The sequence below is a fragment of the Crinia signifera genome, chromosome 12 (genome assembly GCF_055691185.1).
Source record: "Crinia signifera chromosome 12, ASM5569118v1, whole genome shotgun sequence".
NCBI classification, from domain to species: Eukaryota; Metazoa; Chordata; class Amphibia; order Anura; family Myobatrachidae; genus Crinia; species Crinia signifera.
This window is the reverse complement of record NC_139228.1, coordinates 78146592-78290770: the sequence shown is the minus strand read 5'-3', so window position 1 is coordinate 78290770 and position 144179 is coordinate 78146592. Positions and strand designations below refer to the sequence as shown.

The window sequence follows — 144179 nt, the reverse complement described above, 5'->3', positions numbered from 1 at the left end:
CGTGGCCGTTTAACCCTTTAAGCACCGCGGGCAAAGCGCCCGCAGTGCTTAAATAGCTGATCGGAGGGGGGGCGCCCCCCTCCGGCGCCGATCGGGGCCCCCCGTGGCGAGATCGGAGGGTGCCGATCGGTTGCCATGGCAGCCAGGGGTCTAATGTAGACCCCTGTGCTGGCCATGTCAGCATTCCTATTACATCCTGCCTGAGGCAGGATGTAATAGGAAGTGCTGAAAATCACTATGTTCAGCCATAGAGCTCTATGGCTGAACCTAGTACAGGCGATCGCGCCCCCTAGTGGTCAAGTACACTAGGGGGCCTTGTAGTAAAAGTACAAAAAAAAAAAAAAAAAAGTTTAAAAATAAAAAAAAAATAAAAAAATATTAAAAGTTCAAATCACCCCCCTTTCCCCATTTCACAAATAAAAATAAATAAAAAATAAAAAAAATAAACATATTTGGTATCGCCGCGTTCCTAAAAGTCCGATCTATTAAAATATAACATTAGTTATCCCGCACGGTTAAAGGCGTAAACGGAAAAAAATTCCCAACGCCAAAACTACGTTTTTTGGTCGCATCGCCTACACCAAAAAAAGTAACTAAAAGAGATCAGAAAGTCGCACATATCCCATAATGGTATTAATTAAAAAGTACACTTCAGCCCGCAAAAAATGAGCCCTCACCCAGGTCCGTAGGTGGAAAAATAAAAAAGTTATAAGCCGCAGAACATGGCGACGCGACGCAAATTAGAAAAACCGTAAAATTTTCTATTTTTTTTTTAGTGGTAAAACGTAACAAAAACTATATAAGTTTGGTGTCACCGGAATCGTAACGACCCATAGAATAAAGATAACCCATCATTTTAAACGAACTATGAACTCCAAAAAAACCGTAACCAGCGCAAAATTGTGGAATTGCGTTTTTTTTTTCTTTTTACCCCACATTGAATTCTTTCCTGATTCCCCAGAATATTATACGGTATAGTAAATGGTACCATTAAAAAGTACAACTTGTCCCGCAAAAAAAAAGCCCTCATGTGTCTATATAGCCGGAAAATTAAAAAAGTTACGCTTATTTGAACGCGAGGAAAAAAAAAAAAAAAGTTAACAAAAAACGCCCCGTCGGGAAGGGGTTAAACAATGTGGTCACAAGCCATAGGGCACCCCTAAACTAGGAAAGGTGAGTGCCGATGTTTAGTGTATATATTGTTAATTAGATTAATTTTTTATATTAGTCTTATTGTGGTCACATTCTCTCATGCACCCTGTTTTAACCCATAATGCATAGCTTATGTTAACCATTTCCCTAGATGATTAGTTACAGGTGTGTTGGTAACTGCTCACATATAAAAGCATAGTCTGCTGTGAGCCTTAGACCAGATAGCATGCCTGGAGTCAAACATTGATGTGATAGCTATGTGTATTGTAGCCATTTTGAGCGATAGTGTTAGGACCTGCAGAAAAGTGGGGTCCCGTGAAGGGGGCTGCAGGCTTAAATGCATTGATCAATTCATAAACCAAATCTCCACTATTTATTATCAGTTAATTTAGTGTGTGCAGAGCCCCTACAATGTATATATATATATATATATATATATATATATATATATATATATATATATACACACACACACACATATTCAACTTGCTCAGATTAGCAACATTTCCAGAATGCAAGTGGGAGCAGCCACCTAGAGTCAATATTAAGATTACTGTTTATATATGTCCAGTTAGAGTTAATTAAGTAATTTTATTCTTAGCTGTTTAAATTGGTAAATTATCAGTTAATTGCACCGATTGAGGAAGAGCCTACAGGGCTCGAAACGCTTCTGGAGGTATCGAGATTGCGATACAAGATTGGCAAAAAAAGAAATGCAATAGACTCTCACTCCCGAGGTCTTAATAAAGACATTGAACTAAAATGGTTCCTCTCATGAAATAATTCCATACCTCCATGTTCTATGAATTTTCTCAGAATTTTCTATATATTTTTTATATACATTTTTTTATATATGATTTTTATATATATTTTTATGACTATATATATTATAAAGAAATGTTTATAATGAAATAATTACAATTATGCATTTTCTATTATGAACTATTTTGCACTATTGTCCATTAAATAATTATCATTATCTATTAATTCCTCCCTTTTTATGGCCACATATGGAGACAGATGAATCCAAAACTAAATCAGACTGCCTCTGACTGGAGAGTGCTTTAATCTGCTTTGCTTCCTTATAGCAGCTGCTTAGATGGGGTCGGTCGGTCCCAAAAAAAGTCAAAAACAAGAAAGAAACTGCTACAAGCAGCGCTTGAAATTAATGATGGGTGAATCAATTGCGTTAAAAAAAGACAAATTTAATGAAATGCAAATGAATAAAAAACATTCACAATGAGGTGTGAACCTGTATATATAAAACCACTAATAGATTGATATTTAAAAAAGTAGAAAATTACTGATCCAGATCTCACGTGGTTTGGAATGTTCGCAATCAGGATGTGTGTAACCTGCAATGTCCACACAACCGATAGTCCCAATTATGGACGAAGTCCAAAAGAAGTGCAGCAATTGAAGATCTTGTATACCGGCTGAGGGAGTGGCTGGTGATAGAGACAGTGGCGTACCTATAGCTCCGCGGCCCCCGCGGTGGCGGGGGGGGGGCGCAGAGAAATTGGGGACGCCACCGGGGGGACTGCGGGGCTATAGTTACCCGCGGTCTGCATCTCGCCCGGCTCTCTGTCGGGACCTTCCTGACGTCACGGTCCCGGCCGGCTCCTGCTGCAATGAAAACTGACAATTAGAAAATGTCTGCCCCCATACTGCAGACAGTTTTCTGTCTGCAGTATGGGGGCAGCCATTTTCTAAGAGTCCGTTTTCATTGTAGCAGCAGGAGCCGGCTGGGACCGTGACGGTCAGGAAGGTCCCGACAGAGAGCCGGGTAAGAAGGGGGGGCAGGTTAGGTGTGGGGGGGGGGCGAATAAATGTGCGGCGGGGGGGGGGCGCTAAATAGTTAGTTACACCCCTGGATAGAGACTACCTTCTACCTCACTGCAGTTTGTATCCAATTTGGGAAGATGTTTAGCTGTGGATTTCCAAAGTGGGGACCTTGTGTTCAGACGAATGAGCAGGTAAATGTCCAGTGAGACACCACGGATCTGGAAAGAGAGTTAACACCACCGAAGCATTTCACTGGACTAACACCAGCTTTATCAAGCTTCAGTAAATTTGTCTTTTTTCACACAATTGATTCACCCATCATTAATTTCAAGTGCTGCTTGTAGTAGTTTCTTGCTCCGGGAGCTAAATCTGCTAAGAAGGGGAAGAAAGAGCAACCATATCATTCCAAAAGTGGTGCTTCAAAAAACCGGAAGTGAAGGACCACAACTTCCGGTCCCAGAAGTGTCACATGACCATCTGCTAGTATAACTATGGACTCCAGAACAACACCCAGTCACACTGTCTTTGAGGAAGAGCCTACAGGGCTCGAAAGGCGTCAGGACTGTTGACTGATACCTGAAAACATCTTTGGGATAGTGCGTGCAATTGGAACCTGGTGGATAGCACATCCGGACCGTTACCCTGCCACCGATAACATCCTGCAGGCTCCAGTTGCCCCTTTGGGTTAAGACAGCTACCTATCTCAATACTGTTATCTACTTGCTTTTATACATTTGTATACATGTTTTCTCATTATATGTAAACTAATAAATTTGTTATTGTATCTAAGCGCCCGGTATCTGTCACAATTATAACTTTTTTCAGTGCCACTTATATGGTTTAAGAGAAACCATATTGTGTTTGGACTAAGAGGCAGCCACAGAGAGTGCGCAGGCAGGAATATCCAAATGTTTTCTAAAATAATCCCCCCAACCCTGTCCAGAGGATATCTGCCATTCCAGGCAGGAACCAGAGGGCTATAAGTCTGTTTGGGAAATAAAGTGTCTCACAGGAAATTATTCAGCATTGGGACAGAGAAGATGCAACTGGGGAACACGATATAATGTCAGTAATCCAAAACATATAAAAAGTGCTGATTACATCACCTCCAGCTCCACCTATCTGCACTTATTTGTGAACATGAATGATTATTCCCCGTGTCACCAATCCTAATTTCAAGATCGGCTTACTCACTTTCAAGACCCTACATGATCAAGGCCCAAGGTATCTGCAGCAGCTGCTGATCCCTTACTGTCCTACTTGATTACTACGATCCACTGAAGAAGGACTACTAACAGTACCCAGAATCGTCCTGAATTCATCTGGGGGTCGAGCTTTCAACTTTGTTGCTCCACCTCTATGGAACTCTCTTCCTCGCACAGTGCGAGAAGCTCCCACTGTAGAGTCCTTTAAAAATAGACTAAAGACGTTCCTATTTACTCAAACATTTTACTGATATCTACTGTTAAGCTTGTTGTGTATTTTGAGCTGTAAAGACAACGGTAAAGCACTTTGAGTCCTATTGGTAGAAAAGAGCCATATAAATATCATTATTATTATTATTATTATTATTATTATTACTATCATTAAATAAAAGTTTAGGAGTTGGTGACCCCAAAAGTCCCACCAGAGCACACTCAGTTAAATCTCAGTAACAATTAGCCAGGCCAGTGATTTTAACACTACTGTATTTACACTTTTTTCTCATCTTTATGAACACCAATTACATGTTGTTAATGTCCAAAATTTTAATCCCTATTTCACCCCTAGGGAATTTCCTAAATGTTTCCTAAAATGAGGAAACAGAGGGATTTTTAAATTGATGTTAATAAAAGTGAGGTCTTAATTTGAAAAAGAAAATATCTTGTCTCATAGGTGTGCATCTAACATTGGAAATTCTTTTCTAGTCTTCTTATTAATCAATAGGCTGATTAGGCTGCAGACTATGGCACCAGGACTGGGTGGAGGACGCCTTGCAGGTGAAAGCCAAGGACAATAGTAAAGGTCTTGTTAGCAATTACCCATCCAGATGTACTGTGGGTTAAAGTCCTTAAAGTGGCTGTAAGATGGCTGTGCCAAAGTAAATTATATAATTTATGGATGGAACCATTACTTCATGTACATTGTGCTAAAATGCCAATTGGTCAGCCTAAAGCCAAAGTTTCCTTCATATGCCACAAGCATTAGATCCTAAATGGCAGTTGTATAACCTTCTTTAGATGTGCAGTGTGACTGGTGAGTCCCTGGGCACCCATACATGTGTTTAGCAGCATAGTTGCATGTGTATTAGGCATGGGCACCTGGAACCTAGAATTAAGCCCTGCCTTAGTGCCTACTGTAACTCTAACACCTCCTCCCAGCTTAACCCCTTTGTTGCTTATACCTAACTCGCTGGTATCTTCAAAATCTCAAAATTCACATGTGATATTTCAGATGTCAACATTCCATAACTCTCAACATGACCCTCTCCAGGAGGGACACAATGTTCTATTCCTGGACATCCCTTTGTGATTACCATCATCTGTGGAGAAACACCTTTCTTGTCAATTATCCTGTTCAACACAGGTGATGGTAATCATACATTAAGAGGGAAGTCCAGGAGCAGAGCATTATGCCCCTCCTGGAATGTGTCATGTTGGAGGTATGACATTCTGAGGAAGTCAACATGCTGACTGTGAACATATTGAACCATGTTGACATTCCAGTGCCAACATGTGGTGACAATAGTATTGGTTTTAACCTTATCCCCCAAGTTTTTTTTCAACAGGACATGTTTTGAGGATTTCTGTCTGTGGAACCAGGTGTGATAGTTACTTATCCAGCAAAATAGATTAACTCACCTGTGCGTGATTTAAAAAAGACACTAAAAAATCCAGTTTGAGGCAGTTACGGACATAAGAGGACCACTGTTCACGACAATAACACATATAGTGCAGCCTGCTCCACAAAATAATCTTTTAATTGAGATAAATATATATTTATTTGCATACTGCCTCCTTCAAGAAGTCCATTTGTGGATGAAACACATTGGAGCAACTACCTCCTTCTAAATATCTTTTAAGTGCAGACTTACTGTGATACTGGAATAAGGGCGTTTCTTCACACAGCACATGGTCTTCTAGTCTGTTTAATTTGTTTTTGCTTAAGGTAAATGTGCCCCATATATTGTAAAGAGAATAACTAAAAAATAAAATACAGTGCAGGGTAGCAAAAACATTAATTAAATATCAAAAATAAAAACAAACTTCTTATCTTTCAAGAGAGACACTGTCCGGGAAAGCCCAATGTTTTTTTGTCTATTAAACTTCATCAAAGAGAAAAACTTTCTAGATACAGATATGGCCTCATACATCGTGGCTGCGTTGCGCTGCGCTGCGTTGCCCTAAGATCAATCATCCAATTCTTCAATCAATCCTCCAATACTTCTTTCAATTACCAAGCATCTCCATCCTCTTCAATAAAGTATTGTATTATTGATTTTTATCATTCCATAACTTACAGTATATTATTGTGCCAGACACTTTTTAAATAATGGGCTGGGTTATGTGCTTAAAGGTGGTCATACACGCTGCAATTGCAGCGTGCGATGCGGTTTGCGCTCCCGCGGGCATCGCATCGCACAGTACAAAAAGTATGTGCTGCACACACTTTTTGTACTGCTTTCGGATCGCATCGCACACACATTGCATGCATGCCGTGCGATGTGATCTAGCCCATAACGTATGCGATTCGCGCATCGTGTATGGGCACCATTAGTGCCTGCAACATTTTGCGGACACAGCACTGAGATGGTGTATGCATACATGTACATGCACCCGAGATCCTCCATAGGATTGCATGTTGCATACGCTCCCACAATCGTGCTGCAGCTTGTTGCATTGGCAATGTGAAAGGGCGCAAAATTTATGGTTTGCATGAGGGCGAAGGACACCCTAGCACCGGCCCTGGTGCCCGGGAGAACTTACGCAAGTTCTGACTGACTGCGCTATTTCCATAGCTTAAGCTTATTCCATAGCTACGGTAACTGAAAAACGTCTATCAGTACTCTATCCATAAACTACTGAGATCGCATTGCATGGATTGCATGGCACTAATGTGACCATGCACAGAGTGGCTGGGGGAGGTGTTTTGCTACAGACATACTGTATACAGTAAACAGTGGGCTCAATGGGAATTAATGCTAATGAGTGATCATGGGGGAAGGTGCAGAAGCATGCATTGACTTTCAAACTCAATCTGTACCAACGACATGCATAATCGAACAGATCTGCTTGTGTGGAATTTAATCCAAGTACTCTTTCCCTAAAGAATGTACTCTTTCCCTAAAGTACGTACTCTTTCCCTAAAGTTAGGACTTTTAACTGAAGTGTGAAATTTACTTGTGTAAAAAAAAAAACATTCTTTGCAACACAGTATGTAACGCCAATAACTGTATCATGTACATGGCCACCTGCCATTGTTAATTTTTTTGTGCAAAAGGCAAAAGGAATTTGCAAAGCACCAAATAAATTTATTGATTAAAAAATGAAAAAAAAAGTAGTACATTAAAAAAAAAAAAAAAAAATTGTGCCCCACTTTGGTTCGAACCAGTATTGCTGCTACAAGTATACAGTAACTGTGTCTTTAACCGCTAGGCCACAGAAACCTGTGATTTCAGCTGCTCCATTGGTGTACAATATACTGTATAGTCAAGTATGAGACATGCCCAGTAGATTGCGCTGTTTTCATGGCACAGTACAGCATAATGATAGACACCTCTGTAAATAATATACCATGTGAAAGTTTCCAGCATTAGTAAAGGTTAGCATGGATTCCATATTTATGCAGTAGCAATCTGTACCAACAAATTGTATAACTGATATGTCCTACTGCAAATTTAATCCAAGAACTCTTTCCTTAAAGTAAGTACTCTTTCCCTAAATTAAGGACTTTTACCTGAAGTGGAAAATTTACTCTTGCATGAAAAAAAATTGTTCTCTGTATCTTACAGTATATAACAACAATAACTGTATCATGTACATTGCAGCCTGTCATTGTTATTTTTTTGTGCAAAAGGAATTTGCCAAGCACCAAATTACTTTATTGATAAAAAAATGGAAAAAAAAATAGTGCATTTAAAAAAAAAGTAAAGGTTAGCATGGATTTAATATTTATACAGTAGCAATCTGTACCAATGACATGTATATCTGATCATATCTCCTCCTGCGAATTTAATCCAAGAACTCTTTCTGTAAAGAAAGTACTCTTTCCCTAAATTAAGGATTTTTACCTGAAGTGGAAAATTTACTCTTGCGAAAATAAAAACGTTCTTTGTAACTTACAGTATGTAACGACAATAACTGTATCATGTAAATTGCAGCCTGCCATTGTTAATTTTTTTGTGCAAAAGGAATTTGCAAAGCACCAAATTACTTTATTGATTAAAAAATGAAAAAAAAAAATTGTACGTTTAAAAAAAAAACGGTACCACACTGTGGATCGAACCAGTATTGCTGCTAACAGTATACAGTAACTGTGTCTTTAACCGCTAGGCCACAGAAACCTGTGATTTCATTTGCTACATTGGTGTACAATATACTGTACAGTCAAGTATGAGACATGCCCAGTAGATTGCGCTGTTGTCGCAGTACAGCATAATGATAGACATCTCCGTAAATAATATACCATGTGAAAGTTTCCAGCATTAGTAAAGGTTAGCATGTATTCCATATACCAACAAAATGTATAACCAAACAGATCTGCTTTAATTTAATCCAAGTACTCTTTCTCTAAAGTACTGTAAGTACTTTTTCCCTAAAGTAAGGACAAAATCTGAAGTGGGAAGTTGGACAAAATCTGTAGTGGGAAGTTGCGTGGCAGCCTGACATTTCGTTTTGTAGAAGACAGATTTTTTTTTTTTATAAAGTGAAGAATGTTGATTGGCCAGCTTCTTACAGATCAATGTCAACTGCAACATCATTGTATTCAGCACCGTAGTCTTAACGTGGAACATTTGTCACCCAGTGGTCAAACTATGTATTACATGGTGTGGGACATAACGCAGGACATAACGCAATCTACAACTCGCGACTCAGAGTCCTCAAAAGCGCGTTGTAAACCACGATGTACTTGGGCATAACTGTATTGTTTTATTTACGGTAGAATGGGAGCTTCATGTGGTGCACACACTATAGGCCTTATTCTAGTTCACTTTTGGAGGCAAATTTCTTCTTAGCTGGACAAAACCATGTGCACTGCAGGGGGCAGATGTAAAATGTGCAGAGAGAATTAGATTTGGGGGAGTTATTTTGTTTCTGTGCAGGGAAAATACTGACTGCTTTATTTTTACACTGCAATATAGATCTCACTTTGAAGAAAAATCCCACCCAAATCTAATTCTCTCTGCACATGTTACATCTGCCCCACCTGCAGTGCACATGGTTTGAACTAGAATAAGGCCTTATGTTACTAAATAATACTCTGTCCCACTTTTTTACTGTAGTACTCTCAGCGGTACTTGTGTACAATCATGGCTCCCACGATGTCCATCGTATAGGAAAAAATCGCATCGCATGCGATTCGATCGCAACGATCGCATGCGATTTTTAACAGTAAAACATCCAAATGCATTGAAATTAGTATCAAACATGTTCAATGGCCCCCAAATGTCATTTTTGAGGCTGTACCACCCCCACTATCAACGCGAACCCGAAGCATGGCGAGCGCAGCGAGCCCGCGAGGGGCGGCGGTACGTGTCCTACGACCTTTTCATACCCCCACTATCCACGTCGGTGTGGAGTTGAGAATAGAAAGTGTGGCGAGCGCAGCGAGCCACCGAGCCCGAAGTGTGGCGAGGGGACACGGATACCTTCACAGGTATACACGTCCCCTCGCGGGCTTCACAGGTGTCTGCGTCCCCTCGAGGGGCTCGCTGCGCTCGCCACGCTTCGGGCTCGGTGGCTCGCTGCGCTCGCCACACTTTCTATTCTCAACTCCACGCCGACGTAGATAGTGGGGGTATGAAAAGGTCGTAGGACGCGTACCGCCGCCCCTCGCGGGCTCTCTGCGCTCGCCACGCTTCGGGTTCGCGTTGATAGTGGGGGTGGTACAGCCTCAAAAATGACATTTGGAGGCCATTGAACATGTCTGATACTAATTTCAATGCATTTGGATGCATTTCTGTTAAAAATTTGATGCGATCGCATGCGATTTTTCAAAAAAATGCTAAAAAATTGCAAAAATCGCATCCCATCGCATGCCACTACATTTGGCATGCGATGGGAGCCGTGAAAGTACACAAGTACCCTCTCAGCACTTTGGGCCTTATTTTGGTTCATTCTTTCTGACAAAATCCTTCTTAGATGGGCAAAACCATGTGCACTGCAGGTGGGGCAGATGTAACATGTGCAGAGAGAATTAGATTTGGGTGGGGTTTTACTTCAAAGTGAGATCTATATTGCAGTGTAAAAATAAAGCAGTCAGTATTTTCCCTGCACAGAAACAAAATTACTCACCCAAATCTAATTCTCTCTGCACATGTTACATCTGCCCCCCTGCAGTGCACATGGTTTTGTCCATCTAAGAAGGATTTTGTCAGAAAGAATGAACCAAAATAAGGCCCAAAGTGCTGAGAGGGTACTTGTGTACTTTCACGGCTCCCATCGCATGCCATCGCATGCCAAATGTAGTGGCATGCGATGGGATGCGATTTTTGCAATTTTTTAGCATTTTTTTAAAAATCGCATGCGATCGCATCAGATTTTTAACAGAAATGCATCCAAATGCATTGAAATTAGTATCAGACATGTTCAATGGCCTCCAAATGTCATTTTTGAGGCTGTACCACCCCCACTATCAACGCGAACCCGAAGCGTGGCGAGCGCAGAGAGCCTGCGAGAAGCGGCGGTACGCGTCCTACGACCTTTTCATACCCCCACTATCTACGTCGGCGTGGAGTTGAGAATAGAAAGTGTGGCGAGCGCAGCGAGCCACCGAGCCCGAAGCGTGGCGAGGGGACACGGATACCTTCACAGGTATACACGTCCCCTCGCGGGCTTCACAGGTGTCTGCGTCCCCTCGAGGGGCTCGCTGCGCTCGCCACGCTTCGGGCTCGGTGGCTCGCTGCGCTCGCCACACTTTCTATTCTCAACTCCACGCCGACGTAGATAGTGGGGGTATGAAAAGGTCGTAGGACGCGTACCGCCGCCCCTCGCGGGCTCTCTGCGCTCGCCACGCTTCGGGTTCGCGTTGATAGTGGGGGTGGTACAGCCTCAAAAATGACATTTGGAGGCCATTGAACATGTCTGATACTAATTTCAATGCATTTGGATGCATTTCTGTTAAAAATCTGATGTGATCGCATGCGATTTTTCAAAAAAAATGCTAAAAAATTGCAAAAATCGCATCCCATCGCATGCCACTACATTTGGCATGCGATGGCATGCGATGGGAGCCGTGAAAGTACACAAGTACCCTCTCAGCACTTTGGGCCTTATTTTGGTTCATTCTTTCTGACAAAATCCTTCTTAGATGGGCAAAACCATGTGCACTGCAGGTGGGGCAGATGTAACATGTGCAGAGAGAATTAGATTTGGGTGGGGTTTTACTTCAAAGTGAGATCTATATTGCAGTGTAAAAATAAAGCAGTCAGTATTTTCCCTGCACAGAAACAAAATTACTCACCCAAATCTAATTCTCTCTGCACATGTTACATCTGCCCCCCTGCAGTGCACATGGTTTTGTCCATCTAAGAAGGATTTTGTCAGAAAGAATGAACCAAAATAAGGCCCAAAGTGCTGAGAGGGTACTTGTGTACTTTCACGGCTCCCATCGCATGCCATCGCATGCCAAATGTAGTGGCATGCGATGGGATGCGATTTTTGCAATTTTTTAGCATTTTTTTTAAAAATCGCATGCGATCGCATCAGATTTTTAACAGAAATGCATCCAAATGCATTGAAATTAGTATCAGACATGTTCAATGGCCTCCAAATGTCATTTTTGAGGCTGTACCACCCCCACTATCAACGCGAACCCGAAGCGTGGCGAGCGCAGAGAGCCTGCGAGGGGCGGCGGTACGCGTCCTACGACCTTTTCATACCCCCACTATCTACGTCGGCGTGGAGTTGAGAATAGAAAGTGTGGCGAGCCCGAAGCGTGGCGAGGGGACACGGATACCTTCACAGGTATACACGTCCCCTCGCGGGCTTCACAGGTGTCTGCGTCCCCTCGAGGGGCTCGCTGCGCTCGCCACGCTTCGGGCTCGGTGGCTCGCTGCGCTCGCCACACTTTCTATTCTCAACTCCACGCCGACGTAGATAGTGGGGGTATGAAAAGGTCGTAGGACGCGTACCGCCGCCCCTCGCGGGCTCTCTGCGCTCGCCACGCTTCGGGTTCGCGTTGATAGTGGGGGTGGTACAGCCTCAAAAATGACATTTGGAGGCCATTGAACATGTCTGATACTAATTTCAATGCATTTGGATGCATTTCTGTTAAAAATCTGATGTGATCGCATGCGATTTTTCAAAAAAATGCTAAAAAATTGCAAAAATCGCATCCCATCGCATGCCACTACATTTGGCATGCGATGGCATGCGATGGGAGCCGTGAAAGTACACAAGTACCCTCTCAGCACTTTGGGCCTTATTTTGGTTCATTCTTTCTGACAAAATCCTTCTTAGATGGGCAAAACCATGTGCACTGCAGGTGGGGCAGATGTAACATGTGCAGAGAGAATTAGATTTGGGTGGGGTTTTACTTCAAAGTGAGATCTATATTGCAGTGTAAAAATAAAGCAGTCAGTATTTTCCCTGCACAGAAACAAAATTACTCACCCAAATCTAATTCTCTCTGCACATGTTACATCTGCCCCCCTGCAGTGCACATGGTTTTGTCCATCTAAGAAGGATTTTGTCAGAAAGAATGAACCAAAATAAGGCCCTTAAGTGTCAGTATGTGAGTGTTTTGTGTATGTGCATTTTTAATTATTACTTTCTATTATAAAAAATGTTACACTATTATTATTATTATTATTATTATTATTATTATTATTATTATTATTATTAACAGCTATTTCATTACCAGGTATTTTTCTAGGGTACATATTTTCTACAGCCTTTTACAGATTACTGTATATTTGTTCGTTCACATCAGTTCCTGCCTCACTGGAGTTTACAATCTATATTTCTTACCTCATTCACACTAGGGTGAATTTTGTTGTGAACCAATAAACCTACCATTATATTTATGAATTGTGGAAGGAAATAAGAGTACCCTACCACTATCACAAGTTCACACAGGTCCTTTCATTAATTAATAGTACTTTAGAAATTATGACTATATGATCATTTATCATTTTAAAGTAACTTTTCCCAGTTCTTTTTTTTTCTGTCTACAACCGTGTGTAAATTGATTGGTTTATATTTCAACAGGTTCTTCTGATAAATCTAATAAACCAAACTGTATAATACCTCACTTATAGGCAAACGTAGTGGTATGACGACTAGAGAGTAGCTACAATGAAGAAGTGGCAGGAGCGTAAACATAAGGTGGGAGAATATGTGCTTAGAAAATGCAATACTGGTTCTATTATGTTTGCGTATTTATTATGGTATGTAGAACCTTTTACAGACACTTATTTATATTATTTAAATGTTTGATACAGCTGATACTATAGACCATTTATAATGGTGGGCTGTATTAATGTATTTCATACAGTATCCAGTGTATAAAATGACCAATGTTTACATTAATGTCTAGGGCAGGGGTTCCCAAACTTTTTTGAATCACGTCACCCTAGAGCATCAAGATATTTTCAAGTCACCCCTAGGCCAAATGCTTCTTATCAAGAAATTCAGAAAAAAAATATTAAATTAAGTGCATTGTGTGTATATGTTACAGTTATCTGGTGAGGGACAGGATTTGCTTCTGTTTATCCACATATATTATGATTGGCAGCCACCAGCACTGATTTTGCCTGGAACATTGACCATAAATAATATGAATTCATCTTGGTCCACCAACCCAAGGCACCCCTGCAAGTGTCCTGAGGCACCCCAGGGTGCCTAGGCACACAGTTTGGGAACCACTGGTCTAGGGTCATTACTCGGTTCTTCGACCACTCCCCCAGACTCCCACTCTTGCTCCAGTGTGCTGCAGAGTGGTTGATTGTCGACTGCATTTTGAAACCCCTCTCTAGAAATCCTGTGTTTGCCACTGAGGTGGACTGAGGCATAATGAGTCATAGTGGGCCAGGCAATGCAAGTATTCCAGAGGCAGTCTCCAGAGCTATGTATCTAAGCAAGGAAAATGTAGGAGTCAGGAGTAGGGGGAAACTCCAATGTATTTAGAAGGCTTTAAGATTAAAAGGTATTCCCGCATTAGAATACCAATATGGGTCAGGATAATCATGAGGAGGGGAATATTGTTTGAAAAGGATAAAGGGAAAGACCAGTTGGTGAAATCAAGTCAAAAACAGGATCAGTGTTTAAATTAGTATTGGATAGTGTATTAATCTAATGCAAGGTTTTGCGCCAGAATTTTAGTATCTTGCGGCAATACTAGAAGAGATGGAAGAATTTGGCATTACGCATTTTGCATTTACAACATTCTCCCATGGCGATTGGGGGCATATACTGCATTTGCCCTGTGCTGGAGCAATATACAAGATTGTAGATTCTGTGAATAGTTTTATAGTGTACCACCTGAAGGTATGTGGAGTGAAGAGTTTTCATAATTTTCGGAAATTGAGCAAATAAGATATTAGGGGATGATATCTCAGGGATAACAGTCTTCCATGAGTCCCATAATATGGGGATGTGTTTAGCAGGAAGATGCGAGAGGAGAATGTTGTAGAGGTTGGATACCTTAAAATCATGAAATTGAAGGTGTAAGAATATGGGAGAAAGGGCATCTGAACACTGTGAGGATAAAATGAGTGGAGCTATTGTTAATAGGTAATGTCTCACCTGTAGATACATATAGAAGTGTGTACGTGGTAATTTATATTTGTCCTGAATTATTGTGAATGAGAATATTGTGCCTCCTGGGTCCTAAAGTTTTGTGGTTAAGTTGAGTCCTTTGCGGCTCCATTCGGTGTAGGTGGGGTTGCTTAAAGAGGGTGGAAAGTTAGGGTTACCCCAGATGGGTAGATGTGGTGATACTCATAGATTTCTATCTAATTGTTTGTTAATCTGTATCCATGCGTCATATGTGTGTTTAAATATAATATGATTCATTATGGTGGAGGGTATTAGTTTGGGTGGGGTATGAAGGAGAGCACTGGGAGAAAAATGGTGTAATAAAGACAAGTCCAGGGAGCCGTCTGTGTATGTTGACCTGTCTAATAACCAATCTGAAATATAACAGAAATGAACCGACCAGGAATAGGAATGGAAATCTGGAATTTTCAAGCCGCCCTTGGATATAGGATGTGCTAATTGCTTTTTAAGGTTTTAATGACTTTGTGTACTTCATCTAATGTTATAGGGGATGTAAGAGTTTGAGTGAATGAATCTGGGAGTTGAGGGAAGGTGACGTTAAACGGATTCAGTATTGAATCCCGGCGGTCGGGATCCCGGCGTTCAGAATCCCGACGCCGGAATCCCGACAGCCGAAATGCCGACAAGGGGGGGACGTGGATCGCCCCCCCTTGCGGGCTCGCTGCGCTCGCCATGCAGCGGGCCCGGTGCCTCGCTACGCTCGGCACGCTAATTTATTCTCCCTCCAGGGGTGTCGTGGACACCCCAGGAGGGAGAATGTGTCGGTATTTCGGCGGTCGGGATTCCGGCGTCGGGATTCTGAACGCCGGGATCCCGACCGCCGGGATTTTAACTGCATCCCACGTTAAACCACATATATTGTGTCAGTTGCATTGGGGAGTTTAAAGGTAAGAGGGTTGTTAAGAAAGGGGATGTGTAGGGGTAGAATATATGGAGGCATAGAACTTGGACATAAGCTGCGTTATTTGGGAGTTTGAAGTTGTAAGAGTGCCATCTGATTTAGTTAGAGGATAGACTAGCATAGGGGAATGGTTGGAATTAAGCATAGAGGATAGTAATTTCCCTGCCTTATTACCAAAAGTATGAAAACGGTAGTTAGAGTTAAATTGCAGTTTGTAGACGCTTGCAATAATTCGTCAAGAAAAGTTTTTGCTTGATGGTATGTGAATTTGGAGGCAGGGGTGGGGTTTTGTATGAATTTGGAATAGGAGTTTGCTAATTTATCTTGGAGGCTTAAGTAGTTCTTAAAGGAATTTTTTTTATTTAATTTTCGTAGGCCAAGATGGTTCCTCTTAAGGAGACTTTGGCAGCCATCCAAAACTTAGGGGGTTTGATGCTAAGTAATCTACATTATGCAGATGGAAATCTTCCCAGGTTTTTAGTGAGAAGTGAGATGAAAGGTTCAGAATGTGTCAGGTGTGTATTAGTAAAGAGATATCTGCCCTCAGGGTCGGCTGTGGTGTGGGTGATTTCTACAGGGAGAGATTTAGATGCTAGGATCACCATGCCTCTAGAATTCCTATTAAGGAGCTGAGGCTAGGACCTTCCATTTCAACATCTGCAACTTTGCTATTTCGGGAGATGGGTCTCCTGTAGGCAAACTATGTCTAGTGACTGTCTCTGGAGATACAGCAATACCTTATGTCTCTTTGCTGGGGAGTGAAATCCTCCAACATTGAGGGAGCCAATTTTCGACTCAGTCATGGGAGTCTGTGGTAGGATTAAATGTTTTTTGGCAATTCCAGTTGTGTCATTTTGATAAGACACCTTCATGATGGTGGGAAAACAAGAAGAAAGATAGAGACAAAAGGGAGGGGTAGACAACACAGGGGAGACATAACATCTAGATAAACAACGGGCTTGATCAACATGCCATAAGATTCAATATAATGCAGCTCAGGTTTATTGCTGAAACTGGAAAAGGGAGGTGAGAATGCGGGGAGGGGCTTGGTCACCTGGCTGCCCAAATCCAAAATGGCCACGGGAGGGCTGCTGTACATGTGCAACAGTGCACAGCACCTCCCACGGGCCTTCAAGTGGGCTCCCTGCTCCCGTTCCCCCTCTGCCCAGCTGGATAAGCTCCGCCCCCCTCTGCTCAGCATCTGGAGCTATGGTCAGAAAGCAGCAGCAGAAAGCAGCAGGTGAGGGGAGAGCACTCAATACATGCATCCCCCCTGCATTACATGCACCATGAGCCCCCCTGCATTATATACAACACAAGCCCCCCCATTACATATAACGCCACCCACCCCCAGCCCCCATTACATACACCGTTAACACCCTCCATTACATACATTTGTCTAAATGAATGGATGCAGATATGCATGCAAATGTTTTACTTTTAAAGGTACTGTACGTTCCCATTGATGATTGCCATGCAGTGCATATTTTTATTGTTAAGTCTACATAGCTACACTTTCACAAAGTCTTGCTTATTATATTAAGCATTGGATAATTTCTACTATTCTACCAAGATGTATATTTACTAAAGGCTGATTTTAATACATTTTCATCTACTGTATTTCAAATCTATTAAATTTGGTCTGAATAGATATTGGGGTTCCAGGGCTAAAACAAACATTTACTAACATTTAAAATAATAAGATAAAAAATGATCTGGTAAATGTATGTTTTAACCGAGATCCCAACATCAACATTAAGATATGGATGTGGTTCGTTTTATCGAATGACATTAGGTCGAATGTCATTTGGTCGACCCCACTAGGTCGAATGTGTAAAAAGGTCGACATGGGTTTATGTCGAACTTCCGACTATGTCGACTGCCATTAGGTCGACTGGGGTTAGGTCGAATTGCTCTTTTTGGGTTTTTTTTGGCCGAAATGTCAACAGTGTCGACATGGACACTGTTGACATAGTGAATCGGACCCTCGCATCGCTCGCTTCGCTCGCGATGCTTCGGGCACGGTGGCTCGCTTCGCTCGCCACAGCTTTAATAACCTCCTCCACGCCCTAGTGGATGGTAGGGCATGAACCACCGCCTGTCGGCACATGTCGGCACCAAAAAAACCCCAAAAAGAGCAATTCGACCTAACCCCAGTCGACCTAATGGCAGTCGACATAGTCAGAAGTTCGACATAAACCCATGTCGACCTTTTTACACATTCGACCTAGTGAGGTCGACCAAATGACATTCGACCTAATGTCATTCGATAAAACGACCGTATCCCATTTTAATCTATCTGAATATGATTAAAATTGACTTTTAGAAAATATACTCCTATGTCTCTCTCTCAAGAAAGTTTTTATATTTATCTGTTAGAATGGACTTGCTGGAGGCATCAATATAGTGAGTACTGAAAGTGGTCCTTTTTAGAAATTTGGGAAAATTACAAATGGACCAGCTCCCAATGGAGCTGTTCCTGGTGATATAGGGGGAAATTTACCAATATGAAAAACCTAGTTTTTCGTATTGGTATTTTCCCTACGACTGCATACGACTGTTTAAGTCGTATGCAAAGTCGTGTTCCGGAGGATCAGTTACAAAGCAGTCATATACGACTGCTTTGTAACCCTCCGATGTCGTAGAAATTCGTATTAGCGGCCGTATATACGGCCGCTAATACGAATTATTTCTAGCAGTCTGCACGGATCAGTCAGATCCGTGCAGGCTGCAATGTGTAAAAAAAAATAGAAAAATAAATAAATAAAAAAAAAAACGGCGTGGGGTCCCCCCCACAGCCGAAACCAGCACCAGGCTGACAGAGGCTGGAGCCGGTAATTAAAAATCAGGGAACCCGACAAATAGGGTTTCCCCGATTTTTAACAACCAGCCCCAGGCTCCTGCTCTGGGGCTGGTTCCCAAAATACGGGGGACAAAATGACTAGGGGTCCCCCGTATTTTAAGAACCAGCCCCAGGCAAAACCAGCCAGCAGGGTAATGCCACAGCCGGGGGGAGACTTTTTATGCAAGTCCCCCCGGCCAAAGCATTAACCCTACCGACCAGTCAGCCTGGCCAGGGGCCCTGGGGGAGTGGGGACCCCCCCAATAAAGGGGTCCCCCCCTCCAGGACTTACCTGACCAGGCTGAAGCCTGGTGCTGTCCTCGATGCCCCTGGGCGGTGGGCATCGAGCTGATGGTTTGGTGTAAAAAATAGAATAAAAACCATTGTCTTTTACTGGTGAACTATGAGTCCCAGCAAGCCTCCCCCGCAAGCTGGGACTTGGAGAACCACAAGTCCCAGCCTGCGGGGCATTAAAGGGCCCGCTGGGTCTTGTAGTTCCACAGTAAAAGAAAGAGTTAAATAAACACACTGACACACGTGAAAAATAAAAGTTTAATACATAAATAACACATACATACTGATACTTACCTTTCTTGATCCCGTAGGTAGCCCTGGTCCTGATGTCCTGTGTCGTCCATGTCGGCTGTCTGCGTCGTCCTCCAGGTCCATGTCGACGGTCCGTGTCGTCCTCCAGGTCCATGGCGGTGTCCGGGTCCGAAGAAATCCATGATGGAGCTGTGGAAGGAAATCCTACTCACCTGTTCCTGCGCTGAAGAAGTCTTCTCTTGATCCGACGTAGTCCAGGTAATCTTCAAGCTGTCGCCGGTCCCCGCTGTCTCCGCTGTCTCTGCATCGCGCTGAGGAGAGATGCTGAGAAGTTTCATATTCGGCGCCTCTCCTCAGACTGAATTCTATTGGCCGCCTAGCAGGCCAATCAGGAGCCGAGAAAGTCGGCTCCTGATTGGCCTGCTAGGCGGCCAATAGAATTCAGTCTGAGGAGAGGCGCCGAATATGAAACTTCAGCATCTCTTCTCAGCGCGATGCAGAGACAGCGGAGACAGCGGGGACCGGCGACAGCTTGAAGATTACCTGGACTACGTCGGATCAAGAGAAGACTTCTTCAGCGCAGGAACAGGTGAGTAGGATTTCCTTCCACAGCTCCATCATGGATTTCTTCGGACCCGGACACCGCCATGGACCTGGAGGACGACACGGACCGTCGACATGGACCTGGAGGACGACGCAGACAGCCGACATGGACGACACAGGACATCAGGACCAGGGCTACCTACGGGATCAAGAAAGGTAAGTATCAGTATGTATGTGTTATTTATGTATTAAACTTTTATTTTTCACGTGTGTCAGTGTGTTTATTTAACTCTTTCTTTTACTGTGGAACTACAAGACCCAGCGGGCCCTTTAATGCCCCGCAGGCTGGGACTTGTGGTTCTCCAAGTCCCAGCTTGCGGGGGAGGCTTGCTGGGACTCATAGTTCACCAGTAAAAGACAATGGTTTTTATTCTATTTTTTACACCAAACCATCAGCTCGATGCCCACCGCCCAAGGGCATCGAGGACAGCACCAGGCTTCAGCCTGGTCAGGTAAGTCCTGGAGGGGGGGGACCCCTTTATTGGGGGGGTCCCCACTCCCCCAGGGCCCCTGGCCAGGCTGACTGGTCGGTAGGGTTAATGCTTTGGCCGGGGGGACTTGCATAAAAAGTCTCCCCCCGGCTGTGGCATTACCCTGCTGGCTGGTTTTGCCTGGGGCTGGTTCTTAAAATACGGGGGACCCCTAGTCATTTTGTCCCCCGTATTTTGGGAACCAGCCCCAGAGCAGGAGCCTGGGGCTGGTTGTTAAAAATCGGGGAAACCCTATTTGTCGGGTTCCCTGATTTTTAATTACCGGCTCCAGCCTCTGTCAGCCTGGTGCTGGTTTCGGCTGTGGGGGGGACCCCACGCCGTTTTTTTTTTATTTATTTAATTTTTCTATTTTTTTACACCGAAGCCTGCACGGATCTGACTGATCCGTGCAGGCAAAAACGCAAATACGACATGAAAATGGTGTTCTATTTTCCTGTCGTATTTGCGTGGGTGTTTTACACCACTAAGCAGCCGTATTATCCATACGGCTGCTTAGTAAATCAGAAACCACCATTCTTTTGAATGGTGATTTCTGTCGTATTCTATCGATGGTGTAGACATTCGTATTTGTAAATACAAATACGAATGTTCCATCTTTCGGACAACGAATTGTTGTATTTTTGGGATTGTAAATTCCGAAAATACAAATTCGTAAAAAAAAGGTGTATTTCTCCCTACGAATACACCTTTTTTCTACGAATCCATTTTGGTAAATGTCCCCCATAATCGCCATTCACCACCTCGCAGCAGCTGAAGGAAACGGGTGTGCACCCCGTAGAATCAGAGCTCTCCACCGCCAGTCCCCTGCACCTACCCGCCGCTCTCCCGCAGCCCCCACCTGCTGTTCTTACTCCCCGCCTGTCTCCCTGAAGCAGAGACGGGCAGGAAAGGCACTCCCCTCCACCTTGCTGGAGCTCCTGTCCTCCAGCTTGCACCAGCCAAGGACATCTGGCAATCCTGTAGGCTGATGTTTACCAGATGTTTACCAGATTCCAATGGAGAAGTTCTATGTCATATGGGCAGTGGCTATGGGCAACCAATCAGAATCTACTTATTTATCACCTTCTAGAAGTTAATAGATGGTATCTGATTGGTTGCCCATAGGAACGTCTGATGTGAAACACATCTCCCATCTTTGTAAATTTCCTCCTAATAATTATAGTACTTGTTTCCTAGCACGGCGCCAGTGATAAAATTGTATCCATCGGGACCTAAAAAATCGCGTCGATCGCATCGCATGCAACCAAATCGCATGCGATGCGATCGACGCGATTTTTACATTGGAACCAATGTAAAATGGTCCCTGAGACCCGATTTTACATTGGCCCCAATGTTAAATGCCCCCCAGACCCCAATTTTTATTGTATCCCCACCCTGATGGGTCAAATGCCCTCCCCCCATTGTAAACTCCACCCACGATTAACGCCAACCTGAAGCGTGGCGAGCACTGCGAGCCCACGAGGGGCGGCGGTACGCGTCCTCTGACCTTTTCATACCCCCACTATCCACGTCGGCATGGAGTTGATTCTATATAGTGTGGTGAGCGCAGCGAGCCACCGAGCCCGAAGCGTGGCGAGCGGACGTGCATAACTTCACAGGTATCACGCGTCCCCTCGCGGGGCACGCTATGCTCGCCACGCTTCGGGCTCGGTGGCTCGCTGCGCTCGCCACACTATATAAAATCAACTCCACACCGATGTGGATAGTGGGGGTATGCGATGGACGCAATGGACGCAATTTTTTAATTGTCGGGGAAAAGGCTAAAAATAGCCCTAAAATCACGTCGGTCGCTGACTGGAATGTGTGTGTTTGGGGGGGGGGGCATTTCCGATTACCTGCCCTGCCCCAGTGTACTGGGATGAGCGGCCACGCAGGAGTTCCGTAGGACAGGGTTTTGCGTCGGCCATGTTCTTCTGGTGTCTGCCAGGCAGCAGGGCAGAAGCGTCGGGGACGTTGTTAGGCAACACCCCAAACTTCTGGTTTTAGTACAGCGGTGAGGAGACAGACAGAGGCTACAGCTGATGCACCCCATGCCAGAAGAGGGTGGATTTAAAAAAAAAATAACCATCTCACCCTGCTCATAGTCGCCGGGTAAAGTGTCTTGACTGTCTGTTCTGCTGCAGAGTGTCAGCATGTTACCAGTGTCTACCTGCCTGCTAGAGTGTGTCAGCCAGGGCTGAATTAAGCCTTCAGGGGGGGGGGGGGTCCAGGTCACTTTAGACAGGGGGGCCTCTCCCACTTGTCATTACTGGCCGCAAACTGCATGGGAGAATATTACACTGTCAAAACACAGAGTAAAGGTTGGTCAATGGTCAATGGGTAACTTCAGGGGGCTGGATTGATATAAACATTATATATATATATATATATATATATATATATATATATATATATATATAAAAGAAAGGGGGGGTTTCAGGGTGCGCTTAACCTTTCCTGATTGAACAGAATCTTTCAAGTATGGTGAGACAATTTAATGTTAAACTGCCCTAAGGGCATAGCAGTGTACAATAAAGGTTTGATACAATTACAGTGAATCACAAAATAAATGATATCTTTTTTGACAAATGTTGTACAATCACAACAAGTATTTCAATACGCCCATAAGCCCAACGCGTTTCGTCATTTGCATGACTTCATCAGGGGCACGATGCGACAGTTGAACAAGATGATCACACTGTGAATCATAATACATACATATAAGTACAATGAACATTTCATAAGAACAATAGAATAAATCTTTTTTTTATAATATAAAGAATGAATTTAAAAAAGGAGAGAGAGGAGAGCAGGGTGTGGAGAACGAGGATAAATATGGTGTGTTCAAAGTATATTTGAAACAAAATTGATCGTTCACATACCAATTATAAAATGAGACAAAATTCTCCCAGGCGGTAAATGATAAAGCGAAGGTGATTCTCAGGTAATATTAATACAGACGACCAGAAATCCTAAAAACACAATCAATACAGTCCTCAATGTAATATCAATATTAACATAAATCTGGTCGATGAATGGGTAGTACATACCACTGGCTGCTGTATATAATATATAGAATGACAGCACCTCAGGTTCTTTTAAGCGAAAGAAACGGCCTTCAAATACTATGGGGGACATTTACCAAAATGGATTCGTAGAAAAAAGGTGTATTCGTAGGGAGAAATACACCTTTTTTTTACGAATTTGTATTTTCGGGATTTACAATCCCAAAAATACAACAATTCGTAGTCCTAAAGATGGAACATTCGTATTTGTAGTTACAAATACGAATGCCCTACACCATCGATAGGATACGACAGAAATCACCATTCAAAAGAATCGTGGTTTCTGATTTACTAAGCAGCCGTACTGACAATACGGCTGCTTAGTGGTGTGAAACACCCACGCAAATACGACAGGAAAATAGAACACCATTTTCCTGTTCTATTTGCGTTTTAGCCTGCACGGATCAGTCAGATCCGTGCAGGCTACAGTGTAAAAAAATAGAAAAAATAAATAAATAAAAAAAAAACCGGCGTGGGGTCCCCCCCACAGCCGAAACGAGCACCAGGCTGAAGGAGCCGGGGCCGGTAATTAAAAATCAGGGAACCCGACAAATAGGGGTTCCCCGATTTTTAACAACCAGCCCCAGGCTCCAGGTCCGGGGCTGGTTCCCAAAATACGGGGGACAAAATGAGTAGGGGTCCCCCGTATTTTAAGAACCAGCCCCAGGCACAACCAGCCGGCAGGGTAATGTCACAGCCGGGGGACACTTATAATATAAGGTCCCGCGGCCAAAACATTCTCCCTACCGACCAGTCAGCCTGGCCAGGGGCCCTGGGGGAGTGGGGACCCCCCCAATGAAGGGGTCCCCCCCCTCCAGGACTTACCTGACCAGGCTGAAGCCTGGTGCTGTCCTCGATGCCCCTGGGCGGTGGGCATCGAGCTGATAAATGTTGTAAAAAAAAGATGAACCTATTGTTTTTTACTGTGGCACTACAAGTGCCAGCAAGCCTCCCCAGCAAGCTGGGACTTGGAGAACCACAAGTCCCAGCCTGCTGGGCATTAAAGGGCCCGCTGGCACTTGTAGTTCTACAGTTAAAAAAATAGTGCACAAAACACACTGACACACTTTTAAAATAAAACTTTATTACACACAAAGCCCACACATACTAATACTTACCTATCTTCTTCCCATAGGTCGCCCTGGTCCTGTGTCGGCGTCTTCTGGTCCTGTGTCGTCTTCTTCCTCCATGTCGACCGTCGCTGTCGCCGTCCGGATCCGACGAAATCCATTTGGGAAGCTGTGGAAGGAAACCATACTCACCTGTCCCAGCGCGACGTAGTCCAGGTAAGGGTCTTTGCAAAAAAACAAACCGACACCCCGAAACCAGACCGGACTGACGGAGACGCACGGTGTTTACATCGTGCGGCTCCGCCTCCCGAATGCCGCTATTGGCCGCCTTGCGGCCTAGCGGCCAATCAGGAGCCGCTAGGCCGCAAGGCGGCCAATAGCGGCATTCGGGAGGCGGAGCCGCACGATGTAAACAAACACACGTGCGTCTCCGTCAGTCCGGTCTGGTTTCGGGGTGTCGGTTTGTTTTTTTGCAAAGACCCTTACCTGGACTACGTCGCGCTGGGACAGGTGAGTATGGTTTCCTTCCACAGCTTCCCAAATGGATTTCGTCGGATCCAGACGGCGACAGCGACGGTCGACATGGAGGAAGAAGACGACACAGGACCAGAAGACGCCGACACAGGACCAGGGCGACCTATGGGAAGAAGATAGGTAAGTATTAGTATGTGTGGGCTTTGTGTGTAATAAAGTTTTATTTTAAAAGTGTGTCAGTGTGTTTTGTGCACTATTTTTTTAACTGTAGAACTACAAGTGCCAGCGGGCCCTTTAATGCCCAGCAGGCTGGGACTTGTGGTTCTCCAAGTCCCAGCTTGCTGGGGAGGCTTGCTGGCACTTGTAGTGCCACAGTAAAAAACAATAGGTTCATCTTTTTTTTACAACATTTATCAGCTCGATGCCCACCGCCCAGGGGCATCGAGGACAGCACCAGGCTTCAGCCTGGTCAGGTAAGTCCTGGAGGGGGGGGACCCCTTCATTGGGGGGGTCCCCACTCCCCCAGGGCCCCTGGCCAGGCTGACTGGTCGGTAGGGAGAATGTTTTGGCCGCGGGACCTTATATTATAAGTGTCCCCCGGCTGTGACATTACCCTGCCGGCTGGTTGTGCCTGGGGCTGGTTCTTAAAATACGGGGGACCCCTACTCATTTTGTCCCCCGTATTTTGGGAACCAGCCCCGGACCTGGAGCCTGGGGCTGGTTGTTAAAAATCGGGGAACCCCTATTTGTCGGGTTCCCTGATTTTTAATTACCGGCCCCGGCTCCTTCAGCCTGGTGCTGGTTTCGGCTGTGGGGGGGACCCCACGCCGGTTTTTTTTTTATTTATTTATTTTTTCTATTTTTTTTTACACCTTGCAGCCTGCACGGATCTGACTGATCCGTGCAGACTGCTAGAAATAATTCGTATTAGCGGCCGTATATACGGCCGCTAATACGAATCATTACACCATCGGAGGGTTACAAAGCAGTCGTATATGACTGCTTTGTAACTGATCCTCCGGAACACGACTTTGCATACGACTTAAACAGTCGTATGCAGTCGTAGGGAAAATACCAATACGAAAAACTAGGTTTTTCATATTGGTAAATTTCCCCCTATATGTATAGCTTTTTGCTTGACAGGTCCACAAATGGTATATAGTAGTGATGGGAAAAAGGGTTTATAAAAGTGTATCTTAGTGGTGAAAAAAAAGGGTTTTTATTTTATGAACTATTACTATAGTTCATTAATAGTTTTTTTTTATATTGTAATATATAAATATAAATATATGTAAACATATAGCTATATGTATGCACACATATATACAAATAAGTGAGCAAATATGATGATTTAAAAAGTGACAATTGCCCTTATAGTGCATTTTAGGGTCCCGTAGGATACCATATATTTAATACGATTAGGGGTGTCCATAGGGCAACATATATTAATTACAAATAAACAGCATTGATCACAGTATCTATCAAACAGTGACTTCAAAGCTAAAGTTCACCAGTGCAAAAAAGGTGGTGATATGGAAGAACTTACTTGTGATCCAATAGATGGGTGTTCACTGCTCAGCTCCAAACATGGGAATGGCTGAGAAGTGAAAGTGCTGGGTATATATAGGGAATGATCAAAAACGTCACTTCCTGTGAGGTGAAATTTGTAATAAACCTTATATCCATGTGAGGTGGATGTATAAACTATTTTGCTGGCATATGTTCAGAGTGTGTAAAGTCCACTAAATGAAAGCGTTAATGGTCCCATAGAATAATAAATAGAAATATAGGTGGCACGCTCAAACATGATTTGGAATGCATGGTAACCATACCATGCGTTCCACTACCGTCATTTCCGCCAGTGACTGAACAGCTCTGACAGCTGTGCAAATAAGTGATTATTTTAAATATTTAGGAACTACTGTCCCACAGTGTGCGGTCACAGTTCAATCCTCTGTTCAATAATCCTTGAAAAGTGCTAAGATCTCTCTTTTTGATCCAGCAGCTCTGTTTTCCACCTTTCGGTGTTCCTGGGTCCAAGCAGGTGTGTAATCTAGAACAGTAGTGAAAACAGGCGCTCTATAGTGCATGTTAAATGTTATAAAACCATTTTATCCGGTGCACAAACAGACAGGATAAGATGGGATCATGTACCACAAGAAGACCACATGTAAACAACATAAAAATCAACATGGCCTAGCGACGTCACTTGGAACAAAGGAGTCCTGAGCAAAACCAGCTTCCACTATCGTTAGGTGCTGCGCACCGATTTTTATGCTGTTTACATGCGGTCTTCATACAGCCTCTTGTGGTACGTGATCCCACCTTATCCTGTCTGTTTGTGCACCAAATAAAATGGTTTTGTAACATTTACATGCACTATGGAGCACCTACTATTCTATATATTATATGAGGAGGGGCGGGAAGACCAACAAGAAGAAGAAGAAGAGGAAGGCGGATATAAGGGTGGTGTTTAATTTGTTAAGTACTGTCCTTGTTCCTGCTGAATTAGTACTCCTCAGCTTAGGTTTAACTTTAGGTCTGCCAAGAGAAAGAACTGTGCATTTATGGACTTTGGGTAGAATATGTATCACTGGGGAAACTTAGTATTCCATTTTGATCAAGTCAACATCATCTGATACTTCCTTTCTCCAAATGCTTGTTTGAGTTTTGAATAGGTAACTTGGTTGGACAGTTGCCAATAAATTTCTTTGCTGTCATTATTTTTATTTAAGATGGATTTTCCTCCTCCTTTATCACAAGTATAAATAACAATATTGTCATGTTTGCTGATATTTGAGATACAGTAGCTTCTCTTTCATTCCATGTGAGATTGATCTTCTACTGGAACTCATGGTCTTTTGGTATCCCAAATTACATTGGGCCTTATTCTGGTTCACTCCTTCTGGCAAATTCCTTCTCAGATGGACAAAATCATGTGCACTGCAGGGGGGCAGATGAAAAATGTGCAAGGAGAATTAGATTTGGTTGAGTTATTTTGTTTCTGTGCAGGGGAAATACTGACTGCTTTATTTTTACACTGCAATATAGATCTCACTTTGAAGTAAAACCCCACCAAATCGAATTCTCTCTGCACAGGTTACATCTACCCCACCTGCAGTGCACATGGTTTTGTCCATCTAAGAATTTGCCAGAAGTAGTGAGCCAGAATAAGGCCCATTATATCTGCCTGATCATCTGGTATTTACTTACACCCAAAAACAAGAACTCCCACACTGTGGGCCTTATTCTGATCGGTGCGTACTTTACCGAATTCTGACGTAGCGGTCCGCACGCCACGCTGTGCGGACATCGTCAGTAGAAACGCCCACCGAGCCTCCACATTCGGACGGAATCACTGTTTAAGAAGAGGGCGTGTTTACTGACGACATACAAACCTTGCGTGTGCGGTGGACATACACAGATTCGGCACGGTCTTACCGCATCAGAACGGACGGGACCCTGGCCGTACGCACCGATGTTATTGGTGAATGTAAAAGTGACATGTATATTTATATTAGTGATAGCAAGTTCTGTCCATTAGTTGCAGTGTAAATGTGTGTCAAAACTGCAGCATATATGTGTGTGTTTAGTAATGGTCCATTTAAGCTGCAATGGTTCCAATTGAAGCACTGACAAGCGTGTAATTAATGAGTAATGAGTAAAGGAGTGGATTGTATTGTGTTCAGCTGACATTGGTTGTACTGATTGGGCGTTCCGATTGCCTAGCGCATGAACGAGTGGTGTCCGCAAAGCAATACTTGCTTATGAACACCGCATATTTCTAGCCTTTTTGTTCGCGTGCAGTCGGTGTGCTGTCCGAATGCACACCTACCAAAATGAGTGCACTCCCTCGTGCACGCCCATGTTTACGCCCAGTTTAGCCCACTTTGAAACTACGCCCCTGTGTAGTTCCGAATGACGCCCATAATACGCCCATATTTCCTGAATGATTGCGGTGCACATTTCTGTACGGCATTAGTGAGTACAAGTACGGAGACCATGCGTAGCACATGCGCATCGCGTTCCCCACGCATGCGCAGACGGCTAAAAAACGCCATCTGTAAGAATTCAGGAAAGTACGCACAGACCAGAATAAGGCCCTATGTATTTATTCCACAGAAGTAGCAGTATACATTTAAGTGTTGCTATTTATTTGTTGTTTGTTTGTATCATATACTGAAGTGAACTGTGATCCCTTCTCGTCTGCTGAGATGGAGCCAGAAATGGAGCCACATTATTTGGAATTGTTGCTAAACCTGCTCAATCCAAAACGTCTTTAAAAAAGTCCTACTGTAGCCTATTAAAATAACTTAACAAAGGAGAAGGGGGTATGATGTTTTGACCTTTTGTAACTGGACTTGAAATTATTATTGTGAGGTTAAATTTACCTTTTGCCGTCTGGGTCATTTCACTCTGAGGGGTACATTTACTAAGATAGGAGTTCTATAGAAGATTGGATGTTGCCCATAGCAACCAATACATTTCTATATATAAGAAGGTGCTAAATAAATAAGAATCGGTTTGGTTGCTATGGAAAACATCCCATCTTCAGTAGAACTCCCATCTTGGTAAATTTGCTCTGAGGTGTCACACATCTCCCACTGCTAAATACATATTTTCATATTTGTGTTTGTTTGTTTTTATGGAAACCATTATATCAATAGACACTTTTTAGATGAAGACAGATTTTGATGTCAAGAAAGAAACCTTTATGTAAAAATTGGAGTATTTACTACCATAAGTACGGGTACAGATGGTTACCAACTCACCACCACCAAAGATACTTGTATATGCTAGTAACCACAACTCATTGTACGAGGAGTACATCGACTTGGTGACTTTTTGAGGAACCATTGTTATCCATATAACTTTTATAAAGAAAACAAAAATGTATTGTTGGTAATTGGGATACTCAGTCCAAATTCACCAACTTTAAATAGAGTCCCATTGTGACACTCAAATGTGTGTAAGAACATATAGAAGTTATATACAGATGTAGCCATGCTCATCTTGGCTACTTTGAGCCACAATTGTGACATGAATTGTGTGGCATTTGCACATGTCATAGTGGCACCCACAGCACATTACAAATCTGTTAGTTGGTAGCCCTTAAATCCAACAAGAGTTTTTGCCACAGTCACCAGCTCATATATAATTCTTGCTTTTTATTTTTGTTGTGTGTTATCTTTTCAGTTGATTATATTGCTCTTTGATTTGTACCATTCCACTTTTATACTAGATAACTAGCTGTATACTTTCCTTACAACTGTAACATTCAATGTCATTATAGATACATTGATTGTAAAAAATGTATGACTAGTATAGATACTGTTCAAAAACCAATACAACCATGACCCAGTACAAAACTAGGCACCCACCACCCAGAAAGTTTGGTGCTGGGTCTGTAGCTGGAACCTGCAGATACTTGTCTGTGGTCCAGGCACTCTTCCTGCTACTGTCTAAAATTGACTTTGCAAAATAGCCACCGCCTCACAGCAAACAGTTATTAAGAATGCTAGAGGAGGCCGACACTTTGAAGATTTGCAGCCTAGCAATCAGGTCTGAATTGGGTTAATAAAGCAGACGTAGATAAAGCACCAACCAAATGGCTCATAAATGTCATTTTCCAATTAAAGTCTTTAGCATGGCCGTTAGGAGCTAATTGTCTCATACTTTATCTCTCTCCAAGGTTTAGTTCTTAGACCCCACTGTCAAATATGTACAAAGCAGGAAAAGTTAGCCATAGAAAAGTTCAAGCCACTGAGGATCTTGTTAGAGCTGTTTATAATTAAGTTACAAATCAGATGGATAATGAGAACGACCTAAAGAATGAGTTTTTTTGTAAATTATCCCAGCTGTACATTTTTTTCATTGGATACAATATATAAAGGACTAGGGCAAGTAAGGCTACAGCAGTAACCCTGCCCATGCTGAATACACAATAATCTGCTTTGATGACTTATTTTCCAATCTTCTCTTTTAAGGTAGAAATAACATAAACTATAACTAAAATGTATATTGCCCTCAAGATTCTTCTAGAATATAGGCAAGTAAATGTTTCTGCAATAAATGAATGATTTACTAAAATATAAATATTTTGCTTGCAGATAACTTTATCTGTTTGAACCAAATCCTGTTTTATGGACAAGCCCCAATTCAGATGCGGATGTGGTCTCTATCACTGGTGTTCACATGGAAGCAACAGCAATAGCACTGATATAGAAATATAGCAGGAGCCATGTCTTTTTTTATGTATTCATGATTTGAGCTGCATTCTAGGATTTTATTAGGATACTTAAACTATTAGATAATTTGAGACAACATCGGTCAGCTGCATTATTTATGGGGTCGCACCAGCTGGCCATCAAAGATGCAACAAATACTGGGCCAATACTAAGCAAATAAATATTCCTGGCCTCATTGGCAACACATTGGCCACATGCCTCCATTTTAGGAAACAGAGGTCGTCACCACCACAAAATGGCATCCAATGTTGCAGACCCATTCTGCACAGTACATTTCTGATATATTCACAAAGTACCGAATATTGTAACATTGTGGCATGTGCTGCTCATAAGGTCCATTAACTGCTTAAAGTGGTACAAATTTGAAAGTTGATAAGTTCCAGGTAAATGTTCTAAATACATGCTGTAAAAATGTACTGCAACCAATGTGTTTAAGTGATGCATCTTTACCATGTTTTCCACAAGCTTTTTTAATACAGTGCATTTTTACCAGTCTGTTAGTACACATTATATCATTTATGCCTCTTTCCCACTGCAGCTAAAAAACGGTAAATTGCCGATTTTCAGTGCAATTTACCGTTTAAGGCTGCAGTGGGAAAGTGCCAGAGTTGAAATACCGTTTAAAGTTAAATGGTATTTCAACCCGTTTTTAAAGCAGAGTCCTACACGGCTAAATAACGTTTAAGAGGCAGTGGGAATGCCTCTTAAACGTTATTTAGCTTCCAGGCAGTCCCAGTGCCTGATTAGACCTAGTAGTTCTCACTTTGTGCATGTGTAATGAGTGCACGTGCATAATAAAGAGCCGCTTATTACATATGCGCATATTTAATGAGCGGCTCATTAGTATGCACGTGCATTCATTACATATGCGCAAAGTGAGACTATTAGATCTCATCAGGCACAGGGACTGCCAGTAGCCTGCATGGACCCTGCATGGACCTCCAGGGCAGCCGAGAGGAATGCCGGGCCCCGGTAAAATTTTGGGGGCGTGGCCTAATTGTGCGTGTGTTGTGGGAACCTCCCACACTCAGGCCACGCCCCCAAAATGTTTAGAGGAGGGTGAAAGAAAACTCTAAAAACTGTAATCTCAGCAGCAGCACACACCTACAGCATGTGCTGTGCTGACAGCAGCCTCAGCAGGACCTCTCACGCTGTCAGTGAGACACTCATGCTGAGCCTGCTGTCAGCATAGCACATGCTGTAGGTGTGTGCTGCTGTTGTTGCTACCCGGGAGGGATGGAGGGGGAAGGGAGGGGTCAGACCAGGGCCCCTACGGGGCCCCTTCAGCAAGCGTGGGCCCGGGTAATTAGTACCCGCTCCCCCCCTCTCTCGGCTCCCCTGTGGACCCCCGCTGCCTCCCCACTGCCCTGCATCCCCGTGCAGGTAAGTACAAGGGGAGGGGAGGTGGGGGCACAGGGCAGGTACGGGGGTTAGGCACTATTTACACTTGGGGTGGGGGGGAGGGATTAGGCGCTCTTTACACTGGGGGGGGGGTTAGGCACTCTACATTTTACACGGTTCACTGCAATGGGAATGGTACTTAAATGGTATTTAAAACGGTAATCTGCTGCAGTGGGAATGCTAATACCGTTTTAAATACCATTTAAGATTACCAGTACTTTAAACTGGTCTGCAGTGGGAAAGCAGCATAAAATACTTTGTTTAGGAACAAGCTCATAAATATTACACTGTAGACCTAATGTCTGCATTATCTGTAAAATGACAGAAACTCATTGGCTTGTTTTTTTTTTGTCTCTTTTTTCTCCACAGGCATTGACAAATGTCAGCCTGCAAAATCAGCTCCTAAATTCCATTTTGCAAGCTGTATTTAAGAAAATGACAGGTTGATGGTTTACCACTCTTCGTTTTATCACTTTTCAAGGCTCAGTACATGTGGTCCTCTATTTCTTATCCAAAAACGTTATACATACAGTATACACTACAGTATACTGTATCAATATCTAGAGATAATAGGGTTGCCAACAAAGCCTTCTGACCTCTGTCTGTTTTTATTAGGGTTACCACCTAGTCCCTTTAATTCCGGACACATGTTAATTACACAGGTTCTGTGGCAGTTTAAAATCAGGTGAAGTGGAGTCTTAAAGTCAGCCAGCCACAGAACCTGAGTAATTAATATGTGTCCGGAATTAAAGGGACTAGGTGGTAACCCTAGTTTTTATCCAATTTTGTTGTAATATTTAAGTTTTCAATTTTAAAGGGCAAAGGTAATTAATGCTTTGCTAATTCCATAGCTGAAGAGTTATGGAATTCCACTGGCTTAATGTAGGCACTGTGCAGCAGCAGCTTAATAGAATAAGTTCCCTTGGTCAAGCAGCTGCATGCAAGCCTCACAACACCAAGTTGAATGCCAAGTGTCAGATAGAGGGGGGTATTTAATGTGGGATTCAGACTTTCTGAGCGTCTCGACAGTTGGAACCCCGGGTTATTTTCGCCTGTGACTTGACAGTTGGAATTCAATGTCCCCCTTGTAGAGTGGCAAAAAGTGGGTATGTTTGTGAAAACGGATGTGGATTGTTGGGAATCGACCGTTAATTTGACAACCCACAGCTGTCTCTGACAAAACAGCTCTGACTTGTTTTAAAGTCGGATCTGTTGTGTCCAAATCCGCCTTCAATGCTGTTGTTAATGGCAGCATTGAGTAGGCGGTGGGCACTATTTCCCCTGTTGGAAATAGCGCCCAACATTGTATATTACCCAGAGTGATCCAAAGCACACTTACAATGGACTATGGAACATTAGAAATGTGTTCTGTGGGGTGACAAACCATGGTTCCCTGTTTGAAAGTCAGATGGACGAGTCCGGGTTTTGCCGAGACCAGGATAAATGTTTGTAAAAAAGGGGGGATGTGAAACCGCACTTTACCTAATAACATGCAACAGGTGAAAATTTCAAAAACACATTTATTAAAATAAACACTTTAAAATGAAATTCATGTAAACATGATAGTACTGGTAATAGTTTTCATGAAAATGGAGAAAAGATAGTCACACAATTTTCCAATGGGATTGTGTCCTTGTGTCCGTTCCTAGATACGCTTCCTATTTGTGTTCCATATATATTGTGCCAATGGTTGTTAGAAGGACTGTTTAGGAGTGATGGTATCATCCAGCCCAGGGAGCCCCTGTTGGTATAGGGCTCGACCTGGTTTGTTGGCAGTAAAGAGTCCTGGTTAGCATGGCTGCTGGGATTTACTCGGGAAGCTGGTCCGGTCACAGTGAGGAGGCTGAGTGGAAGATCCAAAGGTGGGTGTCTAGGCTCCAATGCACCAACGCGTTTAGCTCTTATGGCTTTGTCAAGGTGATGACCAAGCCATAAGAGCAAATACTATAAAGACATGGTTGAGTTTGGTAACTTAAAGAACTTGACGAGCCTGTACAATGCCCTGACCTCAAACCCATTGAGCACCTTTGGAATGAACTGAAAGGGAGATTCCAAGCCAGGTCCTCTTGTCCAACATTAGTGCCTGACTTAATAAATACAGAGTGAATGGGCACAAATTCCCTCAGAAATACTCTTGTGGAAAGCCTTCAAAGAAGAATGGAATAGGTTATATCTGCAAAAGGGTTAGGCATCCCAATACTTTGTCCATATTGTATACATATTTCTATGTATAATTATGTCAGGGAAGCCATGGGGTAATATTACCTTTTTCCTAACCTTGTCCATTTTAATATTAGATGTCATGTTTTACATGCAATGGTTAACTGTTTATAATGTGGCAATATTTTGAGGTCTCCCATGAATAGAGGGGAGTTTATCCCATACTCCCACTCCCTTCACACTCCAACAATTGCATTATCTGCACTATTGTCTATATCTGATTTATCTGTACTCATTTTTAATTACAACAATAAAGTAAATGAAAGTTAAGTTTTATCAACATTAATTTCTTCTAATGTGTAATCTATCAATTTCTAGTGTGCAGTTATTCTAAATAAGCACCACCACTTCTAGTAATTAATTTGTAACATAATCCAATTATTAAGTAGTAGTAGTAATTTTACCATGTGTACTGTTAACTGGTGCTACAAAAAAAATTCCTTTTCAGTTTACTTTTTAAAATTTTCTATGTCAATGACCAATTACCTTACCAGTTAGATGCAACACAATGATGACGAATTAATTGATGCACAATATTTTTTTCATCTGTCTTTCTTCAGGTATCGATTCCTGGCCGCACAATGGCGGAAACAAACAAAACTGTAGTCAAATATTTTATTTTGTGGGCTTTTGCTGATTTGCACCAGCTGCGGAATCTACTTATCATCGTTTTTCTACTGACCTACATTATTTGTATTATGGGGAACGGTGCTATAATTCTTATTGTTAAAGTAGAACCTTCTCTTCATACTGTCATGTATTTTTTTATTAGCGTATTTTCTTTTTTAGAAATGATTGCTGTGACTATAACTGCCCCAAAACTTTTAGCCATTCTTATTGCACATAATAATATTATAACTTTCAATGAATGTTTTACTCAAATGTATATCTTCATCTCCTCCGGTGGAACCGAATGCTATCTTCTATTAGTAATGGTCTTTGACCGACACCTGGCTATTAACTATCCTTTGCGCTACTCTACAATAATGACCCCTACATTTTGTATTACTTTGGCTCTTTTACCGTGGGTTATAGGATATTCTGTTTCCTTAATCCTGGTCATCATCACAGCATGTTTGGAATTCTGTGGTCCTAATATGATCGACCAATTCTTCTGTGACTTGACACCTCTACAAAACTTGGCATGTTCTGATACATTCATTAGCAAGACAGCTACAAGAGCTGCCACTGCAGTTAGTGTAGAACTTCCTTTAGTTCTAATTATAGGATTGTACATCTATATAATAAGGACTGTTTCGAAGATCAAGAGTAGTGAAGGAAAACAGAAAGCCATTTCTACGTGCTTATCTCATCTCATCGTAGCAATCCTTTTTTATGGAACAGGAACCATTGTGTATGGCAATCCTCGGGGAAGCCGTTATGACAAATATTATGCTTTTATGTATACAGCATTTACACCTATGAGTAACCCTTTCATTTACACCTTTAGAAACAGGGATGTTAAGAAAGCTTTCAGGAATTTAATAAACCATCTTCTAAAACCGAATAGAATGTAAAATGATGTTCGTACAGTATTATGCAGTTCAAAAATTAAAACATAGATAGGGCTAATTTAATGTATGGACACCCCAAGCAACTGAGCAGGCTCTCTCAATTCTAAGCACCTACAAGCAGGGCTGGTCAAAGCCTTGGGAGTGCCCAGGGCACAAAAGACAGGAGGCCTTGGTTGTGTGATTGTGTGTGTGTGTGTGTGTGTGTATGTATGCATGTATGTGTGTGGGGGTGGGGGGTGGTTGTTATGGGGGGAATGGGGTTAATAAATTGTGTGGGGGGGACGAATGCTCTCTACCTGGACTTAACTCTTAATATAAGATGTGTCGTCTGTGTTGAACTATTTAATTGATAAGGGAGCCGGAGGTGTTTCAATACAGGTGATTGCGATTATATCTTAAGAAGGAAGTCCAGGTAGAGAGCATTTTGTGCCTCTTGGGGTAGGCCATGTCGGGAAGAATGGATTGTGTATATTATATTTAAACCAATAGTGTATATTACTTTTAAACTAATGATTCAATAATACGCAGACACCCAGTTGGGGAGGAAGAAAATTTGGGACCCTTCTGTCACTTAAAGCTCTATCCACCCCTATATCACTCATTTTTTTGGGTAGCTCATGAAACCTGATACTCCTGTGTCCCTGCCTGCACTGCATACTGTCATGTTCGTATTATGACTGCCTGGTTCTGCTGCTGCATAAGAGGGACAGCTAGTGATATCAGTGTGCTCTGGCTATGGGAAGGGTTTGACAAATGGGGGCCTGTGAAACAGTATTCCCTGCACCTCCTCCCTTAATCTAGCCATACCTCCTAGTAAGGAGAGGCTGGCAAGGGGCAGAAAGCGGTATCTCCTCCTCCCCAGGCTGGTGCAACCAGAGCTTTCTGGGAAACAGGTAGAGAATGCTGCCAGGCCATTCTGAATCTAAATTACACACAAGGGTAGCCAGACAGCATTCTATACCTGCCTCCAAACAAGCATGTTTCAGTGCATGTCCTCATGTTCTAATAATTACAGCAATCACGCACAAGGCATGTGAGCAGCGCTACAACATTGAGGATTAGGCAAGTGTATGGAAAATAAATTTTACTATTACTGTAAGTTAGACCACATAGAATATATATAAAAACAATGTAAAACAAGTTTAGATTTTTTTTAATAAAGTGATTGGCAATGACACATCACAGGATTGGTGGTTGAATGGGGGGCAGGTGGAAGATGGACTAGCAAGGTAAGTGCACTTTACCGGTACGGATTTATCAATGTAGTTAATGGAAAGCTCAGTTTTGTCTCTGATGAGTGTCCTCACTAGTGTTGCGGCACTGTGGGCTGCCGCTGCAGGTGGTGTTGCGGCTTCCGCATGTAGGGACCAATATCCTCACAAGCAAGTGTCTGCCTGGTGGATGGAGCCACTGGAGGGGTCCAGAGAGCGGTGTCCGCCAAAAGGAGCTACAAGGGGGAAATTTGTTTGTGTTTCCGGTAGCTGGAGCCAAAGTGTTCACAGCGGGCTGAAGACCCAAAAATAAACGTCCTGGATGTGTGGAAGGCAACTGACGCGTTTCGCTGCCAACTGCAGCTTCATCAAAGGTCCTTTAAGGTACTTCAATATAAATTATAGAAGTATTACTAAAAGCGTAATTAGAAGCTCTATTATCAAAATGTTTTTATCTACTGTATTTGTGCTATTTATTTTATGTTTTATTAAATATTATTGTTTTATACAAATAAGGTGGCCACCTTAACAACTGACATTTTCTGATAAAATTGTATATATAGAAATATAATGTCTACTGTTATGTGCTTGTGAAAATGGTCCATGGTGCTCATTAAGCTAATTAGCGCTGAGTTTTCAATTCTTTAGTTGGTGTATTTTTCCACCTGATCCTGAACTCACGTATGTGGGCTTAGTTTAAGGTAACTATTTGATGTATTACACTGATACATCTAAAAGACCTGCAGCTCAGCATATGTGAGATTTATTTGATATATAGGACCATACTTTATACCCATTTATATGCAAATCAGCGCCCAATTTTCTATTTTTGTCTAGTCACGTTGTATAACTTTATAATATGACTTTTGTTCATTATTGTGTGTGTGTGTTCATTGCATGGTGCCCATAAATCTAGTAGCGCAGTGTTTTCCTTACCCAGGTTAGTCTTTCTTTTTCAAGCTTGTAATTCCCATTATATTTGAAAAAAGGCTGAATCAATCAATGTGTTTACACTGACACTTTGAAACATGCAGCTTTATTTATATTTTTTTATTTTTTTTATATACAGTACATATATTTTTAAAATAATCTAATAGTACAAATTAAATAAACCAAATTAGCGCCTAATAGTATAGTGGTGATCGAGATAATCTTCATCTCTTTCTTTTAAGAGTGTTTCCATCAATTTCCCTACTACTGATGTGAGATTCACAAGTCGGTTGTTATTTGCATCTTCCTTGCTTCGACTTTGTGCAGTGGTGCAACATTTACTCTTTTCAGGAATTTCTCCTGTACCTAGTGACTCGTTGAATAATTATATTGATGGTGCTACCACAACCCATTTAAGCTCTTTTCATATCCTTGGATGTATCCCATCGGGCCCCATTGATTTTCTACGTGGTTTAAAATAATATCTTCTTGCACTCCTATCTAGTGCTGCCTGGGAACCTTAATTGCGGTTCGCAGCTTCCATTTAGGACATTGACTGTCACCAATGTTATTATCTCACAATTACCCCAATGAAACAGGTTTAAAGAGCCCGGAAACATTCATATACAAATTGTGTAACAATAAAAGGATCACACATAGGAAGGAGACAAGACTATTTAATGATTTATTATTTATTTTATTAACAGATTCTTATATAGGGCACACATATTCTGCAGTGCTTTACAGAGAATATATTTGAACATCAAAAGAAGTGAACATCAGTCCGTGCCCCAGTGGAGCTTACAATCTATGGGCCTTATTCTAGTTCACTCTTTCTGACAAAATCCTTCTTAGATGGACAAAACCATGTGCACTGCAGGGGGACAAATGTAAAATGTGCAGAGAGAATTAGATTCTAGTGAGTTATTTTGTTTCTGTGCAGGGTAAATACCGACAGCTTTATTTTTACACTGCAATATAGACACATCCAAATCTAACTCTCTCTGCACAAGTTACATCTGCACCCCTGCAGTGCACTTGGTTGTGTCCATCTAAGAAGGATTTTGTCAGAAAGAGTGAACTAGAATAAGGCCCTATATTCCTTACAACATGTACACGCACACACAGACATTCTATGGTTCATTTGTTGGGAGCGTGATACCGCATCATAGTATCAGATGCCCAATGTCCTATGATTGGCTAAACACTGTTTGTATACTGGTTGTTATGACTACCAACCAGAAAGCATGCTATTATATGATCAAATTACATTATTTTATTATGTAATAAATAAGAATTTCTATATTGTTTCTATACCTGTATATATATTTTGCCTTCTAGTTTCATTCTCTTCCTCCTTTTTCATATTTAGCTTTATTTTTACACCAATGAACATAAAATGATCACACATTTGCTGATTTTACCAATTAACAACAGGTATATAAACCACTACCAGAGACTCATGGATATAACTTTGACAAAGCTGCACTTGAATGCAGGGAAACGCGTCAGTACCTGTCTGGATACTTGTTCCAGCACTTTATTGCACCTCACCCCAGATCCGGACCAGCCGTCCAAACCAACAGAACTTTCCCACCCACTCCATCACCCCCATACCACCAGCTCTGGACTTACTCTTTTTCACCACCCTATGGAGAGATTTCTGCTGACATGCATCCTAAAATGGAATAAAATCTCCTGGTGATCACTTTGTGGTAATTATAACCTAATCCACATGTACAGAGACTGACTCATTGGTGGCCCATCCGTAGGAATTTATTCACTCCACTCACCCAGAAATTGCTTTATTGGACTAAGATGTGGATACACATTGGCGGTATTCATAGGAACAAATCCTTGCTTTTATCTTCTTGAGGTGTTAAAGGTTGAGTATCCCTTATCCAAAATGCTCGAGACCAGGAGAATTCCATATTTTGGAAGATTTTAATATTTCAATTATGTATTTTAAATTATTTTGCATTTTATGCTGAATAAACACATGAAGTGCACACAAATATATATAACAAAATTTGTGTACTACTGTATCTCACGCACTGAATTTGAATGCCAAGCAATCAATGTCTTGCACATGTACAGATGGAGCGGGTCTCTTCTTTGCAGGGGATGGCGATGGCGACGCCAGCCGCCAGCCCCCGCCATCTGTATCTGCGAAAGGGGACACGCACGCACGAGATGCGCGCATGTCCCCTTTCACATGGTTCCCCCGGGTCCCCGCCGGCTGGTTGGTGGTCACCCGGGAACCCCACTGCCTCCCCGCACCCCCCCCAACCCTGTCCGTCTCCCTGAAGTGGAGACGGACAGGGTTCCCGTCGCCCCGCCACCCGGAAACTGGCACGCGCGTCTCAGTCAGATGGTCGCCGGGCTGCTGGCGGATCGCCAGCGGTGACGTTCTGGCGATTCGCCAGCAAGAGGGAGCCCGGCTCCATCTGTACAGTGCCAGTTACATATCATGTCCCCAGTAGTGCCAGTTATATCTCATGTCCTCAGCAGTGCTGTTACATATGTCCCCAGTAAGTTTTTAGTAAAAAAATTCACATTCTGGAATGTATGGTTTTTGGAATAATTCGGATAAAGGATATTTGGATAAGGGATACTAATCCTGTATTTCAATTTGTTTTTATGTGTTATTAAATTTGCATATTTTAAAATGTTCATTGGTTTATTAGTGCTACTTTTTCTTCTTTAATCTTTCTATTTTAGGGATTGCTCTTCCCTCCCCCAGTAGCTGCTTCGCAACACACCCACTGCCAGCGCCCGTTTTGTTGCCTCGGCAGCAACACCCCCCTTGTCAAGACTGAAAATTGATCAGAATTAACGTTACAGACAGTAGAAGTTTGATGTCCAACACATGAAGTCTTTGTAAGAGAGATGTTTCCATCTTTCATTTCTTTTTGTGATCTTTAATTGTCTAGATTTACTTTTTTTGTGATATGAATGTGTGAAAAAAAGAAATCTATGCTGATATACAGTATATTGATATATAACTGTGTAGCGTTTGATATTTATAAATTGATCATATTCCCATGTTGTTTAATGTTTGGAACTTCAGTTATTATTACTGTGTTATGGAAAATTATATATTAACAAAATGATTATGTGTATTAAAAGAGACAAAGCAACATTTCATGTGAAACTATAATATGAAACATACGATTTGATAATTAACATTAGCATAAAAATATTGCATACTATATTAACCGCTTCATGCATTGACAGATGCAGCGTTTGAAAACATATTATTAAAAACATATAGGGTGACATTCTATGGGTTGAGATAATTAGTCTTTTGCAATTTTTCTCGCAAAAACGGCCGAAATCGCATTTTTTTCCATTTTCGCATATTTAATGAGCTGCGAAAATGTGAAAAAAGTGCGATTTTGGCCAACAAGTTGGACACACTGGAAATGCGATGGCTGCTTTTCGCAGCACATTGCATCCAGATGTTTTCACATGAAAAAGTATACAAATCGCATATTTAATGGTATGCGATTTGTATAAAGTGTGTATATAATTCGCCCAAAAATCAGACCAGGTTCTGATGGGCAAATTAGCCAGAACCCTGCACAGATCGCAATGATCTGTGCAGGGTTCTGGTGTTAAAAAAAGTTTAAACAGTTAAAATAAAAAAAAAAACAGCGCGGGGTCCCCCGCCAGAGCATAACCAGCCCCGGGCTCATTGAGCCGGTGCTGGTGACATAAAATCAGGGTCCCCGACAAATAGGGGTCCCCTTGATTTAATGAAACCAGCACCAGGCTCAAGGTCCAGCGCTGGTTCCCAAAATACGGGGGACAAAATTACTAGGGGTCCCCCGTATTTTAAGAACCAGCACTAGACCCAACCAGCCAGCAGGGTAATGCCACAGCCGGGGGACACTTATTATATAAGGTCCCGCGGCCAAAGCATTATCCCCCTGGCTGGTCAGCATGGGCAGGGGTCCTGGGGAAGTGGGGACCCCCCCAATGAAGGGGTCCCCCCCCTCCAGGACTTACCAGCCCATGCTGAAGGTCCGGGGCTGTCCCCGATGCCCCTGGGCGGTGGGCATCGGGCTGATGGATAGTGTAAAAAATAGAAGAAAAACTATTGTTTTCTACTGTAGAACTATGAGTCCCAGCAAGCCTACCCCGCATGCTGGGACTTGGAGAACCACAAGTCCCAGCATGCGGGGCATTAAAGGGCCCGCTGGCACTTGTAGTTCTACAGTACAAAAATAGTTAAATAAAACACACTGACACCCTGAAAAATAAAAGTTTAATACACACAAAACACACACACTGATACTTACCTACCTTGAGCCCGTAGGTCGGTCCCTGGATCCTGGGTCCGGGGTCCGGGGCTCCTGGACAGAAGAGTCCGGTTCCGGGGCCTTGGTCTGAGTTCCGGGGCTGGTCCGGGGTCCTGGGCTCCAGGGCTGATGTCTCCGGGGTCCAGGATCCGAAGAAGTCCAAAAGGGGTACCTGAGGAAGGAAATCCTACTCAGCTGGTCCCCGGCGACGACATCGGCATCCTCTCCGGCAGACGCGCTGCTCCCGGCTGGTACCCGCTCTCGGACTGAAGAGGCGCAGAGATGTTTCATCTTCCGCGCCTCTTCTCAGAATGATTCCATTGGCCACCTAGCGGCCAATCAGGAGCCGAGAAAGTCGGCTCCTGATTGGCCGCTAGGCGGCCAATAGAATCATCCGGAGGAAAGGCGCGGAAGATGAAAATCTCTGTGTCTCTCCAGTCCGTGAGCGGGTACCAGCCGGGAGCAGCGCGTCTGCCGGAGAGGATGCCGATGTCGTCGCCGGGGACCAGGTGAGTAGGATTTCCTTCCTCAGGTACCCCTTTTGGACTTCTTCGGATCCTGGACCCCGGAGACATCAGCCCTGGAGCCCAGGACCCCGGACCAGCCCCGGAACCCGGTCCAAGGCCCCGGAACCGGACTCTTCTGTCCAGGAGCCCTGGACCCCGGATCCAGGGACCGACCTACGGGCTCAAGGTAGGTAAGTATCAGTGTGTGTGTTATGTGTGTATTAAACTTATATTTTTCAGGGTGTCAGTGTGTTTTATTTAACTATTTTTTGTACTGTAGAACTACAAATTCCAGCGGGCCCTTTAATGCCCCGCATGCTGGGACTTGTGGTTCTCCAAGTCCCAGCATGCGGGGTAGGCTTGCTGGGACTCATAGTTCTACAGTAGAAAACAATAGTTTTTCTTCTATTTTTTACACTATCCATCAGCCCGATGCCCACCGCCCAGGGGCATCGGGGACAGCCCCGGACTTTCAGCATGGGCTGGTAAGTCCTGGAGGGAGGGACCCCTTCATTGGGGGGGTCCCCACTTCCCCAGGACCCCTGCCCATGCTGACCAGCCAGGGGGATAATGCTTTGGCCGCTGGACCTTATATAATAATTGTCCCCCGGCTGTGGCATTACCCTGCTGGCTGGTTGGGTCTGGTGCTGGTTCTTAAAATACGGGGGACCCCTAGTCATTTTGTCCCCCATATTTTGGGAACCAGCACTGGACCTTGAGCCTGGTGCTGGTTTCATTAAATCAAGGGGACCCCTATTTGTCGGGGACCCTGATTTTATGTCACCAGCACCGGCTCAATGAGCCCGGGGCTGGTTATGCTCTGGCGGGGGACCCCGCGCTGGTTTTTTTTTATTTTAATTTGCGATTTCCTGCAAACGTGCGATTTTCAGACATGAAAATCGCACATTTTCAGGACTAAAGACATCGCACCAACTCGCACCTATTCGCACTATTTGGGACGTTTTTCGCATCTCATTAAATATGCGAAAAACGGACCAATCTTGCAATTTGAAAAAGGGCGAAGTGGTGCGATAAAAAAAATGCCCATTTATCTCAAACCATAGAATGTCACCCATTATATGCAAGAGAAATAAGTCAGCATCATTATTCCCATGTAGAAGAGGTTAGATAGTCTTGAAGACAGTTATTGTCCTTTGTGGATGTTCTCCCATTCTAGGTCACCCCGGGTAAAGAGGGCTCAATAATACTAATCCAGGTTATAAAGACAATGTTTGACTCAACCAATGGACAAGGACTGATTATGTGCAGTTTATTTGTTATTAATGTAGATACACAGCTATAGCTAAACTATACGCAGGTAATAATGATATGAAATGTCAATAAAGTTATGATATTCTCTGATTGCCCAATGACTGCATATGGCTAGGAAAGTATAGTGTCCCACTAGTGCAGGCATGTCCAAACTGTGGCCCTCCAGCTGTTGTGAAACTACAAGTCCCATCATGCCTTGCCACAGTTTTGCTATTTGGGAATGCTAAAACTATGGCAAGGCATGCTGGGATGTGTAGTTTCATAACAGCTGGAGGGCCACAGTTTGGACATGCCTGCACTAGTGGGATAGGTGTCCACTCCTCATCACTTACAGGAACTGAAACTTCATTTTACCTGCCTATGTATTTGTACCACTTCCTTGCACAGTGCACAACACTTTCAGGATCCTTTATATACTGTACTTGCACTGTGATTGCTGATAACATACTGTAGGTAGAATTTTAAGAATGGCATCACTATTTAACCCCTTAGTGGTGGGTTTTCCTTGGTCAGGACAAACCTACCAGGCAGGTTTGTCCCGGACCAGAAATTTTTACCACTCAAGTTTTAGCCGCTGGTTTTATGCAGCAGCCCCTGCATAAGAGCCGCTAGAGGGTAGAGGGGGGTGGGGCTCGGGTGTGCTTGGGTGTTAGGGTGCTCAGGCATTTGTGTGTTCATGCATCTGAACACCTGGAAGCTCCTAAGCAGCCCCGAGCCTGGCATGGTGTCGGCAGGGGGCAAGCGCAGGGGAGCCCCGGCGATCCGGGGTATGTATGATCGCCGGGAAGGTATGCGCCGGGGGTGGTATGCGCCAGAGATGGAGAGCAACACGGGGGTCCTATGTGCCCTTAGAGGTGGTATGCCAGTGGGGCCCATCTGGAGGCACCACTGGTGCACATTTACGTATTAGTGGCATGCCTGGAAATTTCTCCGGAGAGCCCGCTCGTGCAGTGCAACTCAGCCCAAGACATTTTTGGGCATAAGTGGTATGAGCACTGAGCACTATTCAGTACAAGTCATGGATTCCAGAAGGTGTCCATACTGCAGTGTCAGAGTGGGTGTGACCAACATTTACTATCATTCTAGATTGTATAAAAGCTTGTCTCTAACCAATTCCCATACCAAAGTGACAGGCTATGCCATGCATGCTGGAGCACAGTGTTTTTAAAAGAGTAGCACAGTGTGAAGCAAGACACAGTGACTACTGTACCTGTTCTAATTGTCTCAACAAAGTCCCAACCAAAGAGACCAGTCACACTAAAGCACTACAACTTTAAATTACTTCTCCCTTAAAAACGATGAAAGAGCTGTGCGCTACTCGGCAGACTTTAGTGATCTTGTTCTTCAGGGTGTCTTCATGTCTTTTCACAAGATGAGTGCTGAGATCTCAACTGATGTGATTTTTGGACATGGGTAAATTGAAAAAGTACCAGTATATCAATACATGTAAGACAGGCCTCCAGAGCACCGTGACAGTGAGAACTACTAATCTGTGTATAAGGTCCTGGCACTGTCCCTCCAATGGGTAACTATCTCTGGCGGTCCCATCTGTGAGCTCCCTGCTCGGATTCAGTATGAAATCCCGGCGGTCGGGATCCCGGCGTTCAAAATCCCGACGCCGGAATCCCGACCACCGAAATCCCGACAAGGGGGCGACGTGGATCGCCCCCCCTTGCGGGCTCGCTGCGCTCGCCACGCAGCGGGCCCGGTGCCTCGCTACGCTCAGCACGCTAATTTATTCTCCCTCCAGGGGTGTCGTGGACACCCACGGAGGGAGAAACTGTCGGGATTTCGGCGGTCGGGATTCCGGCGTCGGGATTCTGAACGCCGGGATCCCGACCGCCGGGATTTAAACTGCATCCCCCCTGCTCGGGTATGCATCATTGGGGTGTCCCAATTTAGGTTGACATGAATTGGGTTGACCACTGAAGGTCTACAGGCCTTAGGTCAACACATAAAGTACAAAAGGGGAGAGAGAGCACAGAATGTCTTTGTTGGTGCACCTTGAAAAGAATTGTACAATAAAATGTAACTTTTATTAGGGAATGTCTAAAAGGTTGCGAAAAATAAAAACACACTTAACATACATATACACACAACTAGTGATTTAAAAATGTATGACTCCTTATGCAGTGTGCCCCAGAAATTTATTATAGTCATTGGAGTATCATATGTTTCTCCTGGTGTATCTGTGCACCTGGGAGGAACCCACTTAATAATTGCTATCTATTAATAGTAAGACAGATTGCGGCTTGTGTATAACCCATATGTAAGATCATCCAATGGCACTGGCAAACGCAGGATTTTCAGAAGGGGGTTTCCAGAGGGGCGGAGCAAAGCACGAAGATGGACATTTAGGTGACCCAGTATAAGTATATTCCGGGTCAGTTAAAGCATTATAGATAGACCAAATGTATAAATAATAATAATAATAGTATCACCTTGACAAAGGGGCGCACGCCCCGAAACGTTGGTGTCAGAATTTAATACAAATTATTTTTGAAAAAACCTCGGAGTGCCGCCCATTCCTTCATCGTTGTTGTTCTATCCCATCGGAGGGCACCGGGGTACTTTCCAGGAGGGGAGAGTGCCGGACCGCACACCTATACCTATATATATATATATATATATATATATATATATATATATATATATATAGACACACACACACACATGTATATATACATATATACATATATACATACAGGGGCATCAACAGCAGTGTAGACCCCTGGGCATAGCAATGTATTGGGGCCCCTACCGATCCTCCAGCGGTAGGGGTGGGGATAGCTTTGATTTCCTGCGGGTGGTAGGGGGTATTATATCAACCGCTCAGCATGTAGGGCCTGGATCAGTAATTTCCACTAATTACCCCTTTACTGCACAGATGGTGGGAGATGGGGTGGGAGAAGGGGGCATTGGGCTGAATGAAGGGGCCCTGATACATAACTTCCAGGGTGGTAGAGGATATTTAATATGCAGAGGAGGGGTGTATAGTGGAGTGGGCTTATTATTCATAAATTTCTGGTGGGAGGACAGCTTGCTCGACTGCAGATATCTCCAGTTTCCGGAAATTTATTTCTTAGATTTTAATGGAAATAAAATCTAGAGAATCCCACCTACCAAATGGTATTGGGTACTAGGGGATCAGAGTTCAGGAGGAAGAGCAATCTAATATAAAACTACATACCAGGTGTGTGGAGCTGGAGCAGTAACCAGCTGCTGGAAGGCTGGTATCTCTGGTTCTGGGCAAAGTAGAGACAATCTACTAGTGTCCATCAAAGGGGGAGAGTCCCAGCTTTTGGAATATACCCTCAGAAAAACTCTAAGTCAGACAGAACCTGAAATATCTGACTGGGAAGAGCAATTAACAGGCTTAGATGGGGACCACTGGTTTGAAGTCAGATATCTCCTGTTCCCAAGGGCCGATTTTTAAAATTATTGTACCAATGGAAAGAGGGGAACCTCAGCTTTCAGCCTAGGGTCCTTAGACTCCTGGCGGGGGCGTTCTGGGTACTCAGAAACCCCCCCTGCGTGCGCTACTGAATGGATCCTCACTATAACTGGCTACTGGGTCCCTGGGAACAGACCCCTTTACATTCTACCCTACAACTTGGGGACTTAATCCAGAGGGAAAACTTTTCCCACCTAAGTTGATGGGCAGGGGTACTTAGCCCTGTCCAGTGAAACTTGATTCCCTCCCACACTAGCTGACAGGGCCACCTAAAGGTCAGCCCTGTCATAGTAGAAGACTATATACTGTAGGCTGTTATTTTTTTCGAAAACTTCAGGGGTACTACACACATACTGTATAAAAGAGTTAATGTACATTATCAGTGTTGGTTAACATCTCAAACTTTACAAACATAATATCCACCTGAAACTTTGCTTTGTATTTTTTTATACACTGACTGCATTTATCTGTCAATATATAATTTTCTATAACAGAAATACCACAAGTTCCCCATGTCCAATGCAGCATGGGAATATGAAGCATTTATAAGGAGACATCAAACGCTACATGATTAAACAGCAAGGACTGGATATCTCAGTGCAGGTTTACTTTCTGTCCTTCACATTCACGTCACACCAAGGCCAAGCTAAAGACTAAATGATCACATGAAAGGTAAGATGGACTCTGTCCTCTCACCCAGCTCTCTCTTCCATATGTTGGACATTCTCCGACTTCTACAGTCTGTGGCTGCACTTCTGGCCGTCTTTCAGTCTCCAACACTCTGTTCTCAGACACAATTGGGATGTGAACTCCAAACCATTTCTGGTGAGTCACCCGCGGGTCACTCAAGAGATGGAGACATCATTATTGCTGGGATGCTACAAATTTTGCTAGGAAGTGGACGAGCTTCAATGGATTTAAATGAGACTCCCTTTGCCGACTGTTGTATTGGGCAAGTATGAAAAATTCTCAGCAGCAAATTATTATTATTATTATTATTATTATTATTATTATTTGCCATTTGTGATTAACTATACAGATGTCTTCACATACAGATTATTTCAAAATATGACAAATAGCCCCTTTTAGTCCACCACAGGCTTCTGACTTAGCTGTACCCAGTGACTTTTTCCATAGAAAGTTTCACACTCACATCAGTAATGTACAATATTGGTGTATGCGTACTACTAACACTGACGTTTTATGTAATTCTGTATGTACTGTAATTCAATAATATATTTTTTTTTTAAGTTGAAGACAGTGTTCTGAGAGAAGTGTCATGCTGTACATCAGGGATGGGGAACCTTCGGTCCTCCAGCTGTTGTTGAACTACACATCCTAAAAATGTAACAAGGCATGTTGGGATGTGTAGTTCCACAACAGCTGGATGTCCGAAGGTTCCCCATTACTGCTATACATCATCCACATATCATTATGCTTAGCCTTTTATACGACCCTTTAGCACAAAGTACTGATCTGTTGTACCTGGTTCACTGTGAATAATGTGAATAAGTTGCATATAGTAAAAAAGTTTAAATTACTACCTGCAACGGATGTCTGTACTTTGGGTGGTATTCAATTGTTATATCTAAAATGAAGGGAGATCGTAGAGCGGTATTCAATTGAGCTATATATGGCACCTAATTATGATCAGGTTTAGCCACGTATTTGCGCATTTCAGCTCACCACACCCGGGGATAGCGAGCTATAATGCTAGAGAAAACAATTGAATACCACTCTTTACTGTATGTCACAAAAATGCTAAATGTATATGGAAATTTCTCTAAAATGTAGGGTACAGCAAACACATTCACCGCAGTTCATTTTCCCTAAATATTGATCTGTTAATATAATTGAATGCCATTCTCTGGATACCCGAAGTAGAAACTATTTGTATAACAGCAAACTCTCAAACAAAACTATACACAGAACAGATTGATACAGAGACTTTCAGACGTTTTTAAAAATATTCAAACCCCTGAAAGGCAACAGATTTGTCTACAGATGGTTCCACAGAAAATCATTCATTTTTTATCTGCAAAATAAGACAAAAAGAAACTGAAAAATGCTTCTACTGTATAGTAGATATACATAATTAGTCCTCCATTTTTAACACAAGATTTTTTCAACAGTATATATAAAATTTTAATTTACATTCACATCAGTGTTTACAAATGTTTTGCATTTGTAAAATTTGTATAAAGTAATAGATTAGAGAAGCAAATTATTTTGAAAAATCACAAAGCGTAACTTTGTGCCAAATTGTGCCATACATAGCACAATAAAACCGAGATGTAAGTGGACACATCTGTACATACATGATATACAAGGAACAAAACGCAGTGCACCTCAAAGAGGAACGGGAGCAATGGGTGTTGCACTGCTTGAAATAGTCATAAAACAAGGTTTTATGTCATTTCAATAGAAAGTTAATTTAAAAGCTGCAGAATTGTGTTGTTATGTATGACTGTTATACTCACTACATGATTCTAATACTACTGCACAACTATGATTATGTTGGCAGAAATATTGTTTATATATGTGCACATATTGCACTGTACATTCACTTGTTTGAAGAAAATGTAAATGTGAAAAAGGAATATTCTTTTAAAATTAAAATAATTTGTTTTACCATATATACTCGAGTATAAGCCTACTTTTTCAGAACGTTTTTTATGCTGAAAAAGCCCCCCTTGAGTCAATAAGTTTTCCCAGTTTTTTTTTGTTGTAAAATTAGGTCCCTCTGCTTATATTCGGGTCGACTTATACTCGAGTATATACGGTAAGTGTTTTTCAATGCTGACACTTAACATTTTAATTATTACAGGGCTTCTTTTCAATACTTAAAGCATTATTTGGCCTTTATTTATACCATTGAGGAGATTAACAACAGAACAGACATTCTTCCTAATATTACATTAGGATTTCAGATTTATGATTCCTGTACCAATGAAAATTTGGCGGTAAAGGGTACTCTAATGAGCATTTCAGAGTCTACGGAACCAGCTCTGAATTACTTCTGTCAGAAGAGTCACAAGACGGTTGCTGTGATTGGACATTTGTTGTCATCTGCCACCTACTGCATAGCAAGGATAACGAAGCTTTATGGATACCCCCAGGTACTTGTTACATCTGCCTGTTTTTGATTATTGTATTACAATTTTTTTATATGGCTTGGAGCTCACAATGTACACAATGACCCTACCATAATTGCACTTATTTGTGATTTGTATAGATCTGTAAAGAATGGTTTAAGTTGACTCTCATAATCCCACCACCACCATCACCACCATCACCACCACCACCACAAAAAAAATTGTTACCAAATATGCTTGCATTAATTTAGTTAATTTTGTGGTTACTGAAATAAATAATGAAAATATTTTTTTTATTTTTTTTTTCAAATTGGCTTACATTTGATATCATCAGTTAATAGGGAACTTCACACATGCACGTAGAAATATCCTGGACATTATAAAAGGGAGACATGCGAATGTTCTAGGTGTTTACTCTGCAATCTTAGTACAATGTACCCTCTCCACATAAAATTAATTGGTCACTGTCAGTTTACAGTTGGCAATTGTGCAGTTCAGGCAGCCTATTATTATGAATTTATTGCCTATTGTTCTAAAAAAATTAAAGCCAAATTAGCAAAACCGATGTCTTATTTTGAATTAGCACCAAAAAAGTTGCCCAAAATTTCTCTAATTTGGCATTAAAATGAGTGTTGGGCAGTGTAATCAGTTCTATGGAACTACCCATAAAAAGGTATCTATGATATGTTTAGCTATATTCCTGGTGAAAACTACCTATAGAACTATAGAACTATTCTTATTCATTAACTTAAACTTTCCTAATCTTGAAAAATATTGCAGACTTTAGCCCCATACAGTACACACAGGGGTGTCACTACCTTCTCTACCACATTCAGTGTACAAGACCATGATGTTTGCTTGTCTTCAGCATGTGTGAGAAAAAAGGGGCATGGCCTGCAGGTGGGGTATAACCTCACAGATAGGGGACATGGCCTGCAGGTGAGGTATAACCTCACAGATAGGTGGCATGGCCTGCAGGTGGGGTATAACCTCACAGATAGGGGACATGGCCTGCAGGTGAGGTATAACCTCACAGATAGGGGACATGGCCTGCAGGTGGGGTATAACCTCACAGATAGGGGCCATAGCCTCACTGCCTAAACCCTAATTTTTGCCCCTCCGGGGGTCCGTGAGATGCGGTCTGCTATGGACTACAATGCTGTCTTCTACACTGACACTGGCCTCCCATGCTCCCAGTTTGTTTTCAACTCTGCAGCCAGATTTACAAATGAAGCCACTGTCATCTATCCCTATAATAGGATTACTCTGCTAATCCTCTACTGTATTGTCCTATGTATTGTATTGCAGCTGAGAACAATAGGATAGCCATGGCCTTAGGAAGATAGATGGGCTTCCTGATCTTCCTCTCCACCACTCCACTTATGCTAAGCCACTTCAAGAATACCTGCATTGGCTCCCAAACCTTTGCAGAATCCTCCTCACACCTCTAACTCTCTGATAAAAGGCCCTCTCTAACACCACTGCTCCCTAAATCTCAAACCTCATTTCCTTACATACTGCCTCTCCTGGTGGCCAATGACAGTCACCTTTCGTCTTCATCAGTTGCTGCATCCCATGTTCATTCAAAATTTTGCTCATGTGCCCCCTTATTAGGCTCTGCCTGATTCTGCTCTGCCATTCCTAAAGCTTCAAACAGACACTTAAGAACCCACCGGTCCATTGTTGCATACACTTCTGTATAACCGAATATTGAGGCCACTCTCCCTACCTGCCTCCACATGTCTTGGCCATCCCTTCTATGCTCACTTCCTGCCTTCAGGCCTCCTTGCCTGAACCTCATGTCACCTGCGTCCCCTTCCCTCTAGATTATAAGCTTGGGCCCTCTTTCCTCCAGTACTCCACAGCCATCTTCTCTTTTAATTCAATTACAGCTTTTTCCTACTTGGCTACAGTCTATAACCATATATCTCCTCGCTCATAATCGTTCATCTATTCCTATGACAACCCACCCCAGGTAGTACATGGACAACTTACTTGCTTCCTTGCATCTCAGCTGTATTATGTACTGAGAATTGTGGTGCTAAGTATTACCTGGGCTTTTGGTTTTTCAGTTAGTGTAATATTAAGTTCTGTGTACCCTGTATTCTTCTAATGTGTGCCATATGTACAGTGTGGCTAACACCTTGTGACGCCTTATGAATAAAATGTAATACAGGTTTAGGGGGGTATGCAATCTCGTTCGAGCTCCCGCAGCCATCTCCCGACGGGGGAGATGGCTGCGGGGCCCTATTCAATGCTGTCTTCCCCGACAGCATTGAACAGGGTTTCCTGGCAGAACGAGCCCGACATCTCTAGCTGTCGGGCTCGTTCTGCCGAGAACAGCCGGGAAGTGACGAGCTGCCAGCTGCAGCTCGTCACTTCCCGACCGCAACTCGCGGCCACGCCCCCTTCTCGCTGCTCGGCGGCCGGCACATTGAATCCCGACTGCCGAGCTCCAGGCGAGCTAACCGAGAACGGGACAGGGGCACGGCTGTCGCGCTAGCTCGACAGCCGTGCCCCTGACATTGAATACCCCCCCTTAGTATCCCTTATCCAAATATCCCTTGTCCAAATTATCCCTTATCCATAGTCTCCAGAATGCAATTTTTTGGGGGGGTAAAAGCAGTAATGCGGAAATTATATATAACTGACACTACTAGGGCGGATCTGTAACTGGCACTACTGGGGACATGATATGTAACTGGCACTACTGAGGACATGATATGTAACTGGCACTACTGGGGACATGATATGTAACTGGCACTACTGAGGACATGATACAGTATGTAACTGCCAATACTAGGGAGGATCTGTAACTGGCACTACTGGGGACATGATATGTAACTGGCACTATTGAGGACATGATATGTAACTGACACTAAATTATTATTGCTTGGCATTCAAAGTCAGTACCTGAGATAGGACACAAACTTCATGTTTTTAAACCTTGTTTTATGCACAAATAAAATATATTTGCGTGTATGTCATGTGTTTGATGTGTTTATACAACATAATTGCAAAGTACCTCAAAATACCACATTGAAATATCAAAATATTCCGAAATACGTAATAATCCGTTATCCAAAATTCTTCTGGTCCCGAACATTTTGGATAAGATAATAATAATTTTAATTAACAGGAGCTATGTTGTGCATGTAATGTTACAGGGCAGTACTCAGCTCCTATCATTGAACAAGAGTTGGCACTTCGGTGTCAGCCCTCCGACACTCAGAAGCGTCCAGCACACCCCACACCCCCATAGTTACACCACTAAGTGTACAGTGTGATACAGATTTTGTGATGTTGCTACATTAGGGCTTTCCCCATTATACAGAACATGTTTTGTTTTTGTGTGTTTTAGTTTTTTTTCTTTATGACACTGCTCAAAAGGGAATAAAAAAAAAACAGATCAGAATTTTATATGCTTAAGAGCACCCATCAATTCAACTAAATCTTGTACTGGATTAAATGAATTGATTAGAAAAGAGAATAATAATACAGTATGAGTTATTCTTTCAGAAGATACATATGAAACCAAACAGAAAAATAAACAAATATTAGAATTAAATACCAATGTTATTCTATTTACTTTCAAATTGACAGAAGAGCACGCTTATTAACAAAAAAATTTAATGCGTCCCTTTTAAGTTTCTAAATTAGTTAAATGTTGTGTCAGTAGCACAACACAATGGTTAAAGGCTATTATGTCTCTCTCAAGGCTTATAAAATTATTACAGTACCTTTGAAACTGAGAAGCCAAAAAAATGTAGGATGATAATACTAAATGACCAAGATAAATATTGACTGCAATGAATATTATCTCTTAAAATAGCTTATAACTCTGGCTGATAATATACAGTATTTTCTAAAAAATTCAAAACCTTACAGATTTTTTTAATAGCGATTAAGTGTCCTACATGTTTACAAATGTAAAAGACCTAATATAATACCACATTGATTCCTGTCATGTTTAATATACTCAAAATGTAAAATAATGTTCAAGATTTCATGGTCATACATTGTCCATGGGTTATGTCCTTCACAGAACATCTTTGCCTTCACTTTAATTGTTATTCAACTAGTTACAGTATTTTATAATTAACCTCATATTTAAACATCATTGTTAATCATTAATTTAACATTGTTTTGGTAACAATTAATGTACAGATGTGATCAACCTGGTGATGGGGTCACGATACCGATGTTGGCATCCCAACTAGTGACAGAAGAACGGCGGTGGAATGAGGACATCACTGAAGATCCCAGCAACAGAAAACTGGCTGGCTGTTGTGGCTATTAGATTTTGGCCAGAGCAGATATATTGTTGGAAAATTGGAAGGAGCAAGGTTCACTCAATATCGGGAATGCTCCACACCCCTGTGAACATTAGTACAGGGGAATATGTGGTCACAGGCCAGGTCAGAATATTTTAGAGACAAATAGGCTATAGTAAGGAAATGGACCAGGAGACAGAATACAGGTGCAAAGTCAGAGGCAGCACATAGATTTGCAAAGCATTACATACAGTACCAGCAGGACCAAAAGGCATGCCAGAATAACAGGGAACAGAGCTGATAATCCATCAGCCCAAAAGTGAACAACAGTACACATAGTCAGGTGAGAACTGATGCTAGGTACACACTAGGCTTACTTCATGACAGACTTGCCATCGTGCTGACAAAGCGGCCAATTCAGGAAATTAGAATCCGCTTTATTGGCCAGGTATACTTACGTATACTAGGAATTTGGTTTGGATTGCTGTGAAACAGCCAGGGTGGGAACGCGTAAAAAACAGTCACAGTACAGATGTGTATAACACGTTCAGATATGCACTAGATGTATTCTGATGGGGGACACAGACATGGGGAACATATATTACTGATCTGTACAGCACCCAGGCAGCCGTTCAGCTGTGCCACTTGGTGATTGCAACAGCAAGATAGGTAGACAGTAAAACGATATGTAACACGACAAGGATGACGTGGGTTACATATTTGGCTAGCGGCACAGATCATAGACAGCCATCAGCGGCACCATCTTTATGTTGCTGCTCATAGGGCAGCAGTGGAGGGGCTCAGCAGGCCAGTGCAGGTGGTGGTGGGGTGGTGGCAAATAGGGGGAGGGGCAGGCAGAGTCAGTGGCGCCAGGGGGAAGGCTTTGAGGCTGGGGGCCCTCTTTGCTGCCCTTACACTTACTATTTATCCACGCTGCATGTTATGCTAATGTCCCATAGTGTATGGGAGGTTTACTGACCATTCATACAAACAGTCATATGTACACCTGCAGAAATATTGGCCATAGACTGTGGTGCACAGCCGATGCAAAATTTTTGTGAATTAGATAATTAGGGCAGTAGCCCAGAATACAAACATTCTGTGAAAAAGCTCCACGTTAGAGTGGACAGAGGAATTACTGGTGTTAAACCAATTCAACTATCTCAATGCAGAGATTACAGTGTGTGGATCATTTATATCCCAAATGTCCCGTCACAGTCCGGAATGATTACAGATTCCACTAGTCTGCTGATTGCCAGAGTGAGGTTCCCTGTCCACCGCTGACTGGAGATAAGTGCTGTAGTGCCTCGGGTGCGAGACACAGTGACTACACTTCAGTGAGATGCCCAGAGAGCAGGATATTGACAATTTGGGTGACATTTAATAGGATGCGATTTGTTTTTTGTTTTGTTTTTTTGCGATTTTTCGGCACCAAATGGCCAAAATCGCAAGTTTTTCCAAAATTACCAAATTATTGAGATGCGAATTGCAGTAAAAATTGCAATTTTTGCCGCGAATTTGCACATTCTGAAGTGACAATTTCTTAGTTCGCATCCAGATGTTTTCCCATTAAACAGTATACAAATTGCCAATTTAATGGGATGCAAATTTGGGAAAACGTTACTAAAAATCACCACACAAACAGACCAGGTTGAGATGAGCAATTTTGAAAGAACCATGCAGAGATCAGTGCGATCTGTTTAAGATTCTGTCCAAAAAAAGTGATCCTGGGGAAGTGGGGACCCCCCGATGAAGGGGTCCCCCCCAGAATTTACTGGCCCATGCTGAAGCCCGGGGCTGTCCCCAATGCCCCTTGGATGGTGGGTATCGGGTTGATTAAATGTGTTAAATTAGATGAAACTATTGTGTATTCTTGTGGAACTACAAGTCCCAGCAAGCATGTGCTGCATGCAGGGACTTGGAGAACCACAAGTCCCAGCATGCGGGGAATTAAAGGGCCTGCTGAGACTTGTAGTTCCACATGAATACAGATAGTGAAATAAAACACACACAATAAAAGTAAAACTTTAATACATACATACCCACTCACATTGATACTTACCACTTGTTTCCCCACAAAATCGCACATGTCCCAAAATGATCACAAAAATTGCATATCATTAAATCTCGCCCTGTATGTCCCTACACTGCACTACTGCCACAGCCGGGTGACTGGCCTTTATCCACAGCATGAGGTGCACTTATCTATGCCTTGCAGCAGCCTGGTATTATCCTTTTCACTGTGATATTTTTATATGGGTAACTTGTAAGGATTTATATTGAATTATAACTGCTGGAGAAGGGTGAAACTATTGATGAACACAGCAACATTTCTTTCAACTTACTGAGACATCGGGAGAGTTTTAATTGCGTGCAATTTATTAGAATGCGCAAATTTTTGGTATAAAATAAAAATTTACCAAAAATTGCAACTGCAATAATGTACGAATTTCAGTAAGATTGGCATGTTCTGCCCAGACAAAAAATGGGCACTTCAAAAATCACATCCGGATTATTTCTCAAACATCAAATTTGTCATTTTTGATCCGGTGTTTCATCACATCCGGATGTTTTTGAAAACATCCAATTCGTAACACACCTTTGCTAACTAAAAAAATTGCCGAAAATATAGACCAAACTTTTGAGTTTGACAGAACCATGCACAGATCAGTGAGTTCTGTGCATGGTTCTGTCAACAACAGTGTTTTAAAGTCAAAATAAAAATACAAATAAAAAGTTGTGCGGGGTCTCTCCCCAAAAGAATAACTGCCCTGGGCTCTTTGAGCAGGTCCTGGTTTCCAAAAATACAGGGGAAAATCAACTGGGGTTCCTCTATATTTAAAAAAAAAACAGTACCGGGCTCTTGGACTCTTATGTTTAAATTTAGCAGTATTGCATGTTATACTTTTATTTGCTATATCTGTTTAAATTATAAATAAGTTTAATTTTAAAGAAACGAAGGACCTTATTCTGGTCCACACGCAACAATGCAAATTTTGCAGCATTACGTGTGTATTAAACGCCGCCCTCCGCTCGCACAGCCAACTTTTTATCTGATTACAGCTTGAAAATAACAGTCAGAATTGTCGTAATCTTGCCATCCCCAGCATCTCAATGTCTATTACATAGGTCCTGAAACAGCTTACTTATATCTAAGTATTTCATAACCTTTAAATATAACAGCAAACAAATGCTTTACTTAAAAGATAGCCTGATTACATTTATTTGCAAATCCAGATGAACACAAGAAACAAAAAACCAATTGGCTAATATCTCAACAATAATTCTAAATCAAATCAAAATGAAAACCCAACAGGGTTCGTAATCACCTTCTTCCTCAACTGCCTAGCCACCCCTCTTTCTCATTTATACCTTATTCAATTCTGTTATTTCATTACTCACGTGGATCAAATTGTATTTGTGAGCACTGCCTTGAATTATGAAAAATTAGGCATTAATTCACTCATTCCCAAATATTGTGGCATCCTCGGCCTCATGGCCTTGGGGTCTACGCATGTGTATCCCTGTTATCTAGTTGTGTCAAAAAGGCGTTTTAGACTTCCTGGCAGCCCTGTAACCTCAATATCACATTCCTAAGCATATAAAACAATAAACAACTTGTATGGAACATTCAGTTATTACAGTAATATTCCAATGCTTACGCCATTTTAACATCATTTCTGCTTAGTCATTGTGAAACAAAATGGATTCTGCATAAGACAAACACCTGCAAATAGGCACAAAGGGCAGGCCTTACATACACCCTTAGCGAGGGGAATGTAAAATAAGCATTGTCTTCTGCAGTATTATGATTTAGAAGAAACAAATATACTATAACAGATTTATTAATGAATTGCTTGATAGATATGTACGTCGACATATTTCTGTTTTGTCAGTTCCCAGATCATTGGATAACGTTATGACACCTGCTGAATATTTGAAACAAGAGAGATTATAGAAACAGAAATTATACAAAGGAATTCTAACACTTTCTCAGATTCTATGGAACATCCGAATGTCTCGAGTTAATGACCGATTGTCATTTTTGTGGTATCCAATTAGTGGCCAATTTAATGAGGGTAAAGTCCCATGTGTTATCACTGGTCCTAGATGCTTCTTATTGGGGATTATAAGCATACTGTGGTATCAGTGAACGAACAGCGGCATCAGGGCTAATAGGATAACCCCCAACAATCTTATTATCAGCAGTGAAGTAATATTGGTAATAGGATACAAGCCTCTGTTTTCTAAAAGGTTTCTAATATTACTGTAATGCCTTGATAACGTAAAAAATAGCATATTAATGGCAGATCCAATTTATATTTAGCAGATCCACATAAAAATCTGCATATTGATAACTGTTGAACATTATTTAAATGTTGTGTAAAACAAAATAATAATAATATCATAGGGTACTTGTTTCCTAGCACGGCCACCCCGATTTCCATCGGGGTGGTCGTGTCGGAAAAATCACGTTGGTCGCATCGCATGCGACCAAATCGCATGCGATGCGACCGACGCGACCGACCCGATTTTTTAATTGAATCAAATGTGAACAGGGTCCCTGGGACCCGATTTTACATTAGATTCAATGTAAAATATTCCCTACACCCCCAATTTGACACCCTGAACGCCACCCCACGATTGACGCGAACCCGAAGCGTGGCGAGCGCTAGCGAGCCCGCGAGGGGCGGCGGTGCGCGTCCTCCGACCTTTTAATTCCCCTACTATCCACGTCGGCGTGGAGTTGAGAATATAAAGTGTGGCGAGCGCAGCGAGCCACCGAGCCCGAAGCGTGGCGAGCGGACGCGTATTACTTCACAGGTATACGCGTCCGCTCGCCACACTTCGGGCTCGGTGGCTCGCTGCGCTTGCCACACTTTATATTCTCAACTCCACGCCGACATGGATAGTAGGGGAATGAAAAGGTCGGAGGACGCGCACCGCCACCCCTCGCGGGCTCGCTGCGCTCGCCACGCTTCGGGTTCGCGTCAATCGTGGGGTAACGACGGGGCCATATACAATCTGAAATGGGTCATATTGGCCCATTTCACATTGTTTCCTATGTGAGATGGACTTAATTAAGTCCATCTCATCTTGTGCCATTATAATGGCACAAGACCGACGCGATGCTCCCGATTTCAATGTTAAAAATTATTTTAACATTGAAGCCTATGCCAAAATCGCGGCCATCGCGTCGGTTGCGTCGGGGGCCATGTTAATGGCCGCAACCGACGCGATGCCCGCGATTTTTCCTTTGCCGGCAAAATGGACCTGATTTCTAAGGAAATTGGGTCCACCGCGGGCATCGTGTACCTTAACTTTAAGGTACACGATGCCCGCGATTGTGGCCGTGCTAGGAAACAAGTACCTATTATAGTAAATAATTAAAAGTAAAACCAAAGATAGAAATTAATAAAACTTTTTGCTCTTTTTTTTTGTCAGGTAACTTATGGAGCACCTAAATCTGTGTTTAATGATCCTGAATTTTCATCATCACTTTACCATACAGTCCCCAGTGAGTTATCTCTGTTCCATGGCATCATCCAGCTGTTAGTCCACTTTGAATGGACATGGGTGGGGATTATTACATCAGATGATGACAGCAATCAACGGGCAGGCATAGAACTGAAGAATGAAATGGTGAAATATGGAATATGTGTAGACTTCTTAACTTCAATAGCTCTAGCTCCCTACGATGTTACAATAAACCCTTTTGGAGTCCTAAATATAATTAATGATTCTTCTGCTAAGGTTATAATATTATACTGCTCAGCTGCTTTATATATTGGGTTTCTGGAAACTCGTTCTCCTCACCTAACCGGGAGAGTTTGGATATCCTCAATTGGAATGGATATTACTATTAATTATGATTTTGCTAATTTTGTTTCCAAATTTAATGGCTCTTTAATAATAGCAGTACAAAAAGGAGAACTCCCTGGGTTCCAGGCATTTTTGTACCAATCTACATGGACTAATATGCCAAATAACTCCTTTGTAGATACATTCTGGTACTACAGTCTTGGATGTGTTGACGCTTACGGCGACATGAATGCTTCTGACATAGCATGTAAAAATGACACTTTGTGGAGAAGCCTTGTGTCCAAAAACAGCACAACCATCTATCGCAGCTCGTATTCAGTTTATAAGGCTGTTCATTTAATCTCCGAGGCTTTACATCAGTTGAATTTAGCCAACCTGCTTTATGAATCATCATCAACTAAACTGTCAGATAAACTAAGATTTAAAGTGAGTAATGTTCTATTCAACAATATATTTCAATATAAATATGTACTGATCAATCAATAATTAATGACAATTTCTGGGGATATATAAGGTAATCCATACAGTTTTCCATATCAAATGATATTCTAGCTCATTCAGAATATTATAAATTAAACTATCAAATAGTGAAATAATAATGAAGTTTTTAATATACTAACACGATTCTACTGAAGTAATAGTTCTATATTGCTGAAACATACAACTTACTGTATACATTCAGTAGTTACAGATGAGCTGTTTTGTTGAGTTGAATACTGAACACACTCAACCTTTGGAGATCTGAGTAGAATCAAATCTCAGCTCTGATCACTGTTGGGGATCCAATTGGACCAAGTCCCTTGTTGGATCTTCTCTGGAGTTCATAACTCGGATTTAAAAAAAAAGAGTTTTGCATTTTGAATTGTATGTTAGTCCCTCCCTCATGATTTCATGTTGCATTTCAAGCAGGAGAGTGTATGGTGAAGTAGGCAAAATTTACTGGAAATTAATGTAACCAATGTGATTAATACTTTCTAAACAAACACAAAACAATTTACATGATTTCAGTCATTTGATTCAATTTGTATTAATTCTTAAAAAGACAGACTTAAAACAATATATAACAATAATATAACAACCCCCCCCCCCCCCCAAAAAAAAAAAGGCCTTTGAACACATCTTTAACATAAGCAGTGGCAGATCCAGGGGTGGGGCTGCAGCACAGTTCCAAATTCGAATAAAGGATGCTTTAGGCTGCATCACAACAGCACTGGAGAATGTAATAATATACTTTTTGCTCCAGTTTTGCATAGAAACTTCTAGATAACTATAATTGAATGATGTGTGTGTATCTGTGTGTATGTGTGTGTGTGTATATTTGTGTGTGTGTGTGTTTGGATGGATGTTCTACGATAACTCCCAAACCCTTTAACTAATTGTCTTCAAACTTTGCACACTACCTTCTCATCTTAAAGGACAATCTAAGTTTGAAGATGGGTTTAATCGGACGAGCCCTTAAGGTTGCTCTCATAAGGGTCCATGCTATTTCTGTTGTGTTCATGCATGACTTTCTGAAAACATCCATGGCCGCTGAAAGTGCTACCAGGCCCTGGTAAAAGGGTCAATGGGAGGGGCATGGCCAACGGGAGGGGCATGTCCACACCCATTTTTAAAAAAATGCAGGGGGTGAGGGCTTTATGCTTTATGCTCTGACATCTAGTCATATCACTTGTGTTCTCATGAGAGAACCCTGGTCCACACAGATCGCTCTGCACACGTCACTGATAAATCGCATGTGTGCTTAGCAATCTGTACTTATACCATCACTCAGCATGGGGTTCCCATTGCCGGAGTTTGGGGCTTAAGATACTGTGCAGAAAAATCAAGATGTATGAAATATATGTTCCAAATGTAATAAAACATTGGCAGAAAAATATTTATGTACTGTTGTATTCATTTTTATCATTAACATGTTTTACCTTTCTTAAGCTGAACCACTACATTTTTTTCCACACAAAAGTTTATGGTCAAGGAAATTTTGATATTTTGAACTGGATTGCAGGTCTTGATAGAGAATTTAAAAGTATAATTGTTGGTAGTTTGCCATCTTCTGCTTCAGAACAACTATTAATTAATGATAGCTTAATTGTGTGGAATCCAATTTTTAATGAGGTACAGTATTGAGACTTGAATCCACACACCTGTAACTCTTTGTTTGATGTCTTTGCCGTTACTATAAATACTCAAATGTAATTAACATAATATAATACAGACATTCCTCACTTAACGACCTACCTGTTTACTGACCGCCCGGACTTACGACCCGGTTTTTTTTTAGCGTCCACGCTGCGACTCCTCGGACTTACGACCCTGCCCGCATGGATTTACGACCCGCGCGCCTACCCACTCGCAGTTACGACCCGCCCAGACTGTTTAGCGACCCGCAGCGTACAGTACGTACAGCGTCTCAGCGTCATTTTGACATGCCAGAGAAGAGGAAGAATATGACAGAAGAAAGTGGCAAGAAAAGGAGGGCTATTGATCTTCAGCTGAAAATGAAGATCATAAACGATCATGAAGCTGGAAAGAAAGTGAAAGAGATTGCAAGTGAGATGGAGCTGGCACATTCAACCATTTCAACAATCTTGAAGGATAAGGATAGAGTGAAGGAGGCTGTGAAAGCATCAACAGGCTATAAAGCCATAAGAACTAGGCAGCGGAAAGGCCTCATTCATAAAATGGAGAAATTACTGGCGATCTGGTTTGATGACCACATACAAAAAAGAATGCCACTGAGCCTTTCAATAATTCAAGCCAAGGCACGCAGTATCTTCCAGACTTTGAAGGTGCGTGAAGGGGAAGAATCAACAGGTACATTTACAGCAAGCAATGGATGGTTTCAAAGGTTCCGTCGCAGATTCAACCTGTATAATCGCAGTATCAGCGGTGAGGCTGCAAGTGCTGATGTAGAAGCAGCAGAAAAATTTGTGGATGAATTTGATGAATTCATCAAGGCAAGGAGCTACTGTCCAGAACAAATCTTTAATGTGGATGAAACTGGCCTTTTTTGGAAAAAATGCCTGAAAGGTCCTACATACACAGAAGCTAAAACAATGCCTGGCTTCAAGGCTTTTAAGGACAGAGTCACTTTACTGTTGGGAGGAAATGTCGCTGGTTTCAAATTAAAGCCTTTGCTCATCTATCGCTCCCTGAACCCACGTGCATTGAAGCAGATTAGTAAGCACATGCTGCCCGTTTACTACTGTGCAAATAGCAAGGCATGGATGACACAAGCTTTATTTGAAGATTGGTTCATCAACTGCTTCATATCCCAGGTCAAGCAATATAATTAAGGGCGTTCCCTTTCATATTATCCTCCTGCTTGATAATTGCCCAGGACCCCCTCAACATCTTGATGATGTAAACCCAAATGTAAAGGTTATGTTTCTGCCTAAAAACACAACTGCTATCCTACAGCCAATGTACCAAGGGGCTACAGCCACTTTAAGGCATACTATTTGCGCACCACTTTTTCCAAACTTGTATCAGCAACAGAAAATGATGAAGTAACCCTTCGTGAATTTTGGAAGGCCTACAACATTTTAGACTGCATAAAGAACATTGAAACAGCTTGGAAAGAAGTGTCAGAAAATTGTATGCAAGGCATACTGTATGGAAAAAATGTCTAAAATCTTTCATGAATAATGTCGAAGAGTTGGACACAGATGAGCTTGTCGATGTCATAAATCAAAACACTGTGGAGCTGGCTAACAAGCTTAATTTAGATGTGGAAGTGGAAGATATTGAAGAATTAGTGGAATATGTTGAGGGAGAGTTAACAAACGAAGATCTAATAGAATTGGAAGCACAGCTGCACTTGGAAGAGAAAGAAGGAGAAGAAGAGGAAAGAGCAGAAGAAGTAGAAAAGAAGTTCACTGTAAAGGGGTTAGCTGGTGTGTTCTCAAATGTGAATGTGGCTATGTTACAGCTTGAAGGTATGGACCCTAATATTGAAAGGTTCACGAAAGTAGAACGCCAAATGAATGAACTTTTACAATGCTATCGTGAAACTTATGAAGAAAAGAAGGCAAAGAAAAAGCAGACCACGCTGATGGGATTCTTCTGAAAAGCTACACCCAGTAACACTCCCCCTACAAGTTCTGCAATTTCCTTGCCATCTTCTCCCCTACCTGGGCCCTCAACAACTGCGGGTAACCCTGCTGATGACTCCAATGATGATGGTATTGTACTGTAGTCTGATTTTTCTTTGTGTGTTTTCCCTTTGTTTTCATTTATTTTCTCTATGCAAGTTATGTGAACTAAAAAAGCATGCAAATTAAAGCAAGTTATGTTATGCAAAGTAAAACAACTTGCAAAATAAAACATGCAAATTAAACAAATTAATGTTGAAAGCAAAGTACAGTAAAGCAAGTTATGTTTTAAAAAGTGCATACAGCACTGTTTGGATAGAAAAGAAAATTACTAAGCAACCCACAGCGCAAACAGTGACACTCTGCCCAGGAAATACAAAAAAGCCTTCACCAAAAGGCTCAAAAAGACATAGGATACAAACAGAGTTATTTGTAAATCCACTGGCGAGTGTTAACACAAGATAAATATGACCACTTACACAATGGTACATATACTTTAGGGTAGAGCTTCCTTAGATCTAAAAGAAAACTCAAACACAGAAAGAAACCATAGTGTAGTATTGTTGAGATATGAAATGAAATGGTGCTGTTTAATCAGGTCACTCACATTTCATAAGTAAATATGCGCATATCAACAAGGTCTTTATCTCTCTCTCAATCCAACATGTTCCTCCAATTTAACGTTCCCTGGGGACTCGATAAGAAGGTATATAGTGCAACACCGTTTGTCAAAATTTAAAATAACAATTTATTAGTTACACTCACATGTGATCGATAAAAACAAGGCAAAATACCCATTCAGGGTGACAGGATCCAAATACTGTGCCGCGGAGATCACGCAAACAACCCTCTGGATATCCGACCAGCGGTCCTCAGTGAGGATGCAGCTCCTTCCAATGGCCTCAGGATAGGGTCCGTTCGGTGGTGTTCACTTAGCTTAAGCGCACTTTCAGGCAGGAATTGCCCTTCATCAGAAACTCAACGGAAACCCGGAAGTGTACAGCAGCAAGATCGTGGCGGCTGTTGTTAATTGTGTAATTGGAGGGCGTATAAGAAGGCCCCGTCCGATGGTGTCCATTGAGCTTCTGATGGAGGGCAATTCCTGCCCGAAAGCGCGCTTAAGCTAAGTGAACACCACCGAACGGACCCTATCCTGAGGCCATTGGAAGGAGCTGCATCCCCACTGAGGACCGCTGGTCGGATATCCAGAGGGTTGTTTGCGTGATCTCCGCGGCACAGTATTTGGATCCTGTCACCCTGAATGGGTATTTTGCCTTGTTTTTATCGAACACACACACGTACACATTGTACACGCACACACACAGTACACCACATACGCACACATAGCACACAACACACACATTTATACGTAGAGCACCTCACACACTTAAGCTGTGTACACATGGGGGAGATAGGGGCTGAAATCGCTGGAAACACACCGCATGCAGTACAATACAAATCCATACACACTACAACACACACCCAAAAACAGTACAACAAACACACAACTCCTGGCTTCAATCAATTCTATGGAGACGGACCACGATAAAATGGCCGCCCCATAAAGCAGACAGTTCTCTGAAACTGTTTGCGGTATGGGGGTGGCCATTTTATCGTGGTCCGTCTGCATAGAATTATTAATTGAAGCCAGGAGGGGAGCCGGGACGCGCAGACAGGTAAGCCTGCGGCGATGGGGGGGGGGTGGCACCGGCGGCCAGGGTGGGGAGGGGGGGAGGCGCCCCCCCATTAACGGTGGGGGTGGGGAGGCCGGCGTGGAGGGGGGGAGGCGCCCCCCATTAATGGCGGGGGGGGGCACCCCAAACCAAGCAACGCCACTGAGAACACACACACTTAAACATTGCCAGGATATGCACAGCACACTACACACACATATATATGTAGCGCACCTCACAAACTTACACATTCGGCAGATATACACACAACACAACACACACACACATAACACACAACTCACAGTACAACACACACCAACATTCACTACAACACATACCCAAAAACAGTACAATACACAGAACACACACTTAAACATTGCACAGATACACACACATAACATACCTCTAACAGCACAACACACACCCACATTCACCACACACACACAAAAAACAGTACAACACACACAAAACACACATTTAAACTTTGCACAGATACACAAAGACACAACACACACATACTGTATATACATAGCACACCTCACACACGCATTGGACAGATAATTACAATATAACACACAAAACCACATACATTACAACACACACACACACAAAAACAGTACAACACACACAAACACACAGAACACATAAAAAATAATTTGCCGTTTATTTAACAGTCTGTACCGGCAAATAAAAACTGTACCTAATGTACCATTTCTACTTTGTTCCCCATATCCGTCTCTCCAGTCCTCCAGTTGCACTGAGAAATCTTTGTCCTGGCCAATGCACCCATTGATCAATACAAAGTGGGTACACTGCACTCACCCTGTTAGTCAGTTGGATATCAGGCACTGCTCTGCCTTAAGGGTTCATAGATAATGTTTGGTCGATGGGCATGAGCTCTGCATGCATTTGTTTGAATGTTATGAGTGTAAGAAGTTGAAGAATAAGACTGAGATAAAGATTTGTCATGTTATAGTGTACAATTTACTCAATAAATCGTGAAAAAAATATGTGTACATAGAAGTACAATCAAGAAATGAAAGTAGGATTAAAAAATAAATTATGATTCAAACTGATAATTGTTTGGATGGCGGTGGGTTGCGAAACAAATCTATAGGTGGAGGGGGTATGGATATTGTGGGCATAATTGGTGTTTGGTACACCTACAGGGGGTACCCAGATGATGAGAAATTTTCACTACAGTGTCACCGTAGGGGGATTTCCAATTAGGGTTCAGGTGGTCTTTTAGGGACCCCTTTACAATTCCGTTGGTCTCTTCTCCTGGAGCCTACAGTATGGTCTCCCTCAGTGACTGACTATCATTAAGGGAGACCATAAGCTCAAGGAGAAGAGACCTACAGGATTGTAAAGGGTCCCTAAAAGACCACCTGGACCCCAATTGGGAATCCCCCTATGGTGACAATGTGACCGTGACACTGTAGTGAAAATCCCATCAATTGAGGGCCCCATGTAGGTGTAACAAACACCAATTATGCCCACAATATCCATACCCCCACCTTTAGATTTGTTTCACAACCCACCCCATCCAAACAATTATCAGTTTGAATCAGAACTTATTTTTTAATCCTACTTTCATTTCTTGATTGTACTTCTATGTACACTTACATTTTTTCACGATTTATTGAGTAAATTGTACACTTTGTAACATGGCAATTCTTTTTCTCAGTCTTATTCTTCAACTTCTTACACTCAAACCTTATCAATGCACCCATTGATGATTGTGATGGCTGGATCAGTGGATTGGCTCGGCGGGTGTAGGGAAGAATTTTTCCCATTGCACCCATTCCCAGTGGGGCATTACAGTGGTGTGGGTAGCGTGCGTCGCGTCATGACATCATGTGGCCAGGCCCGTGGACCTGCTCCCACACTCAGGGGCTGCCCCACTGTTTGGTAGAGATGCCCGGTGCATGTGCTTTACAGATCCCCAGACCTCAGAGACTGCTGCAGGTTCGGTGAGGGGAGTGGCAGTGACAGGGAGCAGTGAATTTTTAATTAATTATGGCGGGGTAAGTAACGCCCACCCCGGTCCCTTCGCACTCAGTGCCTGTAATTACACACCCTAGAAACTGTACAATTTGAAAGTATAGAAATGGAGGTGTGGCCACGTCCCTTTCTGATTTTGTACCGATTTCTGACCCTCAGATGTTGGAGGATATGTCATACAGTAGGTGCTAAATCTCAGGAGTGGATGTGGAATTCATCAACACATACAAGTATATCAACTCAGGAGCGTTGTGTTTCAAACAACAACACCACACCTGATTTCATTGCCGTCATTGAGTATCAATCCAAACACATTCTAACATTATGGTGGAATCTATAACAAATTACAATCTTAGGTCTTTGGCACAGCATATTGTAAGATGACATTTTTCAGCAATTTTGGAAATAAAGAAACCCCAAGGGTTTCCCGGACAACGCCGGGCGGGTCAGCTAGTATATATATATATAGATCGGGACATTTTGTACAGTTTTACCTATGAAAACCACACCACAATTGGGTATTGTTATTTGTTTTGGGTCCTCTAACCCTCACTGTGGCAAGGCCACCCACCATTATTTGGTTTACATATATTTAAATAACGAGCAATTGGAATATTGGGTGATATATATATACATATATATATATATATATATATATATATATATATATATATATATATATATATATTACAACAATATACCAATTTGCACATAAAGTATTTAGTGTAATTTCTACAGCAGCCTATACACTTAAATCCCTTGAAGGAGGGGAAAAGGAAATAACATGCAAAACAGTAGTGTATTGGCGCTAGTAATACATGTCCAGAATGGTTGCCAATGTGAATAATGTAGTTTTCCCAATATCCAGTTGAATATCCAGAGTACGAAGCAGAAGTCTTATCCAGTGTTTTTTTTTATCAAAAAGTCTTAAATACAATATGAACTAGTACAAGCCAACAGGCTCTACAACAGTTTTTCACGGTCAAGAAGAGGTACCCAATGCGTTTCGTCCTTAAAATGACTTCAACAGGGGTAACAGATTCTTTGATATTAGCTTTATTGTAAAATGCCACATTTATCCATATTGTAGGTAAATCAAATAAATGTAACCCCTTTCCCATATGGGCAGATAAAGCTCATATGGGTAATGAGTGTAAAAAAATGAAAAAAGGCCTTTAAATTTGACCTGCCTTGGCACCCTGCCAGCTGGTGCTGTAACTTCTATAGGTATCTGTCTAAGTCCTAGCCGTGCGCTATTTATTTATTACATAAAAATAAAAAATGAAGTCAGCAAACTTTTTAAAATTTAAAATGTATTATTTTCCGCACGTCTCTGTTCCTTTAAGATGTTGTATTATTTCAATTTTTTTTTTTTACATAAAATGAAACAAATCTGTGGATTGATTCAGTTGTTTGTTTTATTTAAGTATCTTAAGTTAAGGCATATAGGGGCAGATGTATGAAACGGGTGTGGTACAGGGGTCCGACAGTCGGTATCCCGACAGTCATTAGCCCGACATGGCCGGACAGCATGGTGAGCGCAACTAAGCCCCTTGCGGGCACGGTGACTCGTTACACTTGCCACCTATTCTATTCTCCCTCTAGGGAAAATATCAGGTGGCCGTCGGGAACCCGGCTGTCAGTGTTTTGACAGTCAGGATCCCGACGTGGGGTATATGCCTGTCGGGATCCTGACTGTCGGGACCCTGCCTGGCACCCTTATGAAACAGTAATAAGGGAGGAGAAGTGAGCCAGTGGAGAAGTGACCCATGGCAACCATTCAGCTGTTTTTTTAATAGTTTTAAGGTATGCAAATTATAGATGATACTTTAGTGCTGGATGGTTGCCATGGGCAACTTCTCCACTGGCTCACTTCCCTTATCACAGCTTCATACATCTGACCCTTTCTTACCTATAATCTAGTGAACACAGTGCAATCTCCCATTTTAGTAAATTTCCCCCTTCTGCTTTTTTCATCCTACAGACCCCCCGCTCCGTGTGCAGTGAGTCTTGTGTTCCGGGGTACAGGAAGTCTTTATATGCTGGTAAAGTTTCCTGCTGCTTCAACTGTGTGCCATGTAACAGTGGGGAAATAACAAATGGCACAGGTGAGGCGAGCTGTTATGGTGGCCAAGGAACGATGTCAAAATGCACCATCCTCTATCCCAAGCAAGCAACCAATTAGCACTGTTACCTTGCAACTCTAGTGTCCATTAGGAAACTGAGGAGTAGATGTATAAAGCAGTGATAAGGGAGGAGAAGTGATAAAGTGCCTGGTACTTTATCACCGGACTTACACAACATCTTACACAGGGCCAGATGCACTATGCTCCAAAAGTGATCAAATGGGGAGTGATAAACTAGCCAATACCTGCCATGTTACGGACTGTGTTTGAAAAATGTCAGACAGGAGCTGATTGGCTGGATGTTCATCACTCTCCATTTACCACTTTTGAAGCTTAGTGCTTCTGGCCATATACAGTCTTTTACATTTAGCCCCATGTATGTATGTATGTATGGGATAACTTACAATCAGTATTGGGCAGGGGCATAAAGGGCCCACCAGAGAATGCAGTTGTAGGGGTGAAGCCAGCCTCCAAAGGGTTGTGGACATCTTATGAAGAGGCTTTGGATAGTCTGGGCCCCTTTATCAATATATTCCATAAATGACAATACTAGTTTATTGCCCTGTAGAAAAGACACGTTAGTACTGTGCAGTGTAAAGTAACATACTGTATGTATAATCTATATTTCCAGTGCACACTCTGGAGTCTGATCCCCAGAGGAGGGGGGTGGACCCCCAGGTAGTGGGCCCACCATGGGTTTATCCTCTATCCGTCTGGGTTTGTTAACCCCGCTAACAGCCCTCATTTACATTTGTGTGTGTCAAATATTTGAATACAATGCTTAATCTTTATGTTTTGTTGGATGTACTTGATAACAATACAAACCAGCTGTTAGAATTAAAAAGCAAATCTTGTAACTTTACTTTCTGACAATATAACATTATGATTTTATCTTTTCTACAATTATCTTTTAAAAAAGTTTTTCAGAGTGGAATTTAAGGTTGCCCGTCTCCAGTATGCAGTAACGCATAGATTCTCAAACTTATGGGGTAATTCAGACCTAATTGCTGGGCTGCTACTTATCGGAGCCCATTAATCAATTGCCAATTGGTGCCTCAGGAGAAAAGCATGTTTTTAGAATTTTTTTGTTCTACTTTTATTTTCAGATGATTGTGCTGCAGGCATTGTGTAATCACAGTGCACCTGAGCAGCGTGATAGCCGTGCTGTTGACAGGTCTCTGACCTCCACGGCCAAAAGCCTTGGTGCCTCCCGAGGCTTCGGGGGAGCCTCTGCAGCACAGGAAGGCATCATACAGGTAAGCAAAGTCCTTAAGGGGCAACTGCCACCGGCGGTGGTCCAAGCAGTGGAGACTCGATCATTCTGTATCTCCTCTAGGCCACCAGAGGTATGGGCATATGCCCTGGTATGTAGCTCCAGATGTTTTTTTTTCTGAGCGGCCCATAGCTCCGCCCTCTAGCCCCAGCGCGGGTCTCTGTCTGTAGCTTCCCAGCCTGGGTGACGTCACTCCCACCTCTCTCTCCGTCCTCCCTGCTCAGGGCGGACATTCCTCATGGAGCAGCGTGTTGGCCAGCCACTGTGTTTGCAGAGGAATAAGGCTCTGCGGTTTTGTCCACCCAGCCTGCATACATCCTGCAAGGAGTGGGAGACAAGAAGGAGAGAGTACAGGTTCTGAGTACTATCCTGCCTCCCTTCCCTACACTGACAGTTGACAGGTTATATATTCCCCTTCCTCACATCATGGTTGTTGGTTTTTGGGATTAGATGCCTACAGTATGTAGGGGAGTTGTTGTTTTTTAAGGCACTCTATTTTCTCACTAATTTGGGGATATCTGTGATAGAGTTTTTCTATGTTTATATTCAGCATTCTCTGTTACCTTGCAGTTTATTAATGCTGTAATAGGCTCACAGACACAGATACCTGATCCACTTATTCATATTTGTGGTTCTCCAATTAGAGTAGTGCCTGTCATTACCCACTGTCCTGTTTATTTCTGTGTATGTGATTTGTGTCTCTGTACTTTTTTATTGGTGTCATGACTTTCAAGAGGCCTTCTCACAAGGGTAAAGGAACCCTACTGCATGCTTACAACTGAACTAGGTGCAATGGAAATTCTCTTGCACAACCATGGGAGCTGAGCCTGATTGGCCTTCTAATTTGGCACAGGCTATGTGAGACTTGACTGCCCAACTGGCTGCACCTAGACCATCGCAGTCTGCCCCTATGCGCTTTTGGGTTGGTGCAGGTTTCTTCAAATCTGCAGCAATCCCTAGGAGACAAGTGCAGGCCTCGGGCTAGGCCTCTCAGATTATACAGACTCCTTACAGGAACAGGTATCCACTGGGTAGGAGGAAGTGAAAGACGAGGAGGCCACCGATCAGGCCAAGCCTCGTGAGGAGCATAGGATGCTCACTAGAGTTTAGGAATTGATAAATCTGTTTGGGAGGTGATGCTTATTGTCTCTAGCCATTAATGGATGGTGGATGCTTTAGCTGTGGGGTTAAGAGGGGTTCCCGCAGATCAAACCTTATGGTGTCTGTAGATAACATCCGGGACATGAACACCTATCTCGGTGAGGCTACATTAGACTCAGGTACCTGCACATCTAAGATTTCTGCTGCCTCTGTCACGGCCAGTCATGCCTTATCGATCTGCTCCTGGTGTGCTGTAAGTGAATCCAAGAAGGTGTTGAAAGCTCGCCCTTTCTCAGGGGAGGTTCTTTTTGGCACCAAACTAAATAAATTTGTAGCTACCATTGCGGAATCAAAAACAGCCTTATTGCCCTCTGTGGCTATGAAACAAAAAATGTCAAGGTTTTCGTTCCTTTCACACCATGGGAAGGCAAGGGGCCAGCTCTCCTCATGCTTCCAGCCTGCTCAGTCTAAGGCACAAAAGTCTAAGGGCCGATAGCCCCACAGCAACCTGAAAAGCATGCGGCTTGATGGTTCTCACCACCATGTCATCAGTCCTATGGTGGGAGGTCTTCTACTTCTTTTTGCAGATGTTTGGGTGGTTACCACTTCCATCAACTGGATCCTGGAGATTGTTTCAAGGGGATACTCCCTGTCTTTCAAAGGGAATTTCCCTACTCAATTTCTTTCTACGGGGCTTCCTGCAGACGCCGACAAGGCTTTCTTTACAAGGTGGTTTTCTCTCTCTCCTCATGGCAGGGGTCATAGAACCTTTCCTACCTTTATAAAGAGTATCTCTAAGCTGGATGGTTCTTTTAGTCCCATCCTAAACCTGTGGCTCTGAATTGATTTCTCTGGTTCTCCAGATTCAGGAAGGAAACCCTGCTGTCCATTCTTCAGGCAATCCAGAAAAATGATTTCCAAGCATCACTGGATGTGCATTTCGAAGAACCATAAATGTTTTCTCAGATTTGCAATTCAAAAACACCATTATCAGTTCCAGGCATTACCATTAGGCCTTTTGACCGCTCCACGTATTTTCACAGTTGTGGTAATGACTACTCATCTGCAATTACAGGGCATCAGGATCCTGCCCTATCTGGATGACCTACTTATGATGGCGGACTCTCCTACCACCCTTAAAAGTAACAATCAGTTGACCCTGTCGGTTCTCCAGGCCCTTGGGTGATTGATCAACAGGAAGAAGTCCAGCCTTGTTCCTGCCCAAAAGATGATCGACATGGGAGTCTTGTTGGATACCCAAACGAAAAAGGTTTTCCTCCCAGTCAACAAGTGCAAGTCTCTTCAGGCATTGGTCTGGGAGTTCTTGGCTCACAGAGCAGTGATGGTACAGTTCTGTATGTGGCTACTTGGCAAGATGGTGGCTTTTTTAAAAATGGCGCAGTATGCCCAGTGGCATTCTTGTCCATTGCAGTTGAAGCACCTTCATTGCTGCAATTGCTCCCCCCCTACTCTTGAAGTCCCAGTCATCTCACCTATAGCAGGGAAGATCCTTTCTCATCCTCGACTGGGTGATTCTAACATTGGACTCTAGCCTCAGGGGCTGGGGAGCGGTGGTTGAATCCCACTCCTTTCAAGGATGTTGGCTGACCAACAAGACAAGACTGCCAATCAGCATCCTTGAATTGCAAGCTGTCTACCGGGCACTTCAACAAGCATGACCCTTGCTACATCACCATGCGGTGGCTTACATCAACCACCAAGAGGGAAACCGCAGTTGGACTGCGATGCAAGAGATGTCTTAGGTGCTACGCTGGGCAGAGAAGTTCTTTCTCGCAATCTCGGCAGTATACATTCCAGGCCATCTTAACTGGGAAGCTAATTTCTTGATCAGGCATCACCCAGAAGTGTTGCACCAGTTGGTGGTGCAATGGGGTCGGCCCCAAGTCATCCTCATTGCCTCATGGCACATCCACAAGCTTCTACGTTATGGAGCACACACAAGAGACCCGAGAGCCTTTCTAATTAAAGACCTGGCATTCCCATGGCCATTTCACATGGTACAGTATATCTGTTCCCTCTGATTGCACTGCTTCAAAGAGTGCTTCAAAAGATACAGACAGAACGGGTGACACCAAAAAATGAGGGGTAAGCAGCAAACAAACATAATTCAAATTAATATAAAAAACGAGTAGATTGGATGATCTTGTACACAAAAGTTTATGAAATAAAATGTAGAAACATTGATTAAAATACAATATAAAACCTAAATAAAATAAAGACACCCACAAAGTTGTTAACTGTCCTGGAGAGTTCGTTCCTATAGTACCCCTATATACAGTTGTAAAGGGAATATGTATGGAGGAATAGTTACCACCCTGGATTGAGTATGTACAACATGCGCTTTTATCTGTGTGGTCAGCCCAAAAGCTGCTGTGAACAATTGTAAGTCCACCGGAGATGTATTTGGCAACAATGGTCTGCAGATGGAATGGTGGCTCTGCCTTTTTCAAAATGGACGTAATATCCAGATTGTGGTAGCTGGTTTTAATAACCTTTGGAGGATACAGTTGTTATGAGTCCCAAGAGGTTGGTTTGGGCTCCAAGTTGGGCTTCAGAATGTGCAGACTAAGGCCCTGCCCCCTCTGTACAAAATGTGGGTATCCAAGCAGCTACCCAACGCATTTCACTATGCTGGGTAGCTTTATCAAAGGTGGGTGAAAGTCATTTTAATTGCACCCAACTGCCCAAAATGAGCATGGTTCACAGATCTAAAGAATCTGTCCATCGCACCCCAACGGCATCTGCCAATATGGCTGGACTTTCTCATGCAAGGCCCCTACCTTCATCCAGACTTTCCTCCTTTGAGAAATGGAGATTGAGAGCTCGATCTTAAGGACTAGAGGTTTTTTGGACCAAGTTATTCAAACCATGGTTTTGGGTCAAATAACCATCTACTGTTCACATCTACCAGTGTGGCGGACTTATTTTTCGTGGTGCATAACTTGTCATTTTTCACCTCGACAGTGTTACTTATTGTGAGGTTATCAGACTCACTGTAAATCTGTTATTATTATATTTTATTAGGTGTAGTAATTAATGTACTATTTTAGTCCGTCTGTACCCTCTTATTCTCCATAGATGTTTCTATCCCCCAAATCTGTGTGTATTTCCAGATCATATAGTATTAGGCTGTAGAACTCCACAGTAATTAATGTACATTTTAGGCCTCTTGTTCTCTGCAGATGTTTCTATTCCCCATATCTGTGTGTTCCATAGTATTAGACTGTATATTGCCAAATATGGTCTGACAGGAAATAGCCAGGAAAGAACATTGCATGGATTCACCCATATGTTATGTCCACAGGGGGTGATCCAATTCCCCTGCTATCAACAGGAAGGTTGTTCACAGGGGGTAATCAGGACATAATGTAATCAGACTGTGTTTGTGTCTCTATCTTCAGTTCCTTTGTGTCAATACCAGACTTAGTGGGACCGGGCACCGCAGGGGGTGATCAGCACACAACGTAATCAGCTGGGTATTGTATCTTGTGTTGACACTTCTCTGCATATCTCTGGCCACTTCCAGACTTTCTGGAACCAGACCCAGCAGGGGGGCGGCAGCAGATGGCCAGCTGGATATTACCTGGGGCAGTTTAAGCCCCGTGGGAATTTGGAAGTTTTTAAAATGACTTGTACACCTGCCAGCTCAGAATGTTAGTCACAATCCTGGCTAAGAGGTCATACTCTGCCACTGGACCTTGTGAGCGCATCGTTTGCCTGGGGGGGGGGCATCCTACGTAAGCTCTGGTGTGGAGCGTCCGGTGCTGTGTGGATTCGCACAGGTTTCTGCTGTCACTGCTGTGTGGAATAAGTGATAGTTTCGTTATTTGGACTGTGATGCTACAAGGACTTTGCTACCCGGATGTTTTTATGCTACCATTTGAATCTTTTTCCTGTCTTCATCTACTTTTGTGTGCTGTGATAAAAATAAACCATATTTTGGTTTCATCTGCTCGGTGTCTGAGTGATTGAGGAACCCCGTATCCTCACATTTGGCGGCAGCGACAGTGGGATCATTCAGACACCAACCATCGAGCACAGAAAGCACAGAGAACAGAGGATCAGACCATATGGAAGGAAACGGAAAATGCAATAAGGTGAAGTTCAGCAAGTGAGCAGGTGTCAGTCCTGTGAAAGGGAAAATGTTTCCAAGGAAAGAAAATCGATGCCTCAAGACCCCTGGAGCAGAGGAGCTCAGGGATGGAGGTTCTTCAGAGTATCGGCAGGCTGGGAAGCCGGATCTGTTATTTATTGTCAGAAAAATGCAGTATATCTGGGAGTACTGGGAAGAAGCTCAGCAGATGATCAGCGGGTGGAGAGTATCCAGCATACAGGACAAGTTGTGTTACCTGGGGGATGCATTCCTGCACTGTAAAGGTGAGGCCACCTCGTGGAATCTGCTGGGGGAGCCAGAGTTTGTAGAATTTACAGAGGAAGTGATTGCTACAGTTACCCAGATGCTACAAAGAGGACAATATTCTGAGGCTGAAGGACAAGTCCAGAATAAATTGATGCCCCAGATAGAGCCAGAGGAGAGGTCCAGAAGGGGGCTACTGCAATCTGGGCAGACAACCGAGGGGTCTGCCACAGAATTAATTGTTACCGCAAGAGAAGGGTCGTTGTCAGGGGGGCCCCTAACTGCCCTTGAAGAAATGAGTATGGAGGAGCTGATAGCAGAATGTTAGCTGCGAGGTATACCCATCCGATCCTGCACTCGCGGGGAAATCCTTCAGCAGATCCTTCACGATCAGGGAGATCCTACAAATGCATTTGCTGATTATCGGGCATGGATCCTCCATTTCGGTGCACAGTTGAGTGTGTGGGAACAATTGCAGTGTCTGGAGGAGTGCTTCGTGGTGGCAGAGGAAGAGGCGATTGATCGCGGGCTCCTGGATACCCCAGCATGGCAAGATCAGTGTCGCAGGGGGCGTGATGAAAGGCACCGCCTGCAACAGCTTCTCCCACAGCCTAGGGAAGAAGCTGCTCAGTGTTCTATACAGGGGAAGGTTATCCCCAAAATGAAGAAAGTGGGGCCTGTGAGCCAGGCACCCCAGGAGGAGCTGCACTACAGCTTCCCTTTTGCTGAGGTGGGAGATGCAGAATTATTAACCTGCTGCCAGGGGATCTATGAGGACTGCGTCCAAGAGGAGATCACCATGGTTAGATGAGTATCCGACAACATCCAGGCCACAAGCATACCAGTCGCAGATGATGTCTTGCTTCAGGCTGCCCAGCATATTCAGCTGGGGAACGAGGTTATCCTGGAGACTGAGGACTGCGCAGAGGAAGTGGCAGGTGAGACCCAGGCTTTTGAGGGGGTAGTACTGGCCTTGGACCAGCCTGCCCTGCAGCCACCAGCGGAATGGTTTCTGATGGAGGGTCCCTCCTCAGCCCTGAGCATTGAGACCAAATGCTGTACTGAAATTTGCCATGCCACTAGTTTGGGTTGGAGGGAGGAAGGATGTGACAGAGTGGTGGAAGTGCCAGGGCCAGAGCCCCTATATTGGCCTGCTGTTGGGCAGCTGTTCCTTGTGCAAGAGGGGGAGGTGGAAAGTGCTCCCTGCCCCATTATGCCAGAGGCAAAAGTAATAGTACACCCTATAGGTGTACCCAGTGTAAAAGGTTACAATTTTGCAGAGGGGGGGTACCCAGCATCTGAAGAGGAGGAAATGCTAAATCCCTTGTTAGTTCAAATGTATAACTTAGATTGTGATATTGCCCTTGCTGATTCTGCAAACCAGCCGCCTCTTCCAAGATGGGTTTGGTATGATGTCACTCTGTGGGACTCAGGTGGTACATCCAAACCTCAGATTCTCTGCTCTGCATCCCACTACAGGTTGTTATTGGTTCCTGAACAACTTGGTACCGGGACTAAAATAGTAGGGGAAGGAATGTGAGGTTATCAGACTCACTGTAAATCTGTAATTATTATATTTTATTAGGTGTAGTAATTAATGTACATTTTAGGCCTCTTGTTCTCTGCAGATGTTTCTATTCCCCATATCTGTGTGTTCCATAGTATTAGACTGTATATTGCCAAATATGGTCTGACAGGAAATAGCCAGGAAAGAACATTGCATGGATTCACCCATATGTTATGTCCACAGGGGGTGATCCAATTCCCCTGCTATCAACAGGAAGGTTGTTCACAGGGGGTAATCAGGACATAATGTAATCAGACTGTGTTTGTGTCTCTATCTTCAGTTCCTTTGTGTCAATACCAGACTTAGTGGGACCGGGCACCGCAGGGGGTGATCAGCACACAACGTAATCAGCTGGGTATTGTATCTTGTGTTGACACTTCTCTGCATATCTCTGGCCACTTCCAGACTTTCTGGAACCAGACCCAGCAGGGGGGCGGCAGCAGATGGCCAGCTGGATATTACCTGGGGGGATGTGTCTGACTCTTGGGTCCACCAATCCGAACCAAGTACCGGCCCCCTGGCAGTTTAAGCCCCGTGGGAATTTGGAAGTTTTTAAAATGACTTGTACACCTGCCAGCTCAGAATGTTAGTCACAATCCTGGCTAAGAGGTCATACTCTGCCACTGGACCTTGTGAGCGCATCGTTTGCCTGGGGGGGGGCATCCTACGTAAGCTCTGGTATGGAGCGTCCGGTGCTGTATGGATTCGCACAGGTTTCTGCTGTCACTGCTGTGTGGAATAAGTGATAGTTTCGTTATTTGGACTGTGATGCTACAAGGACTTTGCTACCTGGATGTTTTTATGCTACCATTTGAATCTTTTTCCTGTCTTCATCTACTTTTGTGTGCTGTGATAAAAATAAACCATATTTTGGTTTCATCTGCTCGGTGTCTGAGTGATTGAGGAACCCCGTATCCTCACATTTATCTCAACTGTTGGCCTTCTTAAAAGCGGAACTGGATGCAGGGTTATGTTTAGCATCCTTAAAAGTTCAAGTATCCGCTTTGTCTGTTTTATTCCAAAAATTAATTGCTCAGTCTTCTGTAGTTCAAACCTTCCTGCAGGGAGTGTTACACTTGCAGCTTCCTTATGTTTCCCCAGTTCACCCTTGGGATTTGATTGTTGTTCTTAAGGCTTTGCAAAGGCTCAGTTTGAGCCTTAGGGCCTTATTCTAGTTCACTCTTTCTGACAAAATCCTTCTTAGATGGACAAAACCATGTGCGCTGCAGGGGGAAGATGTACAATTTGCAGAGATAATTAGATTTGGGTGAGTTATTTTGTTTCTGTGCAGGGTAAATACTGGCTGCTTTATTTTTACACTGCAATATAGATCTCACCTTGAGGTAAAACCCCACCCAAATCTAATTCTCTCTGCACATGTTACATCTGCCCCACCTGCAGTGCACATGGTTTTGTCCATCTAAGAAGGATTTTGTCAGAAAGAGTGAACTAGAATAACCCCCTTAGTCAGAAGCTGCTTTGCATTGGTTAACCTGGAAAACTTTTTCTCCTGGTCATCGCTTCCGTGTGGAGGGTTTCCGACCTACTACAGGTGCCTTGTCAGTTAAGGCACATTTTCTGGTTTTCTATGCGGACAGCGCAGTACCTGGACTCATTTGGATTATCTCCCAAAAGTGGTCTCAAGTTTATACATCAATCAGGAGATTGTTGTCCTGGCCATTTTAACTTCATGATCTTCAAACAACAATTCGGGTTTAGTTACGTTAGATGTTGTGCATGCATGCGTTATGCCCAGGGGTGCTGAGGGGGGGGGGGATCAGGTACAGTATACCCGGGCGCGGGTCTGTCTTGGGGGCCCTGGTCCGGACACACAGTTTAAAAAAAAATAATTGATGGCGAGTACGCCGGATCTGAGTGCGCCGGAGTCAGCTGTTCAGCAGCAGCATTGGGAATGCAGATGTAGGCGGACATGGGGGCAGCAGCATCACAGAGGTCCTCCTGAGCATTTTTCCGCTCTCCAACTCCAGGGCCTGCCACATGACTTGGTAGTTTACCGTGGCTCAGCAAAAGGAGGATACTTAGAGTAGGTAGTCCCTGGGTGCTGGGAGGAACTCGGTCAGAGAGATGCCACCTCCAGCAGGAGTACCACCCACTCCGCAGAATCCAGCCTGCCCTGCTCCCCACTTTTCATCCCAGCCACCACCAGCAGCAGCAGGTGCCAGTGCTGTATCTCCGGCTCAGCAGTCCCAGACCTGGTTCCCTACCCATGTCCAGGTCACTGTGTTCCAAGGTGGAAGGTGGGTGGCTGGGAGCTCTGTGTCTGCTGCCTCCCTGCATGCTGCTGAGGCTGAGATCCGACTCTGGAAGTCAGCATGTAACCTCTGGCAGAGCATGTACTGTAACTCCATTACAACGAGCATGTTAACCCATGGCAAAGCATGTAACCCATGGCAGAGCATGTAAATCCATGGCAACAAGCATGTTAACCCCTGGCAGAGCATGTAACACCTGGCAGAGCAAGTTAAACCCATGGCAACAAGCATTTTACCCCCCTAATATGCGATGAGTGTGTGGAATAATGTGTAATGGGCATTATGGCATGTGGTAAAATATGTAATAGGTATTATGGTGTATGGCATAATGTGTACTTCCTACTACAGTGTGTGGCATAACGTGTAATGAGCATTATGGCATGTGGTATAATATGTAATGGATGTGTGACATGTGTAATAGGCATTACGGTGTAAATTTTTGTCCCTGTATCCACCTTGGAATCAGTTGCGTAACAACAGATCCGCAGAGGAGCTCTGTCTGTGGGGGCCCCATGAAGTTGTTGTACCGGGGCCCAGGATTTCTCTTGGTGGATCTGATTATGCCTTTATGTTCAGCGAACCAAGTCTCTCCAAAAAACAGATTCCTTGTTCGTCTTATATGATGATCATAAGAAAGGCTGGACAGCCTCAAAGCAAACGATTGTACGGTGGATTAAGAACGGCCATTCATCAGGCCTATCTTGTATCTGGTAAGCTGGTTCCGGTGTCCGTTAGAGCCCATTCTACTCTCGGTAGGAGCATCCTGGGCGGCGGGCCAGGGTGCATCCTATGAAGCAGATTTGGAAAGCCGCTACCTGGTCTTCTGTGCATACGTTTATCCAATTTTACAATTTTGACTCCTTCGCCTCTGCTGATGCGGTGTTTGGCAGAGGGGTCCTCATGGCAGTTCAGGAGCATTCCCACCCTTTAGGACTGCTTTGGAAAGTCTTATGGTTTCTGTGTTACACCATAGGCTGAAGGAAAACACAGGATTTTTGGTCTTACCTGTCCAATCTGTTTTTCTGAAGCCATGTTGGAACACTGGGTGCCCAACCTTCGCTTTTGTCTGCTGAGTTTGTTATTTCTCTCTGTCTTGTCTTTGTCAAGATTTCTTTGTATGGCTGTTTCAATGGGTCTGCTTCTCCTTTTGCTGTTCCTTTGGCTTTCAAAAAGAAATATCCAAGATAGGTCCTATCTTGTATATTTATTTTTGAATCTACTTACCCTACTCCCTAGGAGCACCTTGTCAACCATACAGCGAATTATTAATTCATTTTGTTGTACGGAGTATGCCTTCATCACCCACAACAAATTAATCCTGTGCCCCAGGCCCACTTCCCCATCCCCCCTCCCCCCCCCACCTACTATTATCAGTTCCTTTAGCTTTGTAAGAAAATAAACTGATTGGCCTGAGGCAGGATGGGTATTGGGGAGAAGGAGTCTCTCCCAGCTGCACATAGAAGTTTAACTCCTTGGAGCCCAGTAAGCGGACCTGCATTACTCATGGTCCCAGTGTCCCACCATGGCTTCAGAAAAACAGATTTAACAGGTAAGACCAAAAATCCTGTTGGTATAAAAAATTTCTACCTGAAGATATTTGCATTCATCTATAACAGGGGTGGCCAAACCTATCCTCAAGATCTACCAACAGTTCATGTTTTTCAGGCGACCTGTGGATCTATAGTAAGAATTAATGTAGCATGTTTCAAAATGTGACAGTTAGTAATGACTACAGCAGTGCATCAGCTAAGGGATTTGGAAAATGTGGATCAAAGGACTGGTTTGGCCGCCACATATCTGTAATGTACATTCCACACAGCTAATATTCTGGAGATATGCTATAACATGTTTTCAACTGTGGATATTTATTTTACTTTTTCCTTTGTAGTTATGGAGAACTGTGAAAAATGTCCTGATGACCAATGGCCTAATCCCAGCAGAGATAAATGCATTAAACGTCCATTGCATTTCTTATCTTATGAGGATACATTGGGGACAACATTAGCGGTGGCTGCCACCGTCTTCTCTATAATAACGACATCAGTGCTTTGGCTCTTTGTAAAACACAAGAACACTCCCTTGGTGAGAGCAAATAACTATAAGCTGAGCTATACCCTCCTAGTGTCTCTTATCATATGTTTCCTCCTCTCATTCTTATTTATTGGCCATCCTAATGAAGTGACTTGCCCCATGAGACAAACTATGTTTGGACTGATGTTTGCTGTTGCCATATCAGCTGTACTTGGCAAGGCCATTACAGTTGTCATTGCGTTCCGTGCCACCAAACCTGGAAGCAGGCTACAGAAATGTGTGGGAACAAATATGTCTATTTGGCTGGTTATTTTATGTTCCTTAGGAGAACTGGTAATATGTGTGACTTGGCTGCTATGTGCACCACCATTTGTTGACCATGATACCAAGACAATCCCTGGGGAGATTATTGTACAGTGTAATGAAGGCTCTGTTGTGGCTTTCTATTCTGCCATTTCTTACATTGGGTTGTTAGCAACTTTTAGTTTTATTATCGCATTTGTGTCTAGGAAGCTTCCGCATAGTTTCAATGAGGCTCAGTATATTACCTTCAGCATGCTGGTGTTCTGTAGTGTCTGGTTGTCATTCATTCCAACATATCTATCCACCAATGGCAAATACATGGTGGCACTGGAAGTGTTCGCGATCTTGGCCTCTACTGGAGCACTGCTGATCTTCATATTTATCCCCAAATGCTACATCATACTGCTCAAGCCTCAGCACAATAGAAAAGGAGACATTTCAGTAAAAGTTATATCATGTTAAATTTTAAATGGATTTTTTTTTAATTAATTTTATTAATTTTCACATAAAAATATCATCAATATGACATAGTATAGGAGAATAACAATTAGATCACAGAAAGATACTCAAAATAGCATTCAGCATACAACATACAGTATATGAAAAAAAGGAATATGTAAAGTGCAACAGTGTCACCAGAGAAAATTAAGTCTGTGTGTGTGTGTGTGGGGGGGGGGGGGGACAGAATAAGAAGACACACATAGGGGAGAAAAAGGTAGAGAAACTCTATACAGAACTTAATTGGAAATCTATGACTATCAAAATCATCAAAACTTGTAACATTACACCTCAAAACATTACAAATTCAGCAGGTTCCAGGTGGTAGTTTTAAACTGTTTAATAATATTATTCTGGGAGAAGTCATCCATTGTGTTATTATAAAATTCCCATTTCTTGTAAAAAAATTCTACACCATTCTCAATATCACGAATAGTAGATCTAGAATTTGGATTAATTTTTGTTTTACCTCTGAAAGGGAGGGAGCAGTGCAACGAGTCCAATGTATTTAAATGACTTTCTTTGCAATGGTGTTGATTACAACTAACAGACAAAGCTTAAACTTCTTATCGGGGCCTAGATCCCAATTCTTAAAATTCCCACAAATACAGTACACTCTAGGGGAATGGGGGACAGATGTGTGGAGAACATGAAATTAATAAACTGAACTAATTTGTGCCAAAATTTCCGAATATTTACACACTCCCATACACAATGAATAAAATTAGCATGAGACATATTACATTTAATATAGGCAACTGTCTCAAGGGTCGTCATATATTTCCTCTGTGCAGGAGAGTTATATGCCCTATGTATCATCATGATATGAACCTCCTGGATACAGGAAGATTGTAACAGTATTGGGATAAAAGATCTGGTAATAATCTGATATTGGGGACATCTATAGAGCATTTGTGTAGAATAAGATTCCAATTGGACGAAAGCAACGAAGAGGTCAGTGGTACATATAATAAACTGATTTTGTAAAGTATAGAAGAGATAAGGTTAAGAAGAGAAAGGAAAAGAGTTGCTGTATTGTCAGTTGATACAGGAGTAGGTAGAGTTTAAATGGAAATTTATATAACTACACTATTTTATTGTATTTATAACTTGGTTGGTACTGTATGTATATTGTCCTATCCCATCCTTTGAAACTATTTTTTTACCTTGGTTCAAGAAGTGTCTAACATAAAAAACATAGAACACAATAAAACAGTTCTGGAACCTTAACCCTAGCATAATTCTTACCCCATCCTTAACTGAATCCTAAACCTAATCTTCGATGTCTTTACTCCAATTTCCAACTATTTTTCTAATAACACAGAATGACACAAGTTGCATTTTGTTGCATTCATGAAATGAGCGGACACATTACGTGTGGCCAACCCTTTACGAATGTTACGGAGATGTTCTCCCATTCTTTCCTTCAGTATTCTGTTTGTCTTTCCCACATATTGTTTTGAGAAGGAACATGTCAGAAGGAACACAACATTTTAACTGTGGCAGGTAGTAACATTGGTAGTAACATTTTTGTTATCTGGTGTGTGGTGTTCTTCTGTGCTGATGTATATTCCATAAACATGGTATTGTTAGTTTTGCAGTTTTTACACATCATACACGTACCACATCTGTAAAAACCTATGGATTTGATAGATTCTTATATTCTGGGTTTGTCTATGGTGCTTTTAACTACCATATTCCATACATTGCTGGCCTTCCTATAGAGAAATCTAAGACAATCTTGAAGATGTTTTTGAACAATCAGAACTTTGAAGACATTCCAATGTTGTTTTATTTATTTTTTCAAAATCTTTAGGGTGACTGTTGAACCATGAGATAAATGGTATCCCTATTTTCTTTTTCATTTTGTTTTAGTTGAATCAATAATCAACATTAGTCATGTACATATGCAAGGTATATGTTTACTTGGAAGTACAGATTTTTTTCCCATCAAGTAGGAATTCATACTAGGTCTAATATTTTTGTAGCACAAGAACCTGTTTGGGGATTAACAAACAGTTCTGGGTGTTTTCCAAATGGAACAATTATTGCTTAACTGTATGTTCTCTGTGATAAAGGATCACATTCCTAGGACTTGCATATACAATGATCTGAGGGGTGTCCAGTGAATACACCATATAATTAATACCTTCATAAATAGACTAGAATATAAAGTAACACTGAGAAACATGTATTTGTAAAAATAAAGTTTGCCAACTATTTATTGAAACGCAGATGAATATTCAGATATATGTATAGGAAATAGAGCACGGTGTCAAAGTTAAGATTGCCAGAGTCAGATCAATACAACAATGCACTAACATACATTGCTTTGGAAACCAAGCAAAGGTGCACACACACACAGACACAGACGCACACCCAAAAGATAAACAGTTACCAACAATGGGTATAGATGGGGGCCCAGCACTGGCTCTTACCTCTGATACCCGGAGTAAGCGACAGTGGGATCATTCAGACACCAACCATCGAGCACAGAAAGCACAGAGAACAGAGGATCAGACCATATGGAAGGAAACGGAAAATGCAATAAGGTGAAGTTCAGCAAGTGAGCAGGTGTCAGTCCTGTGAAAGGGAAAATGTTTCCAAGGAAAGAAAATCGATGCCTCAAGACCCCTGGAGCAGAGGAGCTCAGGGATGGAGGTTCTTCAGAGTATCGGCAGGCTGGGAAGCCGGATCTGTTATTTATTGTCAGAAAAATGCAGTATATCTGGGAGTACTGGGAAGAAGTTCAGCAGATGATCAGCGGGTGGAGAGTATCCAGCATACAGGACAAGTTGTGTTACCTGGGGGATGCATTCCTGCACTGTAAAGGTGAGGCCACCTCGTGGAATCTGCTGGGGGAGCCAGAGTTTGTAGAATTTACAGAGGAAGTGATTGCTACAGTTACCCAGATGCTACAAAGAGGACAATATTCTGAGGCTGAAGGACAAGTCCAGAATAAATTGATGCCCCAGATAGAGCCAGAGGAGAGGTCCAGAAGGGGGCTACTGCAATCTGGGCAGACAACCGAGGGGTCTGCCACAGAATTAATTGTTACCGCAAGAGAAGGGTCGTTGTCAGGGGGGCCCCTAACTGCCCTTGAAGAAATGAGTATGGAGGAGCTGATAGCAGAATGTTAGCTGCGAGGTATACCCATCCGATCCTGCACTCGCGGGGAAATCCTTCAGCAGATCCTTCACGATCAGGGAGATCCTACAAATGCATTTGCTGATTATCGGGCATGGATCCTCCATTTCGGTGCACAGTTGAGTGTGTGGGAACAATTGCAGTGTCTGGAGGAGTGCTTCGTGGTGGCAGAGGAAGAGGCGATTGATCGCGGGCTCCTGGATACCCCAGCATGGCAAGATCAGTGTCGCAGGGGGCGTGATGAAAGGCACCGCCTGCAACAGCTTCTCCCACAGCCTAGGGAAGAAGCTGCTCAGTGTTCTATACAGGGGAAGGTTATCCCCAAAATGAAGAAAGTGGGGCCTGTGAGCCAGGCACCCCAGGAGGAGCTGCACTACAGCTTCCCTTTTGCTGAGGTGGGAGATGCAGAATTATTAACCTGCTGCCAGGGGATCTATGAGGACTGCGTCCAAGAGGAGATCACCATGGTTAGAGGAGTATCCGACAACATCCAGGCCACAAGCATACCAGTCGCAGATGATGTCTTGCTTCTAACATTGGACTCTAGCCTCAGGGGCTGGGGAGCGGTGGTTGAATCCCACTCCTTTCAAGGATGTTGGCTGACCAACAAGACAAGACTGCCAATCAGCATCCTTGAATTGCAAGCTGTCTACCGGGCACTTCAACAAGCATGACCCTTGCTACATCACCATGCGGTGGCTTACATCAACCACCAAGAGGGAAACCGCAGTTGGACTGCGATGCAAGAGATGTCTTAGGTGCTACGCTGGGCAGAGAAGTTCTTTCTCGCAATCTCGGCAGTATACATTCCAGGCCATCTTAACTGGGAAGCTAATTTCTTGATCAGGCATCACCCAGAAGTGTTGCACCAGTTGGTGGTGCAATGGGGTCGGCCCCAAGTCATCCTCATTGCCTCATGGCACATCCACAAGCTTCTACGTTATGGAGCACACACAAGAGACCCGAGAGCCTTTCTAATTAAAGACCTGGCATTCCCATGGCCATTTCACATGGTACAGTATATCTGTTCCCTCTGATTGCACTGCTTCAAAGAGTGCTTCAAAAGATACAGACAGAACGGGTGACACCAAAAAAATGAGGGGTAAGCAGCAAACAAACATAATTCAAATTAATATAAAAAACGAGTAGATTGGATGATCTTGTACACAAAAGTTTATGAAATAAAATGTAGAAACATTGATTAAAATACAATATAAAACCTAAATAAAATAAAGACACCCACAAAGTTGTTAACTGTCCTGGAGAGTTCGTTCCTATAGTACCCCTATATACAGTTGTAAAGGGAATATGTATGGAGGAATAGTTACCACCCTGGATTGAGTATGTACAACATGCGCTTTTATCTGTGTGGTCAGCCCAAAAGCTGCTGTGAACAATTGTAAGTCCACCGGAGATGTATTTGGCAACAATGGTCTGCAGATGGAATGGTGGCTCTGCCTTTTTCAAAATGGACGTAATATCCAGATTGTGGTAGCTGGTTTTAATAACCTTTGGAGGATACAGTTGTTATGAGTCCCAAGAGGTTGGTTTGGGCTCCAAGTTGGGCTTCAGAATGTGCAGACTAAGGCCCTGCCCCCTCTGTACAAAATGTGGGTATCCAAGCAGCTACCCAACGCATTTCACTATGCTGGGTAGCTTTATCAAAGGTGGGTGAAAGTCATTTTAATTGCACCCAACTGCCCAAAATGAGCATGGTTCACAGATCTAAAGAATCTGTCCATCGCACCCCAACGGCATCTGCCAATATGGCTGGACTTTCTCATGCAAGGCCCCTACCTTCATCCAGACTTTCCTCCTTTGAGAAATGGAGATTGAGAGCTCGATCTTAAGGACTAGAGGTTTTTTGGACCAAGTTATTCAAACCATGGTTTTGGGTCAAATAACCATCTACTGTTCACATCTACCAGTGTGGCGGACTTATTTTTCGTGGTGCATAACTTGTCATTTTTCACCTCGACAGTGTTACTTATTGTGAGGTTATCAGACTCACTGTAAATCTGTTATTATTATATTTTATTAGGTGTAGTAATTAATGTACTATTTTAGTCCGTCTGTACCCTCTTATTCTCCATAGATGTTTCTATCCCCCAAATCTGTGTGTATTTCCAGATCATATAGTATTAGGCTGTAGAACTCCACAGTAATTAATGTACATTTTAGGCCTCTTGTTCTCTGCAGATGTTTCTATTCCCCATATCTGTGTGTTCCATAGTATTAGACTGTATATTGCCAAATATGGTCTGACAGGAAATAGCCAGGAAAGAACATTGCATGGATTCACCCATATGTTATGTCCACAGGGGGTGATCCAATTCCCCTGCTATCAACAGGAAGGTTGTTCACAGGGGGTAATCAGGACATAATGTAATCAGACTGTGTTTGTGTCTCTATCTTCAGTTCCTTTGTGTCAATACCAGACTTAGTGGGACCGGGCACCGCAGGGGGTGATCAGCACACAACGTAATCAGCTGGGTATTGTATCTTGTGTTGACACTTCTCTGCATATCTCTGGCCACTTCCAGACTTTCTGGAACCAGACCCAGCAGGGGGGCGGCAGCAGATGGCCAGCTGGATATTACCTGGGGCAGTTTAAGCCCCGTGGGAATTTGGAAGTTTTTAAAATGACTTGTACACCTGCCAGCTCAGAATGTTAGTCACAATCCTGGCTAAGAGGTCATACTCTGCCACTGGACCTTGTGAGCGCATCGTTTGCCTGGGGGGGGGGCATCCTACGTAAGCTCTGGTGTGGAGCGTCCGGTGCTGTGTGGATTCGCACAGGTTTCTGCTGTCACTGCTGTGTGGAATAAGTGATAGTTTCGTTATTTGGACTGTGATGCTACAAGGACTTTGCTACCCGGATGTTTTTATGCTACCATTTGAATCTTTTTCCTGTCTTCATCTACTTTTGTGTGCTGTGATAAAAATAAACCATATTTTGGTTTCATCTGCTCAGTGTCTGAGTGATTGAGGAACCCCGTATCCTCACATTTGGCGGCAGCGACAGTGGGATCATTCAGACACCAACCATCGAGCACAGAAAGCACAGAGAACAGAGGATCAGACCATATGGAAGGAAACGGAAAATGCAATAAGGTGAAGTTCAGCAAGTGAGCAGGTGTCAGTCCTGTGAAAGGGAAAATGTTTCCAAGGAAAGAAAATCGATGCCTCAAGACCCCTGGAGCAGAGGAGCTCAGGGATGGAGGTTCTTCAGAGTATCGGCAGGCTGGGAAGCCGGATCTGTTATTTATTGTCAGAAAAATGCAGTATATCTGGGAGTACTGGGAAGAAGCTCAGCAGATGATCAGCGGGTGGAGAGTATCCAGCATACAGGACAAGTTGTGTTACCTGGGGGATGCATTCCTGCACTGTAAAGGTGAGGCCACCTCGTGGAATCTGCTGGGGGAGCCAGAGTTTGTAGAATTTACAGAGGAAGTGATTGCTACAGTTACCCAGATGCTACAAAGAGGACAATATTCTGAGGCTGAAGGACAAGTCCAGAATAAATTGATGCCCCAGATAGAGCCAGAGGAGAGGTCCAGAAGGGGGCTACTGCAATCTGGGCAGACAACCGAGGGGTCTGCCACAGAATTAATTGTTACCGCAAGAGAAGGGTCGTTGTCAGGGGGGCCCCTAACTGCCCTTGAAGAAATGAGTATGGAGGAGCTGATAGCAGAATGTTAGCTGCGAGGTATACCCATCCGATCCTGCACTCGCGGGGAAATCCTTCAGCAGATCCTTCACGATCAGGGAGATCCTACAAATGCATTTGCTGATTATCGGGCATGGATCCTCCATTTCGGTGCACAGTTGAGTGTGTGGGAACAATTGCAGTGTCTGGAGGAGTGCTTCGTGGTGGCAGAGGAAGAGGCGATTGATCGCGGGCTCCTGGATACCCCAGCATGGCAAGATCAGTGTCGCAGGGGGCGTGATGAAAGGCACCGCCTGCAACAGCTTCTCCCACAGCCTAGGGAAGAAGCTGCTCAGTGTTCTATACAGGGGAAGGTTATCCCCAAAATGAAGAAAGTGGGGCCTGTGAGCCAGGCACCCCAGGAGGAGCTGCACTACAGCTTCCCTTTTGCTGAGGTGGGAGATGCAGAATTATTAACCTGCTGCCAGGGGATCTATGAGGACTGCGTCCAAGAGGAGATCACCATGGTTAGAGGAGTATCCGACAACATCCAGGCCACAAGCATACCAGTCGCAGATGATGTCTTGCTTCTAACATTGGACTCTAGCCTCAGGGGCTGGGGAGCGGTGGTTGAATCCCACTCCTTTCAAGGATGTTGGCTGACCAACAAGACAAGACTGCCAATCAGCATCCTTGAATTGCAAGCTGTCTACCGGGCACTTCAACAAGCATGACCCTTGCTACATCACCATGCGGTGGCTTACATCAACCACCAAGAGGGAAACCGCAGTTGGACTGCGATGCAAGAGATGTCTTAGGTGCTACGCTGGGCAGAGAAGTTCTTTCTCGCAATCTCGGCAGTATACATTCCAGGCCATCTTAACTGGGAAGCTAATTTCTTGATCAGGCATCACCCAGAAGTGTTGCACCAGTTGGTGGTGCAATGGGGTCGGCCCCAAGTCATCCTCATTGCCTCATGGCACATCCACAAGCTTCTACGTTATGGAGCACACACAAGAGACCCGAGAGCCTTTCTAATTAAAGACCTGGCATTCCCATGGCCATTTCACATGGTACAGTATATCTGTTCCCTCTGATTGCACTGCTTCAAAGAGTGCTTCAAAAGATACAGACAGAACGGGTGACACCAAAAAAATGAGGGGTAAGCAGCAAACAAACATAATTCAAATTAATATAAAAAACGAGTAGATTGGATGATCTTGTACACAAAAGTTTATGAAATAAAATGTAGAAACATTGATTAAAATACAATATAAAACCTAAATAAAATAAAGACACCCACAAAGTTGTTAACTGTCCTGGAGAGTTCGTTCCTATAGTACCCCTATATACAGTTGTAAAGGGAATATGTATGGAGGAATAGTTACCACCCTGGATTGAGTATGTACAACATGCGCTTTTATCTGTGTGGTCAGCCCAAAAGCTGCTGTGAACAATTGTAAGTCCACCGGAGATGTATTTGGCAACAATGGTCTGCAGATGGAATGGTGGCTCTGCCTTTTTCAAAATGGACGTAATATCCAGATTGTGGTAGCTGGTTTTAATAACCTTTGGAGGATACAGTTGTTATGAGTCCCAAGAGGTTGGTTTGGGCTCCAAGTTGGGCTTCAGAATGTGCAGACTAAGGCCCTGCCCCCTCTGTACAAAATGTGGGTATCCAAGCAGCTACCCAACGCATTTCACTATGCTGGGTAGCTTTATCAAAGGTGGGTGAAAGTCATTTTAATTGCACCCAACTGCCCAAAATGAGCATGGTTCACAGATCTAAAGAATCTGTCCATCGCACCCCAACGGCATCTGCCAATATGGCTGGACTTTCTCATGCAAGGCCCCTACCTTCATCCAGACTTTCCTCCTTTGAGAAATGGAGATTGAGAGCTCGATCTTAAGGACTAGAGGTTTTTTGGACCAAGTTATTCAAACCATGGTTTTGGGTCAAATAACCATCTACTGTTCACATCTACCAGTGTGGCGGACTTATTTTTCGTGGTGCATAACTTGTCATTTTTCACCTCGACAGTGTTACTTATTGTGAGGTTATCAGACTCACTGTAAATCTGTTATTATTATATTTTATTAGGTGTAGTAATTAATGTACTATTTTAGTCCGTCTGTACCCTCTTATTCTCCATAGATGTTTCTATCCCCCAAATCTGTGTGTATTTCCAGATCATATAGTATTAGGCTGTAGAACTCCACAGTAATTAATGTACATTTTAGGCCTCTTGTTCTCTGCAGATGTTTCTATTCCCCATATCTGTGTGTTCCATAGTATTAGACTGTATATTGCCAAATATGGTCTGACAGGAAATAGCCAGGAAAGAACATTGCATGGATTCACCCATATGTTATGTCCACAGGGGGTGATCCAATTCCCCTGCTATCAACAGGAAGGTTGTTCACAGGGGGTAATCAGGACATAATGTAATCAGACTGTGTTTGTGTCTCTATCTTCAGTTCCTTTGTGTCAATACCAGACTTAGTGGGACCGGGCACCGCAGGGGGTGATCAGCACACAACGTAATCAGCTGGGTATTGTATCTTGTGTTGACACTTCTCTGCATATCTCTGGCCACTTCCAGACTTTCTGGAACCAGACCCAGCAGGGGGGCGGCAGCAGATGGCCAGCTGGATATTACCTGGGGCAGTTTAAGCCCCGTGGGAATTTGGAAGTTTTTAAAATGACTTGTACACCTGCCAGCTCAGAATGTTAGTCACAATCCTGGCTAAGAGGTCATACTCTGCCACTGGACCTTGTGAGCGCATCGTTTGCCTGGGGGGGGGGCATCCTACGTAAGCTCTGGTGTGGAGCGTCCGGTGCTGTGTGGATTCGCACAGGTTTCTGCTGTCACTGCTGTGTGGAATAAGTGATAGTTTCGTTATTTGGACTGTGATGCTACAAGGACTTTGCTACCCGGATGTTTTTATGCTACCATTTGAATCTTTTTCCTGTCTTCATCTACTTTTGTGTGCTGTGATAAAAATAAACCATATTTTGGTTTCATCTGCTCAGTGTCTGAGTGATTGAGGAACCCCGTATCCTCACATTTGGCGGCAGCGACAGTGGGATCATTCAGACACCAACCATCGAGCACAGAAAGCACAGAGAACAGAGGATCAGACCATATGGAAGGAAACGGAAAATGCAATAAGGTGAAGTTCAGCAAGTGAGCAGGTGTCAGTCCTGTGAAAGGGAAAATGTTTCCAAGGAAAGAAAATCGATGCCTCAAGACCCCTGGAGCAGAGGAGCTCAGGGATGGAGGTTCTTCAGAGTATCGGCAGGCTGGGAAGCCGGATCTGTTATTTATTGTCAGAAAAATGCAGTATATCTGGGAGTACTGGGAAGAAGCTCAGCAGATGATCAGCGGGTGGAGAGTATCCAGCATACAGGACAAGTTGTGTTACCTGGGGGATGCATTCCTGCACTGTAAAGGTGAGGCCACCTCGTGGAATCTGCTGGGGGAGCCAGAGTTTGTAGAATTTACAGAGGAAGTGATTGCTACAGTTACCCAGATGCTACAAAGAGGACAATATTCTGAGGCTGAAGGACAAGTCCAGAATAAATTGATGCCCCAGATAGAGCCAGAGGAGAGGTCCAGAAGGGGGCTACTGCAATCTGGGCAGACAACCGAGGGGTCTGCCACAGAATTAATTGTTACCGCAAGAGAAGGGTCGTTGTCAGGGGGGCCCCTAACTGCCCTTGAAGAAATGAGTATGGAGGAGCTGATAGCAGAATGTTAGCTGCGAGGTATACCCATCCGATCCTGCACTCGCGGGGAAATCCTTCAGCAGATCCTTCACGATCAGGGAGATCCTACAAATGCATTTGCTGATTATCGGGCATGGATCCTCCATTTCGGTGCACAGTTGAGTGTGTGGGAACAATTGCAGTGTCTGGAGGAGTGCTTCGTGGTGGCAGAGGAAGAGGCGATTGATCGCGGGCTCCTGGATACCCCAGCATGGCAAGATCAGTGTCGCAGGGGGCGTGATGAAAGGCACCGCCTGCAACAGCTTCTCCCACAGCCTAGGGAAGAAGCTGCTCAGTGTTCTATACAGGGGAAGGTTATCCCCAAAATGAAGAAAGTGGGGCCTGTGAGCCAGGCACCCCAGGAGGAGCTGCACTACAGCTTCCCTTTTGCTGAGGTGGGAGATGCAGAATTATTAACCTGCTGCCAGGGGATCTATGAGGACTGCGTCCAAGAGGAGATCACCATGGTTAGAGGAGTATCCGACAACATCCAGGCCACAAGCATACCAGTCGCAGATGATGTCTTGCTTCAGGCTGCCCAGCATATTCAGCTGGGGAACGAGGTTATCCTGGAGACTGAGGACTGCGCAGAGGAAGTGGCAGGTGAGACCCAGGCTTTTGAGGGGGTAGTACTGGCCTTGGACCAGCCTGCCCTGCAGCCACCAGCGGAATGGTTTCTGATGGAGGGTCCCTCCTCAGCCCTGAGCATTGAGACCAAATGCTGTACTGAAATTTGCCATGCCACTAGTTTGGGTTGGAGGGAGGAAGGATGTGACAGAGTGGTGGAAGTGCCAGGGCCAGAGCCCCTATATTGGCCTGCTGTTGGGCAGCTGTTCCTTGTGCAAGAGGGGGAGGTGGAAAGTGCTCCCTGCCCCATTATGCCAGAGGCAAAAGTAATAGTACACCCTATAGGTGTACCCAGTGTAAAAGGTTACAATTTTGCAGAGGGGGGGTACCCAGCATCTGAAGAGGAGGAAATGCTAAATCCCTTGTTAGTTCAAATGTATAACTTAGATTGTGATATTGCCCTTGCTGATTCTGCAAACCAGCCGCCTCTTCCAAGATGGGTTTGGTATGATGTCACTCTGTGGGACTCAGGTGGTACATCCAAACCTCAGATTCTCTGCTCTGCATCCCACTACAGGTTGTTATTGGTTCCTGAACAACTTGGTACCGGGACTAAAATAGTAGGGGAAGGAATGTGAGGTTATCAGACTCACTGTAAATCTGTAATTATTATATTTTATTAGGTGTAGTAATTAATGTACATTTTAGGCCTCTTGTTCTCTGCAGATGTTTCTATTCCCCATATCTGTGTGTTCCATAGTATTAGACTGTATATTGCCAAATATGGTCTGACAGGAAATAGCCAGGAAAGAACATTGCATGGATTCACCCATATGTTATGTCCACAGGGGGTGATCCAATTCCCCTGCTATCAACAGGAAGGTTGTTCACAGGGGGTAATCAGGACATAATGTAATCAGACTGTGTTTGTGTCTCTATCTTCAGTTCCTTTGTGTCAATACCAGACTTAGTGGGACCGGGCACCGCAGGGGGTGATCAGCACACAACGTAATGAGCTGGGTATTGTATCTTGTGTTGACACTTCTCTGCATATCTCTGGCCACTTCCAGACTTTCTGGAACCAGACCCAGCAGGGGGGCGGCAGCAGATGGCCAGCTGGATATTACCTGGGGGGATGTGTCTGACTCTTGGGTCCACCAATCCGAACCAAGTACCGGCCCCCTGGCAGTTTAAGCCCCGTGGGAATTTGGAAGTTTTTAAAATGACTTGTACACCTGCCAGCTCAGAATGTTAGTCACAATCCTGGCTAAGAGGTCATACTCTGCCACTGGACCTTGTGAGCGCATCGTTTGCCTGGGGGGGGGCATCCTACGTAAGCTCTGGTATGGAGCGTCCGGTGCTGTATGGATTCGCACAGGTTTCTGCTGTCACTGCTGTGTGGAATAAGTGATAGTTTCGTTATTTGGACTGTGATGCTACAAGGACTTTGCTACCTGGATGTTTTTATGCTACCATTTGAATCTTTTTCCTGTCTTCATCTACTTTTGTGTGCTGTGATAAAAATAAACCATATTTTGGTTTCATCTGCTCGGTGTCTGAGTGATTGAGGAACCCCGTATCCTCACATTTATCTCAACTGTTGGCCTTCTTAAAAGCGGAACTGGATGCAGGGTTATGTTTAGCATCCTTAAAAGTTCAAGTATCCGCTTTGTCTGTTTTATTCCAAAAATTAATTGCTCAGTCTTCTGTAGTTCAAACCTTCCTGCAGGGAGTGTTACACTTGCAGCTTCCTTATGTTTCCCCAGTTCACCCTTGGGATTTGATTGTTGTTCTTAAGGCTTTGCAAAGGCTCAGTTTGAGCCTTAGGGCCTTATTCTAGTTCACTCTTTCTGACAAAATCCTTCTTAGATGGACAAAACCATGTGCGCTGCAGGGGGAAGATGTACAATTTGCAGAGATAATTAGATTTGGGTGAGTTATTTTGTTTCTGTGCAGGGTAAATACTGGCTGCGGTACATGTGAGTTATCCGGACGCCCGATTTCAAAATCGGGTCGGATCGGGCACATCGCATCGCATCGCATGCGACCATCGGATGCGATGCGATGCGATGCGATGCGATGACCCGATTTTTCCATAGGAATCAATGTTAAAATGGACTGAGTCCATTTTAACATGGAATTCAATGGGAAAAAGGGGTCCTTTTCATACCCCTACTATCCAAGTGGGCATGGAGTTGGATATAAACCTGTGGCGAGCGTAGCGAGCCACCGAGCCCGAAGCGTGGCGAGCGTAGCGAGCCCCGCGAGGGGACACGGAATACCGTCCCCTCGCGGGGCTCGCTTCGCTCGCCACGCTTCGGGCTCGGTGGCTCGCTACGCTCGCCACAGGTTTATATCCAACTCCATGCCCACTTGGATAGTAGGGGTATGAAAAGGACCCCTTTTTCCATAGGAATCATTTTAACATTGATTCCTATGGAAAAATCGGGTCATCGCATCCGATGGTCGCATGCGATGCGATGCGATGCGATATCGCATCGCATCGCATCTGATTGTATGCCTTAACTTAAGGCATACAATCAAAAAATCGGGCGTCCAGATAACTCACAAGTACCAAGGCTGCTTTATTTTTACACTGCAATATAGATCTCACCTTGAGGTAAAACCCCACCCAAATCTAATTCTCTCTGCACATGTTACATCTGCCCCACCTGCAGTGCACATGGTTTTGTCCATCTAAGAAGGATTTTGTCAGAAAGAGTGAACTAGAATAACCCCCTTAGTCAGAAGCTGCTTTGCATTGGTTAACCTGGAAAACTTTTTCTCCTGGTCATCGCTTCCGTGTGGAGGGTTTCCGACCTACTACAGGTGCCTTGTCAGTTAAGGCACATTTTCTGGTTTTCTATGCGGACAGCGCAGTACCTGGACTCATTTGGATTATCTCCCAAAAGTGGTCTCAAGTTTATACATCAATCAGGAGATTGTTGTCCTGGCCATTTTAACTTCATGATCTTCAAACAACAATTCGGGTTTAGTTACGTTAGATGTTGTGCATGCATGCGTTATGCCCAGGGGTGCTGAGGGGGGGGGGGATCAGGTACAGTATACCCGGGCGCGGGTCTGTCTTGGGGGCCCTGGTCCGGACACACAGTTTAAAAAAAAATAATTGATGGCGAGTACGCCGGATCTGAGTGCGCCGGAGTCAGCTGTTCAGCAGCAGCATTGGGAATGCAGATGTAGGCGGACATGGGGGCAGCAGCATCACAGAGGTCCTCCTGAGCATTTTTCCGCTCTCCAACTCCAGGGCCTGCCACATGACTTGGTAGTTTACCGTGGCTCAGCAAAAGGAGGATACTTAGAGTAGGTAGTCCCTGGGTGCTGGGAGGAACTCGGTCAGAGAGATGCCACCTCCAGCAGGAGTACCACCCACTCCGCAGAATCCAGCCTGCCCTGCTCCCCACTTTTCATCCCAGCCACCACCAGCAGCAGCAGGTGCCAGTGCTGTATCTCCGGCTCAGCAGTCCCAGACCTGGTTCCCTACCCATGTCCAGGTCACTGTGTTCCAAGGTGGAAGGTGGGTGGCTGGGAGCTCTGTGTCTGCTGCCTCCCTGCATGCTGCTGAGGCTGAGATCCGACTCTGGAAGTCAGCATGTAACCTCTGGCAGAGCATGTACTGTAACTCCATTACAACGAGCATGTTAACCCATGGCAAAGCATGTAACCCATGGCAGAGCATGTAAATCCATGGCAACAAGCATGTTAACCCCTGGCAGAGCATGTAACACCTGGCAGAGCAAGTTAAACCCATGGCAACAAGCATTTTACCCCCCTAATATGCGATGAGTGTGTGGAATAATGTGTAATGGGCATTATGGCATGTGGTAAAATATGTAATAGGTATTATGGTGTATGGCATAATGTGTACTTCCTACTACAGTGTGTGGCATAACGTGTAATGAGCATTATGGCATGTGGTATAATATGTAATGGATGTGTGACATGTGTAATAGGCATTACGGTGTAAATTTTTGTCCCTGTATCCACCTTGGAATCAGTTGCGTAACAACAGATCCGCAGAGGAGCTCTGTCTGTGGGGGCCCCATGAAGTTGTTGTACCGGGGCCCAGGATTTCTCTTGGTGGATCTGATTATGCCTTTATGTTCAGCGAACCAAGTCTCTCCAAAAAACAGATTCCTTGTTCGTCTTATATGACGATCATAAGAAAGGCTGGACAGCCTCAAAGCAAACGATTGTACGGTGGATTAAGAACGGCCATTCATCAGGCCTATCTTGTATCTGGTAAGCTGGTTCCGGTGTCCGTTAGAGCCCATTCTACTCTCGGTAGGAGCATCCTGGGCGGCGGGCCAGGGTGCATCCTATGAAGCAGATTTGGAAAGCCGCTACCTGGTCTTCTGTGCATACGTTTATCCAATTTTACAATTTTGACTCCTTCGCCTCTGCTGATGCGGTGTTTGGCAGAGGGGTCCTCATGGCAGTTCAGGAGCATTCCCACCCTTTAGGACTGCTTTGGAAAGTCTTATGGTTTCTGTGTTACACCATAGGCTGAAGGAAAACACAGGATTTTTGGTCTTACCTGTCCAATCTGTTTTTCTGAAGCCATGTTGGAACACTGGGTGCCCAACCTTCGCTTTTGTCTGCTGAGTTTGTTATTTCTCTCTGTCTTGTCTTTGTCAAGATTTCTTTGTATGGCTGTTTCAATGGGTCTGCTTCTCCTTTTGCTGTTCCTTTGGCTTTCAAAAAGAAATATCCAAGATAGGTCCTATCTTGTATATTTATTTTTGAATCTACTTACCCTACTCCCTAGGAGCACCTTGTCAACCATACAGCGAATTATTAATTCATTTTGTTGTACGGAGTATGCCTTCATCACCCACAACAAATTAATCCTGTGCCCCAGGCCCACTTCCCCATCCCCCCTCCCCCCCCCACCTACTATTATCAGTTCCTTTAGCTTTGTAAGAAAATAAACTGATTGGCCTGAGGCAGGATGGGTATTGGGGAGAAGGAGTCTCTCCCAGCTGCACATAGAAGTTTAACTCCTTGGAGCCCAGTAAGCGGACCTGCATTACTCATGGTCCCAGTGTCCCACCATGGCTTCAGAAAAACAGATTTAACAGGTAAGACCAAAAATCCTGTTGGTATAAAAAATTTCTACCTGAAGATATTTGCATTCATCTATAACAGGGGTGGCCAAACCTATCCTCAAGATCTACCAACAGTTCATGTTTTTCAGGCGACCTGTGGATCTATAGTAAGAATTAATGTAGCATGTTTCAAAATGTGACAGTTAGTAATGACTACAGCAGTGCATCAGCTAAGGGATTTGGAAAATGTGGATCAAAGGACTGGTTTGGCCGCCACATATCTGTAATGTACATTCCACACAGCTAATATTCTGGAGATATGCTATAACATGTTTTCAACTGTGGATATTTATTTTACTTTTTCCTTTGTAGTTATGGAGAACTGTGAAAAATGTCCTGATGACCAATGGCCTAATCCCAGCAGAGATAAATGCATTAAACGTCCATTGCATTTCTTATCTTATGAGGATACATTGGGGACAACATTAGCGGTGGCTGCCACCGTCTTCTCTATAATAACGACATCAGTGCTTTGGCTCTTTGTAAAACACAAGAACACTCCCTTGGTGAGAGCAAATAACTATAAGCTGAGCTATACCCTCCTAGTGTCTCTTATCATATGTTTCCTCCTCTCATTCTTATTTATTGGCCATCCTAATGAAGTGACTTGCCCCATGAGACAAACTATGTTTGGACTGATGTTTGCTGTTGCCATATCAGCTGTACTTGGCAAGGCCATTACAGTTGTCATTGCGTTCCGTGCCACCAAACCTGGAAGCAGGCTACAGAAATGTGTGGGAACAAATATGTCTATTTGGCTGGTTATTTTATGTTCCTTAGGAGAACTGGTAATATGTGTGACTTGGCTGCTATGTGCACCACCATTTGTTGACCATGATACCAAGACAATCCCTGGGGAGATTATTGTACAGTGTAATGAAGGCTCTGTTGTGGCTTTCTATTCTGCCATTTCTTACATTGGGTTGTTAGCAACTTTTAGTTTTATTATCGCATTTGTGTCTAGGAAGCTTCCGCATAGTTTCAATGAGGCTCAGTATATTACCTTCAGCATGCTGGTGTTCTGTAGTGTCTGGTTGTCATTCATTCCAACATATCTATCCACCAATGGCAAATACATGGTGGCACTGGAAGTGTTCGCGATCTTGGCCTCTACTGGAGCACTGCTGATCTTCATATTTATCCCCAAATGCTACATCATACTGCTCAAGCCTCAGCACAATAGAAAAGGAGACATTTCAGTAAAAGTTATATCATGTTAAATTTTAAATGGATTTTTTTTTTATTAATTTTATTAATTTTCACATAAAAATATCATCAATATGACATAGTATAGGAGAATAACAATTAGATCACAGAAAGATACTCAAAATAGCATTCAGCATACAACATACAGTATATGAAAAAAAGGAATATGTAAAGTGCAACAGTGTCACCAGAGAAAATTAAGTCTGTGTGTGTGTGTGTGGGGGGGGGGGGACAGAATAAGAAGACACACATAGGGGAGAAAAAGGTAGAGAAACTCTATACAGAACTTAATTGGAAATCTATGACTATCAAAATCATCAAAACTTGTAACATTACACCTCAAAACATTACAAATTCAGCAGGTTCCAGGTGGTAGTTTTAAACTGTTTAATAATATTATTCTGGGAGAAGTCATCCATTGTGTTATTATAAAATTCCCATTTCTTGTAAAAAAATTCTACACCATTCTCAATATCACGAATAGTAGATCTAGAATTTGGATTAATTTTTGTTTTACCTCTGAAAGGGAGGGAGCAGTGCAACGAGTCCAATGTATTTAAATGACTTTCTTTGCAATGGTGTTGATTACAACTAACAGACAAAGCTTAAACTTCTTATCGGGGCCTAGATCCCAATTCTTAAAATTCCCACAAATACAGTACACTCTAGGGGAATGGGGGACAGATGTGTGGAGAACATGAAATTAATAAACTGAACTAATTTGTGCCAAAATTTCCGAATATTTACACACTCCCATACACAATGAATAAAATTAGCATGAGACATATTACATTTAATATAGGCAACTGTCTCAAGGGTCGTCATATATTTCCTCTGTGCAGGAGAGTTATATGCCCTATGTATCATCATGATATGAACCTCCTGGAGACAGGAAGATTGTAACAGTATTGGGATAAAAGATCTGGTAATAATCTGATATTGGGGACATCTATAGAGCATTTGTGTAGAATAAGATTCCAATTGGACGAACCCAACGAAGAGGTCAGTGGTACATATAATAAACTGATTTTGTAAAGTATAGAAGAGATAAGGTTAAGAAGAGAAAGGAAAAGAGTTGCTGTATTGTCAGTTGATACAGGAGTAGGTAGAGTTTAAATGGAAATTTATATAACTACACTATTTTATTGTATTTATAACTTGGTTGGTACTGTATGTATATTGTCCTATCCCATCCTTTGAAACTATTTTTTTACCTTGGTTCAAGAAGTGTCTAACATAAAAAACATAGAACACAATAAAACAGTTCTGGAACCTTAACCCTAGCATAATTCTTACCCCATCCTTAACTGAATCCTAAACCTAATCTTCGATGTCTTTACTCCAATTTCCAACTATTTTTCTAATAACACAGAATGACACAAGTTGCATTTTGTTGCATTCATGAAATGAGCGGACACATTACGTGTGGCCAACCCTTTACGAATGTTACGGAGATGTTCTCCCATTCTTTCCTTCAGTATTCTGTTTGTCTTTCCCACATATTGTTTTGAGAAGGAACATGTCAGAAGGAACACAACATTTTAACTGTGGCAGGTAGTAACATTGGTAGTAACATTTTTGTTATCTGGTGTGTGGTGTTCTTCTGTGCTGATGTATATTCCATAAACATGGTATTGTTAGTTTTGCAGTTTTTACACATCATACACGTACCACATCTGTAAAAACCTATGGATTTGATAGATTCTTATATTCTGGGTTTGTCTATGGTGCTTTTAACTACCATATTCCATACATTGCTGGCCTTCCTATAGAGAAATCTAAGACAATCTTGAAGATGTTTTTGAACAATCAGAACTTTGAAGACATTCCAATGTTGTTTTATTTATTTTTTCAAAATCTTTAGGGTGACTGTTGAACCATGAGATAAATGGTATCCCTATTTTCTTTTTCATTTTGTTTTAGTTGAATCAATAATCAACATTAGTCATGTACATATGCAAGGTATATGTTTACTTGGAAGTACAGATTTTTTTCCCATCAAGTAGGAATTCATACTAGGTCTAATATTTTTGTAGCACAAGAACCTGTTTGGGGATTAACAAACAGTTCTGGGTGTTTTCCAAATGGAACAATTATTGCTTAACTGTATGTTCTCTGTGATAAAGGATCACATTCCTAGGACTTGCATATACAATGATCTGAGGGGTGTCCAGTGAATACACCATATAATTAATACCTTCATAAATAGACTAGAATATAAAGTAACACTGAGAAACATGTATTTGTAAAAATAAAGTTTGCCAACTATTTATTGAAACGCAGATGAATATTCAGATATATGTATAGGAAATAGAGCACGGTGTCAAAGTTAAGATTGCCAGAGTCAGATCAATACAACAATGCACTAACATACATTGCTTTGGAAACCAAGCAAAGGTGCACACACACACAGACACAGACGCACACCCAAAAGATAAACAGTTACCAACAATGGGTATAGATGGGGGCCCAGCACTGGCTCTTACCTCTGATACCCGGAGTAAGCGACAGTGGGATCATTCAGACACCAACCATCGAGCACAGAAAGCACAGAGAACAGAGGATCAGACCATATGGAAGGAAACGGAAAATGCAATAAGGTGAAGTTCAGCAAGTGAGCAGGTGTCAGTCCTGTGAAAGGGAAAATGTTTCCAAGGAAAGAAAATCGATGCCTCAAGACCCCTGGAGCAGAGGAGCTCAGGGATGGAGGTTCTTCAGAGTATCGGCAGGCTGGGAAGCCGGATCTGTTATTTATTGTCAGAAAAATGCAGTATATCTGGGAGTACTGGGAAGAAGCTCAGCAGATGATCAGCGGGTGGAGAGTATCCAGCATACAGGACAAGTTGTGTTACCTGGGGGATGCATTCCTGCACTGTAAAGGTGAGGCCACCTCGTGGAATCTGCTGGGGGAGCCAGAGTTTGTAGAATTTACAGAGGAAGTGATTGCTACAGTTACCCAGATGCTACAAAGAGGACAATATTCTGAGGCTGAAGGACAAGTCCAGAATAAATTGATGCCCCAGATAGAGCCAGAGGAGAGGTCCAGAAGGGGGCTACTGCAATCTGGGCAGACAACCGAGGGGTCTGCCACAGAATTAATTGTTACCGCAAGAGAAGGGTCGTTGTCAGGGGGGCCCCTAACTGCCCTTGAAGAAATGAGTATGGAGGAGCTGATAGCAGAATGTTAGCTGCGAGGTATACCCATCCGATCCTGCACTCGCGGGGAAATCCTTCAGCAGATCCTTCACGATCAGGGAGATCCTACAAATGCATTTGCTGATTATCGGGCATGGATCCTCCATTTCGGTGCACAGTTGAGTGTGTGGGAACAATTGCAGTGTCTGGAGGAGTGCTTCGTGGTGGCAGAGGAAGAGGCGATTGATCGCGGGCTCCTGGATACCCCAGCATGGCAAGATCAGTGTCGCAGGGGGCGTGATGAAAGGCACCGCCTGCAACAGCTTCTCCCACAGCCTAGGGAAGAAGCTGCTCAGTGTTCTATACAGGGGAAGGTTATCCCCAAAATGAAGAAAGTGGGGCCTGTGAGCCAGGCACCCCAGGAGGAGCTGCACTACAGCTTCCCTTTTGCTGAGGTGGGAGATGCAGAATTATTAACCTGCTGCCAGGGGATCTATGAGGACTGCGTCCAAGAGGAGATCACCATGGTTAGAGGAGTATCCGACAACATCCAGGCCACAAGCATACCAGTCGCAGATGATGTCTTGCTTCAGGCTGCCCAGCATATTCAGCTGGGGAACGAGGTTATCCTGGAGACTGAGGACTGCGCAGAGGAAGTGGCAGGTGAGACCCAGGCTTTTGAGGGGGTAGTACTGGCCTTGGACCAGCCTGCCCTGCAGCCACCAGCGGAATGGTTTCTGATGGAGGGTCCCTCCTCAGCCCTGAGCATTGAGACCAAATGCTGTACTGAAATTTGCCATGCCACTAGTTTGGGTTGGAGGGAGGAAGGATGTGACAGAGTGGTGGAAGTGCCAGGGCCAGAGCCCCTATATTGGCCTGCTGTTGGGCAGCTGTTCCTTGTGCAAGAGGGGGAGGTGGAAAGTGCTCCCTGCCCCATTATGCCAGAGGCAAAAGTAATAGTACACCCTATAGGTGTACCCAGTGTAAAAGGTTACAATTTTGCAGAGGGGGGGTACCCAGCATCTGAAGAGGAGGAAATGCTAAATCCCTTGTTAGTTCAAATGTATAACTTAGATTGTGATATTGCCCTTGCTGATTCTGCAAACCAGCCGCCTCTTCCAAGATGGGTTTGGTATGATGTCACTCTGTGGGACTCAGGTGGTACATCCAAACCTCAGATTCTCTGCTCTGCATCCCACTACAGGTTGTTATTGGTTCCTGAACAACTTGGTACCGGGACTAAAATAGTAGGGGAAGGAATGTGAGGTTATCAGACTCACTGTAAATCTGTAATTATTATATTTTATTAGGTGTAGTAATTAATGTACATTTTAGGCCTCTTGTTCTCTGCAGATGTTTCTATTCCCCATATATGTGTGTTCCATAGTATTAGACTGTATATTGCCAAATATGGTCTGACAGGAAATAGCCAGGAAAGAACATTGCATGGATTCACCCATATGTTATGTCCACAGGGGGTGATCCAATTCCCCTGCTATCAACAGGAAGGTTGTTCACAGGGGGTAATCAGGACATAATGTAATCAGACTGTGTTTGTGTCTCTATCTTCAGTTCCTTTGTGTCAATACCAGACTTAGTGGGACCGGGCACCGCAGGGGGTGATCAGCACACAACATAATGAGCTGGGTATTGTATCTTGTGTTGACACTTCTCTGCATATCTCTGGCCACTTCCAGACTTTCTGGAACCAGACCCAGCAGGGGGGCGGCAGCAGATGGCCAGCTGGATATTACCTGGGGGGATGTGTCTGACTCTTGGGTCCACCAATCCGAACCAAGTACCGGCCCCCTGGCAGTTTAAGCCCCGTGGGAATTTGGAAGTTTTTAAAATGACTTGTACACCTGCCAGCTCAGAATGTTAGTCACAATCCTGGCTAAGAGGTCATACTCTGCCACTGGACCTTGTGAGCGCATCGTTTGCCTGGGGGGGGGCATCCTACGTAAGCTCTGGTATGGAGCGTCCGGTGCTGTATGGATTCGCACAGGTTTCTGCTGTCACTGCTGTGTGGAATAAGTGATAGTTTCGTTATTTGGACTGTGATGCTACAAGGACTTTGCTACCTGGATGTTTTTATGCTACCATTTGAATCTTTTTCCTGTCTTCATCTACTTTTGTGTGCTGTGATAAAAATAAACCATATTTTGGTTTCATCTGCTCGGTGTCTGAGTGATTGAGGAACCCCGTATCCTCACATTTATCTCAACTGTTGGCCTTCTTAAAAGCGGAACTGGATGCAGGGTTATGTTTAGCATCCTTAAAAGTTCAAGTATCCGCTTTGTCTGTTTTATTCCAAAAATTAATTGCTCAGTCTTCTGTAGTTCAAACCTTCCTGCAGGGAGTGTTACACTTGCAGCTTCCTTATGTTTCCCCAGTTCACCCTTGGGATTTGATTGTTGTTCTTAAGGCTTTGCAAAGGCTCAGTTTGAGCCTTAGGGCCTTATTCTAGTTCACTCTTTCTGACAAAATCCTTCTTAGATGGACAAAACCATGTGCGCTGCAGAGGGAAGATGTACAATTTGCAGAGATAATTAGATTTGGGTGAGTTATTTTGTTTCTGTGCAGGGTAAATACTGGCTGCTTTATTTTTACACTGCAATATAGATCTCACCTTGAGGTAAAACCCCACCCAAATCTAATTCTCTCTGCACATGTTACATCTGCCCCACCTGCAGTGCACATGGTTTTGTCCATCTAAGAAGGATTTTGTCAGAAAGAGTGAACTAGAATAACCCCCTTAGTCAGAAGCTGCTTTGCATTGGTTAACCTGGAAAACTTTTTCTCCTGGTCATCGCTTCCGTGTGGAGGGTTTCCGACCTACTACAGGTGCCTTGTCAGTTAAGGCACATTTTCTGGTTTTCTATGCGGACAGCGCAGTACCTGGACTCATTTGGATTATCTCCCAAAAGTGGTCTCAAGTTTATACATCAATCAGGAGATTGTTGTCCTGGCCATTTTAACTTCATGATCTTCAAACAACAATTCGGGTTTAGTTACGTTAGATGTTGTGCATGCATGCGTTATGCCCAGGGGTGCTGAGGGGGGGGGGGGGATCAGGTACAGTATACCCGGGCGCGGGTCTGTCTTGGGGGCCCTGGTCCGGACACACAGTTTAAAAAAAAATAATTGATGGCGAGTACACCGGATCTGAGTGCGCCGGAGTCAGCTGTTCAGCAGCAGCATTGGGAATGCAGATGTAGGCGGACATGGGGGCAGCAGCATCACAGAGGTCCTCCTGAGCATTTTTCCGCTCTCCAACTCCAGGGCCTGCCACATGACTTGGTAGTTTACCGTGGCTCAGCAAAAGGAGGATACTTAGAGTAGGTAGTCCCTGGGTGCTGGGAGGAACTCGGTCAGAGAGATGCCACCTCCAGCAGGAGTACCACCCACTCCGCAGAATCCAGCCTGCCCTGCTCCCCACTTTTCATCCCAGCCACCACCAGCAGCAGCAGGTGCCAGTGCTGTATCTCCGGCTCAGCAGTCCCAGACCTGGTTCCCTACCCATGTCCAGGTCACTGTGTTCCAAGGTGGAAGGTGGGTGGCTGGGAGCTCTGTGTCTGCTGCCTCCCTGCATGCTGCTGAGGCTGAGATCCGACTCTGGAAGTCAGCATGTAACCTCTGGCAGAGCATGTACTGTAACTCCATTACAACGAGCATGTTAACCCATGGCAAAGCATGTAACCCATGGCAGAGCATGTAAATCCATGGCAACAAGCATGTTAACCCCTGGCAGAGCATGTAACACCTGGCAGAGCAAGTTAAACCCATGGCAACAAGCATTTTACCCCCCTAATATGCGATGAGTGTGTGGAATAATGTGTAATGGGCATTATGGCATGTGGTAAAATATGTAATAGGTATTATGGTGTATGGCATAATGTGTACTTCCTACTACAGTGTGTGGCATAACGTGTAATGAGCATTATGGCATGTGGTATAATATGTAATGGATGTGTGACATGTGTAATAGGCATTACGGTGTAAATTTTTGTCCCTGTATCCACCTTGGAATCAGTTGCGTAACAACAGATCCGCAGAGGAGCTCTGTCTGTGGGGGCCCCATGAAGTTGTTGTACCGGGGCCCAGGATTTCTCTTGGTGGATCTGATTATGCCTTTATGTTCAGCGAACCAAGTCTCTCCAAAAAACAGATTCCTTGTTCGTCTTATATGATGATCATAAGAAAGGCTGGACAGCCTCAAAGCAAACGATTGTACGGTGGATTAAGAACGGCCATTCATCAGGCCTATCTTGTATCTGGTAAGCTGGTTCCGGTGTCCGTTAGAGCCCATTCTACTCTCGGTAGGAGCATCCTGGGCGGCGGGCCAGGGTGCATCCTATGAAGCAGATTTGGAAAGCCGCTACCTGGTCTTCTGTGCATACGTTTATCCAATTTTACAATTTTGACTCCTTCGCCTCTGCTGATGCGGTGTTTGGCAGAGGGGTCCTCATGGCAGTTCAGGAGCATTCCCACCCTTTAGGACTGCTTTGGAAAGTCTTATGGTTTCTGTGTTACACCATAGGCTGAAGGAAAACACAGGATTTTTGGTCTTACCTGTCCAATCTGTTTTTCTGAAGCCATGTTGGAACACTGGGTGCCCAACCTTCGCTTTTGTCTGCTGAGTTTGTTATTTCTCTCTGTCTTGTCTTTGTCAAGATTTCTTTGTATGGCTGTTTCAATGGGTCTGCTTCTCCTTTTGCTGTTCCTTTGGCTTTCAAAAAGAAATATCCAAGATAGGTCCTATCTTGTATATTTATTTTTGAATCTACTTACCCTACTCCCTGGGAGCACCTTCTCAACCATACAGCGAATTATTAATTCATTTTGTTGTACGGAGTATGCCTTCATCACCCACAACAAATTAATCCTGTGCCCCAGGCCCACTTCCCCATCCCCCCTCCCCCCCCCCCCACCTACTATTATCAGTTCCTTTAGCTTTGTAAGAAAATAAACTGATTGGCCTGAGGCAGGATGGGTATTGGGGAGAAGGAGTCTCTCCCAGCTGCACATAGAAGTTTAACTCCTTGGAGCCCAGTAAGCGGACCTGCATTACTCATGGTCCCAGTGTCCCACCATGGCTTCAGAAAAACAGATTTAACAGGTAAGACCAAAAATCCTGTTGGTATAAAAAATTTCTACCTGAAGATATTTGCATTCATCTATAACAGGGGTGGCCAAACCTATCCTCAAGATCTACCAACAGTTCATGTTTTTCAGGCGACCTGTGGATCTATAGTAAGAATTAATGTAGCATGTTTCAAAATGTGACAGTTAGTAATGACTACAGCAGTGCATCAGCTAAGGGATTTGGAAAATGTGGATCAAAGGACTGGTTTGGCCGCCACATATCTGTAATGTACATTCCACACAGCTAATATTCTGGAGATATGCTATAACATGTTTTCAACTGTGGATATTTATTTTACTTTTTCCTTTGTAGTTATGGAGAACTGTGAAAAATGTCCTGATGACCAATGGCCTAATCCCAGCAGAGATAAATGCATTAAACGTCCATTGCATTTCTTATCTTATGAGGATACATTGGGGACAACATTAGCGGTGGCTGCCACCGTCTTCTCTATAATAACGACATCAGTGCTTTGGCTCTTTGTAAAACACAAGAACACTCCCTTGGTGAGAGCAAATAACTATAAGCTGAGCTATACCCTCCTAGTGTCTCTTATCATATGTTTCCTCCTCTCATTCTTATTTATTGGCCATCCTAATGAAGTGACTTGCCCCATGAGACAAACTATGTTTGGACTGATGTTTGCTGTTGCCATATCAGCTGTACTTGGCAAGGCCATTACAGTTGTCATTGCGTTCCGTGCCACCAAACCTGGAAGCAGGCTACAGAAATGTGTGGGAACAAATATGTCTATTTGGCTGGTTATTTTATGTTCCTTAGGAGAACTGGTAATATGTGTGACTTGGCTGCTATGTGCACCACCATTTGTTGACCATGATACCAAGACAATCCCTGGGGAGATTATTGTACAGTGTAATGAAGGCTCTGTTGTGGCTTTCTATTCTGCCATTTCTTACATTGGGTTGTTAGCAACTTTTAGTTTTATTATCGCATTTGTGTCTAGGAAGCTTCCGCATAGTTTCAATGAGGCTCAGTATATTACCTTCAGCATGCTGGTGTTCTGTAGTGTCTGGTTGTCATTCATTCCAACATATCTATCCACCAATGGCAAATACATGGTGGCACTGGAAGTGTTCGCGATCTTGGCCTCTACTGGAGCACTGCTGATCTTCATATTTATCCCCAAATGCTACATCATACTGCTCAAGCCTCAGCACAATAGAAAAGGAGACATTTCAGTAAAAGTTATATCATGTTAAATTTTAAATGGATTTTTTTTTAATTAATTTTATTAATTTTCACATAAAAATATCATCAATATGACATAGTATAGGAGAATAACAATTAGATCACAGAAAGATACTCAAAATAGCATTCAGCATACAACATACAGTATATGAAAAAAAGGAATATGTAAAGTGCAACAGTGTCACCAGAGAAAATTAAGTCTGTGTGTGTGTGTGTGTGGGGGGGGGGGGGACAGAATAAGAAGACACACATAGGGGAGAAAAAGGTAGAGAAACTCTATACAGAACTTAATTGGAAATCTATGACTATCAAAATCATCAAAACTTGTAACATTACACCTCAAAACATTACAAATTCAGCAGGTTCCAGGTGGTAGTTTTAAACTGTTTAATAATATTATTCTGGGAGAAGTCATCCATTGTGTTATTATAAAATTCCCATTTCTTGTAAAAAAATTCTACACCATTCTCAATATCACGAATAGTAGATCTAGAATTTGGATTAATTTTTGTTTTACCTCTGAAAGGGAGGGAGCAGTGCAACGAGTCCAATGTATTTAAATGACTTTCTTTGCAATGGTGTTGATTACAACTAACAGACAAAGCTTAAACTTCTTATCGGGGCCTAGATCCCAATTCTTAAAATTCCCACAAATACAGTACACTCTAGGGGAATGGGGGACAGATGTGTGGAGAACATGAAATTAATAAACTGAACTAATTTGTGCCAAAATTTCCGAATATTTACACACTCCCATACACAATGAATAAAATTAGCATGAGACATATTACATTTAATATAGGCAACTGTCTCAAGGGTCGTCATATATTTCCTCTGTGCAGGAGAGTTATATGCCCTATGTATCATCATGATATGAACCTCCTGGAGACAGGAAGATTGTAACAGTATTGGGATAAAAGATCTGGTAATAATCTGATATTGGGGACATCTATAGAGCATTTGTGTAGAATAAGATTCCAATTGGACGAACCCAACGAAGAGGTCAGTGGTACATATAATAAACTGATTTTGTAAAGTATAGAAGAGATAAGGTTAAGAAGAGAAAGGAAAAGAGTTGCTGTATTGTCAGTTGATACAGGAGTAGGTAGAGTTTAAATGGAAATTTATATAACTACACTATTTTATTGTATTTATAACTTGGTTGGTACTGTATGTATATTGTCCTATCCCATCCTTTGAAACTATTTTTTTACCTTGGTTCAAGAAGTGTCTAACATAAAAAACATAGAACACAATAAAACAGTTCTGGAACCTTAACCCTAGCATAATTCTTACCCCATCCTTAACTGAATCCTAAACCTAATCTTCGATGTCTTTACTCCAATTTCCAACTATTTTTCTAATAACACAGAATGACACAAGTTGCATTTTGTTGCATTCATGAAATGAGCGGACACATTACGTGTGGCCAACCCTTTACGAATGTTACGGAGATGTTCTCCCATTCTTTCCTTCAGTATTCTGTTTGTCTTTCCCACATATTGTTTTGAGAAGGAACATGTCAGAAGGAACACAACATTTTAACTGTGGCAGGTAGTAACATTGGTAGTAACATTTTTGTTATCTGGTGTGTGGTGTTCTTCTGTGCTGATGTATATTCCATAAACATGGTATTGTTAGTTTTGCAGTTTTTACACATCATACACGTACCACATCTGTAAAAACCTATGGATTTGATAGATTCTTATATTCTGGGTTTGTCTATGGTGCTTTTAACTACCATATTCCATACATTGCTGGCCTTCCTATAGAGAAATCTAAGACAATCTTGAAGATGTTTTTGAACAATCAGAACTTTGAAGACATTCCAATGTTGTTTTATTTATTTTTTCAAAATCTTTAGGGTGACTGTTGAACCATGAGATAAATGGTATCCCTATTTTCTTTTTCATTTTGTTTTAGTTGAATCAATAATCAACATTAGTCATGTACATATGCAAGGTATATGTTTACTTGGAAGTACAGATTTTTTTCCCATCAAGTAGGAATTCATACTAGGTCTAATATTTTTGTAGCACAAGAACCTGTTTGGGGATTAACAAACAGTTTTGGGTGTTTTCCAAATGGAACAATTATTGCTTAACTGTATGTTCTCTGTGATAAACGATCACATTCCTAGGACTTGCATATACAATGATCTGAGGGGTGTCCAGTGAATACACCATATAATTAATACCTTCATAAATAGACTAGAATATAAAGTAACACTGAGAAACATGTATTTGTAAAAATAAAGTTTGCCAACTATTTATTGAAACGCAGATGAATATTCAGATATATGTATAGGAAATAGAGCACGGTGTCAAAGTTAAGATTGCCAGAGTCAGATCAATACAACAATGCACTAACATACATTGCTTTGGAAACCAAGCAAAGGTGCACACACACACAGACACAGACGCACACCCAAAAGATAAACAGTTACCAACAATGGGTATAGATGGGGGCCCAGCACTGGCTCTTACCTCTGATACCCGGAGTAAGCTGGAGGAGTTAGAGTTCTTAAACTGGTGGCGGCAGTGGGGTTTGTGTGTGAAACTTGCCCAGAGAGTGACTTTTCCTTGTGCCAAAGAGAGGGTCTTGGCAACCACCAAGCAAATTTGGCAGTGGTTCTGTTCGTGCTTCATACTTATAAGAGCTGAGCAGCAGCGGTGCTTCATATATGGTGCTGAGCAGTGGGGCTTAGAAATACTGTAGCAGGAGCCAGTGATGCCTCCTGTATCTGCCACTGCTGCATCGGCCACCCATCTGGAAGAATAGCAGAAGTGGATGTCCCCATCTCTGCTGCTGCATCTTGTATTCGCTACCTTTGTGCTCTGTCCAGTGCTGCTGCTCCTCCCCCACCCCCAATTCCTCATTAATCAGATTATTATTATCTTCTAATACCCCATGCCCTGGGGCTTCTGCCCTGTATTCCCCTCTCTATTGTTACCTGCTCTGCTCTCCCACACACACTCCTCCTACCTGTTACAGGGATTGTTCATTTTTGAACCCCCCTAAATATAGTGTGCTTTTTATGTATCAGCTGGTGTGGTGCTGCATTTAGGTATGTCACTGCATATACAGAGTTGAGTAAATGTACATGTAATGAGTTATATATAGGAGCATACTGTAGGACTAGACATTGTTTCACAAGGTTATTTTATTGAACATATAGTAATGGCGATATAATATATCATATACAGCTGCAGTGGCGTAAGTACGTCCCAGTTGCCCGGAGGCAAGATAAATATTTGTCCGTCCCCCCACACACACACACAACCTTATATAAATATATGTATGTGAGTGTATGTTATGGATATTATGTTTAAAATAAAGAGTATGATGTCTATGGTCCTGGTCGGAGGGGGGGTCAGCCAACGAAGCTATGTCAATGGTTTTCAATTAACTTATTCAAACTTGCAGGGGAGTAGAGGTGCCCCCTTGGGAGCAGGAGCCCGGCGGCAGATGACTCCATTGCCTCCCAGAGTTCTGCCTCTGTACAGCTGTGTTCTATCTCATCTGACCCATGAACAGTTGCACATGTTCACTTATCACGATTACAACTAGAGTATATATAATTACAACGGTACAGTAAGAAATTCAAATATTTATTTTAATGATGGAATGGTTTTATAAATTAAGCTAGGTCAAAGATAACTTGGATTACAGATACAAAAGTTTAACTACAGTTGTGCTCATAAGTTTACACACCCTGGCAGAATTTGTGATTTTCTGGCCATTTGTCAGATAATATGAATGATAACTCACAAACTTTTGTCCAAAAATGTCAATTTTGGTCTCATCACTCCAAATGACTGTGTTCCAGAAGTTTTGAGGCTGTCTGTGCTGTTTAGAGTATTGTAAGTGGGATGTTTTGTGGCATATGCATAGTAATGGCTTTCTGGTGACTCCACCATGCAGCCATTTTTCTTCAAATGCCTCTTAATTGTGCATCTTGAAAAAACCACACCACTTTTTTCAGAGTCCTGTATTTCAGCTGAAGTTATTTGTGGATTTTTCTTTGCATCCCTAACAATTTTCCTGGCAGTTGTGGCTGACATTTTTGTTGTTTCCACAGAATCCATCATTTTCCACTTAATTAGAGTTTGAACACTGCTGATTGGCATTCTCAATTCCTTGGATATCTTTTTATATCCCTTTCCTGTTTCATACAGTTCAATTACCATTTCCCGCAGATCCTTTGACAATTCTTTTGCTTTCCCCATGACTCAGAAACATGTCAGTGCAGCACTGGATGAAAGATGCAAGGGTCTTTCAGGAGACCAGAAACTCACTGACCTTGTATACACACACACACTGATTACAAGCAAACAGATCCCAGGTGAGGATGGTTACCTTTAGTAGCCATTCAAACCCGTTTTTGTCAACTTGTGTGCATGTTATCAGGCCAAAATCTCCAGGATATATAACATTTTGATCAGGGTCATTTGGGTAGTTTCTGTTGTCATTATGATTTAAAAAGAGTAAACACAGTTGTTTGACAATAAATGGCTTCACCCAACCACTAACTATGCGTGAAAGAAAAGTTTGTAAATTATCATTCATATTCTCTGACAAATGGCCAGAAAATCACAAATTCTGCTAGGGTATGTAAACTTATGAGCACAACTGTATAAATACATTAGGTTTTTATATACAAAGAATTTTTCATATGATTTTTAATTACATAAGATTTATTATTGAGTTCCGGTTTGAACAGTATAATATAACATTTAGGAACAAATATAAATCCCAGTAGTCCAGAACTAGAAGCAATGATAGCAAATATCTCCACTGCCACAGTGTATTTCCGATTGCTGCTCAGATAAGCTGGGATAAATGAGACCCAGACACTACAAAACACCAGCATACTGAAAGTAATGAATTTGGCCTCATTGAACATATCAGGTAAATCCCTAGCTAAGAAAGCAATGATGAAACTGACTATGGCCAGGAATCCCATATATCCAACAACACAATACAATCCAGCAATGGAACCTTCATTGCACTCTGCTAATATCTTTCCAACTTCATCCTCCATATTATAATTTGGGAAAGGTGGAAATGTTGCCAACCATACAGAACATATTACAATTTGAAACGCGGTACAAATAAATACAATATAATTAGGCAATTTGGATCCAGTCAAGTGGTTTAATCTGCTTTCTGGTCTGGTGGCATTGAAGGCAATGATCACGGTTGTGGTTTTGGCCAAGATGGAGGAGATCGCTATTGAGAATATGATTCCAAAAATGATTTGCCTAATAAGACAAGTCACCTGCACAGGAAGTCCAATGAATAATAGCGTGCAGAGGAAACACAACTTTAGCGATACAAGGAGTATGTAGCTGAGATCTTGGTTATTAGCTTTTACAACTGGAGTGTTTTTGTATTTAAGAAACGTTATCGTAACTAAGCAATTAAACAGAAATAGTATAACCGATACAAGGGCCAAAGACTTTCCTAGTGGTTCTTCATAAGATAAATAAACTAAGATCTTGGGGATGCATTTGCTTTTTAGTGCATTAGGCCATTCATTTCTTGAGCATTTGAAACATGCCTCCATATCTAAAATTTGAGAAATTATTATTATTATAATTTCTACTACTAATATTACAACATATCTAACTAGGTAGAAATTCAATCAGCTGTAATAATTTTTGGAGCAAAACCACATAGAATCCAGGGGATCTAGATGGCAGATAGACTATGGCGCCAATTCATTCCTTGCATGTTACCAAGAGAATTCACATGGCTGGAGGCAAATACCTGTTAGATAGGCTGCAAAAATATGCAACCTAGCAAACAAGTCTGAATCAGGCCATATGTTTGCCCAGGCAGTCAATAGGTCGAAACCAAAAGTTAGACATGCACTAGTCAGACATTGACAAAACTTAGAAATGCATTAGTCCGACAGTGACAAAAGTTAGACATGCATTAGTCCAACATGGACAAAAGTTAGACATGCATTAGTCCATCAGTAACAAAAGTTAGATATGCATTAGTCCGACAGTAATAAAAGTTAGACATGCATTAATCCAACAGTAACAAAATGTAGACATGCATTAGATAGGAATTAACAAAAGTTAGACATGCATTAGTCAGACAGTAACAAAAGATAGACATGCATTAGTCCGTCAGTAACAAAAGTTAGTAATAGATTATTCCGACAGTAAAAAAAGTTAGACATGCATTAATATGATAGTAACAAAAGTTATACATGCATTTATCCGACAGTAACAAAAGTTAGACATGCATTATTAGACATTGACAAAGGTTATACATGCATTAGTCTTATAGTAACAAAAGTTATACATGCATTAATCCAACAGTAACAAAAATTGGACATGCATTAGTCCGACAGTGACAAAAGTTAGACATGCATTAGTCCGACAGTGTCAAAAGTTAGACATGTATTAGTCTTACAGTAACAAAAGTTAGACATGCATTAGTTCGACAGTGACAAAAGTTATACATGCATTAGTCTGACAGTAACAAAAGTTAGACATGCATTAGTACGACAGTGAAAAAAGTTAGACATGCATTAGTCAGACAGTAACAAAATGTAGACATGCATTAATCTGAGAGTAACAAAAGTTAGACATGCATTAATCCAACAGTAACAAAAGTTAGACATGCACTATTTAGGCATTAACAAAAATTAGACATGTATTAGTTCAACAGTAACACAAGTTAGACATGCACTATTTAGGCATTAACAAAAGTTAGACATGTATTAATCTGACAGTAACACAAGTTAGACATGCATTATTCCAACAGTAACAAAATTTAGACATGCCTTAGTTAGGCATTGACAAAAGTTAGACATGCATTAGTCTGACAGAAACAAAAATTAGACATGCATTAGTCCGAAAATGACAAAGGTTAGACATGCATTAGTCCGACAGTGACAAAAGTTAGACATGCATTAGTCCAATAGTAAGAAAATTAGACATGCATTAATGGAACAGTAACAAAAGTTAGACATGCATTAGTCTGACAGTAACAAAAGTTAGACATGCATTAGTCCAACAGTAACAAAATTAGACATGCATTAATCCGACAGTAACAAAAGTTAGACATGCATTAGTCCGACAGTAACAAAAGTTAGACATGCACTAATTAGACATGGACAAAAGTCACCAGAAATTGCACAGAGATCACTTACTAACTCTAACACAACTGTTAGATGAAATGATCATTCTCTATAAACCACTGTATAATGTGTAGGTGATATACAGTATCGGTATAGGAGAGGATGGATAATGTTACCTGTATGATTGGAAATCTCACCATCTGGGCACAGAACACAATTATAACAACAGGATGGATGTGACACTCGAGGTGATCTTCTGGAGCCAGAAAGACACATTTCACTACAAGCTGAGCGAGGAGTCTGTGTAAATAAACATAATGTATTTCTTAGTTAAACTTCTTAAAATTGTGTAAAATAATATTAAACATTTTTTGATGAACATGAAAAAAAATATTTCTATGTTATGATAAATGGCTTGAACATGCTGATGTTTATATTGTTGTTGCATGGGGTGCCAAAGTGAGCATCCTAGATTATACAGTACTACAATCTTTCCTGTGGCTCCTGTTACACTACACCAGAAGCGGGCTGGGCCGGGGGGCAAGGTGCCATCTGCTCCCCAGGCCGCTCTGGCATGTGTGCTGCGGGCCGCGGCCTCCATACCGGGTTTTTTTTGCACTGCCGGCGGCCTTGTTCCTGTAGTCTGTTAAAAGATCTCTGCGGCTACGTGGAGGAGGGCCCGGCCGCCTGTTCCCTCTATTCCCCATCGGCAGTGGCAGACGCTGGGTGTGAACGTCATAACGATGACGCCTCCCACCCACGCGTCTGCAGAGGAACTAGGAAGGCAGGGCAGGCCGCAGGTTGGACGAGTCGGGGGGGGGGGCAGCAGGACAGGCCGCACTGCCATAGAAAGCAGAATTGAAATTCTGGGAGCCGCAGCAGCAGGACAGGAGGGAGAAAATACAGTAAGTGAGCATTAAACTCACGGATAAAAAAAATGATATTTTTGCTGTTTCCTGTATAATAATAATAATAATAATAATAATAATGCAATGACACTACAGGCTGCTCCCCCTGTATAATAATTTGTGTCATGGCATTAATATTATTATATTATACAGCGGGAGCAGCCTTTTGTGTCATAATTATTATTGTACAGGGGGAGCAGCCTCTGGTGTCATGGCATTATGCCATGACACCAGAGGCTGCCCCTCCCCCCTGTATAATAATAATGCCATGACTCCACAGGCTGCTCCCCCTGTATAATATAAAAATAATGCCATGACACCACAGGCTGCTCCCTCTGTATAATAATAATGCAATGACGCCACAGGCTGCTCCCCCTGTATAATAATTTGTGTCATGGCATTACTATTATTATATTATACAGTGGGAGCAGCCTGTGGTGTCATTGCATTATTATTATTATACAGAGGGAGCAGCCTGTGGTGTCATGGCATTACCATTATTATATTATACAGCGGGAGCAGCCTGTGGTGTCATAATTATTATTGTACAGGGGGGGCAGCCTGTGGTGTCATGGCATAATGCCATGACACCACAGGCAGCCCCCCCTCCCCCTGTATAATAATAATGCCATGGCACCACAGGCTGCTCCCCCTGTATAATATAAAAGGGTACTTGTGGATAATCACGGCTCTCACGATGTGCATCGTATAGCATCGCATGCGATCGCATGCATTTTTTAACAGAAAAGCATCCAAATGCATTGAAATTAGTATCAAACATGTTCAATGGCCCCCAAATGTCATTTTTGAGGCTGTACCCCCCCCCCCCACTATCAATGCGGACCCGAAGCGTGGCGAGCGCAGCGAACCCGCGAGGGGCGGCGGTACGCGTCCTACGACCTTTTCATACCCCCACTATCCACGTCGCCGTGGAGTTGAGAATAGAAAGTGTGGCGAGCGCAGCGAGCCACCGAGCCCGAAGTGTGGCGAGCGGACACGGATACCTTCACAGGTATACGCGTCCCCTCGCGGGCTTCACAGGTGTCCGCGTCCGCTCGCCACACTTCGGGCTCGGTGGCTCGCTGCGCTCGCCACATTTTCTATTCTCAACTCCACGCCGACGTGGATAGTGGGGGTATGAAAAGGTCATAGGACGCGTACCGCCACCCCTCGCGGGCTCGCTGCGCTCGCCACGCTTCAGGTTCGCGTTGATAGTGGGGGTGGTACAGCCTCAACAATGACATTTGGGGGCCATTGAACATGTTTGATACTAATTTCAATGCATTTGGATGCTTTTCTGTTAAAAAAACGCATGCGATTGCATGCGATTTTGAAAAAAAAAATTGGTTAAAAACGGCAAAAATCGTATCCAATTGCATGCCATCGCATGCCACTATATATGGCATGCGATGGCATGCGATGGGAGCCGTGATAATCCACAAGTACCTATAAAAGTAATGCCATAACACCACAGGCTGCTCCCCCTGTATAATATAATAATAGTAATGCCATGACACCACATTATTATACAGGGGGAGCAGCCTGTGGTGTCCTGTCTTTTACGCAAGGGTGCAGCCTGTGATACCGTGTTCTTTATTTATGCAGGAGAACATTATTTTTTTTTTTTTATTAATACATATACGAAAAACCTCCATTTAACAATGCGCTGTTACTTATGGGCCAGTGCTCTGGAGTTGCCCCCCCCCCCAGGCTAAAAGTTGCCAGCCAGCCCCTGCACTACACCCTGCATACTGTACACCAGACAGAGGAGACCACATGTGGGTTTATATCAATGTAGATTTTCTTAACTAAGGCACCTTTGTAGCTATCAAATACCTTCAATATGATCTTAAACTATAAACATTAAGTGTAACCACCTGATTAAAACGTGGGCTCCATCTGACTTCTCTTTCATTAACCATCAGCTGATCAGGGGATCTTGGCTTATAATGTCCAACTTTGATGGAATGGAGGGTTTGATTCGGATGCACAATCCAGTTCAAAATATCAAAGTCTGAGTGTATATCCCCAGACTCATCAAATTGCACCTCAGTTCCTGCACTGTTTGTAAAATGGACAGTCTTCAAGTATTTATATATCTAGTAAAAGAACAAAACAAATGCAGTAGTCCACGAGAACAATGATTTAGCACTGGAATCATTGCTATGCTTTGGTTCTATACAAGCTTGTGATATTTTTGGGACAATTAAAATTTTTGAATTGAAGTGGCTTGCTAGTAAATGGTGTTTTTATTTTTTTTCTTAGCCAGTGCTCTTACCTCTGTGGAGGAGTGGGGCTTCCCCGATGCCAGGCCTCCCCTCCCCTGCCATCACTGCTGGTCCCCGCCTCTGCCACTGGTCCATGTCACTGCCGCTAATGCCTGCTGCTGGCCCTGACCACTGTCGTGGTCACGGGACCAGCACATGCACAGTAGCTTTCACAGTACTCCGCATTTGCTGGCCCCCAGCCTCTATGGGCTGCGGCGGCAGCAGTCCGTAGAAGCATATTTATGGTCCCGGGTCTGGCGCATGCACAGTATTGTCCTCATTATTGCACATGTGCAGAATCTGTTTTTATGGGCTGTAGCAGCCCATAGTGGCATCCCGGAGGTAGGGAACACATCCAAATGGCGTATGAGGGCACCATGTTAGACCCCATCGCAAGCCCCTGTTTTTGTAAGAAGAAACAGTTTTCAACCAGGAAGTAGTTTTTGTTTTACGTGTTATATCCATGAGAAGTATAAGAAATTCTGAAGGTGGTCCATAGTATTCAGTGCTTTTCAGGATGGCCTGTTTGCGTGCTGCCATGCCCAAGTCATGTGGAATATTGGTACAAAGACTTGACACACCCACGGTTACCAGGAGTGTTTCTGGTGTAATGTTCTGAATGTTTTTTCTAAGGAAGTCCAGTGTCCAGAATAAATAAAAAGTGAAGCAGCGCTGATACTACAATGTAGCAAATTTATTACACAATAAAAGCAAGAATAAATAACATTAAAGTGAACCAATTGGTGCAAAAAAATGACGAAGATAAATAGAGACTGGACCCATTTATAGTCACCAATGATGGAAGGTAATGAAACCTGCTCTGATCCAGAAGAATTGGAGGGAGTCCTTTACGGCCACTTGAATGGTGTCCTGAAGCGGAGATGTTTTTAATGGACTACAACCGATGGCAAGAGTGGAATTAGCCTGATCGGGAGTCCCGCTGATGTAGATGGTCAGGTATCCAGACAAGGAATATTGGCTTGAGACTCTTAGACAGGTCGGCTTTCGATCAGAATTTTTTTTTAGCAGGTGGGGCAATCCTTAGTGCAGATGGAGGTCTTAGAGGTGATGTGGGTCCAGGCAAGGGGTGACACCCCTTGCCTGGACCCACATCACCTCTAAGACCTCCATCTGCACTAAGGATTGCCCCACCTGCTAAAAATAAATTCTGATCGAAAGCCGACCTGTCTAAGAGTCTCAAGCCAATATTCCTTGTCTGGATACCTGACTATCTACATCAGCGGGACTCCCGATCAGGCTAATTCCACTCTTGCCATCGGTTGTAGTCCATTAAAAACATCTCCGCTTCAGGACACCATTCAAGTGGCCGTAAAGGACTCCCTCCAATTCTTCTGGATCAGAGCAGGTTTCATTACCTTCCATCATTGGTGACTATAATTGGGTCCAGTCTCTATTTATCTTTGTCATTTTTTGCACCAATTGGTTCACTTTAATGTATTTTATTCTTGCTTTTATTGTGTAATAAATTTGCTACATTGTAGTATCAGCGCTGCTTCACTTTTTATTTAAACGCCCTTTTTTCCATCTGGGAGCTGACTACTCCCTTAAGCAGCAGCTATTTGACTAAACCACCCCTGGCAAGCGCTCCATACCAACCTCGGTTGGTTTCTCTTTTTCAGTGTCCAGAATAAAGCTGTCACTGGTTTTGACAATGGGCTGCAGGGGCAAACGCAGGATTTACAGAAGGGGGTTTCCAGAGGGGCGGAGCAAAGTACGGAGATGGACATTTAGGTGACGCAGTATATGTTGCGTCAGTTAAAGTAGTATAGATAGACCAAATGTATGCTGGTGGTAGGGGGTATTATATCAACAGCTCTGCATGTAGGGCCTGGAGCTATAATTTCCACTAATTACCCCTTTACTGCACAGATGGTGGGAGATGGGATGGGAGAAGGGGGCATTGGGCTGAATGAAGGGGCACTGATACATAACTTCCAGGGTGGTAGAGGATGTTTAATATGCAGAGGAAGGGTGTATAGTGGAGTGGGCTTATTATTCATAATTTTTTGGTGGGAGTATAGCTTGCTTTACTGCAGATATCTCCAGTCCCCAGAAATAGGTTTCTTAGATTTTAATGGTATTAAAAATTAGAGAATCCCCCCTACCAAATGGTATTGGGGACTAGGGGATCACAGTTCAGGAGGCACAGCAATCTGCCAACAAGTATATAAAACTACATACCAGGTGTGTGGAGCTGGAGCAGTAACCAGCTGCTGGAAGGCTGTTATCTCTGGTTCTGGGAAAAGTAGAGACAAGCTACTGGTGTCCCTCAAAGGGGGAGAGTCCTAGGTTTTGGAATATACCCTCAGAAAAACACTAAGTTAGACAGAACCTGAAATATCTGACTGGGAAGAGCAATTAACAGGCTTGGATGGGGACCACTGCTTTGAAGTCAGATATCTCCGGTTCCCAAGGGCCGATTTTTAAAACTGAGAGGTATTAATGTCTGTAAGTATGTATGTTTATTTGTATTCCTGATGAAATGTTGGAACCTTCAGCTCGTCTACAAGTGTTTCTGTAAAATCCTGGGAGTTTCACCTTAAGCCACAGTATCCATTGTTTGCAGTCCATTCTGTCATCCCAGGGGGTCACCACAGGTATTTCTGCACTCATTTTCAGTACAGTGGAAGGCCTGTCTCATTGCTTCTTGTTTATTGGACAGAAGTTATCTTCTGACAGGTAATGTTCGAAATACAAGTAGAACAAATGCCGCCACCAGCGACTAGAAAGATGATGAGGCGGGTACTGTATGCCCCTTATAGGGTATATGCATTTCCTCTTCTCCTATGTACAGTATGTCACCTTGATCTGGGAGATCCCTCTACCATGTACTGTAGTTGATGCAAAGGCCCCCAAAATATGAGAGAACGTGTACATAGGGTGATCTTTTTAATAGACACATACACTTCACATATAATAAAAAGCAAAATTGTTAAAAACAGGTGGATCACAATGAATCAGAAGAAGGGGTATAGTTTACCAGGGATGTTAGAGAACTGGTTTTGCTGGGGGCTCCCAGCTTTTTTTTCGACCTTTGAAAAAGCTGGGAGCCCCCTAGTGAAACGCATCAGTCATTTGCACCTCCATTCCTCCCCAAATCGTGAACTGTGGATTACAAATCAGGTATACCATCCTTGAACCTGATACTCCAAAAATCGGACCTAAACACCCATTGGGGTTATTCCAGGAGATCGGAAGACAGCACATCATCTCACGGGGACCACCTTCAATACAGCTTCGAACAGTGGAAAACATCTCATATATTTGAGTGAGATTGACTGCTTCTCCCCCCCCCCTCCCAAAATACTTGTGTACATGGAGAGTAAAACACCAACAGGATCCACATTTAACGGGACGGAAGGGTCCCGCGAATAACAGGACTGTTGGGAGGTATGGAATTAGAATAAGCAGTAAAGGGCAGTTTTGGATAACTTATACCCTGTTCAGACATACAGTACTACCCGGGATGTACAACCTGGGTTCTATCCTGGGATTTTAGTGACCCAGGTCAATTGCAGGTGCTTCGGATCTGGGAGGTAAATCCCGGAAAGACCCTTTCAGATATAAGTTAGTTCCGGGTTGATGCATATTCAAGTGAAAAAAAAAAACAGGATTTTCACGAAGGTCTGAAAGTATAAGTAACATTGCTTAAGTTCATTAGTGGACATTTATAAATGTTTCTAATAATGTCAGGGAGTCATTATACTGTATATAGTGTGAAGAAGATATTCTCTGGCCTTGGCTAAGATAACATAACACTTATCACTCTCAACCATTCTTTAAGATAAGCTTACTTTAATATATCTTTTAGTTCTAGCTAGTTAAATATGAAACATGCTAAAAGAAAGGGCTGTATGGTGCACAAGTATAATTTTCTTTAAAAACAAGGTTTTTTTATATGATTCTGTTCATTCATTTGAATTCATAAAATTGAATGGACAAAATGGAGATATGTAAGCTAAAACATCGCTTTTTACTCTATCAATACATACAGCATACAGAAAAACACACACAGCATACATACACAATAGCATATATATATGTATGTATATATATATATACATATATATATATATATATATATATATATATATATAACCAGCATGTATACAGACACATAGCATACACACACAGACACACACACACACACACACACACACACACACAAACAAGGGAGTAACTACCATAGGTGCAAGGGGTGCAGCTGCTATGGGACCAAGAGCTGAAGGGGGCCATATTTACTGTCTAAGTAATATGTTTGACATACATGTATCAGTTGCTAATTAGAGGGCCCTTAAAAACTTTTTATATGGGGCCTAGATATAGGCCAGTAACATCCACATTGGGCTTACGAAAAAAACGTGAGGTCAGAGGAGGATTGGAAGGGAGACTGTCCTTGGAACCACATAAAGATACCTTTATGTGCATATAGGGACCCCCACGGAGGTCAGTAGGAGGCCCCATCCTGTCTAAATAGCATTTAAGACATCAGTCAACCTGGAGATCTTCTAGCAAGTCTCATCTACTATAATTTTTAGGGACAGCGCTGAAGTGTATTTTCATTTTTTTGGTGTCACTCATATATGCTGTTTGATGTTCCAGGAATCATGAATGGATTTGCAAATCGGTTAGCGATGCATTCGCAATTCATATACAAATTTGCACTGAGGGGGGAGGGGAGGGTGCAGTAGGCATAATAATTGGCTAGGGTGTCAATAGACCTTGCACTGGCCCTGTTTGTGAGTAGGACAAATTCTAATTTACCAAAAAGGCCTACTACTTTCCTAAAGGTTATTGGAGCACAATGTAGGCATATCACTTGTAGAACATACCGGTATCATGTTGTGTTATATATTACCTTCCAAGTATAGATGCCATAATCATTACTCTGCTCCAACTTAAGCTGCGATTGCATGTTGTGCAAACCTTGGGCCAAAGCATACACAGCATTGTATATACTGAAGCTGTACATGGAAATGTCCTCGTATATATTTTTGTACATTGCATTTCGTATTGACTCATTTCCAGTACATAAATCCATACTTGTACCGCTTCCCCTTAAGATGCAATCAAATAGTTCTATCCATACTTGCTCAATAAATATATCATTCGGATAATGATGAGGTTGCAAATCTAGTATGAAATCTGTAAAGCTGGGGATAGTATTTGTATGAAGAACAAAAGCCAAACTTCCATTGAAAGAATTCAAGTTTAGAAAAACATGTTCCAATTCACTGGAGACCTCCCACTGAGAAGAAGTAAGCCACACCTTCCCTGAGATAGGATTATTGTGCAACATGATCTGCAATGTAAACATGCAGTCTTTGTCACCATGAACAATTATTACATTAGCGGTGGTCTTTCTGAGTGTTTGCATAATTTGTCTTTCCTTTCTCTCTTCTAAGGAGGCATGGTAAGGGACAAATTCCAAAAACGCAACACAGGACTTATTTTGTGCCAGTTCTCTTTGTAGCACTTGGCTGGCTTTTAGACCTGACTCATTGTCAGGGACCAATATACCAATCCAGGACCAGCCCAATTTTTGTATTAATTTAACTATAGCTTGAAATTGCATTATTTCATTAGGAACGGTACGAGAAAAGTAGGGAAAATGCAATTTATCACTAAGTACGGGATCCATTGCTGAATAACTAATCTGCAATTGAAATATGAAGTTAGATGTGAGTTAAGGTGGCCATACTGTACATCAGAAAGATATTGTACCCAATCATACAATCTCAATTGATTGTAAGATGGATTGTATGCAGATTGTGTGCACATTGTGTGTACACAATCATACAATCACACAATCTCCCGGCCCCGTGAGTGAGATTGGAGGATTGGTCTTCTGATCTGACTTGCTGCACGTAAAATCAATTGGGATTGGGGGCAGATTGCATGTGCTTTTAAGCGCATGAAATCTGTCTTTAGATGGCTCATACGACCAGAGTCATGTGACACTCCCTCCCTGACTAGCAGAGAAGAGAAGTGCAGCTTCCGGGTGGCCCACGGCAGAGAAGGTGCTGGGAGCCGCAGGCGTATCCAGGCGTCAGACGGGCGGGCAGCTGAAGAGAGCGGTGGATGTCCTTTTGCACAATTCTGTCACTACTATAAAAACAGTTTTCAGAGGATTGCTGCATTCGGGCTATTTATCATGTCATAACGCAGCAGTCGTGAGCAGATAGGTAGTTGTGGCAACCTGTAAATTAAAAAAATGGATATTTGGTACTCCTATCCTTTTGATCCTAGTAGGACAGCCCCCTATTGAAATGAAGCTTCAATCATACAATCATGCAGCAGATGGATTGTATGACAGATTATGAGTACATTGTATGTCCAAAAACCACCAAGGACTCCCGGGGAGTTGAATGGAAATTGGACACAATCATGAGCGCAATCGATCTTCAGATCGATCTTTCTGATGTATGGCAACCTTTAAAGTGAACAATGAATAAGAGTTAGAAAGTAGCAAAATTGCTGCAAAATTTGGATGTTACTGTAAAATTACTGAGAAGTTACAGGGTACAGTATACAATTCTGGGTACTTATGTATTATCTGGGCTGCCATGTTAAATGCACCCCATTTTGTCATACCCCTACTATCCAACTATGCATGGAGTTGATTTTATATAGTGCCCGAAGCGTGGCGAGCGCAGGCGGTCTCATAAGAAAAACGGGAGCCCAGATATTACATAAGTACCCAATTCTGTATTTTAGCAAGGACAGGTTAATGGTTAGCATTACTGCCTCATAGTACAACACTGTACATGAGGTCATGGGTGTGATCCGACCATGGCCCAAACTGTGCAGAGTTTGTACATTCTCCCCATACTTGCGTGGGTTTCCTCCGGATAGATTGAATGACAGCATTGATTGATTAACTAGATTAGTCTCATTTGCACTCAGCTGATACAATTACAAATAGACACATGGGGCAAAAAGTAATAGGGTGCAATTTTTAGTCATGTTTTAAAATAGCACTAAATCGCATGTGAAAAAAATTGCACATTGTTTAGACAAAGTCATAATTCACATGCGAATAAGTGCGGCTTTTAGTAAGGAAAAAGTGCGTTTTTAGTAACGAAAATGTGTGATATTTAGACATGTACGATTTTTAGTAATGATAATGTGCAATTTTTTAGACATGTTCGAGTTTTTTAGACATGAAAGTGTGCGGTATTTAGTAAAAAAAAATGCTGCGGGGTCCCCCCTCCTTAACATAACCAGCCCCGGGCTCATTGTTTCCAAAAATATAGGGGACAAAAACCGTAGAGGTCTACCATTTCTGAAACCAGCTCCAGACTCTTGGACCAGTCCTGGTTCCAAAAATATAGGGGACAATAAAACTGGGGGTCTCAAGTATTTTGGAACCAGCACCGGTCTCCAACAGCCCATGGTGTCATGCCACAGCTTGGGGACACTTTTAACGTAAGGTCCATGGCCGTACCATGCTCACCATGGCTGGCCAGCCCTGGATGGGGTACCTGGGGGAATGGGGACCCCTCAATAAATGGGTTCCCCCCAGGCTTCACCCATCCATCCATCTTAAAAAGGACATAAATTAATTGGTACAGAAACAGAGATGGGTGACTAAGCTAGTAAAATGTCTTGAATCACTAGAATACAAAGATAGGTTAACCAGGCTGAATATGTTTTCACTGGAGATACAGGGGTTGAGAGGTGATAGGATTAGTATGTACAAATACAGGATTGGAAATCATATGGAACTGGGAGATGATTGGTCACTAACAGGCCTATACTTAGGACACGCTGGTATGTAGTGAGACTAGAGGAAAATAAATTTCGTACTGAATTAAGAAGAGGATTCTTCACCACTAGAGCAGTAACATTCTGGAACCCATTGCCGGTGGGGTGGTTACAGCAACTACTGTTAATGAATTTACATCAAACCTGGATACATTATTGGCCACAAAGGGAATCCTATAGATATGACTTACTTAAGTCAGTAGTTACAAGTTAGATAGGTTGAACTCGATGGACTAACGTCTTTTTGCAGCTTTAATTACTATTTTACTATGTTACTTGCATCTAACTTCCGTTACTGTCGAACTAGACACTGTCAACTATCTTTAGGTTCTAACCATAACATGCTTGATCTAGAAACTGTCATTCTGCTGTAAAATAACCAGTGGGTATACCATCACCACTGCAAGGACAAAACTTTGAAGGGTAGATGCGAGGGTGTCGCATTGTGTGTCGTGCAGTTTTGTGCCTCACTTGATGTCAGTATGGGTAACTGGACAGGTGACCAGACCCAGCGGGTTACCGGAAGGTGGTCTGATTAAGTTCCTTTTGAGGAATCCAGGTAGGTGGGTGGGTGGTCAGCTGGTCAGTGCCTTTATAAAACCATTGCTAGTCGCTGCACTGACGCAGCCATGCTCACAGCTCCTGAGACCCTCAGAACTTTGGGGCCCCTCACAAGGTTGGGGTCCGGTAGCGGTGTCTTCTTTGACCATCCCTGTTGCTGGTTAATTCACACACACATCTTTAAGATGGTTGTTAGGTGTTTTGGTATGCAAAATATAAAATGTGAATGACTCAATGTTTTGGAAAGTGTTAACGATGCACAATATAGTGTTAGATTACTTTATGCATGAGATTGTTTTCCAGGAGTGTCTAGGAGTTGCTGAGGGAGTTTAAAAGAAATTGTTGACGATATCACAGACTGTAGTTGACAAGTCATCTAATGTATGGGCTACTTAAGTAACAAGACAAGTCAATCATATTATTTTAAGATATTGCAAGATAATTTTTTGAACAGTTAATCATAGTAAATATTAAAATAACTAATTTACAACTATAACTATTTTTCTAGGTTTTTATTTAAACATAAAGCCAGTGTTTTTTTTGGTTTGCTATTTTAAGTTTCTATAAATGTTACCTGTGGAATTTTATACATTCCAAAAACCCGGGCCAGTAAGAGAGAGACTTTAGATGATATCCCATCGACATAGCCCACCAGTCTGGGAAACTTGCTGCAGTGATAATTTAACACAAAATTCTTATTTCCAGATAGAACAGTAAACATTCCAATTAAAGCTTTTCTTTCTGAAAAACAAGGATCGATTATTTGGAAGCCAAGGCTGATATTTGGCAACAAGTATTTATTATTGTTAATTTCTGTGACCGCAAACACAAAGGCCAAAAGGTTCTGGTAGGTCCTAAGGTTCATTCTGATAAAGATAATAAGAGACATGTAAGAAACTGAGTTTAGCTACAGTACATAATAAAAGGTAACACAGGGTGCCAAAACCTGTTTACTTGCCAAATATATTTGAACAGATATAGGGTATTCTGGGTTGCCAAGTTAAAAAATGAAAGTTTTTTTCTAAAGGAGTTATTACGATTTTGGATACCTTCAAATTATAGGGAAAGAAGTCATAACTCATGCATATGGGAATCTACTAGAACATTGTAGGATATACAAATAAATATTCTCTGTGTTCCCTCCTCGAGCATTCTAGTAAAGTGGTTCTCAAACTCGGTCCTAAGAACTCTACAAAGTTCACATTTTTCAGGTCATCCGTCAATTACACTTTGTATCACCAACTGTCACATTTTAAAAGTTCATTGATGACCCGGAAAACATGAATGTGTGGGGTCCTGAGGACCAAGCTTGAGACCCTATGTTCTAGAACAGTCACCCTCCATAGATAAGTGATCGGCGACTGTAAATTGACAGTTTACCGGCTTGCTTCTCTATTGTGTTATTCTTGTTTTTCATCCGTGTTTCAAAAATGTGAGCCAAACTAATGCCAAATGGGGAATCAATGCACAGAGTTACCCCAAAATTGTGCAATATGATTTCATCATTGCACAAAGACACTCTGTACAGGATTTTTACCCCAATGATCATATATTTTGAGTTTTTGGGGGTTCAGATTTTATTTGATACCAATTTCACATAGATTGAAAGTGGGTGTGACAAATCCCATCACCCATATAATTCTATATGGGTGATAACTCTAGTCCCAGAGTTAGAGAAAATATTGTTTATACAAGTAGAACAGAAGAATCTTCTTTTGGGCACTCTTGAATTGATCCTAGGATACGCTTGCACATATGTGAGTATTCTGAATTGAAGTAAAACATCACTTTTATTGTTTTTCATAAAATATATATATATATATATATATATATATATATATATATATATATATACATACAACAATGAGGCCGGCACTCAGGTCTGAAGGTGGATGCCAGTAGCTTGCTCCGGTGCCCTCTTTCAAAAGGGGTGTCCTTGAGTGGTATACAGCAACAAATAAGTGGCACTCGGAGGCTTGTTCAAAAGGTGAAATAACAGGAATATTTATTCCTAGTGCAGGGAAAACGTTTCGGAGCACGGAGGCCCCGTAGTCAGTGCATTACCTGAACTGACGACGGGGCCTCCGTGCTCCGAAACGTTTTCCCTGCACTAGGAATAAATATTCCTGTTATTTCACCTTTTGAACAAACCTCTGAGTGCCACTTATTTGTTGCTGTATATATATATATATATATATATATATATATATTTCTTCTTGTTTTCTTACTTTCATACTTTCATTGTGTAAGAATACATGTGTACGCATTTACATACATAGACAAGACATAACAAAAAAAGTAATAGATAATGCAAGATGCCTGGTTGTATAAGATATATAATATATATATATATATATATATATATATATATATATATTATATTCTACATTTAATGACTGTTCTGAGCTTAAGTCTATAAGGATTCATGGCTGTAATTGACAGGGTTTTCTTAAAAGTACCATGAGTTTCAGATGCCCAAATTCTCACCCAGCTTGTAAAGTCAGAATAAAAGTAAATGGGCTGTGATCTTATCTGCACTAAATGACAGAGTGATTCCCAGTGCATGTGTGGGTACAGCAATCTGCTGTGGGTGCAGGCAGTGGCAGAACTCAGGTGGCTCCCCTGGTACCAGTATGATATTGACCTCTTCAAATAAAACACCAACGCATTTTGTCAATATAGACTTCATCAGGGGAACATTAATATGTATACAAATATCTACAAATGAAAATATTAAAATCAGTTTACATTTTAAATATATTAATGTCCCCTGATGAAGTCTATATTGAAGAAACGCTTTGGTTTGTTTCTGTACTGTACCCCTGATTGAGGAATAACTTGTATATCTTGTATCAACATATTGAAGGACTATATAAATACACCTTTTGGATGAACAATGTCTTTTTCTACTTCACTGGAGCTTATGGACACTCATACCTGAATTTTATGGTTTAAATCAGTGGTTCCCAAACTGTGTGCCGTGGCTCCCTGGGGTGCCTCGGGACACTTGCAGGGGTGCCTCGGGTTGGTCGCCCAGGACAAATTCTAATTATTTATGATCAATTATTTCTGGACAAAACCAGTGCTGGTGGCTGCCAATCATAAAATGTGTACAATCAGAACCAAATCCTGCCCTTTACCACATAACTGAACCTAAGAAGCACATATAAACACAATCTACTTCATTTGATATATATTTTTTGGGGCCTGGGGGTGCCTTGGAAACATTCTGATACTCTAGGGCAGGGGTAGGCAAGTAATTTCATACGGGGTCCGTATTTTTCAAAGTATTTTAATCAAGGTCCAGAAATAAATATATAAATATATAAACATACCCGCAGCCGCAACCGCAAAGGAGGGGACCCACCAGACGAGGGGGCAGGAGACACAAGGGGAAGAGGGGTCAATCCCAAACCCCGGAAGTAGTGGTCTTTAATCTATCCCAATACAAGCCTACCACTGTAGAGATGGCAGTTCTGTCGAAAGGTTTAACCTTTGTACAGACATACTCGTCCAAACCCATCGATATAGATGTCGAACTATACAAATTTCAGAGGAAGCTGAACATTATGGATTTTTTTAAGAAACACCCCACAGAGAGTGGATATGAGAGAGGTCCCTTTAGGGGTACCAGTGTTTTTGACCCCCCAACTACCAATCCGTCCATTGACACATTTTTCAGATTGGTAAAGAATGACGTTGGACAAAACAAGACTAAATTTGTACGCTCCAACTTATCCAAAAGTGAAACTCAGGCAATACGTTCTCTCCATGACAACACCAATATAATTATCCGCCCCGCCGATAAAGGCGGGGGTATTGTATTGTTGGATAAAGAGATGTATGTAACTGAGGTCATGAGGCAGTTGGATGACAGAGATTGCTATAAACGCTTGACATTTGATCCAACGTCTTCATACAAACGTGAAATTGATGCAGTGATTGGGATGGGTCTGTCGAACCGGTGGATCAATGAGGACACCAGTAGATTCCTTACACAGGATTTCCCCAAGGTACCTCTGATCTACATACTCTCGAAAATTCATAAAAGCCTGGTGGCCCCCCCGGGTAGGCCCATCATCTCGGCCAGGGGGTCACTAGGACAACCATTGTCTCAGTATGTAGATTACCATCTTCAGCCGGTGGTGACAAATACACCATATTTCATACGAGATACCACCGATTTCCTTCTGAAATTACGACAAATTGGGGCACCTCCGCCCAACAGCCTCCTGGTAACCATGGACGTCAGCAGTCTGTACACCAACATCTCTAATGATGAGGGTACAGCTGCTGTACGGTCCATACTGATTGAGAGCCCCCACTACACGGGTCCACCGGTCGATTTTCTCATTTTGTTAATGAATTTGATTTTGCATAAAAATTATTTTTTATTTAACAATGCGTTTTATTTACAGTTGTCTGGGACAGCGATGGGGTCCAATATGGCCCCATCATACGCTAATTTATTTATGTTCTGTTATGAACGAGATCACATCATGTCACATCCAGTTTTTTCTAATTACATCATTTTTTATTGCCGCTTTATTGACGATTTATTTTTTATCTGGACTGGCACTAGTGATCTACTTGAAGATTTTGTGAACTACTTGAATCACATACCAGGACGTATACGCTTTACCCACAACTGGCATTCAACCACCATGGACTTCTTGGATGTCACGGTGACAGCCATGAGTGACAAATATGCGACTAGGGTATTTACAAAGAAGACGGATAAAAATACCCTATTATCTCACTCGAGTTTTCACCCTGCCCCATTAAAGAAGGGCCTTCCCTTCTCTCAGCTAATACGGGTCTCCAGGATAACCTCAGAGAAGGATGAATTACTGAGGGATCTGCAACTGATGGCATCAAAGTTCCTCGCAAGAGGATATGATAAAAGGGAAGTTGATGCAGCAGTGGAAAAATGTATGGCATTGGACAGGGAACAACTGTTACAACAGAAAGACAGCTCCAAGTCCAAAGAAACCAACAGGGTCGTCTTTCCAACTACGTACTCTACCGTATCGAGCACCGTGAAATCTGCCATTACCAAACACTGGCATATCATTAACACCGATCCTGTGATTGGACCGGAATGCAGCCAACTGCCCCTCTTCAGTTACAAACGCAGTCCGAACCTCAAACAGAGGATCTCCTACTCGGACATCAGCCCTTCCTCAAACATCAGTACAACTTGGCTACGTAGACCGGCTGGATCCTATAAATGTACGGGATGTGCGAACTGCCCGTTTGTCACTACAGGATCACAGCTCCTGAATCCTTCAAATGGAACGCAGTTCAAAATCTTTCATCGCTTGAATTGCGAATCCAGATTCGTTATATATGCCATCACATGCCCCTGTGGCAAAATATACATAGGGAAGACCATCCGAATGGTTAAGGAACGTATCTCTATGCATAGGTCCTCAATAAAAAAGGCGTTCGTGGGGATTGATGCTGGAACCCCGCCTGTGGCCCGGCACTATCGGGAAGCTGGACACTCCCTGAGAGATTTCACCTACATGGCGGTGGACCATATCCCACCCCTTAGAAGAGGAGGGGATAGGCACAAGTTGCTTTTACAACGGGAGTGCCAGTGGATCCATAAATTAGGTTCACTATCCCCAGGCGGCCTTAATGAGGAATTCCCTCTTTCTGCATTCCTTTGAGGGTCTACTAAATGTGTTGATTTTTATGTTGATTTTTGATATTCATCTCCTTTATGTTGATTATCTGTGTCGACTTCGCTATGTCGACTGTTTTGCTAATTTTTGATTATTTATTGTCTTCAGAGTTGTGGTGCATATATTGTTCATCAGGTTCACCACCAGTCGTATCTATGGGACACTGTACTTTACAGAATCCTACATCTTTTCACTCTTATACTTTTTTGAGCACAATGAGTGATTTTGAGCAATCCCTGTGGCCAAAACTAATGCATGGTCATGCTGGCTAAATTTTCCATTATTACTGGGTAAGCCTATTTGGCCTGATGATATTTACTTAAGGGACTTAGCCTCTGGATATATCCTGATGAAACCCGACCCTGACAGTGTTGCATCTATGTGACACTTGACAGGGTACAGGGGGACCGGGGTGGGAGGCTTGGTTCACTATGTATGCCCACATCTAAACTCAACAGTGGTATCCGCTGCAGTCCAGCCTTATCAGCCCGCTATCCCCGAGAATATCTGGCCCTGGGACCGCTGCTGTAATAAGTACTCTGCCCAGAGGCAGCAGATAATATGCAGGGACGTGGAGGCTTGTTTTTGTTTGGCTAGGGCGGAGCTTGGTTACCCAGGCAGCAGGAGGTAACCCAATGGCGATGTTCGGGAGCGTGCTGACGCTACGTGATGACGTCATCACGCTCAGTGACGCGGCCGCTCCAGACACGCTGATACAGAGAGATCTGTACACTGTGTGAGTTGCGCTTGGAGGTGTGGGGCTTAGGAGTGAGCTGATTGGCTCCTCGACACGGAAGCTCCTTATATGGAGTTCCGGCCAGCTGTCCATGACGGAGGTAAGGCTCTGGGGCTGCACGAATGGCTCATTAGGCACTGGTGTTCTCAATACATGGGTGATTACTGTGGCTACATATACTGACTGGGAGCACTGGTTTATTGTGGGTCAGTCCAGGATGAAGGCTGGATAAGCCGAAACGGGGCTCGTTGACTGCCACTTAATCTGCTGTGGTGACTATGTTATTTTACCCTGAAACCCATGCCTAAACTTCATGCTATCAGTTGCAATCCCAGTGTCTGTATGAATCGCTTTCCATGAAGTAAAAACTATCTTTTTGAAATCTGGAGTGCTGCCTATATATCCGACTTGGGTATTAAGTTTCTTTATATATATATATATATATATAATTTTCTGTACCTTGATTAAAATACTGTTAAATACTAAGTAGTAGTAGTACTCAGTACAATATCTATCTATCTATCTATCTTGTACTGAGTACTACATTGAAGAAACCCCCCTCCCACTGCTGCTAAGCCATTAAAAAAACAATACTGCCATGAGGAGCCCCATCCTATATTTAAACTTACTGGGGGCTTTCTTTCTTTTTTATAATTTCATCTTTATTAGAAAAAAGAACAACATTTTTTAATTTTTTCACAATCGACAACATTAATTCATATACAAACTAAACACATAAATATACAATCCTTGGCTAGAAAATCATACAATTTGATGCAGAGAACTTTTAATCATAGCAGATACTAAGACAGTTTAGTAACACATTCTTTCTGATATTGATATAAAGAGGTAAGAGGGCTAATAACCTTAAAGGGGGCTTTCATCATCGCGGCTGCTCCCATCGGGTCCCCATGCCGCAACTGCTCCCACTGACTGGGCCTGCCTGGGTCTTCTTCTCCCAGCGATTCGGCAGCCTCATATGGCGCCGACTGATCTGCGTGCGGGTGCGCGGTGACATCAACCACGCACCAGCCGCAATGCATCACTGGGAAAGCTGGCGGCGGACAGAAAAGCGGATCGTTTAAACTCCTAAAACTAGCAGCTAGTTTCAGGAGTCTACACGGTCCGCTTTTCTATCCCTTGCGGTCCGGAGGTGGACCGCGGTCCGCCAGTTGCCTACCCCTGCTCTAGGGTGCCTTGATTAGAAAAAGATTTGGAACCCCTGGTTTAAATGATAAATTTAAGTTGCCGTACCACTATTGGGTTGTATACAGTATTTCTAGTTTTCATTCCCAAGCCTTCTTTGTGTGTGTAAACAGTAAATAGAGATTTGTCGACCAATTACTCGGACATATAATACTTCAGTACTAGAGTAAAAAAAAAAAAGGTATGCAGATATATAAAAAATAAATATATGCATATTCAATGTTTAAAAATTGACCAAAGACTTTATCATATAAATAAAAAAAACAGAAAATAAATTAAAGCACAAGGATAGTCTAACATTAGTTTCGCAGGAGGTGAGGAACGTTCTGTATTAATGATGATAGATCTAGTCGCTTGTCTGGATCCTTAATGATTTGCTGCAGGAGAAACACTTGTTTCAAACACTCAGCGGGAGATCACAACGAGGATTTATTCAACCCCCGGTTTTTTTCAATGTATACAGAAGGTCAAATATTTAGTGCAGAAGGATAATCATCATCACCATCATCATCATACATTACCCTGAGTACAAGGCTTTACTTTTCTTATACTAGAGAAATATCACTGTGGGGGGAATTTACTAAGATGGGAATTCTGCTTCACATGTGATGTTGCTATGGGCAACCAATCAGAATCTACTTATTTATTTAGCACCCTCTAGAACAGGGCTGGGCAACACCGGCCCTCCAGATGTTGATGAACTACACATCCCAGGATGCTTTGCATTAGTTTTGATATGTGGCCATGCTGAAACTGATGCAAGGCATGCTGGGATGTGTAGTTCATCAACATCTGGAGGGCCGGTGTTGCCCAGCCCTGCTCTAGAAGATAGTAGACATTATCTGATTGGTTGCCCATAGCAACATCACATGTGAAGTAGAATACACATTCTTAGTAAATTTCCCTCTCTGAGTTATAACAGACAGAACATTTACTCACGTGCGGCAATCTGACGAATATCCTAATTCTGCAGAATCAAACGTGAATTTCTGTTGCATCATTGACCCTTGTACAGTTATTATCCCACCAATGATCAAATCACCTTCTTGGTAATAGTGGTGGGAAGTTGGTGATCGGAGAGAACAGATGGATGCGTGCAGGCTGCCAACAACATGAGGCAGCAAGAAGAAAACCAGTACTACAGATAGAGCATTGCACATCTTGCACATATATCAGTGTTTGTAATATGTTCTTTTATCATACTACAAAATATTAACTACAGTAGGAGCAAGTTTCATCTTTGCTCCTTTGGCCATGGCTAGCCATGGTTATTCTATTGTTCTCAGCTGCAATACGTATGTGCATCTTTTGCATGAATTCATAGTGACTAATACAACTGGCAGAAAACACGGAGCTTACAATCCTGGCTTTAACAAATTTTCAGTTTCAATGTCAAATGTTTAGAAGTCCTGGATTTTATGTACTTCTAAGACGCATACTGTACGCAGGGGAGTTTGTCTTTAGTAGTCTGTAATTATTAAGATGATATATTACAGATTCACCTGTCAAACATGGCTATAGACAGCAGGTATAATTTGCACAAAAATATTATAGAGCTGGGGAATACATGTCTGGACAATGAAAATGTTCATCCATACTTATAAATTATTATAACAATAGCTTAACACTACAGTTTAAGAGGAAACTTATATTCTAAATGTAAACTTTACATGTATATTTCTCAGTAATCACTAGAATGACTACCATATATACTCGAGTATAAGCCTACTTTTTCAGAACATTTTTTATGCTAAAAAGCCCCCTACGGCTTATACTCGAGTGAGGGTCCCACTTGAGTCAATACGTTTTCCCAGTTTTTTTGTTGTAAAATATAGTGTCTCGGCTTATATTCTGGTCGACTTATACTCGAGTATATACGGTATATTGATTGCTGGTCTAGCGATGGCACCTAGGTCTTAAATATAAAGGTGTATCTCTGCATAACTCTGATTTCTTCTTTCTCCAATGCTTACATTGCATGTTCTTTCAAATTTTGAAAGAACATGCAATGTAAGCATTGGAGAATTCAAATACAACCAACGGGTCATTTCCTGTGCTTTTCTTTACTCATTATGCAAAGATGAATTAGTCACTTTTGCTTGGTCAGTAATTCATTTCCTACCTGGTTCCACAGACACAAATCCTCAAAACGTGAACTTTTGGTTGAGAACCACTGGTTTAAATAATAAATAAATCATACTGTTTAGTAAAGTATCTGCTACAATCCTGGCTTGTGTAGAAGCAGATCCTTGATCATCAGCTGTTGTGTTACTACAAACTTTCATTCTCTTCTCTGCATGCAGTTTATATGAGGATGACATCCTGTAACGATGAGTCTTTCTTTACTGTTCTCAATCTTTTTATACATTTATCTGTTGTATTTACTACTAGTTTAATCCTGTCAAAATGACGGCTTCTGCAATGGATTTTCACTTCGAACTGTGACTGTTTTTACTTTGAGAGAAACAGAACTGTGGCTATATATATATACTGTATACTAACGTTTGGTAGTTTTCGGTTAGGGAACTGATATGTGGACTTTAGCCATGGAGCTGGGGAGGTTGGTGCTTGTCAGCATGGGAGCCAATGGGGTTTGTAGTGGTCATCCTGGGAGCTGGGGATGACAGCAGTCATTGGCCTGGGAGCCAATAGTTAAGTAGTTTGCAGCCTGGGAGCAGGCAGGTAAGTAATCAGCCTTGGAGCCAATGGTGGTTATTTGGCCTGGGAGCCAATGATGATCTCTGCTGGTAATAACTGGATGCAGCACAGGAAACCACAATAGACACTTCAGTTGGACTAAGCTGGAAGGTAGTCTGGCAGTTCGGGAGTAACCAGCATATTGGTTAGCAGCAGTAGATCACAGGTGGAGATAATGCTGGAGCAAGGGAGGTGCAGAGTCTAACTGAATGGCAGTTTCACCAGGGACCCCCACAAGGAGGTTTGGACTACACAGCATACACAGACAGTAACGTGGAAACACAGAACTGGCGACTGGTGGCAAAACCTAAGGAGACAGGGTCTGAGGATAGCTGCATGCAGCTCTAGGTCAGGGTACAAAGAAGTTATTCCAGCAAGAGGAAGTGCAGTGGGCAGACCTATATCCCTCCTGAGGGACTGTCATTGGTCCTGACCTCCAACAGAGGTCAGAAAAGAGCAGAATGTCAGCACCCCCCTGCTGGAAGTAAGATGGTGGCGCCCATACCTGGATCGATGGACAGTCTGGACCAATGGGTGAGCCACCCCATCCACCCCCTACCTGCCTGAGTCCCTCAGCCACACACCGGAGCAGCACATAACAGAAGATCTCGGACAGGTGAGTATACTGGTGCTCTACCACGGACTGTGACACTTCCCACCATATGCCTCTCTGTGTCCCCCCTCACCCCTTCCCACCACATGCCTCTCTGTGTCCGCCCTCACCCCTTACCACCACATGCCTCTCTGTCCACCCCTGGTCCCTTCCCACCACATGCCTCTCTATGTCCCCCCTAGTCCCTTCCCACCACATGCCACTCTGTGTCCCCCCTCACCCCTTACCACCACATGCCTCTCTGTGTTCCCCATGTCCCATTACCCCCACATGCCTCTCTGTGTCCTTCCTTTTTCCTTCAATAATCACAAAGGAGGGATACAGGGCAGCAGCTGGATACACCTGACAGAGGGCAATAATCACACAGGACAAGTACATGGCAGTAGGAAGGAGATGCCCTACATGCACCACCATGTTATATCCTGGGAGAGCAGCATGATGCTGCTGAGTGAGTGTTAGCTCGGAGCTCCTTGGCCAAGGAAAGCTTCACACTCTCTGCTCCCACACATGTGGAACACGGATATACCACTGCCAGAAAACACAGACGGTGCCCTGATAGTTTGCACTTGCACTGTATGATGCTCCTGGTGCTGGGTGCCCACTGCGTGTAATGAGATGACCTAATTGATGTCACATCTGTGTAATTCCCTGCACACAGAGGCTGTGTGAGTCAAGAGAGATGTGTGGCATAAGAGCAGCTCCCCCTCTCTGAGTGGTACAGTCCAAGTGCTGAGGCTCTGGCATCAGTGGGGTCTGCAGCACTATACTGTAGTTACGCGACTGCGGGTGGGCAATTGCTAGAGTGAGGGACTATGGAGCCTGCTGCACCTGCTGAGGGAGCTTTGTGACCGGCCTGGCCGGAGTCTATGGGACCGTACAAACCCAAAGTCCCAATCGGACAATGCTGCAAATTGGGGGGCAATTGGGGGGCAATCCAATGGCTCTGGGGGGGAAGGCTTGGGCATTGGGCCCCTAAGATTATGGACCATCAAGTCCATGCATTAAGATGGCCCTGCCTGGGCATGCACATCAGCTCTCCTACAATGAGGGGGGCCATTTCTGTTACTACCCTCCACTACCCCCACTGTCTCTGTTTCCTTCACTGGCATTCCCACTGCTGCTGGCTCAGTTGTATGAGCTGCATGCCTCAAAGCATGATAATTGCCCTAGGTTTTTGCCTAGTATGCCTATGCCTAGGGCTGGCTCTACAGCCGATGCTGGCACCCCATGGGTCCTTGTGGCCATTGATATCGAATCAAGATCGACAGCATTCGTTTGGCCCATATATGCGCACCTTAACAGTTTTGTTGCCCTACAAAAAGGGTTTATTTACTCTCTTGTGCTACTATGTTTACCTGAACTCTGGGGCAGCACAGACAGAAAATGTATCACCTTTGTTCTATTGTATGCATTTCTAGATATTGCATTATTTAGTGTGGGGAAAGCATTCACCAGTGATGGTGATGAGGGTGATCACACTTCTACTCCCAACACACAGTCACATGCTAAATCTCTGGGCACAGCGTGAGCACCAGTCAATCAAGAAGAGAGACAGAAGAGAAGCTACAAACCGAGTAACTGGGGGGCAGGAGAAAGATGGGGCCCTAAAGGCCCCATTCATCCAAATCTATTGCAACTACTGTACTCTATTATGCACTTTGGTAATTTCATCTATCTTATATATCATGCTCCATCAGTCTTCATTTAAGAGTTCCATAAATATATGATTATAAGGAAATGTAAAGGATAGGATTTTCCATGGCATCTTAATAAAGAGTTAATATATGCACCGGTATGTTTTAAAAAAATTATTTGTATGCAGGATAATTAGATGAATGTTGTTTTCTGACATTTGTGCAATTAAAATCCCACTGTGTCATTAGTCATTATTAAGGTCCCACTACACACAGTCCTGTGAGACATTTGACAGTATTTATTCTCCTCCATGACCTGTACACAAGAGTTACTGTAAAATACAGCTTAAAGAAGCCTGTATATTGTATGTTGTCTTTTCTCACGCAATTAATTACATTTTGAGGTTTCTTATTGAATTAGCAAAATACAAATGTTAGAGTTTAACTGAAATTTTAAGAAGGTCATAATGGAAAATGAGATGTAACGCAAAAGAATTTGGACGATTATAAGGTACAAAAAAAATATAACAATATCACTAAAATATTGTTTAAAAAAACTATGTAAACCTTATGAATTAAAAACCTATTCTTTACTATATAATATAGTCTACTGTTAGATTGCATTACCTATTTGTTATATCAAGAAAACAATACAACATTTTCAATAAAGCCTTAATGGAAAGAGGAAATTTATAGATAAATATTACTGAACACAATACCTATTTAAGTCTTTGTTGTATTTACAATATTACACAAAAGCAGTTACATGCTAAACTTAAATTTTTTTTGCTTGGGGAAAATAAATATATTGTATATACAATATCTTAGAAACTTCTTAAACAGATTACAGTTACAACAATTATTATTATTATTATTATTATTATTATTATTATTATCATTATTATTATTATCGTTTCTTTATATGGTACCACAACGAGTTAAAAACAAGAAAATAATGAAATACAGTACAATGCAATTTAGGGCAATTATGTGGTAAATAAAGACTGTTTCATCAAGGGACAGGACACTGATGCAATTATCAGGGTGGCAGAGATATATTCTAAGAAAAGCACATGAGGAGAGAGGGCCCTGCTCATGAGAGAGGGATAGAAGTGAGAATAAACAGAAGGTTCGGATGAGAAATGGTTAGATTTTATAAAGTGATTCTTGGAAGCCGTTTAAAGTTTTGCAGGGAGGTGGAGAGTCTGATAGGGAGGGGTAGAGAATTTCTTGGAGACAGGAATAGGAGGAAGTAACCCGTTGTGTGTTCCCTGGTGTGTAACACACACACACACAAACCAGGGAATGTGTCCCTGGTGTGTGTGTTACATGGCTGTGCTCCTATAATGTGTCCTGATAAGGTCAGATATGTAGGTGGGAGAAGAATGGGTGATGGCTTTGTAAGTGAGTGTGAGGAGCTTGAATTGTATTCTGAAGGGGAAGGTGATCCAGTGTAGGGAGCTTGTAAGAGAGGGGAGGTGGACATAGTATGTTTGGAGAGGAAGACAAGCCAGGCAGCAGCATTGAGCATACGTTGGAGTAGAGAGAGGTATGTGACTAGTGAGAAAGT

The 144179-nt window shown here is 42.8% G+C and overlaps 5 protein-coding genes across 5 annotated transcripts; 4 read left to right on the top strand and 1 right to left on the bottom strand.

Annotated features, from left to right (window-relative positions):
- Positions 1 to 35546: 35546 nt before the first annotated feature.
- On the top strand, positions 35547 to 36272 carry LOC146049568 (olfactory receptor 1M1-like). The gene has a single exon (XM_083166093.1). It carries the CDS (start codon positions 35547 to 35549, stop codon positions 36270 to 36272), a length of 726 nt encoding a protein of 241 aa, XP_083022219.1.
- A 29041-nt stretch (positions 36273 to 65313) lies between these two features.
- LOC146049567 (vomeronasal type-2 receptor 26-like) lies at positions 65314 to 84420 on the top strand. The gene is made up of 3 exons (XM_083166092.1): positions 65314 to 65319; positions 70891 to 71014; positions 83513 to 84420. The coding sequence occupies exons 1-3, from the start codon at positions 65314 to 65316 to the stop codon at positions 84418 to 84420; spliced, it is 1038 nt and encodes a 345-aa protein (XP_083022218.1).
- Positions 84421 to 100557: 16137 nt separating this feature from the next.
- LOC146049566 (vomeronasal type-2 receptor 26-like) lies at positions 100558 to 101934 on the top strand. Its single transcript, XM_083166091.1, has 2 exons — positions 100558 to 100687; positions 101027 to 101934. Exons 1-2 carry the CDS (start codon positions 100558 to 100560, stop codon positions 101932 to 101934), a joined length of 1038 nt encoding a protein of 345 aa, XP_083022217.1.
- Positions 101935 to 110044: 8110 nt separating this feature from the next.
- Positions 110045 to 111421, top strand: LOC146049565 (vomeronasal type-2 receptor 26-like). The gene is made up of 2 exons (XM_083166090.1): positions 110045 to 110174; positions 110514 to 111421. Exons 1-2 carry the CDS (start codon positions 110045 to 110047, stop codon positions 111419 to 111421), a joined length of 1038 nt encoding a protein of 345 aa, XP_083022216.1.
- A 2082-nt stretch (positions 111422 to 113503) lies between these two features.
- LOC146049564 (vomeronasal type-2 receptor 26-like) lies at positions 113504 to 127346 on the bottom strand. Its single transcript, XM_083166089.1, has 6 exons — positions 126564 to 127346; positions 123302 to 123361; positions 121295 to 121516; positions 118686 to 118809; positions 116101 to 116981; positions 113504 to 113620 (listed from the first exon to the last, which is right to left on the bottom strand). Exons 1-6 carry the CDS (start codon positions 127344 to 127346, stop codon positions 113504 to 113506), a joined length of 2187 nt encoding a protein of 728 aa, XP_083022215.1.
- Positions 127347 to 144179: the final 16833 nt, after the last annotated feature.

Excerpts from the sequence above, each read along its gene's own strand:
- LOC146049566 (XM_083166091.1), top strand. The coding sequence starts at position 100,558 with ATGGGTATTGGGGAGAAGGAGTCTCTCCCAGCTGCACATAGAAGTTTA. Across the intron at positions 100,688-101,026 it reads CAGAAAAACAGATTTAACAG|TTATGGAGAACTGTGAAAAA; the intron begins GTAAGACCAAAA and ends TTTCCTTTGTAG.
- LOC146049564 (XM_083166089.1), bottom strand. The coding sequence starts at position 127,346 with ATGGATCCCGTACTTAGTGATAAATTGCATTTTCCCTACTTTTCTCGT. Across the intron at positions 123,362-126,563 it reads ATGGCATCTATACTTGGAAG|CCCATTGTCAAAACCAGTGA; the intron begins GTAATATATAAC and ends TTGCCCCTGCAG. Across the intron at positions 116,982-118,685 it reads TGAGATTTCCAATCATACAG|ATATGGAGGCATGTTTCAAA; the intron begins GTAACATTATCC and ends CTCAAATTTTAG.
- LOC146049567 (XM_083166092.1), top strand. Across the intron at positions 71,015-83,512 it reads GGAAATAACAAATGGCACAG|TTATGGAGAACTGTGAAAAA; the intron begins GTGAGGCGAGCT and ends TTTCCTTTGTAG.
- LOC146049568 (XM_083166093.1), top strand. The coding sequence starts at position 35,547 with ATGATTGCTGTGACTATAACTGCCCCAAAACTTTTAGCCATTCTTATT.
- LOC146049565 (XM_083166090.1), top strand. The coding sequence starts at position 110,045 with ATGGGTATTGGGGAGAAGGAGTCTCTCCCAGCTGCACATAGAAGTTTA. Across the intron at positions 110,175-110,513 it reads CAGAAAAACAGATTTAACAG|TTATGGAGAACTGTGAAAAA; the intron begins GTAAGACCAAAA and ends TTTCCTTTGTAG.